The sequence below is a fragment of the Spermophilus citellus genome (assembly GCF_964194105.1).
Source record: "Spermophilus citellus genome assembly, chromosome: 2".
Taxonomy (NCBI): Eukaryota; Metazoa; Chordata; class Mammalia; order Rodentia; family Sciuridae; genus Spermophilus; species Spermophilus citellus.
Window position 1 is genome coordinate 128243939 of NC_138183.1, and position 144179 is coordinate 128388117.

General features: G+C 39.8%; 2 protein-coding genes across 7 annotated transcripts; one reads left to right on the forward strand and one right to left on the reverse strand.

Annotated features, from left to right (window-relative positions):
• Positions 1 to 2780: 2780 nt before the first annotated feature.
• On the forward strand, positions 2781 to 76100 carry ZBTB44 (zinc finger and BTB domain containing 44). 6 transcript variants are annotated; one of them, XM_081282542.1, is made up of 7 exons: positions 2781 to 3335; positions 27333 to 27494; positions 39907 to 40980; positions 62649 to 62733; positions 65376 to 65539; positions 66835 to 67135; positions 69239 to 76100. In XM_081282542.1, the coding sequence occupies exons 3-7, from the start codon at positions 39963 to 39965 to the stop codon at positions 69519 to 69521; spliced, it is 1851 nt and encodes a 616-aa protein (XP_081138668.1). In that variant the 5' UTR covers positions 2781 to 3335; positions 27333 to 27494; positions 39907 to 39962; the 3' UTR covers positions 69522 to 76100. The 6 variants fall into 6 exon arrangements, with proteins under 6 accessions (XP_081138668.1, XP_081138669.1, XP_081138670.1 ...); XM_081282543.1 differs by lacking the exon at positions 27333 to 27494 and adding an exon at positions 38849 to 38921; XM_081282544.1 differs by lacking the exon at positions 27333 to 27494 and having other exon boundaries at positions 65427 to 65539.
• An 18759-nt stretch (positions 76101 to 94859) lies between these two features.
• On the reverse strand, positions 94860 to 139632 carry ST14 (ST14 transmembrane serine protease matriptase). The gene is made up of 19 exons (XM_081281728.1): positions 139296 to 139632; positions 118462 to 118621; positions 118021 to 118148; positions 117719 to 117789; positions 116562 to 116719; positions 116336 to 116371; positions 115810 to 116050; positions 112541 to 112680; positions 112109 to 112206; positions 109650 to 109759; positions 109388 to 109518; positions 107904 to 108008; positions 107379 to 107489; positions 107159 to 107272; positions 106728 to 106850; positions 105727 to 105913; positions 96616 to 96890; positions 95608 to 95744; positions 94860 to 95514 (listed from the first exon to the last, which is right to left on the reverse strand). The coding sequence occupies exons 1-19, from the start codon at positions 139374 to 139376 to the stop codon at positions 95353 to 95355; spliced, it is 2568 nt and encodes an 855-aa protein (XP_081137854.1). The 5' UTR covers positions 139377 to 139632; the 3' UTR covers positions 94860 to 95352.
• Positions 139633 to 144179: the final 4547 nt, after the last annotated feature.

Below are 144179 nucleotides of genomic sequence, written 5' to 3' on the forward strand. Positions count from 1 at the left end.
AGGTGAAATGATTTCTATGCAGTACAACTCTGATTACCATATACATAATGAGGATAAGAGGGAATTTATTTAGGAAACCAGATAAGTGTTATTATAATTCTATATGCACACACTCTTGTCATCTTATTTTAGAATGGTGACAATGAGAATGGGCAAATTCAACAGGATTTGTTTGCTGATGGATTGGAATTGAGATGCAATAGAGTAGTAAAGTAGCAAAGCTGACTTACCTAACTGGGGGGATGGTGAAATGGTAACAAGGAAGAGATGTAAGTAAGGGAAGGAGATTAATTTTTGTACTTGAAAGGATATAATACTGAAGCAAGACTGACTTTTACAATAATGAGTTCTCCTCATTGAAATAATTCAAGGCAGACTAGTGATCTTCCTGTTGAGTAGAAAGCATTCTTGCTCTGAAATGTTTCGGACTATATAACTAATAATAACCATTCAGCAATAATGGTCTTACCAAAAGAAAGTGACATTTGTGCCAAAATCTGGTCCCTAAAACAGCTTGTGGCTGAAATGAAACCCCTGGAATTTGAATTCCTCAGAATCATCCACATCAGATTAATATTTAAAGGTTCCTCATACTATCTAGTTTGTTTCACCTGTGTACAGGCTTCTGATTTCACTAAATCTTCCCAGAGGTGTTATTTAACCTAGTGTCAAAGAAAGGTGTATGTATTCCAGCAACCCAAAGACAAGTCTCTGCTAGCTCAGGAAGAAAAAAAGTGGGAGGTTGCAGAAGCCACAGAAACTGACTCTGCCCAAAGTCAAAATAGAGAAGAGGACTCCTGCAATAGTTAATCTTCTTTGTGTTTTTTCTCGCACCCTCTCCAAGCATCTATCACTTTGCCCTTAAGGACCCAACAACCATTTGTTGGTTTAATAAGAGTCTTCAGACTTGGAGTTGGGTGTAGAATGGGAGAATGATAAAAATTTTATATGTAAAATGATAAATAGTAAAAGCACAAAAAGGATGGATAGAAGAGACAAGAGATTAAGAAAGCAATTTTTGTGTTAATGTTAGTACTGCAGTGAAAGGCAACTGCCACCTCAGTCCCTTGAGACACAATTAGTGAAGACTTGCCTAATGGTCTTTTATTGACTGTCCTATTAAATGCTCTAGGAGAGGCAGACTGGATTTATTTGACTACTTTATTCCCACCAGATTCTTCACCAGTTGTTTACCTGGTATATCCATTTTCACCCACACCCCATCAGGGCCTGGACCTCAGGCACCTTTCTGAACCTTGGTGGGTAAGCATTCTGCCTTCTTTCCCTTCCCCTTCTTCAAATCTCAGCGCAGAACTGAGCCTAATTTACATCTTTCTGATTTTGCCCATCTGTAAAATGGGAATAATAAAAATGATGGTGGGAGTAATACTAAAAACCTCAGTTGGGTTGCAGCAAAAATTAGATAACATAAACTTGAATACTTGTTGGAAACTACAAACTATAAACAGATCTTGGTTTTATTGCATTTATTTCTAAAGCAGATTTCATTGGTTAAAATTAGGATGCTTGGGTGTTTGGCTGCTTGTCTCTCTGGAGAGGATTAATGTGAGATGTTGCCATGTGTTTCAGAAGAAAAATCCACTCATTTCAGCGGACGTCAACCTACCTTACACAAAGTCTTTGGAAATAAGTCTTTCTGCTTAAAAGCTGGAGGTGTGAGAGAACCAAGTATGCAAATGCAGAACAGCGCGTCTCAAGAGCTTGGCTCCAGCCCGCACCCTGGCACCCAGCCTGCTTCCCAGCAAACGCGGCGGGCGCACTGCTACCTGCTGCCCAGGCCCCCCCTAATAGCCGGGTTTGGGTCCACGGCACATACCTGTCAGGCTTAGGGAATCAACACTTAACACGACTGATTTTGCAGGTGACCAAGAACTCTGAACGCCCCCCCCCCCCCCGTACTCGATACCAATCAGTTCGAAGTGACCCACACATTTCCTCCCCAAAAGGCCAGAGAAGTAAGCGAAGCTGTAATAAAATGATAGATTCACGATTGTGGGAGGAATAAGCAATAGGTTGTGGGGTTTTGTTGATTTTCTTTTCCAGCCGCTCTAGGTGTCCCTGGAACAAGGACTTGGTAGACCATTTTCCTAGTCATTTCAAGACTACACTTCCTGCCGGGTCGATCAGGAAATTGCTAGAACACCCTTTGGGCGCTAGGAGGATGCTGAAGGAGCCCAGGCAGTTAGTGAATCGAAGATACCGTAAGGGGGTCGCCGTCCGCCGGGCAAGCGGGCACGGGAGGTTCACGGGTTCTCCGCGCCTCTCCCCTTGGCGCCGGGTTGCTTCTTGGCAGGCCTCAGTTTCCACTTGTGAAAAATGGCCACACTACTAGTTCACCAGTTTTTGGCCTCGCTACAGAAAACCACCAGAGAAAACTGGAGTTTCTTTCGTTCTTAGTTCAAAGATTAACAAAATAAAAAAAGTAATGCTTTTCTCAATGTAAGAGGGGAGCCGGATGAAAGGGCGGCTTTAAGAAAGGACAAACTGGTTGCGATTATGGCGCTTTTTTCATATAATTCTGCACGTTTACATGTAGGCATAAGTGCACAGGCAGTGTCAAGATTAAAGGTGTTTCTGTGTCAGGCTGACTCCACCGAGCGAGAAGAACCAATACCTCACAGTTCAAGTCCAGGGGACCTGGAGGTCCTTTTCTGCGCTTGCGCAATAACCGCGGGTTTCCCCCAACCTCACCGCCCCCCGATCCCGCCCTGAGATCGTGCGGCCCCGCCCACTTCCCCAGCCCGGCCGTTCGCGCAGAGCATTGTGGGACACAAACAAAGTGCCCCCAAACAGGCTGGAGTGAGCCGAGCGGCAACGGCGGCGGCGCCGGCCCGCACGCGCGCGGCGGCGGCTCCCTCCCAACCTCCCCCTCCCCTTCCCTCACTCCCCTTCCCCTTCCCCACCCCGCCCCGCCGGGAAAACGCGAGCCGTCGCCGCGCTCCCCAAACTGCCGCCTGCCCTCGGCCAACCGCCCCAACGGCCGCTCGCGCGCGGCTACCCGCGCCCCCTCGCTCCTCCCCTTAGGCCCCTCCGGGAGCTGGAGGTGCTTTCCTCGTCTCCGCCTCGCGCTCTCCCACCTCGCAGGCACGCCGGTGGGCTCTGCCGCCATGCCCCAGCCACAGGCTGCTCACGGGCCTAGGCGCGGCGGCCCGAGATAGGGTGCCCTGAGCCTCCCGGGGGAGGAGAGGGAGCCAGCCGCGCGCTCCGCCCCCTCCCCCCGGGCTGTCGCCGCCACCGCCGCCGCCACCTCGCCGCCTCAGCCTGGCGGGGAGGAGCAGCAGCAGGCCTCCGGGCCCCGGCACCGCCGCCCGCAGGTAATGGGGAAGGGAAGGCGAACGGGAGGATGTCTAGCCACTGCGCGCCGCTGGTGCACTGGGGTGCTCCCGCCTGGGAAGTGCCACCACGCGTCGCCCACCTGGGCGCAAGAGGGAAAGGAAAACCTGGTCTCTGACCCGCATCCGCGCCGGGAGACACTCCTCAGGGTCCCCCCAGTGACATTTAATCCTTCAGGAAGAAGGCTGGCCTTGAGCCCAGCAGTCCAGGAGCAATTACCCCGATCTTTAAGGGGTACTTATTTGTAAGCTTATCTGCCCAATACCAAACCCAAAGCAGGCGGAGGTGTTAATCCCTCTCACCTCACCTGGTCGACCTGCAAGCCTAAGACCTGTTTGTTGGCTCCTCTCCCCTGCTGCTTTTTCTCTTAATAGTTGAAAGAAAAATATGGCACTTATTTAAAAAAGAAAAAAAAAATGCAGACATCTCTTTTTCTTCCTTACCTGAGGATCACTCTACATCTGATCATTTTACTGCCAGTCTAACCAGAAAAAGGGATTACCTACAAGTGAAATGAGTTCGTTAAAATTGATGAAAAGCAATTTGCATGTTTGTAAATTGTATGAACCTTAACCAGAATTTAGTATAAAAGCCAATGACCGTGTACTTTTTTTGGAACTTATAGAAATGAAGAAAAAACTTATTTTCGATTTCAACATATAAGTAGATTATCCGTTGAGGTTAGGGAAAAAAACTCTCCTTAACTTCCACTTATTTTCTTAGTGTTTTGTTTGAAGATAGGCTAATACTAATACCAAAACCAAACCATACAGTATAATAGATACCAAAGAGTTTGGATTGGTAGGGATTTGACGATTTCCTTTTCCTAGGGTTTCAGTGGAATTATTAAATTTTTTTAAAAAAAATAAGAGTCTTCATTTTTTTCCCATTACTTTGACTTCGAGGGGATATTTAATTTTATCTAATGTAGTTTCCCCTTTTCATGGAATGTGAAAGTAATTAATCTTTTTCAGTAGCCTTACATTTAAGGATGATTACACCCATTAATTATGAAAGTTGGATTTACTTATTTGTGCAACAGGGCTAGGTTTTACTTATGTAATCTTTAATTCTCAGAACGATCCAATGATGCAGATTTGTTACTTGAATTTTACAGATGTAAAAGAAACTTAGTAATGTTAAGTAATTTGCCTTAGGTCACAGGAGTAGTAAGAGCTGAGATTGAAGCCCAGATATAATTCCAGTGTAGGTGTACTTTCCTCTGTACCTCTCAGTAGAGGTATAGTTTCTTTTAACTTTGTCATGAAAATTTTCCGTTTTATAGAAGTTGGGGTGGGGGGATACATGAATACCCCAGAACCTAGATTCAGTGATAAACATTTTTATCATGTTACCCTCTCTTTCTTTCCCTGTTATGTGTTGTGTAACCATTCCAAAGTAAGTTGGACACGTCTCCACCTTTAAATATTTCAGCATTTTCTAAGAATATATTCATCTACTAACCCTGGTCAGTAACAGTACCTATCAAATAGCTTATTCAATTAATGTATTCACATTTCCTCAATTGTTCCAAAGTGTCTTTGAGCTCCCCCAACCCTTCAAGATTTTGTATTTGGTGATTAAGACTAGTCCCTTCTGTAAAAAGTATAATACTTACTCTTTCATTTTCCTGACATCTACCTGACCAAACCAGATGTATAATACACCCACATTCTGGACTGCCCATGTCCCAGTGGTGTTATTTCATTTATTCCTCTTTCCCCTTGAAATTTCTGTTAACTGGAAGTTTGATCTTAAGAAAAGCTTGATTAGCTTAAAGTAAAACTTTCTTTGGCAAGAGTATTTGATAGGTAATGCTGTGTACCTCAGGTTGCATCATATAGGAAATATATAATGTCAGATTGCTACACTGTTAATGATGTTAAATGTGACCAGTTGATTGAAGTGGTGACTACCAAATCTGTTGTAAAGGTGTGTGGTTTGTCATTTTGTGGTTAGTATGTAACTGAAGAGTAATACTTTGACCCCAAGCAAATATCCTATTTCTGACTACATTTTGCTTAATAATATTTAGCATCCATTAATTGCTTTTGCTTAAATCAGTTTATTGGTATTTCTCTGTAGGAAAGATTTACTCCATAAAGTGGGAATAAGCTAAATTTTCTTGTAAAAATGCATATTAAATGCTTGCTTTCATCACTTCAGTATTCAGAGTAAAGAGCTGAGAAAATAGTCGCCCCCATGGTGGCAAATAGATTTTCTTTAGTATTTTTGGAAAAGATACTACTATGGATTTGTGGGGGGGTTATTTTTTTTTTCATTGTTTTAGAACCATTATGATCCTTTCTCTTTTGAGTGACCAAATTGTCCCAAATTTGATAGTAGAAACCCTTTCAAGCTGGCTGCTGGCACAAGATATCACATGCTTCTTTTGTACTTTGTTTGCCCCACATCTGGCAAGGGCTGTTTATTCAAGGTGTCTTGGGTCTTTTTAGTGAGAAATAGCACATAGAAACCAAGATCTGTGTATTTGGCATATAGAGTGCTGCTAAGGTGTCATTTCTTCTAGGCCCTTTGAGAAGAAAGAACTAAGAAATGGTTTTCTGCTTGTTTGTTTAATCAGAATTTCATAATGATATATCCTATTCAAATTTAGCATAGCAGAATTTTTCTTCTTTGATTCTGTTTTTGTCTTTTTGTATTAAAATCTTGCTACCAAATTAAATTAATATGCTTATTTGCTTTCTACTGTATACGTAAAATCATTTTTAAATTACAATACTTGTACTGCTGCTTCTGAGTGAAGTTGGGGATTTTTTTTTGCATTTTTTTTTTTGTCCCTGAAATATATTACACAAAAGATGTGTAATCAGTACTATTTCCAAAGTCACTTAAAATACTTTTCTCTGGTCATACTACCAACTTGATATGATTCATTGGTTTCATATTTTTTGGGGGGGGGTTATTTTTGAATTTGTAAAATATATACACAGCTCAAAAATCAAAATAATGTTTCCAATTATACTTTTTAAAAAATTTACTCAAATTAGGTGAGTTTTTTTCTTCAGATTTTAATACAAAATTTATTTCTTGCATAGTCCATCAGCAAGTTAGATCAAAGAGCTGTCAGATTATTTTTTTAGAGCATTAATTATATATAGTATTTTGATCATTTTGACAATAGTACATGCAAGAAATTTGATTTCAATCCCATTTCTCCCCCCTTTTCCTTTCCCTCCTCCCTCCCTCTCTTCTGCTGACCTTCCTTTCACTCATTTATTTTTGATTGGTATTTTCTGCACACGTGTTCGTGCGTGCGTGCGTGTGTGTGAATACATACAGGTAATTCTTGGTTCATTTATATATGTATGTAACAAGCTATTATTTAATTTGTTCCATAGTTCTACCCCTTTCCCTTCTTTCCTTTCTCCTCCTTGTTCTCCTTCAAATTAGTTTTTTAAGGTAAAATATTCTTTTCTTTTGCCATACTCCTTTTAACATCTACTTGCATATTTTAATTGTAGAAGGATGAGCCATAAACAAGGTATAAAACTTAAAGCCATATAGTAGTGCTTTTAAATTAGATTCTGATTCTTCTGGCAAAGAGAAAGCATAAAGACTAATCTTTAGAAGTTAGAGAAATAGATTTCATGCTTTTGCAGATGTCATGTTTTAAATAAAAATTCCATAAAAGTAGAACTGCAACTTTTACTTTGCAATCAGGTCTTTAAAGAGACATGTTAATTGGTAGAGGTTTTATGAATCCATATACTTTTATGCCACACAACAAAACTGGTACACATATGTTAGCTGCAAAAATAAAGGCATTTAGATGTGTGATCAGTGAAGATAACACATTTTGTTTGGAATGAACCAAATTTGATAGAAATCACAATTATATGGTCTCAGATACTATGTTCAGATGCTTTTAAGAGGGAGCACTGGTTGTCTGAAGCAGGCAGAACACAGTTTATTGACCTCCTGTCAACCACCTGATGAAAAGCCCACAGTGTGAATGTATTCTGTGTTCATCATCACTACTTTCAGTACCAGAATGAGCATCTGTTTCCTTCAGGGAGTAGAATGGGATGATGGAGAATACATGTGCTTTATACCTATTCACCCTCATTCTGTCTTTAATCTCAGTAATATAGACACACCAAGATTGTTGGAATAAATAAGGTGATTTTAAAAATGGTACAAACATTTACAAGGGTGTGTAGCCATGCAGAAGCTAAAAAGCCTGTGTGGTTGACTAAAATATAGTGATGATGATAATTATATTTGTTGTGCCTTTCCTATAAACCAGGTATGCTAAACATGTTATACATTATTTCAGTTAAATCTCGCATTAACCCTTCCATATTGCTACTAGTATCTTATCATGCGAGTAGGGAAAGTGATACTTCGAGTAGATTAAATGACTTGCCCAGGGTATCTCATCTAATAAGTAACCAACTCATGTTTCAAACTCAAGTTAGCACTTGGCTGCTATCTACACCTCACACTAAATGTGACAAGTTGTAAAATTGAATATATTTCAATCACGATGAATAGGAACCACATAACTGATGTTTATTCTGTAGGAAAACTGAGATCAATCGTTTGTCGTGTGTATTACACATATTTATGTTTTCCCTTCTAAGATATATGAGAGTTCCTGGTCCCCTGCTACAAGAACTGCATTTTAGATCACATTTTAATAGATTTTTTAAAGTATCAAAAAATAAAAAGTAAAGTAACAAAAATCAAGATGAATTGATGAAGGGGTAGATGAGTGATAAGACAAGTAGGGTATAATAGAATGTAAATAATAGCATATAGATATGGTTGTTTAGGCATAACAGTATTGACAGCTGTTTAAAACTCAGTAACAGTCAATGTCCTGTATTCTGTCAGCAATTATCCTCTGAAACTCCTAGTAAGTCTTGCTAGCCTTATAAAGAATAAAACAACTTTGTCACTGAAAAGACTGTTGTAAAAGGGGTTCCCTCATTAACTTAGGAGACTCCTGATTAATTAGGCTCCTTCCAACGATAATTTTTTATTACCTCTATAAATATTACATGTATTGAAAATAATTTTCCCTTGTGGTTTCCTGACATTTTGACTGCTGTTAAATAGAGTGTACTCTAAGCTTTACAATGGGATATTTTTGCTTTAAATGCCACTGTATTTACTACAAAGCAGAGTTGTCACATCTAAGAACAGTTGCTTAAAATTTATCTCCTGTTAAGCTGAAAGTCACGTTAGTTTTTCGTTATTCTTCACCCCATTTTAGGACATGAGCAGGAAATCTTGAGATTTCTACTCATATATTCTAAAAGAGCAATTGTATATGTGCTTTTAAAAATACAAAGCAACATTAGAGTTATATTGCACTCTTATTTCATGAAGTATTACATTAATTTCTTCACTAACACTATCATTAGTGCCTAGAATATTCTTGGCTAGCACATTTTTACTTTACTTATTCTGGAGTAAACTACTAACTTGTCGTGGTATCTCATATTGATAACTGTTTTGGGAGAGTAAAAATGGGTAGATAGAAGTTCATTCTTAGTTTCTCATTATTCTTAGAAAGTATCATTTCCCTTTTTTTCCCCCCACATTAAATATTCTTCCATTTTAAATTTTAAACTTCCATTGGCAACTTACAAAAGTTTGATACCCAGCCTTTTTTGCAGTTTCAATATTCTGGTACTTTAAATAAAATTTTTAAAATTCTGTTACTTTACAATATTGCTGTCTTGCTATATGTATTTTGACTATTTTAATAGCCAAAGGATATTGCTATTCTTTTTTTTTAAACAATATCTTGATTTTATTTTTATGTGGTGCTGAGGATCGAACCCACTGCCTTGTCCTTGGTAGGCGAGCACTCTACCTCTGAGCCACAACTTCAGCCCTGCTATTCTTTTACAGACATTAAATTGTATATATTTTTTATGCTGAAGTGATTTGCTGTTGATTAGATAATGATAATTTATGGATGCGTTCATCATCACACATCTTGGGTAACATCTAGAGAAGACTATGCATCTCTGGAATCAACTTTTTATGAAACTACTACCCTCTTATTTCTGAAAATAACTATATAATTTCTTTATTAAATTATTTCATCTTACTTAGATCTTAACCTAAGTATCTTGATCCTCACTTATTCTTGGCAAACAATCATACTTAATACATTTTATAAAATATTTTGTGTTCTTCGATTAATAAAATTGAAATATCCTTTGGCCCAAAGAAAATAAGATCTGAGAGTTTCCAGGAACTTAGACATATTGCAATTGTTTTCTTTTTACTGGTGGTATTTATTGATTTATTGATGTGCATGTAAGCATTCTTCCACTTTTAATTTTTTCTCCTTTTTATATTTCAGCTACTTGGGGTCCCCCCCCCTCTTTGTTTTTCTTCCTTTCTACTTTGGATCCTCCCATTGCTCATTTCCCTTTTGTGACTTTCCATTAATGTATGAAGGCAGTTTCTCTTATCTTTGGTGCCTTTTACATTATGTACAAACCATACTTCCATGAGAATTATTTTTATTTACAGGAACCATTGTCTCTTATCTTTTGCCCCACCTAGTGGTGTTTCTTCCTTAATTCTTTCTACTTTCCTTAATTAGGTTTACTTAGCTTTGTTTTGAGAAGTTATGTAGCATAGTGGTAATACAACAAACAGCAAACCTGGCTTCAATACTGACTTTAAATCTGTTACTTACTAGTTGTCTGACCTCAAGCTCTTCCTTTTTTGGGGGGTAGGGTGGGTACCAGGGATTGAACTCAGAGGCATTTAACCTCTAAGCCACATCCCCAGTCCTTTTTTTCTATTTTATTGAGAGACAAGTTCTCTCTTAGTTGCTTAGGGCCTTGCTAAGTTGCTGAAGCTGGCTTTGAACTTGCAATCCTCCTGTCTCAGCCTCCTGAGCCACTAGAATTACAGGCATGTGCCACCATGCCCAGCTTCAAGCCGTTCCTTCTCTTTTGTGGTTTATTTTTCTTACAGGTAAAATATCTCAAAATGGCATAATATCTCTGAAAGGTTATTGGTGGGGGGGTGCGGGAAGGGCGGCCTGGGGTTGTGGCTCATCTGTAGAGCACTCGCCTAATAAAAGTAAATAAACAAAATAAAGGTATTGTGTCCAACTACAACTAAAAAAAAGTTATGTGAGAGCTAAGGTGGTGGTGAACGCTTGCCTCACACAAGTGAAGCACTGGGTTCTATCAGCACCACATGAAAATAAATAAATAAAATAAAGGTGTTGTGTCCATCTACAACTAAATATATATATATATATATATATATATATATATATATATGTTTTAATTATGTGAAAATTTGTTTAATATGTAAAAAGTCCTTAAAACAATGCCTGACACATTGAGTTCCATGTAAGTATTAGCCAGTAATATTATTATTGCTTTTAATAAAAAATTCAAAGCCATTGATTCTTTTTCAACCATTTATTGAAATACAACTTAAAAGTTATAGATTATTGCCACTAAAAAATTTGGATTTCTAATTTCATTTGGGTCTTTAGTGCCTCCTAGCTATCCTTCGGTTTTTTTTTCCTCCACACATTATTTTTCAGATTTCATTTTCCTCAAAATTTAACTCTATCCTCCCTTCTCAACTATCCACTTCTACCTCTAACTTCAAAGAGAAACAATGCTATCAAATAAGAACTTCTACTACTTCTCACTGTGGGAAGAAGTGTTTCATTGTTGCATTTTCCTTGCTGAAAAATGATACCAATCTCAAAATTTTATGTAAAAATTAAATTATTTAACATGTAAAAAAGTACTTAAAGTAATGCCTGCACACACAACCTTTTTTCTCTCCATCACTAGGTATCCTCTTGTTTTGGGTTAATCATTTCATGTTCTGAATCCCATTTTCTTCTACCTATCCAGGGACCTTTTACCATGTAGTAACACATGTTCCCTGCATCTTTAATTTTTCCCTCTTTTCTGAGTCTATTCTAATAATAATCAAACATATTCTCTGCATATTTACCATAATAATATGTATATATGTATTTTTTATTTGTTTGGGGGAATGAAAGATCATTTCTATTCAAATATCAGTATATTTTAAAATCCTACTAAGCTAAGCTCCCAGTTAACCCCGTTGCTCTGTCTTTAGAACCAGAGTACTTCAGATTGAATTATTCGGGCCCACAGTTTTCACTTCTTCATTTCTGTGTATTCTTTGTCAATTGAAATATTGCTTCTAACTCTACTTCTACTCCCTTGTGTGCTATTATAAGGTCATCAGTGACTCCTTTGTGGCTATATCAAATATCTTTATATGTTGATGGTTTATATCTTTGAACTATCAACATTTGACCCTGTCAATCACCCCTTGAAACATCTTACACCCTTAATTTCTGAAATGTCTTACTATCCTTGTTTATTCTGTATATCTTTTTCACTATTCTGTCCTCCTTTTTTTCCCCCTCCTTTATTTTACCTCTTGATCTGTTTAGCGAAAGGTTTATCAGTTTTGCTTATTTTTTTCAGAGAACCAAGGTTTGGCTTTAATTTTTTTCTATTATTTTAGGTTCATTTTGTTCTTTTATTAACTTCTTAAGATAGAAGTCTGGACCACTGTTACTTTTTTTTTTTTTTAATTGTGATGAAACACACACAAAATTTACCACCATAACAGCTTTTAAGGGTACAGTTCAGTAGCTTTAAGTACATTTATATTTCTGTACAACCATCATTACTACCCATCTCCAGAACTCTTTTCATCTTTCAAAACTATATATAATTCAAGCCTAGTGCAGTGATACGGGCTTGTAATCCCATCTTTGGGACACTGAGGCATGAGGATCCCAAATTCAAGGGCAGCCTGAGCAACTTAGCAAAACCCTGTCTCAGAAGTAAAAAGGGCTCCCAGCAGCCTGGCATGCCAAGGCAGGAGTATCACAAGTTCAAAGCCAGCCTCAGCAATTTAATGAAACCTTATCTCTAAATAAATTATAAAGGAGCTGGGGATATGGCTCAGTAGTTAAGTGCCCCTAGGTTCAATACCTGATACCAAAAAAATAAATAAAAGGGGATAGGGGATGTAGCTCTATAATAGATCACTCCTGGGTTTAATCACTAAGTACCACAGGGGAAGAAGAAAAAACATTATGACCCCATTAAACAATAAGATTCTAGTGTCCTCTCTACATCCCCAAGTATCTACTACTCTCTTTATGAATTTACTTTAGGTGTATTATATAATTGGAATCATGTTAACATTTATCCTTTATAACTGCCTTTTCACTTCGCATGATACCTTCAAGATTTATTCATTTTGTAGCATCAGAATTTTTCCCTTTTTAAGGCTGAGTAATAGTCCATTAGTATGCTCCATGTTTGTTTATCCATTGGATCTGTTCACAGACATTTGAGTTACTTTTGGCTATTGTGAATAATGCTGCCTTTATATAATTGTACAAAGATTTCATATTCCTGCTTTCAGTTCCTTGGAGCATATACTCAAGTGGAGTTGCTAGATCTTATAGTAATTCTATTTTTTTTTTATTTTATTTTTGGTACTGGGGATTGAACCCTGCCTGGGTCACTTAACTATTGAGCTATATCCTGAGCAGTGTGTGTGTGTGTGTGTGTGTGTGTGTGTGTGTGTGTATGTATTTTTTAAGACATGATTTTGCTAAGTCATTAGGACCTCACTAAATTGCTGAGGTTAGTTTTGAACTTGTAATCCTCCTGCCTCAGCCTCCTGAGTTGCTGGGATTACAGGAATGTGCCACTGGACCCAGCTATTTTTTAAGGAATGCAATAAAAGGAAATTCTGTTAGTCTAATGTTGATAATTTAATTTATTAACTCTAGTTAAGTCTTAATCTCTCTCAAAGCTCTGAACTTATTTAATTAGGGAAAAGATTAAAATATTTGATTGAAAACTGGCTAGTTATGGCTGGGAATGTAGCTTAATGTTATAGTGTTTGCTTAGCATGCATGAGATTTGATCTCTAGCACTCAAAACAAGGAGTAAAAGTGGCTAAAGTGATACTTTAAAACTCTGGTAAAGTTTTCCACTTAATTCTCCCTGAAAACTTAAACACTTAAGAAAGACTGTTGGGATGTAAACCATCATCAAATAAAGATTGTATACACTTTTATTTATGTTTAGATAAAGAAAAGGCATGTTCTCAAATATGAGTTCTCATGTGAATCCATTCTGAAAAGTGGTTCTTTCACAGAAAAAGAGCCATTTTTTTGTTTGTTTGTTTGTTTGTTTTTTAACTTAGATTGAGAACAGGGTACATATTAGAACAAAACTTAAAATATAAAGTACAGCTATATTTGTAAAGAATAAAACTTGATTGTAAAGAAAAAAGTAGAAACATCTTATTTTGATTTTCTGGAAAATTAAAGTATGATTGAGTTAACATTTGCTGGTTTCGATGCACTTTCATAACATCTTCCCTGGATTTTAACATGAAGTTTTAACTTCAAGTTATTAATGTGATTAAACACGAAGTAATATGTGTTTATTTTTGGAATATTTATATTCCAATAAATATAAGCTCCATTAAAAAAGTAAGCCCCATAAACCACAAACACTTTTTGAGCATTTTACAAATATCCGCTCTGTTGTAGGAAGTTACAAAATACAGGCAGGACCCAGCCTCTCCCCTCAAGTTGAATGTGGGTTTTGAGGAGAGCAAGATCTGCAAACAAATCATTGATCACCTGTTACACAGAAATATTGTACTGAGGATAGAGTAGTGATTATTTTTAGAATCACTGCACTGTAATAAGTAATGTTATTGGTAAGTATAACACATGTAAATGATGTAGAAACAAATGATTAAGAACCTCTGCTGGTTTGTCTTCACAAGGGCCTATACACAAATGTTCATAGCAGCTTTATTTGCAGTAGCCCAAACTGGAAACAACAGTTTGTCAACAGTTAAATGACAAACAGATTGTGATACATCCATTCAGTGAAACAGTCCTCAGGAGTAGAAAGGAACAAAAAAAATTCTTAAGCCCATGTTGTGGGCAATATGGATGAATCTCATAGTAATATCAAGTGAAAGAAGTATGAGTATTGCATGATTCCTGTATATAAAGTTCTAGACCAATGCAGTACTGTAATTTGCTACTTGGAAGTCTGAGGCAGGAGATTGGCAATTTAGCAAGACCCTGTCTTAAAATTAAGAAAAAAAAAAAAACAGGAATGGCTTGGGATTTTAACTCAGTGGCAGAGTGCCTCCCCAGTACTGCCAAAGAAAGAGATGGAGGAAGGGAATTCCAGCTAATCCAAAATGACAAGCAAATTGATGATTTCTGAGGAGGAGCAAAAAGGAGACATTGCAAAGAAGCACAAAGAAACTTATAGGGATCACAGAAATGTTCCCTATCTTGATTGTGGTGACGATATATATGTCCTGACCTTTTTAAAGAATATATTGCTGGGAACCCAGGTATGGTTGATTTCATAAATATGTTGGAATTATCCTTGGAGAGACAGGGCAAGTACTCCAGTAAACTTAAATTGGTAGTATGTCAAATGATCCTGACAGAACTACTACAGGAATTCCATGGAGGGAAAGGCAATGTGGTATAACAGTAATATTAAGACAGTGTTTAATTATAGAAGTCTGAGTTTGAGTACCTATTAGGCCGCTTCTTTTCTCTGATCTTTAGTTTTTTAAATGTATTTCATAAGACTTTTAAAATCCAAAGAAAATACATTTGAAAATACATTTTAATCTGAAAGGAATATAATAAATGGAAAGCACTGGTGATATCTCATGTTGAAAAATAACAAAATAGAGTAGAATTTAACCTGTTGAGAGTAATAAGGAAAGAATTCCAGAGGTGAGGAAGTGGATAATAGTATATTGAGAGAATGATGAGTCAAAGCCAATTTAAAGCAAAGAGTTTATATTGGAGAATAAGGGAGGGAGGGAAAGCGAGCCTAAAGCATCTAAAAGTGTAATAGAGCAGGGAGAAGATAAAAAGTGAGAAAGCTTAGCCACAGATACATTGTTGTTAGGAGCCTTGTAACCTTTGACAAATCACTTATTCTCTGAGGCTTAATTTCCTCATTAGTATAGTGGGAGATAATAGGCTTTTCTTAAGGATTTTGTATGTTGAAATCAATATTAAATAACAGCATTATGGAATATTATGAAATATATGAAATGTGACATCATGAAAGTGCTGAAATGTAACAAAGTCTGCGTGGTAACCAGGGCATAAACTAATAAAATATCTGGATTGAGATATTGCATTTTAGAGACTATCTAAATAATGTTGGCGGGTTAATTCCCTCTGGTAAAACTAAAGGTAAGCAGACCAATCAGGATGCTGTTTAAGTAGTCTAGCACAGGGGCAGTAGAGAAAGGAAGGGGAGGGTGGATTTGAGATAGGTTTTAGTGATTGGGCCCATATTGAGAACAAAAGAAAAAAGTTGTATTAGTTTCATGATTATCACAAACTGGATGACTTAAAGCAACAAATTTATTTTCTCGGACTTCTGGAAGCCAGAAATTCTAAATCAGTATCTCTGGGTTGAAATCATGATGTTGACAGGTATTCATTTCCTCCAAAGGCTCTAAGGGAGAAACCATTCCTACTTGTTCCAGCTACAGGCATTCATCTTATAACCATATCATTCATCACTCCAGTTTCTGCACACTGCCATAACCCCCTCGACCACTCTTTTATATCATCTTCTCTGTTTCAACTATCCCTCTGCCGCCTCCTCTTAAGGATATTTGTGATTGTACTTTTTTCTTTTTAGAGTTGGTGCTGTCATTGACCAGAGAACTTCAATAAGAAGAGTACATTTGTGAGAAATGATAATGAATTCATTTGGACCTGTTGAAGTACCTATGGGATATCTGAATGAGGAGTGACATTTTATATATCAGAAAACCTTGAGTCAAGTGGCTTAAACATTAAAGACATTTATTATTTCATACACCTAACGAACTGCTAGGGTAGGGCAACTTCAGAGTTAATTTGGCACTTTAATGGCATCATCAAAGTCAATTCTCAACTTTTTCTTTGCCATCCTTAGATTATAGCCTTCCCATGGTTATAAGATGGTCCCCACAATTCTGAATTATAGGCCTTAATTCCAGAGATGAAAACAACACGTAGCTAGCTTGTTTGTGGGCTGTTTTGGAAGGGTGGAGGAGTGGCAAGAAGATCCCTAGCAGGTTATATTTTTCTTGGTCAAAAAAATTTTCTTGATCACTGTCTTTTATCTAAAGCAAATCTTTTATATCGACAATGAAAATCTGTTGAGGTATGTATCTTATCCCATACACAAATCCAACATCTATTTTTTATGACTATCTTAAGTGATAGATGACAGAACAGGCTCTACTGAGTACTTTCACTATCACACTATTTTGTGACCCTAAAGCAGTGGTTATTGTGGTCTGGTAACTCTCTTGGGGATCCCAGAACTTTTCAGAGGTCAAAACAATTTCATAACAGTATTTTAAGATATTTGCTGTTTCTTTCAGATTCTCTGAGATATATATGATGAAGTTTTTCAGAGGCACTTGAAACATGCTATCACAACAGACTGAATGCAAATGCAGATGTGAGAATTTGCTAATTTCCAGTAAACTAGAATTCCAAGAGATTTGCAAATTTTTTTGGTTTTTTAAAAATATTTTTTAGTTGTCAATGGATCTTTTTTTTATTTACTTATTTATTTATACATGGTGCTGAGGATAGAACTTGGGGCCTCGCACATACCAGGCAAGTGCTCTACCAATGAGTCACAACTCCAGCCCATTCTAGTCTTTCTGAGTCTGAAAAAATATAGGTTTTTGAAAACTGTTGTATTAACAGATTTATTATTTTTCAATGAATCAATTTTTTAAATTTCTAATTTTAAACAGTAAATGTATATAGCACACATAAATAAGTTCTTTGGGATTCTTGGTCCATTTTAACAGTGTAAAGGGGTTCTGAGACTAAAAGTGAAATCTGCTGTGCAGGATGGATACCATTCTAACCACATACTCCATAGTTTTTCTATTTCTTCAGTCTTTTTTTCCTTGTCTTTTGCAGATCATCAATTATTGTGTAGGTTTAGAATCTTCATATATTGCAAGATTAGTTGTAGGTACTTTGGTCTTTTATACTGAGTATTTACCCCAATCACAGGGCAGCATGCTTTGTTTTCTCTGTATTAATGTTTGTCTTTGCTAATGTGTTAGTCTTTGCATTTTATTTTCACTATTATCACATATCTCTATTCATTAGAACTTTCAGCATTCTTACTGTTTTTGTACTCATCTAACATGCTGCACTTAATAATATGCACCTCAAAACTTATGCATAGAGAGAACACACCAATCAAGACCAGAAAGCCAAGACTTATGATTATACAAGATTATATTATCTCTGGCTAGTGGGCTTTGAAAGATGACTTTGATTTATCAGTAAACATAATTTGGAGACGATCTATAGTTCTCCTGAATTTTTATGTGAAGGGTACCTTTCAAGGTTTTGATGGAAGATAAAGCTGGTGAATAAAAAAATGAATACTAAACTTTATCATGTGTATGTTACATATAGGAAGAAACATAACATATATAAGGTTCGATATTACGTCTGATTTCAGACAGCCAAAGGTGTCTTGGAGAAGGTATCCTTAGAGAAGAGGGGACTACTCTACTATATGAGATTTTAAGCAATGGGTGACTGAGCGATTGAAGGTATAAATCATTACAAAAATAAGAAATTTTGCAGTGGAATATTAGCTGAAGGAGAAAAAGCAAGTTCAGTTTCAGATGTCAAATTTGCAACATGGCATGCACAGTCAAAGGGAATCTAGCAAGATAGCTAGAAGCCCAGAACTGAAGTTCAGGAAGTTGGAGATTTGAGATTAATTCAGTCACTAATAGCTTTCTGTCCATGATGTTAACTCCTCTGTTTCTTGCTATCATATCTTGTGCATATATACTGTGTGCCAATCAGTGGACACTTTACATACACTTATTTAATTCCTAAAGCAAGCCTCAAAAAGCTCATGGAACTTTTCTAAGGTCATCCAGCTACCTCAGTGACATAGCAGTGATTAAGATTACAAAGATTACAAAGCTATCACTCTTCCTGGTATACACTCTTGTCTTCAGGCAACATTAATACATTGATAATTGAATTAACTGTGAAATGTGACTATACATGAGGTGAAGGAATCTATTGCATTATGGAAAAAAACTAATTCTTCTAGTTAATGCATAATGATTTATCAAGTCTCAGTGTTTTTATTCTTATAGCAATCTTATGTGTTTCAAAGGAACAGAGATACCAGGAATGTCTATGGCAGATCTAGGATTAGAAACCTTAATGGGAATTGAGTAGTAGTTATGATGTAAGGTTTATATGGTTTATTAGGAAGATTTGGGGTAGTAAGTTTCTAAGAAAATTCAAATTAAACTGGGTAAGTAAGTTGGCATACTAGATACTTCAGAGGCTGAGGCAGGAGGATCCCTTGGAGCCCAGGAGACTTCATGGCTAGCCTGGGGAACATAGTAAGACTCCATTTAAAAGAAAAAAGAAAATTCTAATTAATAGATGTTTTCATAGGGCTGTATTTTAGGGTTTTTTTAAGTTTATATTTATAGATGGAAGAGTAACCTTTAAGTATTTTTCTGAGACCATCAGATAATCAATGTGCTAACGTCTGGCATTTTCAGTCACTTATTTCTTTTTAAGTTGTTGGGTAGCAAGTACTACATCTGGTCTAGCCGGGCACAGTGCCACATGCCTGTAACCCTAGCGACTCTGGAAACTCAAGACAAGAGGATGGCAAGTTCAAAGCCAGCCTTAACTTAGCAAGACCCTGTCACAAACAAGGGGATTGGGAATATGGTTTATTGGTTAAGTGCACCTGGGGTAAATTCCTGGTACCAAAAAATAATAAAATTCTGGTCCAGGGCTCAGGATGTAGTTCAGTATTAGAGCACTTGTTCAAAATTCACAAGACCCAGGGTTTCATCTCCAGCACCATAAACACATACCAGTTCTGACCTAATAGTTAATTTCTTTCATTTTTGTAAAACATAATTTTGTTATAGAATTTGCCTTTCTGTCACTTTGATAATTTAGAAAGGTATTTAATAAGTCTAACTTCTCAAAGTAATTTTCTTTAATTGTATGAAAGCAGTTTGTCTCTTATTTAGGATAGTTGATACACAGGTTTGGCCATATTGACTAAGTTCGAGAAGTAATAAGATTTTTATTCTAATAATAACAATTGTTCCCTAGAGGAAACAATTATTTTTACACTATTATCAAGTCAATGGAAAGAGTATTTATAATTTACAAAGACTGGTTTCAAGTCTTGTTTTGTTGTGATTTTTTTTTTTTTTTTTGGTAGAAATCAAGAACAAGTAATCTGAGCTCTGCTAAATTACTGACTTGGTTAACCTTTCTGGGCTTTAGCACAAGTATTTGGCAGTTGATAAATATTTGCTGAACTAAACTTGTTTTCCCAAACTATAAAATAATAGTCTAATTTCTATTTCGACTCTGAAATTCAAATTTCTTCATTCTATTTGAGTGTGCTTTTTTTCACCCATCTGAGTGGGGGAAAATATTGCCTCTTTTCAGTTTCTCTATCTTTTACCTTTTTAGCCTCTAAAATAACATTCAAGCCATGAATTGTAATGTCTGTAGTATGACAAAATAAAAACTATCAGTGTCAGTCATACCCTACAATCTGACATGGTTGGTCAAGAGAAACTTAATATTATTTTGACTATATCAAATCAAAATGTTTTTCCGTAGTTGTCTATAGCAATAAATGCTAATGATTTCCAGAACTATCTAAATTGGATAATATAGAAAAAAACCTAATTCTTCTAATTAATGTATAATGATTTATCAAGTCTCAATGTTTTTGACATTGTTAAAGTCCTATTGATGACAGCTTACAGAGTCCCCAAAGAAGCAGATCTTACAAGAGATTTTGTGATTTATATGTCTTTGTGGTTAATGAGAACTTTAGGAATTTGGTATTCAGTTGCTTAAGTTTCACACCCTGTTTTAAGAACCATTACTAATGTATAATACCATTAATAATTGTGGCAATTATGAATTATTATTATGTTTGTGATTTTTACAATTCAATTTTATTTTGCCCCTGGTTTTTGTTTTTGTTTTTTGCCATGGGCCTTGGGCCTAGGCAAGCAAGCACTCTACCTCTCAGCTACCTTTCCTGCCCTATGCATCAATAAATTTTTAACAAGGATGAATAAGCAAGATATAAAAGCTACATATTCATATTGACTAAGCAAGAATGAAAAAGTTTGCAGTATATCACATACAGTGTGGTACTATAAATTCCTTGAATTTTTGAAAATTTTACCTACATATTTGCTTGCCTTTTTAATAATATCTGCAGAGTAGAGAAGTAGAAAAAAATCGAGTCATTCTCGCTATCAAATCTCAAAATTTTAAAAATGAGATTGAATTATTTTCATTATATTAAAACAAAAAAAATTATATAATTCTAGAACAGCTATGCCAGTGAAATCTGTGATGTTATTTGCTTCCCTGATATTCTTTGGAGTTTTGATAAAGTCTGGCCTTGCTGATGAGAAAGTTTTGGAAATAGGTACTGGTTGCACAACAGTGCAGATGTAGTTATGTCACTTAACTGTACCCTTAGAAATGATTAGAATGACAAGTTTTGTTATATATTTATATTTTATCATAGTATTTTAAAAATCTTTCCTTGCCTGTGGAGGTATATCACATACATGAATATATTGAAATTAATTAAAATACAAATGAGATTGGCAACTTGGAAAAGTTGCCAATGTTTTCTAAGTAAAATACAATGTGAACAGTTAAAAGCAGTGAAGAGGGTTGGGGTTGTGGCTCAGTGGTAGAGTGCTTGCCTAGCATGTGTGAGGCACTGGGTTCAGTTTTCAGCACCACACATAAATAAATGAATAAAATAAAGGTCTATCAACAACTAAAAAAATATTTTAAAAAAACAGTGAAGATACAGTAAAATGCCAAAATTTTATGCAATTCAATTTAAGTATTAGAGAGCTGTGAGACTAGTGGCCTTTGCAAAATTCCTCTACCTAGAGATTCTTTGAATTTGTAAATAAACTTTATTTTTATTAAGTAAGGGATTTGAAAATCTGTGGGAGAAACCCAGGTGTATATCAAGAGATGAGTGGATAAACAAAATGTGATATATACATGCATTGTAATGTTAATTAATTTTTTTCTTAGAATTTTTTTCACAGTACCTTTATTCTATTTATTTATTTGTTTATTTATTTATTTTTGTGCTGAGTATCAGACCCAGGTCCTCACTTGCCTTATGCTAGGCAAGTGCTCTACCACTAAGCTACAGCACCAGCCCATTATTTAATTTTTAGAAAGAAAGGAAATTGACAGACACTACAATATAGAGCAATCTTAAGAACATGATGATAGCTGGGCGTAGTGGCACCTACCTGTAATCCCAGCAGCTGAGGAAGCTTTTGCAGGAGGAAGGAGAGTTCAAAGCCACCCTCAGCAAAAGCAAGGTGCTAAGTAACTCAGTGAACCCTGTCTTTAAATAAAATACAAAAAAGGACTGGGGATGTGGCTCAGTGGTTGAGTCTCTCTGAATTCATTCCCCATCCCCATCCCCCAAATTATGCTAAGTAGAATATGCCAAACAAAAGGATCAATATTGCGGATTCCACTTAGGTAAGGTATCTAGTGTTGTAAAATTTATACAAAGAAGGACCGTAGTTACTAAACACTGGGGAGAGGGAGGAATGTTTCAAGAGTACTGAGTTTAAGTATGGAATGTTGAAAACCTTCTGGAGATAGTGATAATGGTTTCCTAACAGTGTGAATGTACTGAATGTTACTGAAGTGTAGACTTAAAATTTTTATGTGTATTTTGCCACAATAAAAAACCTAAGTAACTGCTGTGTAGGTGATGTCAGCTTTTTGGTTTGTATAGTGTTTTTGAAGAACATTATTTTTAAAATCGTGATAATAAGGGCATATCATCAATACAATAAAAAGCCTTTTCCCCATCTTTGTGAAACTGGGGATCAAACCCAGGGCCTTATGCATGATAGGCAAGAGCTGTACTACTGAGGTATTTCTTTAGCCCTTAAAATTGCATTTTAATATTCCACTGGAAATTTGGCAAAGTACAATTGAAGAACTGAATTTTCAGTTTTATTTTATTTTAACTAACCATGTATGGCTAATAGCAACTACATTAAACAGCACAGTTCTATATTTTCTTCATCCTTTTACTTACTTTTTCTTTAAATTTTTTTTAGTTGTAGTTAGACACAATACTTTCATATTATTTATTTATTTTTATGTGGTGCTGAGTATCAAACCCAGTGCCTCACAGGTGCTAGGTGAGCACTCTACTGCTGAGCGACAACCTCAAACCCCTTTTACTTTCAGTCTACCTCTATCATGTTTAAAGTAAGTTTTTTATGGATAGCATATCATTGATTTATGTTTACAAATAAACATAAAGTAGTTGAAAATGTGGTGAAATGCCAGAATTTTGTTTGGGATAACTTCATTCTAATGATTTAAATGTTAGAAGGCAAAAGGACTATATGACTTTCCCAAAATTTCTCTACCTAGAGATTCTTCAAATTTGCAAATAAACCTTGTTTTCATTAATTAAGTAGGGAATTTAAAATCTGTGAAAGAAACCATAGTGTGCCTCTATAGACCCTTTTGGCCAGTCTGTCTTTTACCTGGACTACTTAGATTTAGTGTCATTGATACGTGAAGATTTTGGTCTGCCATGATCTGTTTGTTCCCTCTGTTCTTTCTCTATTGTTTCTTCCTTTTGTGTTACTTGTACCTTTTTTAGAATTTCGTATTTATCCATAGTGTTTTGAGTGTAAATTTTTGTATAGGTTATTCTGAATTTGCTCTAGGTATTTATTTATTCAGAAGTAACTTGTCACAGTCTAAAACATTTTAAGTTTTTGGAGTAGAAATCTTTCCTCCCTTTCAAATTTCCTTACCACTTCCCTTGTTTATGATTGTCTGAAATATTTCTGTATATACTTTAAGAATTATGTAAAAAATGAGAATTTTTGCTTTAATTATGTCAAAAGTAAGTTAGGAAACTCAAGATGGAAGACTGTCACCTGTGTTTTTTTACTCTTTCCATTGTTTTTCCTTCCATTTCAGTAACTTATTTAACCCTTCTTTTAGGGTAAAGCCAGTTTGCAACAAATTTTCCAGGTTTTTTTGTTTGTTCTTTGTTTGGTACCAGGGATTGAACCCCAGGTGTCCTTAACCACTCCCACATCCCCAGCCCCTTTTTTATATTTTATTTTGAGACAGGGTCTCACTAAATTACCTAGGGCTTTGCTGAGTTGCTGAGGCTAGCTTTGAACCCGTGCAATCCTCCTGTGTCAGCCTCCCAAACCATTGGGATTAAAGGGGTCCACCATCATGCCCAGCAAATTTTCCTGTTTTTTTTTTTTTTTTTTTGTCTGAAGATGTCTTAATATTCTCTTTATTCGTGATGGATATTTTGCTGGATATAGAATTCTGGGTTAACTTGTCTTTTCTTGAAGAACTTAAAAAGACATTATGTCACTTGTTTCTGCCATCTATAGTTATCTTTGAATATGATGTGTTTGGGGATGAATTTTTTATTTTTTATTTTTTAATATTTATTTTTTAGTTACAGATGGACACAATATATTTATTTTATTTTTATGTGGTGCTAAGAATTGAACCCAGTACCTCAGGCACACTAGGTGAGAACTCTATCTCTGAGCCACAACTCCAGCCTGAATTTTTTCTTCTTTAATCCACTTTTGCTTCACTGAGCCATTTGAATCTCAAGGTTTATGTTCTTTGCAAGAAGTCAGAAGTTTTCAGTCATTATATTTTTGGGAGGCTTTTTCTGCCTCACCCTCTCTCTCTCCTTTAGGAAGGATATGGAAGTTAGTTCTCTTTTTTATACTGTGTAACATAGGCCCTCAAGGCTCTTTTCATCTTTTTTCAGTCTGTTTTCTTTATTGTTCAAATTTGATGGTTTCTATTGTGCTATTCTGAAGTTCACTGATTTTTTTCCCGTCTTCTCCATTTGCCTGTTGAATTTATTGAGTTTATTTTCAGTTACATTTTTTTTACTTTAATATAAGTTTACATAAAATTCACCCATTCAAAGTGTGCAATTCAATGACTTTTAATATATTCGTTGGGTTGTACATCCATCACTACAGTCAATTTTAGAACATTTTCATTAGTCCAAAATAATCCGTGGACTCCCCCTTTAGCTATCATATTCTAATACCTCCATCCCTCCAATTCTAGCCAACCACTAATTTACTTTTTACCCTGTGTTTTGTCTCTCTCGTATTCTGGGCATTCATATAAATGGAATTGTACAATATATGTTCCTTGATGACTGTCTTTTTCAGTTATCATAATAATTTTAAGATTCATTCATGTTGTAGCTTATATCAGTACTTCATTTTTATTATTGCCAAATAATACTTCATTGTATGGATAAAGCCACATTTTATTTGTCCATTCTTCAGTGCTGCTGTGAACACTTATGTGCATGTTTCTGTGTGAACACATTTTCACTTATTTTGGACATACATCTAGGAATAGTTGGCTCAGTGGGCCGTGAGGTCACTGTATGTATAACCTCTGAGCAACTTCCAAGACTGTTTTTCCAAATGGCTATACCACTTTACATTCCCATCAGCCTTGTGTGAGCTTCCAGTTTCTCTAGCTTCACCTAACTATCCCAGTGGGTATGAAGTGATAGCTCATTGCAATTACTGTATTTCATTGTTGTTCTTTATTGTTTAATATGTTTTGGTTATGTTAATAATTGCTCCTTAAAGCATTTTTATGATGGCTGCTTTTAAATCTTTGCCAAATAATGGAGGTATCTGTGTCATCTCAGTGTTATCATCTGTACATTGTCTTTTCTTATTCAGGTTCAAATTTTTTTGGTTCTTGTATGAAGAGTGATTTTTAAATTTTTATCCTGGACATTTTGGGGTTTAGGTTATAGGACTATAGATCTTTTAGCAGCATCCTCTGACACCATGCCATTAAGGGAGGCACTGTCTCTTTACTGCCAAGTCAGGGTAAAAGTCCAGGTTCCTTACATGGCATTTGTTGACACTGGCAGCGAGGTGAAGGGGGTGCCTGGTTACTGCTGGGTTGGGTCAGGAGGTTATGTTCCCCAATTGACCTCTGCTGAACCTCCCTGGCCCAAAAGGTAGAAACACCTTGTTTTACCATTTCCCACAAGTCTTCACTCGTCTCGAGGTCCTTCTTATCACTGGGCAGGGATAAAAACAGCTCCCCCAAGGTCTTCTCTAATATACATCAACAGGATAGGTGTACCTCATTAGAGCTAGGCATGAGTACAACTAGTCTCAGCTTTCCCATTTGACCTCTAATTGGGTGAGTTGTTTTTGTACCGGTTCATTTCTAAGAATTCTTTATACCCTGTATTCTTGATACATGTTCTTTGACAGGTGAGTGATTTGCAAATAATTTCTCACAGGTCTTAGCTTGTCTTTGCTCTCTTAATATAATGTTCTTCACACAGCAACTTTGATTTTCACACAGCAGTTTTGATGGAATATAGTTTATCTTTTTGCTTTTGTGCTTTTGGTTTAATGGCTAATAGTTCCAAACCTGTAACCCTAAGACAAAGATTTTCTCCCTTATTGTGTTTTATACTTTAGCTTGTAACTTGGAATAAGGTATGAGATTTCCATCAAGGATTTTGTTTGTTTTGTGGGTTTTTTGTTTGTTTTTTATTTTTGCATATGAATGTCCAGTTGTTACAACAACTATTGAAATAACTGTTTTTCCATTGAATTGCTTACCAAAAATTCCTTTACCAAAAATCAGTCAACCGTATTTGTATGGGTATATTTCTAGACTCTTGTTCATTGATCTCTCTGTACTTTTGCTAGTACCACTGTCTGGATTCCTGTATAGTAATTATAGTAATTCTTTAATGTGATTCCTCTTTCTTCAGAATTGTTTTGTCAATTCCAATGTCTTTGCTTTTCTGTGTAAATTTTAGAATCATCTCATCTATAGCTACAAAAAAAGTCCTGCTGTAATTCTAATTGTAATTATATTAAATCTGTAGATAAATTTGAGCAAATTTGACATCTTTTACTATGTTGAGTTTTCCAATTCATGAATATAATGGTTCCCTTTTAGGTAGGTCTTCCTTAGTTTCTTTTATCCATGTTTTATATTTTAGCATGTAACTTCTATGTGTGTTTTGTTAGATTTATACTTGTTTTTTTCTGGAGCTGTTTTAATCATGATACTAGTTTTTGAGTTTAGGTTACGTTTTGTTAAATGCTACTATATAAAAATACAGTTGAGCCAGGTGCAGTAGTGCACAGTTGTAATACCATGTAATCAGGTGGCTGAAGTAGGAGAATTGTAAATTTGAGGCCACCCTAGAAAACTTAGAGAGCCAATCTAAAAATAAAATTTTAAAAAGGGGAAGGAGGGCTGGAGATGTAGCTCAGTGAGAATGCTTGCAAGGTCCTGAGTTCAATCCCTAGTGCCACCCTGTCCCCCATTCCCAATTATAGTTGACTTTTTTATGTTGACCTTGTATGTGGTAACTTAGTTCTGTTCTTTAAAGATTTTTTGGATGTTACTTACCATGTGTAATGAGTAAAGACCATTTCATTTTTTTTTCTTTTCAAATCTATATATCTTTTATATCTTTTTCTTGCTTTTTTGCCCCAGTGAGGACCAGAATAGGTTGTATTAATTGGTATTATTTCTTCTTTAACTGTTTGGTAAAATTCTCTGTTGGAACCATCTGAGCCTAGAAATTCTTGGTTAGAAGGATTTCATTATGAATCCAATTTCAGTAATAGTTATTGGCCCGTTTTATTCTGGTTGTAGCATCTACATATTCATAATATTGCCTTTTTCCTTTCATAGTAATTTGATTTTTTCTCTCTTTTTTTTTTTTATCTTTCAGTACTGGGGATTGAACCCAGGACCTCACATGGCTATACAGGCCCTCTGAACTACATCCCCAGCCCTGTTTATTTTATTTTGAGATAAAGTCTTGCCAAATTGCCCAGTCTGGCTTCAAACTTGCAATCCTCTACCTTCGCTTCTCTAGTAAGCGGAATAACAGGTATGTGCCACTATGTCTGGCTTTTCTTTGTCATTCTTGCTAGATCTTTTTTCAATATTACTGATATTTTTAAAGAACAAACATTTTGGAGTTTTTTGGTTTTCACTGTTTCTGTCTATTTTGTAAGTCTCTACTCTTTAGTAATTCCTTCCTTATGCTTGCTTTGGTTTTATTTTCTTCTTTCCTGGCTTCTTAAAGCAGAAACTTGAGATTGTTCATTTGAATCACGAGTAGTACTGAGCTTCTACAGTAGAGATCTTATTCAGAGAAAACCTTGCCATTATCTTCCTTCACCTCTAGTTTCTGAATCCTGGATCAGAAATTTTGCCTGTGGGGAGGAAGATAAACCATAAAGCAAATAGCATCTATTGTCTTCCCAAAGCAACTGACTTAATTGGCAACATAATATGTAGAACTTAAAAATGAAGATCCATCTCAAGAACAGTGGTAATTGTGGAAGAGGTTTAATGGATTTAATGAATGTGTAGCCTAGAGTATATGCCAGCTGGTCATTAGGAGAGGCCAGGGAAGAAGTGGCAAGAACCCTGTTGTGTGGCCAGAGCAAATGTCAAACAGACATCAAAAAGTATTCCTTTAAAGGAGCCAGGATGTGATTGGATTAATTTATAAAGTGATTGGATTGATTTGTAAAGCAGATTATGGGGTCTCCCCTCTCCCCCCACAAACACACACATTGTTGAGAAACAGTAGAGCAATTGGTGGAGTTTAATACCTAGATGTGATTAAAAAAATAAGAGAAAAGGCAGTCCTAGATTTATCACTGTAAATCCAGAGTGACTGTGACATACCCAAAGACACACCTCCCTGAGGAGCAACATCAGAAGCTTAGCATTGTGGGTTTTAGGGAAGTGGGAAAAAGGACTTCACTAAAATCATCCAGCTAGTCATTAAAAAAAAAAGAAAGAAAGAAACAAGCAAAGAACAGTAACAAGCACTGGGAAAGAAGAGGAGGGGAAAGGAATAGTAACCAGAATTGACTAAAATATTCAGTTTTAACTAAAATGTTCAGTTTTCAACAAAAAGTTGAGGGTTGTACATAAACAAGAAAGTATAGCCCAAATACTAGGGGAAAGATGCAGGAAACATAAACTGCCTGTGAGATAGAGATCAGATGTCAGATTTAACTGAAAAAAATTTGGAATCATCATTATAAGTATGCTTCATAGAACTACAGAAAAAGCATAATTAAAGAAGGTAAATGATAATTTTCACAAATGGAGAATATCAGTAAGCAAACAAATTATCAAAACAAATAGAAATTCTGGAGTTGAAAAATAATGAATTTCAAATTTACTGGCAGTTCAACACATTTGAACTGGCAGAAGAAAGATTTAATGAGTTTGATTATTGATAAAGATAAAGCAAACCAAAGAACAAAGGTAAATAAACACAGCCTTAGAAAAATGTGGGACACAATCCAGTGCATCACTGCTAGTACCAAAGGGGAGAGAAAAATGAGAAGAGATGGCAATAGAGGGGGGGAAAAACAAACAATGGCAGAAAATTTGCTATATTTCTGGAAAAACTCATTTACATATTCAGGAAGCTCTGTGAACTCCTAAGAAAAACACAAAGAGACAAAGACACATGGTAAAAATGGTGAAGTCAAAGACAAGGAGAAAATCTTGAAAAGTAGCAAGAGACAATAACCCTCAGAATGTTACCCCACAGTAAGATTAATAGTTTCTTACCAGAAATAATGATGTTCAAAAGTTAGTGGGATAAACATTCAAAGTGCTCAAAGACAAAAACTGTCAGTAGGCACTTGTCTAATCCCAGTTCTTCTGGAGACTCAGGCAGGAGAATTAGAAGTTCAAAGCCAGCCTAGGCAACTTAACAAGACCATGTTTCAAAATTTTAAAAAGGCCATGGCTCTACTTCAGTGGTAGAGTCCTGAATTCATCCTCACTACCACCAAAGGGTGGGTGTGGTACTGACAACCAAGAATCCTATATCTTTCATCATTTTTAAATGAAGGCAAAATAAGGACTTTCCCAAATAAACATCCAAAGAATTTGTTGCTAGCAGACCTACCTTGCAGGAAATATTAAAGGGATTTCTTCAGGCTGAAAGCAAATGACCCTCAGTGTTAATTACACCCACACAAAGCATACCAGCAAAGGTAATTATGTAATTATAAACAGCAATTAGTGAATATTTTCCTTCTTGTCATAATTGATTTTAAAATCAGTTATTATATATACATATGTATGTATAGTGTAATGTTGATATATAACACAAACTGCAATAAGTGTGTAATATATTTGCTGATAATAGGACAAAGAAAAAATGATTGGAAATAAAGCTGTATTATTGAGCTAAGGAAATATGACTACAGATGGGAAGTTGTAATTACATCAACGTGTTTGAAATATTAATAGATACAGTAGGGAAGAGAATAAAGCTATATAGGAGTAATGTTTTATCAGATCATTGGAATGAAACTAATATAAATCTGAAGCTGATTCTGACAAATAAAGGTGTATGTGGTAAACCTGAGAACAACCACTAGAAATATAACTCAGAAAAAGTGAAAGAAACCATTAAAATACAGGGTTGGGGAGATGAGTTATAGCTCTGTTTATAGAGCACTTACTGAGCATATGTGAGGCCCTGGGTTTAATCCCCAGCACCAAGGACAGAAAGGAAGAAGAGGAACAAAAAAAGGCATAAGACGGAAGCAAAGTAGAATGGCAAGCATAAATCCATACTAATAATAAAAATGTGAATGGATTAAACAGAAAGTAGTTGTCAAATGTGGTTAATATTATCTAGCTATATGCAGGAGATTCAAAGAAATAAATGGAAAGTAACATGATGAAAATAGATATATCATGTAAATAGAAACAAGAAAACTATTGTAATTATACTAATAGTCAACAAATATGCTTTATAACCAGAGATGTTAGAGACTTTTTATAATGATAAAAGTCATTACATCAGAAAGGTAACCAATTGTAAGCATATATATACACTTTAAAAACAAAATACCAAATAAGCAAAATAATTTTTATTTTGCAAATTTAATAAGCAAAATAATAAAAAATACATGACAGTTCAACATTAATGTTTGAAAACTTCAATATACAACTTCTAGTAATGTATAAAACAATTAGATGATAAGCAAGGAAATATAAACCATCTATATCTAACAGGCATCTATAGAACATCACACAAAAACAGATTATACTTTCCTCTGAAGGAAAGTATATGGACCATTCTTCAGTGTAGACCATATGCTAGGCCATAAAACAAAGTCAATAGATTTTAATAGGTTGAAAGAATGCAGAGTATGTTCTGATATCATTGGAAGAAAATTAGAAATCAATAGCAGGAAAGTTTAAGAAATTCAAAAATATGTGGAAATTGAATAACACATTCCTAAATAATAAACAAAACAAAAAATCAAAATATTCACAGGGAAGTAAAAATGAAGACTCAACATACCAAAACTTGTGGAATGTGGCTATAGTATGCTTACAGAGCAATTTGTAGCTTTTCATGCCTACATTAAGACAGAAAAAAATAATACTAATGAATAACCTCACCTTCTAAAGACATTGGAAAGAGAAAAAACTAAACCTGAAAGAAGGAAATTCTAAAAATAACAAATAAATACAAAGAGCAATTGTATGCCAACAAATTGGGCAACACAGATGAGTAGAGATCCTAGGAAAAAACTCAAGAAGTAAACAATCTGAATAATATGTCAAGTAAAGAGAATGAATCAGTAGTCAAAATGTGTATATATATATATCCACAAATAAAAGCTCCGGCTCAGATGGCTTTACTATGAATTCTACCAAACATTTAAAAAACTAATACCAATTCTCCACAAGCTCTTTTAAAATATAGAAAACACATCTCATTTTATGGGGCTAATATTACTCTGATAAGGTAACTAAAGATATCACAAGAAAACTATAGAACACCGTCATTTATGCTGTTCACTTATAATATGTTGTATCAATACAATATTTTTAATCCATGTGATCATCCTCAATAAATATAGAAAAAGATTTGGCATAATTGAGTACCCTTTCATGACAACACACAGCAAAACAGGAGTAAAAAGAAACTTTCCTCAACCTGAAAATGGGCATCAAAAGCTAATGTCCTAATTAATGGTAAAAGACTGGCTACTCTCCTCCAAAAATCAGAAACAAGATAAGAATGCCCAGTGCAGTCTCACCACTTCTATTTAACACTGCACTGGAAATTCTAGCCAGAGAGATTGGGCAAGATGAAGGAATAAAAGGCACTCAGATTGGGAAGGAATAAATAAAATTATTGGTAGATGACATGATCTTATATATAGGAAATTCTAAGGAATCCATTAGAAACCTGTTAGAACTAATGAGTTCATCAAGGTTGCAGGATACAAAATTAGTTGTCTTCTTTATACATTTGCAATGAGCCATCCAAAATGAAATCAGAAAACAATTTCATTCACAATGGTATCAAAATAATAAAATACTTGGGGGCTGGGGTTGTGGCTCAGAGGTAGAGCGCACACACATAGCATGCATGAGGCACTGGGTTCGATCCTCAGCACCATATAAAGTAAAATAAAGACACTGTGTCCACCTATAACTTAAAAAATATTTTTTAAAAACACTTGAGAACAAATTTCACAAAGTGTGAAACATTCTGAAACTACAAAACATTGCCAAAAGACATTATAGACAATCTAAATAAATGAAAAAACACCGGTTTCTGAAATTCATGTGGAAGTGCAAGGGACTCAGACAATACAGTGCTGAAAAAGGACAATTGTACATCCTGATTTTAAAACTTCACACAATAATAATGAAGGCATTGTGATACTGGCACAAAGTTAGACACATATAGGTCAGTGGAATAGACCTCAGAGTCCAGATATATAAACTCATTCATTTATGCTCAAATGATTTTCAACCAGAACGACAAGTTCTTTCAATTGAGAAAATATAGCGTGCTTCCGGCACAACTGGGTACTTTATGTAAAAGATTGAGGTTGGACACTTAAAACCGTACACAAAAAGTAACTCAAAATGGATTTAAGATCCAAATGTAAGAGCTAAAACCATAAAACTCCTTGGCATTTTAAGTGTAAATCTGCATGGCATTGTGTTTGGCAGCGGATTTATAGATATGACAACAAAAACATGAGCAGCAAAAGAAAAAGATAAACTGGGCTTCATCAGAATTTTTTTTAAAAACTTGGGTTTGGCATGCACAGTGCTCTAGATTCAATCCTCAGCACCACAAAAATAAATAAAAATTTAAAATATTGCGGGGGGAAATTGGTAGACAACCCACAGAATGGGAGAAAATATTTGCAAACCATCTATCTGGTAAGCAAATTTATCCAGAATATATGAATAATTCTTACAGCTCAGTAACAGAAACACAATCCAATCAAATGAGCACAGCATCTCAATGAGCACATGGAACATTGCTCAACCCTATTATCAAGGAAATGCAAATCAAAAACAGAATGAGATACCACTTCCTATGCACCAGAACGGCTAATATGGGGGGAAAACACTCAGAAAATAACATGAGTTGACAAGGATGTGGAGAAATGAGAAACTTTATACACTGTTGGTAGCAATACAAAGGTGTAGTATCTTTGGAAAACATTCTGGCAGTTACCAAACAAGCAGTAAATAACTGAACATTTCTGCTCCTACATGTATACCTAAGAAAAGTGAAAAAATACATTCACACCAAAAAGTGAATGATTGTTTATGGCAACATAATAACCAAAAGTTGGGACAACCTAGTGTCCATCAGCTATATTATTCAGCCATAAAATAAAAAGAAGTACTGATACATAGTACTATGTTACGCTGAGTAAGTAAAGCAAACACAAAAAGTTTGCTTTTTATGTGATTCTGTTCTTAAGTCTGTCTTGAATAGGGAAATTTGGGGGACAAAGTAGGTAAGTAATTGCTTAGAGCTCATAGGAAGCTGGAGGGTAGGTTGAGAATGTGAGAGCTAAAGTATATAGGATTTCTTTTTGAGGCAATAAAATTCTTTTAAAAATGACTGCAGTAATAGTTGCACATATTTGTTTAAGAATCTTGGAATTTTAATAAAGTTATATATTGTCATGTTATTGTAACATTAAAAGTCAATTGTTGATATCAGATAGTTAAAAGCATTTTTAATTACCTCAAGTTTTTGTACATTGATTTTTTTTTATATTTGTTTTTTGTAGTTGTAGTTAGACACAATAATTTTATTTATTTAATTTTATGTGGTGCTAAGGATTGAACCCAGGGCTTTGCACATGGGAGGCAGTGCTCTATACCCAGCCCCTGTACATTGATTTTTTTCAAGATAAAACATATTGTGGTTGGTTTTTAAAACTTTTTTTTTTTTTTTTTTTTTTAACCAGGGGTCAGGGATACTTAACAAGTGAGCCACATCCCTAGCACACCCCTCCTCTTTTTTTTTTTTTTTTTTTTTTTTTTAAGACAGGGTCTCACTAAGTTGCTCAGAGCTTAACAAATTGCTGAGACTAATTTTGAACTTGGGATCCTTCTTCCTCAGTCTCCCAAGCCACTGGGATTACAGACATGTACCATGGCACCTGGCTAAAATCTTTAAGTCTCTTCATCTGTAAATTTCTTTTTTTTTTAATATTTATTTTTTAGTTGTAGTTGGACACAATACCTTTGTTTAATTTATTCATTTTTATGTAGTGCTGAGGATCGAACCCAGGGCCTTGCAAGCTCTAGATGAGTGCTCACTGCTGAGCCACAACCCCAGCCCCTGTAAATTTCTTACTTTGGTTTTCTTTATATCTGTGTTTGTGCTCTCATTTCAGTTTATTAGTTGAAAAATTTGAGTCTTTTGTTTCATAAAGTTTCTCACAGTCTTGATTTTTCGGTTTGCATCCCAGTGTGTCATTCAACATGTTCTTGTTGAATTGGCAGTAGAGGACCAGATTGGATTTTGCCCATTCTTTTTTTTTTTATCATTCATAATTGTTTTTTGCAAAGATACAAATCACTGATGAGCAATGACTCAATGTCTCGTATGGGAGGGAAGAGTTCAGAAAATGGTGTTCTTCTAATATTCTTTCCTTATTAACCAAAGCATTTTTTGTAATGAGAAGCCTCTTTTATATTCTGTTTGCTCATAAATACCATTTGTATTGGAAAGACAGGATAAATGCTTTTTTCTATCCTCCCTTTTAAAATCAATTGTCAAAATAACTCTTTGGTTTAATGGCATCTTATAAAGGAGATAAATTAACTTTGTTTTTTGTGTCATATGCTTATGAGTTTAAACATAGTTTATTGTCCCATTTGTTGACAATGTGATCCTCCTCCAGTTGACTTATAGCAGCATTATTTATAATAATTAGAACGTGGGAACAACCCCATTGTCCATCAGCTGACCAATAGATAATCAAAGTTTGACATATCCATTTATTGTAATACTGTATTATTCAGCCATAAAATAAAATGAAGCACCTTTTAAACTTTAGTAGCTTCGTTGCTATCTGGTTACATGTTCCATGTGGACGTTTATGGTCCCAAATGTGGAATAGCTATTTCTCTAAGGATCCCTGATTCCTTTTAATGGGAAATAGAATTCAGAAGCCAATCTCATGCTAAGGATATTCATTCTTGTAGATTTACTGCTATCAATTCATACTGATACTTTCAATTGATATTCAAAACTATAAATTCAATTTGCCATTTTTCCTTCAACTTTTAACCATTGATAATGAATAAATACAAGTACTTATGTATAGCAAAACCAGTTAAAATTTTCATGACACATATTTATTCATTCACATAGTTCACTGCTGTGTAGGTGTGTGATGTGAGACACTGGACAGGGTCAAAAAATAAATTAAGACACCCTAAAATATTTTCACTGAATCCTTTTGCTCCATCTGCTCCAGACATTTCTCAGTTTACCATTCTATCCCTTTCCCTCATACATTCTTTACATGTCTTCAGCTCTAACAATTGAACAGAATGAAATTAATCAGTGACTCATATAAAAATCCAGTATTTATGTCCTGCTCTAACTTTTTCCCTAAACCAGAATGGACAGCTTCATATATATAAATTTACACATGGATTTTCCTCAGAAGTATTTCAGACTCATTATGTCCAAAACCAAAATATTCTGTTCCCCCATCCTTAACCCCTTGCAAAAATCATCTCTTCCTCTTTTTTTCCATATGATGTTTAATAAAAACACCAAAATCAGAAACCTAGAGTCAGATTCTTCTCTCCTGGTTACTCTGCAACCCCAACCTTAATACAAAATCATGCTCGGGTGATTTTCCTTCAAATGTTTCTCACAGTTGTGGGAAAATATTTCTGAGCTGTGTTTTCTCTGTATTTACTGTCATCAGTTTAATTTGGTTTTAGTTTGTGTACTCGTACTATTACAATTACAATTCTTAAATCTACCCTCTTTATTGCCATCAGGATAATCTATTTAAAATGCATAACTACACTACTGTGGCTGCCCATGCTTATCATATAAGATCCTAGGTCTTTAACACAGTGAAACACTTATGGAAGTGACCTTGAACAAAGTAATGTTCTAAGCCTCAAGTTTCCTCATCTATAAAAGTCATGTCATTATCATCTAACTTCATGTGAGATAGCATATCTTAACAACCAGTACAGATAACTTCATATGTAAATTTCCAAAACCTATTTTATCTCTCTCCTTAACCTTCTTTTGTGTTCTTTCTTTAATCAGAATATAGGGTGCAAATGAAGTGATCTCTGTTCTGTTTTAACATAAGTGAAAACTTCTTAGTATCTTAAAAGTTAGCATCCCAGTTTTGAAGTGTGACTGAATATTTAAACAGGCAAATTCTTATCATTAATATCAGCTTTTCCCATCCTCTCAAATTATTTTCAGTGTTAACTGTCTTTCATTGCATTCTCTTTAGCCATCATCTTATGTACTCACCTCACTTTATATGCTGAGGTACTCCAATTTAATCTCAAATCTTCTGATCATTTTTATTACCTAATTTTTATGAAAAATATACATATTCAAAATATGCCCCATCATATAAGAAATAGAATAGGGCTGGGGATGTGGCTCAAGCGGTAGCGCGCTTGCCTGGCATGCGTGCGGCCCGGGTTCGATCCTCAGCACCACATACAAACAAAGATGTTGTGTCTGCCAAACACTAAAAAAAAAAAAATGAATAAATATTAAAAAAATTCTCTCTCTCTCTCTCTTAAAAAATTATATAAAAAAAGAAATAGAATAGGCATCTGAAATTTGAACTCTGTTTAATTTTGTTTTGTTGTTTTGTTTTGTTTTTGCAGTACTGGGGATGGATCCAGAATTTTGAGCCAGCTATGCAAGTAGTGTACCACTGAGCTATATGCCCAGCCCCTACATTTAATTTTTATTCATGCTTTTTCTATTGTAAATAAACAGCCAATATTTATTGAATGCTTACTTTATGCCAGGAATTATGCTACTTTAACCCTCTTGATTATTTAGGAAGTATAATTTTCATGATTTCTATTTTTCGGATGACAGAACTGAAGCATTAGAGACAAAATAACTTCACTAAGATTTAATGCCTGACTGGTAAATGGAGAAATTAAAATTCAAAACCTAAGATTTGACTAACTTAAAATCACTGTTTTATCAACCAAGCTATATGCTTTCCTTTGCAAAAACTTTACCCAGCTTTGAGACAAAATTAATTTTTCCACCTTAAAGTTTATGTCCTTTAGCAACTACTGCTTTCATAAACATGTATATATAGTATTCCATCAGTTATTTAAAATAAAAGGGTAGGAAGGAAAATATTTCTGAATTACTGAATAGTTCACATTGCAAACTGTTAATACAGACACATTTTTATTACTTGTGAAAGCTACTTAAATTGTATATCAATAATTAATAGTTTGTTCAAGAAGTTTAAATACTTTCCATATTAAATATGTAACTACATACATGCATATTCATCTACACATATGGAATGGAGAGAAATCAGATGTTTTCTTAAACAGAATTATCTAATTCATAGAAGTTTCAGGTATACTTCCTGGCATTTGAATTTTCCATGTTAGGTATGATTCTTTTCAAATACTCTTAATTTCATCTCTTTCCAAGCCTTTGCCTCAGTGTACATCCAAAATGTATTTGTGAATTTTTTTATTACATAGTACATCAGAGTTTCTATAGACACATATTACAAAATGTATGTAATAAATATATAACTTAGAAGGCATTTCCCAGTGTATTATTCATCATCTTCTCATCCCATAACTCCAACTGTATTAGACTTTGTACCACATTTAGACAAGACAGACTTAGCAGAAGTACTCACCCATTTTCATTTTTGTCTTCTGGCCATTTAAATTCATTTTGTAGTGTTCTCTTTCCAACTCCCTGGAGAACAAGTCTTAGTAACTTTTCTAGTCACTTTCAGGAAATAAAGACAATCTTTTCAAGAACTAATAAACTGAATTCAAAGTTAAAAAAATCTACTGTCCTTTCTTACCTCAGGCTTACTGTAGGCCTGCAGTGGAAATGTAGGGTTTGATTTGTTTCCTGTTTCTGTGTTCTCACACTGAGCCCTCTTACACTCCTCTACATTTGCTGACTATGGTTTTGGCCCTCCTGGATTAGGATAGGCTGAGGAAGAAGAAAAGGTCTGTGATGGTAGTAGCAGCAGCAATAACAGTTACTGATATTTTTGTAGCAATGATTATGTTAGTTACTGTTCAAAACACTAAATATGTATTAGGTCATTGATCCTCAGAAGTGTGGCCTGTGTTCTATTTTGCCTGTTTTACTACTTAAGAAATTAGATAGAGAATTTAGTGACTTACTTAATAAATTCACACAGCTGAACCAACTGTGACAGTTGTCACAAATGACAACCCAGCATTGTGGCTCTAGATTCTGTGCACTTAAGACATTCCACTGTATGACTTTATATACTATGAAAAATAGTAAGCAAACTTCATAGTCCTGACCATGTTTAAGTCAGACTCATGCCAATTTAAAGTGTGATACAATTTCCATTCACTTGAGACAAAGGACAGACATGCAGGAGAGTAGCAGGGAGTTTGTAATTCATGGCACACCGATTACTCTCAGCAAAATTCCTCTTCTGATCTTCAACTTTTAGATCACAGAAGATGAAAGAAGCACCATCTTAGAAAAGTTTTCCACCTCTTTGCATATGTGCCCTCACACCTTACTTAAATGTGGTACATTTTGGGGACCTCCAACCAAACCAAGACTGAAGTGGTTTCATTTTAATACCCCACTGTACATTTTCCAAATATTCTGTTTAATTTCTTGACTTTATACCTTTGTTCATGTAGATGGTCCCTGGATTATGACTGTCACTTGTTCTGAAGGCATGTTTTCTCCCTCAACCACATGATCCCAATCAAAGTAAGCAATCTTGATGGCACAGCTTTAAAAGCAGAAGCCAGTTTCCTAGGATATAGCAAATGAATGAAACACTTTCTATATAGCCTTCCCATTTTTTACCTCTTCGTCTTGTTTCTATGAGAGGAAATAGCAAATATATTAAATGATGGTCCGTTTAGACCTGTCTTAGCTACATAATGTCTCATTGTGATTACATGTCTTTAAGAAGAACATGTAAAACAGAGTTTTATTATTGTTTTTATTTTAATAACCTTAATTGGCTTATTTTCCATTCTTAAATCAGGCAACCCTTCAATCCATAAAATAGAGATGAGTGTTCCTGGAGCAGGTTTATATTTGAACTATTTTCAGAATTATGGTCCAAGATGATTATTACAATGGCCTTCTCTATCAATCAAAAGGATTTATGCCTTTTATCCTTTTTATCACATCAAACAGGGAACAATCCCAAATTGATCATTTTGGCTTCTTGTTATTATCTTGGAATCTTTTTTTAATCTTTTCCCCCCTTTATTTTCCTTTCCTCCTCCTTTCTTTTCCCCTATATATTTATCTAAGTAGAATATTCAAAGAAATGATTATGTAGGATGGATTATTTAATGTTTGAACTGGCATTACCTACTGCATGTTTACGTTTAGAAACAGGGATGATACTATACCCATTGACAGAGATCTCTTGATGTTCAATAACTTATCAAATGTGAAATATTTAGAATAGTGTCTGGCATAAAAAGCCAGGCACTATTCTAAATATCAATATTTACAAATATAATTTAAAACTCTGGAGCTTATTTAAACAGTATTTGAAATGCTTCCCTGATTGAAGAGTTTGGAGAATACATTTTAATACATTGTGTACCTGAAGTTTCTCTCTCACTAGCATCTTTTTGTCTTTACTTGGCACAGTGGCCACCTGAAAATGGTATAAATTGCCTATTTTAGCTACTAAACCATCATTTAATATTTTATTTTATGTATTTTTTAGGACATTTGTGATTCATTTGCATCCTTGAAGAGCATCTGTAGAAGAGGAAGGAAAAGATGGGTGTGAAAACATTTACTCATAGCTCCTCTTCCCACAGCCAGGAAATGCTTGGAAAACTAAACATGCTGCGAAATGATGGACATTTTTGTGATATCACTATTCGTGTCCAGGACAAAATCTTCCGGGCACATAAGGTGGTACTAGCAGCTTGCAGTGATTTCTTTCGCACCAAACTTGTAGGCCAAGCAGAGGATGAGAACAAGAATGTATTGGATCTGCATCATGTTACAGTGACTGGCTTTATACCCCTTTTAGAATATGCTTACACAGCTACTCTTTCAATTAACACAGAAAATATTATTGATGTTCTAGCTGCAGCCAGCTATATGCAAATGTTTAGTGTTGCTAGCACCTGCTCAGAGTTCATGAAATCAAGTATTTTATGGAATACACCCAATAGCCAGCCAGAAAAGGGTCTAGATGCTGGACAAGAAAGTAATTCTACCTGCAATTTTACTACTCGAGATGGAAGCATTTCCCCAGTATCTTCAGAATGCAGTGTGGTAGAAAGAACCATTCCTGTCTGCCGAGAGTCCCGGAGAAAACGCAAAAGTTACATTGTTATGTCTCCTGAGAGTCCTGTAAAGTGTAGCACACAAACAAGTTCACCCCAAGTATTAAACTCTTCAGCTTCCTACACAGAAAATAGAAATCAACCAGTTGACTCTTCATTAGCTTTTCCCTGGACTTTTCCTTTTGGAATTGATCGAAGGATTCAACCTGAAAAGGCTAAGCAAGCAGAAAATACCCGGACTTTAGAGTTACCTGGCCCATCTGAGGCAGGTAGAAGAATGGCTGACTATGTGACTTGTGAGAGCACAAAAACTACCCTTCCTCTGGGTACCGAAGAAGATGTCCGGGTCAAAGTAGAAAGGTTAAGTGATGAGGAGGTCCATGAAGAAGTATCTCAGCCTGTCAGTGCATCTCAGAGTTCACTGAGTGATCAGCAGACAGTGCCAGGAAGTGAACAAGTCCAAGAGGACCTTCTGATTAGTCCACAGTCTTCCTCTATAGGTATAATACCTTCTATGTTTTTCATAGTGCTACAGTCAATTAAACATTTTTAAGTTCTTAGTAGATTAAAAATTTTGTGTTCAGTCCTACATGAAATATAAAGAAGAGTAAAACATAACTGGATTTTTAAAGATGTTATTAGCACTACAGTTTCCTTTTTACAAGTTACACATCAGGGAAGGGGGGGAAATGTTGACAGTACATGATGGCACAAAGCCAGAGATACAAGTTGTGAATTACTTTCAGTGTAAAAGAAAACAGCTTTTAAAAATCCAGTTAGTGTTTTATTCTTTATTAAAATATTTATTGAGAACTTATAAACATTGATGGTGCATGAAGACATAGTTCATGCCACAAAGAAATTAATAGTCTAATTGATGAAGCAGTTATATAAATAATTGATTACAATGAACTGTTAAACCTAGAAACTAAAGGTATGAGCAAGTATGGTTGCAACAAGGGAAAGAACAAGTTAACATATATTTAAGCTGGGTCTTAAACAAGTAGGAGGTGGCGCAGGCTAGGGAATGACACTTCAATGAAGATGCATGAAAGCACAAAACCTGTAGGAAAGTATAGAGGCATGGAAGAACATTGCATATTTGGTAAGCAGTGAATTCAGTGCAGAATAAAGTATGGGGAACAAATGGGAAACCAGACACAAAGGAGCAGGTTGTGAAGAACCTTAGCCTTGGATACTTGTTTCAATTAGGATTGCTTTCTACTCCAATACAACAGAATGCCTCTGCAGTTGCTTTAACAACCAGGATTTTTTTTTTTAATCATATAACATGTTCACAAATGGTAAGTCCAAGACTAGTATGATGGACCTAAGCCCCTTGTGTATTTATAATCTAGTATCATTAGTTATCAGTTTCATCTATATGTTTGCTGTTTTTGATTATAAGATGCTCACTTCATCTTTATCTTTGCATTCTAAAATGGGGCATTGTTTTTATCAGGAAAGCACACATATTCCCAGAAATCCCTTAAAAACTAATGCCACAAACTAGTATGTAACTTGGTTGTAGAGCCCTTGCCTAAGGTACACAAGGCCCTGGGTTTAATTCTCAGCATTGAAGGAAAAAAAAGCCAGAACACACAATCTAATGCCATTCTGTGTCGTGATCTTTCCTAGTTGCAAGAGAACCTGGGAAAATAATGATTATTGGTTGGGTATATAATTGCCCGGAACAAAATCAGAGCAGAATAGATATTGTAAGCCAAGTAAGCTTGGATTTTATCCTTGTAGTAGTAGGTAGTATACCTTAAATAGAAAATAAAACACATATACACATATTTTAGGAAAATTAGTATTGTCATATAGGAGTTTGACTATGTGGAGAGAGGCTCAAAAACCAGTTGGTGTGATGAAGAGTAAAACCCTAAAGAAAATGGATATTACTAGACTTTGTAAAGGAAAAAAATCTATGCTACTTGGTTGAATAGATACACTGAAGGAATGGAAAAAGAGTCAAAGTACTTGGGACAAAATAGTAATAACATTTTTTTATAGTCATTGATTCTAAGTCACAATTTTTTTATAACTTACTATGAATCCATATATGTGTTACAGTTGATCATCTTTCACAGTTACTTTTTCCTTTCTTAGTGGTACAAATAATAATGGTAATTATATAGTTATAGCATCTATTAAATGCAATAAATACAATATGAAAATCAATGGAAGTAGGACCTAGTTTTAAGAGTAATCAGCAAAGTTAGTTCTATGTAAATTGTACTTGGATTATGACTAAGCAATATCATGCCAAAAGCAGTTGAAATGGCAGGATTGGTAATATTACCTATTTGGGACTTTTCTCTTTTAAAATTTAGCAATGGCAAATTCAGTCTCAGTAGGAAAATATGTAAGAGCCAAGACCAAAGGACTGATCCTTGAGAAATATCTGTATTCAGGTTTCAAGAGGGATTTAAAAAGTCAAGTGAATAATAAGGATGGTCTTTCCAAAATATGGAAGAACCAGAAAGATCATATTAACTTTGTTAATTTCTTATGTTTTTACCCATTAAATGAGTTTCTTAGGGCTACTATAACAAAGTACCACAAACTGGATGGTTAAACAATAGAAATGCATTTTCTTACAGTTGAGGCCAAAAGTCTAATGGTTTATAGGGGAGAATCCTTCCTGCCTCCTCTGGCTCTGGTAGTTGCCAACATTTCTTATAGCTACATGACTACAATTTCTAACTCCAGTGTGTCTGTGCCTCTACCTTTGTCTCTAAATTTCTCTCCTTTTAAAAGACATCAGTCACTGGATATAGGGCCCACCCTAATTGTATATGAGCTCATCTTAACTTGATTACATCTGCAGAGACACCCATTTACAAATAAGATTTCCTTCATAGGTAAGAGGGGATTAGACCTCAGTGTATCTTTTGTGGGGACAGTTCCACCCACAATACTTAAAAGTTTATATTCCTGATTTGGGACAAGATACTTTTGAAGAATTTTAGTGAACACACATCCAATAAAATATTTAATGGCAGGAGATCATTGCTTGTTAATATGACCGAGTTTTTGCTTAATTACCATAGTCTCTAATCTTGAAAACATGTTTGTACCTTCTGAATTATGAACTGCTTAATGAATAATTACTATTTTAGTCATTAATCTGAGGATTTAGGAACCAAAATATTAATCTAACTTAAATGTCATGCTAATAAATGAAGTAGTCATATTTACCACTCTCATGTATATCTAATACGTTCATATTTTGCCTATATGATTATATATGGAAGTTATGGACATTACTAGTAGAGTAAAACTTGGAGTTACATAAGTAGAATTATTATAATTGTGAATCCTATTATAATTGGAACATAGTAATAATTGCTCTGAATATAATGTAATCAGATCATCTAAATGGGTTTTTTTCCTACCCATAGAAGTGTACTAATGACTCTCAGCAAACCTATCTTAACTGCAAATTTATGCAAAACAAAGCCACACAGGAAAAAAAGTAAATTCCTGGGGTATTGTGGGCAGTCAACAAATTTGGGAGGAAGAAAAGGGAGATGTGCATAGTACTTTATTTTCTATATTTCATAAGAATAGTTCTACAAGTAATTATTTACTAATTCATTTTAAAAAGATATTCAGGAAATGGCTTGCCATTTTGATGTTTAATATGTTCATCCTGAAATTATAAAATAATAATAATTTGATTACCCATGTAAATAATCCAAGTGGAATTTTACCTGTTAAGTTTTCCCTTTTTTCCAGTAGCACACATTGTAAAATCTAACACCTTCAACTTAGGGCAAATAGAAGCAGTAAATACAGCAAATTTAAAGGGGAAAAAAGGGATGTGAGTAGTAAGTGTAGGTGGGGTCTTGTTACTCAGAAAGATAAGGCTATTTTTATACAGTTTAAGAAAAAAAATGTAAGTGAAAGGGCTTCATTTTATGAACGACTTAATGATTTATTTTGAACTATAATTCTAGATAGTCTGCACTTTACTGTGTTAACAAAGGAATTTTATACTCTAAAAATCTCTGCCAGCCAGCTACATTGGCATATGCCTATAATCCTAGTGACTCAGGAGGCTAAGGCAGGAGGATTACAAGTTCCAAGTTAGCCTCAGGAGTTTAATAAGACCCTCAGCAACTTAGTGTGAACCTGTCACAAAGTAAAAAATAAAAAGGACTGGAAATGTAGCTCAGTGGTAGAGGGATTTAATGTAGCTCAGTGGTAAAGGGATTTCATTCCCCAGTACCTAAATAAATAAATGTCTCTGCCATTAACAATAAAGTGGTTGGGACTGGGGGAATATCTCAGTGATAGTGCACTTGTCTGCACTATCTTCATTTTATTTATTTATTTATTTGTTTACGTGGTGCTGAGAATCGAACCCAGTGCCTCACACATTTGAGGCAAGTGCTCAACCACTGAGCTACAACCCCAGCCCTGAGTTTTCTTAATAGCAATAAATGATAAATTTGTTGAGGTGGGAAGCTAGAATAATGGTGGAATTTCAGCATATGGAAAAGCAATATAATATTATGATTAAAAGTTACCAGTTTTTCCCACTTAGTAGATAATGTGACTCTGAGCAAGTCACTTACTTAACACCACCAGTTTCCCTAGCCATAAAGATAGTGATATAATCACTCCTCCTACTTATGGTTTCACTTTCCACATTTTTAGTTACCTTCCATCAAATATAATACAGAAATATTAAGTGGAAAATTCCAGAAATAAATAATTCCTAAGTTTTAAATTTTATGCCCTTCTGAATAGTGTGAGGAAATATTGTACCATCCTTCTCCATCCAGTCTGGATGTGAGTCATCTCATTGTCCAGTGTGTCTAGGCTGTGTAAGTTAGCCCTTTAGTCAACTTAGTTACCATTTTGGTTATTAGAACATTATCCCAGTACTTATGTTTAAGTAACCCTTTTTGAGAGAGAATAAGAGACCACATTTACAACTTTTATTATCACATATTGTTAGAATTGTTCTATTTTATTGCCAATCTCTTACTGTGACTGGTTAAAATTCACCATAGATGTGTATAGGAAAAACAGTACATATATAGGTTTCAGTACTATTCATGGTTTCACGCAGTTCCTTGGAGGGAATGAATGTATCCTTAACTGATAAGGGGAACTACTGTACCTATTTATCATGTCAGTGCCCTCCAGCCAATAACCACCAGGAATGTACCTACAGTTGAACAAGTTGCAGTGGTAGTTTTAACATCTGAAAATCTTTCATCGATAACCCAGGAACATAGAATAAGTTAGTGTTCAGACAAATATAACCAGGTGTCTACATAAGTACATCCTGATGGTAGGAGTGTTTGGATAAGTATCTATTACAACACGAGTGAGCCAGTTTTATGTTCCCTAAGATGGATGGATACCTTGAGTAGAGTTAGTTCTCACAGAGAAAATTGAAGTGTGTCTGAGGAGAACTGTTTCTGGATAGCCCCATTAGGGTCCCTTGGATAATGTGTGCTGATGGGACTATAATGACTTCAGCAGAAGCATTTTGATGATGTGAGATCAAGGTCCAATTTTTACAGGACTGAGGGTTAGGATAATGATATGAAGGAAACTTAAATACCAGAGGGACCTATAAAAGGAAATCTCCTTCTGAGGTGTCTAAGGAAGAGCTATTAAATTTTTGTAAGCCAGATCAGATGAGGGATAATAGAGCCAATGATCTGTTAAAATTCAGAGCAGTAACTGTGATGGGGTAGAGGTGGGGACAACAGTCTTGTTTTTCCTTGGTCACAGAAGGAGATCTTTAGCTGGGCACGGTGGCACATGCCTGTAATCCCAGAGGCTCAGGACGCTGAGGCAGGAAAATCACAGTTCAAAGCCAGCCTCAGCAGGTAGCGAGGCCCTAAGCAATTTAGCAAGATCCTGTCTCAAAAATGAGAAATAAAAAGGGCTAAGGATGTGACTCAGTGGTTAAAGCAATCCTGGGTTTGATCCTGGGTACCAAAAAAACAAAAAAGGAGATCTTAGAAAAAAATGATAGGATAGCCGGGGCCCAGTGGCACACACCTATAATCCCAGCAGCTCAGGAGGCTGAGGCAGGAGGTTCATGAGTTCAAAGCCAGCCTCAGCAACGAAGGCACTAAGAAAAGAATGACACCCAGTCTCTAAATAAAATACAAAATAGGGCTCAGGGTGTGGCTCAGAGGTCAAGTACTCCTGAGTTCAATTCCCGGTACCAAAAAAAAAAATTATATATATATATAAAAGATGGTGCTGAAAGCTTATATTAAACTGTAATAGGCAGGTCTAGTAGTAAAATAAAGAATCAGAAATGCTGAAAAATCAGCAAATAAATTAATCTAGTTTCATTGTCTTGGGTGGAAGCCATCCTTTTTTTAAGATAGTTTCCTCTGGTGAATCCCTCAGAATCCAAACTTACGTCTTCCAGTGGAATGGATAATAGAGGAGTAAGGAAGATCTGATGAATGGCTTTTAGGTTGGGAAATAAGAAACCAGTAACCAACATCTTGAAGTTTCATGGCTGAGTCAATTGTTAACAACTTGGTCAGTTCCTTGCCTTGTCATGATAAGGACAAAAATTTTCCTATCTTTTCCAGAAAATCAGAATTAACAGGAAGATCATATATTAGAAATGTCCCTGATACTTCCTCTTAAAAATTACCATTCTAATGTTTGTATACTGTTAATGCATCTCTAACAAATAATCTTGTTCTTAATCAAAAACTCCCCCAAAGTGGCCCCTTATGATTTCAAATTATCTTTGGTGAAATTGCATCAGTTGAGAGATAAATGTACAAGTTATTGTTACATGAGAAAAAAACATGAAGGGAACAGATATTTGGCCTGGAAAAATGTAGTTTTGGATTGAGATGACCCATAAAAGCTACAACAATTCATTCATAAGAATAATTCTGTGTAACTTTTTCCTTTTTTTTATTGTTGGTTGTTCAAAACATTACATAGTTCTTGACATATCATATCTCACACTTTGATTCGAGTGGGTTATGAACTCCCATTTTTACCCCGTATACAGATTGCAGAATCACATCAGTTACACTTCCATTGATTTACATATTGCCATACTAATGTCTGTTGTATTCTGCTGCCTTTCCTATCCTCTACTCTCCCCCCTCCCCTCCCCTCCCCTCTTTTCTCTCTACCCCCTCTACTGTAATTCATTTCTCCCCCTTGTATTATTTTTCCTTTTCCCCTCACTTCCTCTTGTATGTAATTTTGTATAACCCTTAGGGTCTCCTTCCATTTCCATGCAATTTCCCTTCTCTCTCGCTTTCCCTCCCACCTCTCATCCCTGTTTAATGTTAATCTTCTTCTCATGCTCTTAGTCCCTACTCTGTTCTTAGTTACTCTCCTTATATCAAAGAAGACATTTGGCATTTGTTTTTTAGGGATTGGCTGGCTTCACTTAGCATAATCTGCTCTAATGCCATCCATTTCCCTCCAAATTCTATGATTTTGTCATTTTTTAATGCAGAGTAATACTCCATTGTGTATAAATGCCACATTTTTTTTTATCCATTCATCTATTCAAGGGCATCTAGGTTGGTTCCGCAGTCTTGCTATTGTCAATTGTGCTGCTATGAACATCGATGTAGCAGTGTCCCTGTAGCATACTCTTTTTAGGTCTTTAGGGAATAGACCAAGAAGGGGAATAGCTGGGTCAAATGGTGGTTCCATTCCCAGCTTTCCAAGAAATCTCCATACTGCTTTCCAAATTGGTTGCACCAATTTGCAGTCCCACCAACAATGAACAAGTGTACCCTTTTCCCCACATCCTCGCCAGCACTTGTTGTTGTTTGACTTCATAGTGGCTGCCAATCTTACTGGAGTGAGATGGTATCTTAGGGTGGTTTTGATTTGCATTTCTCTGACTGCTAGCGATGTTGAGCATTTTTTCATGTACTTGTTGATTGATTGTATGTCCTCCTCTGAGAAGTGTCTGTTCAGGTCCTTGGCCCATCTGTGTAACTTTTTCTTTCCAGAGCTTGATTCTTTGTTTCAGAGTTGTCATGGACCAGGAGCCAGACCAAAAACCCTCCTGATTCTGGGCATGTGACACTATTAGTTAAGCATTTGTTAGGAATACAAAGATAAAAATGAAGAATTTCTTAAAAGGTTTTTAATATCTTTGTTGAAGTATAACTAACATGCCATAAAATTTTACCTGTTTAAAGTGCACTATGGTGTTTCATATGTTTAGAGAATTGTATAGCCATCCCACAGTATAAGTTTATAATATTTTGATTACCCTAAAAGGAAACCTTGTACCCATTAAGAATGCCTTCTTATTCCCTCACAGCCCCACTCTCTCATCACTAGGTAGCCATTAATATATTGTAAATAGATTTATCTATTCAATATACTTTATGTAAATGTGATCATGCAGTAGGTAGTCTTTTCCGACTGGCTTCTGTCCTTACCGTGATTTTTTTAGTTCATCCATGTAGTACTGTAGTACTTTTTAAAATTTGGAAATGGTTTTGAGAGTCACAGATCTAATTCAGCCTGCAGGGCTGGTTCTAATCAAGCCCATGTTCATGCTCTCGTTATAGTTTATTCCTCAGCAGATACAGCATAGGAACACTTACACCAAGGGGCAACAAATCTGATTGAATAACCAAAATAATCCCAAAGACCTTATTTCTAGGAGAACCAAATAAATTCAACAGTAAAGGACTTCATTGAAATATTTAGCTGAGTTCAGCTTGAATTTATCCTCTAGCCAAGGGCAGGTTACACTTCAAAAGGTATTTCAGATCTATATTCTGTTATCAATAGTCCTAGTGCAAGGCAGTAGGAATTTAAGCAGAATCTTGATGAGACTTCCATTTCTGTTAGTGCCCTATAGCCAACAGTCACTTATAATTGAGCAAGTTGAGTTTATTGTCATTTGCAAGGGAGATCACACACTATGGGATTTTTAGGGCTTCTCAGTGAGAGGGTATTAGAAAAGATGTAGCAGAGGATTTGAGCTTGTGTTAGGTGATTTTAGGAGGGATTTCAGGAAGTCAGGTTTTCTTAGTACTTCTTATATCAGAAAGTAGGGATTATTCTATGAACAAGGTCCTAATGAATATTACCTAGAAATGCAGACTGAAGTACAACAACATCAATAGTGACTAAGCTGGTAAGGAGGGGATGTTGGTATTTTTGTTATTGCATGGTGATTTTGGTTTTGCCTATGTTTGAACAGTAATGTTGGGGGTTGGGGGGGTTCTTGCTTAATAAGGCTCACAGAGTAACCTAGTCTGATATTGGTGTTCCATGAGACTGTTTATGTCCAACAGGAGAACACCATCGCTTAGTTTTTTGTTTTTTTTTATTGGTTGTTCACAACATTACAAAGCTCTTGACATATCATATTTCATACATTAGATTGAAGTGGGTTATGAACCCCCAATTTTACCCCAAATGCAGATTGCAGAATCACGTCGGTTACACATCCACAATTTTACATAATGCGCTATTAGTAATTGTTCTATTCTGCTACCTTTCCTAACCCCTACTATCCCCCCTCCCCTCCCCTCCCAACTTCTCTCTCTACCCCATCTACTGTAATTCATTTCTCTCTTTGTTTATTTTCCCATTCCCCTCACAGCCTCTTATATGTAATTTTGTTTAGCAATGAGGGTCTCCCTTCATTTCCATGCAATTTCCCTTTTCTCTCCCTTTCCCTCCCATCTCATGTCTCTGTTTAATGTTAATCTTTTCTTCCTACTCTTCCTCCCTGCTCTGTTCATAGTTGCTCTCATTATATCAAAGAAGACATTTGGTATTTGTTTTTTAGGGATTGGCTAGCTTCACTAAGCATAATCTGCTCTAGTGCCATCCATTTCCCTGCAAATTCTATGATTTTGTCATTTTTTATTGCTGCATAGTACTCCATTGTGTATAGATGCCACATTTTTTTTATCCATTCATCTATTGAAGGGCATCTGGGTTGGTTCCACAGTCTAGCTATTGTGAATTGTGCTGCTATGAACATCGATGTGGCAGTATCCCTGTAGCATGCTCTTTTAAGGTCTTCAGGGAATAGTCCGAGAAGGGCAATAGCAGGGTCAAATGGTGGTTCCATTCCCAGCTTTCCCAGGAATCTCCAAACTGCTTTCCAAATTGGCCGCACCAATTTGCAGTCCCACCAGCAATGTACAAGTGTACCCTTTTCTCCACATCCTTGCCAGCACTTGTTGTTGTTTGACTTCATAGTGGCTGCCAATCTTACTGGAGTGAGATGGTATCTTAGGGTGGTTTTGATTTGCATTTCTCTGACTGCTAGAGATGGAGAGCATTTTTTCATGTACTTGTTGATTGATTGTATATCCTCCTCTGAGAAGTGTCTGTTCAGGTCCTTGGCCCATTTGTCGATTGGGTTATTTGTTATCTTATTGTCTAATTTTTTGAGTTCTTTGTATATTCTGGATATTAGGGCTCTATCTGAAGTGTGAGGCGTAAAAATTTGTTCCCAGGATGTAGGCTCCCTATTTACCTCTCTTATTGTTTCCTTTGCTGAGAAAAAACTTTTAAGTTTAATTAAGTCCCATTTGTTGATTCTAGTTGTTAACTCTTGTGCTATGGGTGTCCTATTAAGGAATTTGGAGCCCGACCCCACAATCTGTAGATCAGAGCCAACTTTTTCTTCTATCAGACGCAGAGTTTCTGATTTGATATCAAGCTCCTTGATCCATTTTGAGTTAACTTTTGTGCATGGCGAGAGAAAGGGATTCAGTTTCATTTTGTTGCATATGGATTTCCAGTTTTCCCAACACCATTTGTTGAAGATGCTATCCTTCCTCCATTGCATGCTTTTAGCCCCTTTATCAAATATAAGATAGTTGTAGCTTTGTGGATTAGTCTCTGTGTCCTCTATTCTATACCATTGGTCCACCCGCCTGTTTTGGTACCAGTACCATGCTGTTTTTGTCACTATTGCTCTGTAATATAGTTTGAAACCTGGTATCGCTATACCGCCTGATTCACACTTTCTGCTTAGAATTGCTTTTGCTATTCTGGGTCTTTTATTTTTCCATATGAATTTCATGATTGCTTTATCTATTTCTACAAGAAATGCCGTTGGGATTTTGATTGGCATTGCATTAAATCTATAGAGAACTTTTGGTAATATCGCCATTTTGATGATGTTAGTTCTGCCTATCCAAGAGCAGGGTATATTTTTCCATCTTCTAAGATCTTCTACTTCTCTCTTTAGGGTTCTGTAGTTTTCATTGTATAAATCTTTCACCTCTTTTGTTAGGTTGATTCCCAAGTATTTTATTTTTTTTGAGGATATTGTGAATGGAGTGTTTTTCCTCATTTCCATTTCAGAAGTTTTGTCGCTGATATATAGAAATGCCTTTGATTTATGCGTGTTGATTTTATATCCTGCCACTTTGCTGAATTCATTTATTAGTTCTAGTAGTTTCTTTGTAGACCCTTTTGGGTCTTCTAGGTATAGAATCATGTCATCTGCAAATAGTGATAATTTAAGTTCTTCTTTTCCAATTTTTATGCCTTTAATTTCTTTCGTCTGTCTAATTGCTCTGGCCAGTGTTTCGAGAACTATATTGAATAGAAGTGGAGATAGAGGGCATCCCTGTCTTGTTCCGGATTTTAGAGGGAATGCCTTCAACTTTTGTCCATTCAGAATGATGCTAGCCTGAGGCTTAGCATAGATAGCTTTTACAATGTCAAGGTAAGTTCCTGTTATCCCTAGTTTTTCTAATGTTTTGAACATAAAGGCATGCTGTACTTTGTCAAATGCTTTCTCTGCATCTATCGAGATGATCATATGGTTCTTATCTTTAGTCTATTGATGTGGTGAATAACATTTATTGATTTCCGTATGTTGAACCATCCTTGCATCCCAGGGATGAATCCTACTTGATCATGGTGCACTATTTTTTTGATGTGTTTTTGTATTCGATTCGCCAGAATTTTATTGAGGATTTTTGCATCTAGGTTCATTAGAGATATTGGTCTGTAGTTTTCTTTCTTTGAGGTGTCTTTGTCTGGTTTCGGGATCAGGGTGATGTTGGCCTCATAGAATGAATTTGGAAGGGCTCCCTCTTTTTCTATTTCCTTAAATATCTTGAAAAGTATTGGTATTAATTCTTCTTTAAAGGTTTTGTAAAACTCCGCTGTATACCCATCCGGTCCTGGGCTTTTCTTGGTTGGTAGTCTTTTGATGGCTTCTTCAATTTCATCCATTGATATTGGTCTGTTCAGATTGTGTGTATCCTCCTGACTCAGTCTGGGCAAATCATATGACTTAAGAAATGTATCAATGTCTTCACTATCCTCTATTTTATTGGAATATAGGTTTTCAAAATAATTTCTAATTGTCTTCTGTATTTCTGTAGCATCTGTTGTGATATTGCCTTTTTCATCCCGTATGTTAGTAATTTGAGTTCTCTCTCTTCTTCTCTTCGTTAGCATGGCTAAAGGTCTGTCGATCTTATTTATTTTTTCGAAGAACCAACTTTTAGTTTTGTTAATTTTTTCAATAGTTTCTTTTGTTTCAATTTCATTGATTTCCGCTCTGATTTTAATTATTTCTTGCCTTCTGCTACATTTGCTGTTGTTTTGCTCTTCCTTTTCTAGGGCTTTGAGTTGGAGTGTGAGCTCATTTATTTGTTGGTTTCTTCTTTTTTTGAGGAATGACCACCAGGTGATGAATTTTCCTCTTAAAACTGCTTTCATTGTGTCCCATAGATTCCGATATGTTGTGTCTGTATTTTCGTTTATCTCTATGAATTTTTTGATTTCCTCCTTTATGTCTTCTGTAACGCATTGATCATTCAGTAATATATTGTTCATTTTCCATGTGATGTAGGATTTTTCCTTCCTTCTTTTATCATTGATTTCCAGTTTCATTCCATTATGATCAGATAAAATGCATGGTATTATCTCCACCCCTTTATATTTACTGAGGGTTGCCCTATGGCATAATATATGGTCTATTTTTGAGAAGGATCCATGTGCTGCTGAGAAAAAAGTATATCCATTTGATGATGGTTGATATATTCTATATAAGTCAGTTAAGTCTAGGTTATTGATTGTGGTATTGAGTTCTATAGTTTCTTTATTCAACTTTTGTTTGGAGGATCTATCCAATGGTGAGAGAGGTGTGTTGAAGTCTCCCATAATTATTGTGTTGTGGTCTATTTGATTCTTGAATTTGAGGAGAATTTGTTTTATGAATGTCGCAGCACCATTATTTGGTGCGTAAATATTGATAATTGTTATGTCTTGTTGGTGAATGGTTCCTTTTAACAGTATATAATGACCTTCTTTATCCCTTTTGATTAACTTAGTCTTGAAGTCGATTTTATTCGATATGAGGATGGCCACCCCTGCTTGCTTGCGAGGACCGTGTGCGTGGTATATTTTTTCCCATCCTTTCACCTTCAGCCTGTGTATGTCTTTTCCAATCAGATGTGTCTCCTGGAGGCAGCATATTGTTGGATTTGTTTTTTTAATCCATGATACCAGCCTATGTCGCTTTATTGGAGAGTTTAAGCCATTAACATTCAGAGTTACTATTGATATGTGGTTTGAACTTCCATCCATGTTTGATTGTTTATCCTTTTTTTAAAAAATTTTTTTAGTTTGTTTCTCCATAATTGTCTTTCCCCTCGCCCTCTGTCTTTACTGAGGCACTTCCCACTGATGGTTTTGGTTATTGTTTTTCATTTCTTCTTGTAGTGTTTTCTCAAAATGCTTTGCAATGCTGGTTTTCTGGCTGCAAATTCTTTTAACTTTTGTTTATCATGAAAGATTTTTATTTCGTTGTCATACCTGAAGCTTAATTTTGCTGGATACAGAATTCTTGGTTGGTATCCATTGTCTTTCAGTGTTTGAAATACATTGTTCCATGATCTTCTTGCTTTCAGTGTCTGTGATGAAAAATCCGTTGTTAACCGTATTGGTTTACCCCTAAATGTAATCTGTCTCCTTTCTCTTGTAGCTTTTAATATTTTCTCTTTGTTCTGTATATTGGATATCTTCATAACAATGTGTTTTGGCGTTGGTCTACTGTGATTTTGTGTGCTCGGTGTCCTGTATGCATCTTCAATTTGTATATCTGTTTCCTTTTTTATTTCTGGAAAGTTTTCTGTAATTATTTCATTCAGCAGGTTTCTCATTCCCTTGGTTTGAATCTCTGTACCTTCTTCTATCCCGATGACTCGTAAGTTTGGTTTCTTCATGTTATCCCATAACTCTTGGATGTTTTTCTCGTGATTTTTTACCAGCCTTTCTGAGTTGGCTAGACTCTTTTCAAGATGGTATATTTTGTCTTCATTATCTGACGTTCTGGTTTCTACTTGCTCCACTCTGTTGGTGATACTCTCAATTGAGTTTTTAATTTGGTTTATCGTTTCCTTCATTTCTAGAATTATTGTTTGATTATTTTTTATCATCTCTATCTCCTGATAAAGATGCTTAACTTCTTCTTTTATCTGTTTATGAAATTCATTCTCAATGTGTTCTTTCACTGCTTGGATTTGCTGTCTTGTATCCTCTTTAAGGTTCCATTCCATCTGTCTAAGGTGTTCCTTGAGTTCTTTATATGACCATTTTTCTGATGACTCTAGGTCCTCCTGAGTATTTAGGCTGTCCTGCATTGTTTGTACTCCTTTTCTTCCTTGCTTTTTCAAGCTCCTCATGTTACTTCTTGTTCTGTTTGACTGCTGAGTTACTGTTTACTCCTATAAATTTATTTGATGCTTGGGAGGAAAGGTATTAGAAGGGAAGGGAAGAAATCACTAGAGAGAATGAGAGTAAGCAGGTAGAATTCAAGGAAGGGGGAATAAGAAAATTGAAAAGAAATGAAAAGACAAAAGAAGAAAAAAAATAGGAAATAAAAAAAGAAAAAATTTTTTTAAAAAAATAATAATAAAAAAATTAAAATTAAAATTAGAAGAAAAAAATTTTAAAAAAATTGTAAAAAAATTTAAAAAACAACAAGAACGAAAAATGAAAATGAAAGAAAAAACCCAAATCAAAAAAAAGAGGGAAAAAAAAACTAATAAATGCCTTCTTAGAGTTTGATTAACTTCTCTTCCAGTAGATGGCGCTGTGCCCACCGGGTCAAGTTTCTCCTGTCAATACGCGGGAACCAATCACTGTGCAGCAGCTCCTCCCAGACTGGGCGAGTCTCCAATCCTGAGTGCCTAGGGCCTCCTCTTGTGTCTAGTCATTTCCCACTTTTTCTTTAGCCAGGCACCTCTCACCACAATACTGGCTACACGCCAGGTCTGCTGCTCCCAGGAGCCCTGTTTTCATGAACGACTGGGCACACTCTTCCAGTTTGCCATTCCCTCAGACCTTAAGTTTGTAGAGCTTGGGGCTGAGAATCCTCAGCGGATTTTACTTGCCCTCCAGTATCCACTTCCCGGTAGCTGGTGCAAGAGACCTCAGCAGTCAGCCCTGGTGGGAGCGGTAGGCGGGTCCGCACCACCTCTGATTCCCTCGGGCTGGCTGTAGCACTCACGGGAGAGCTGGGAGGGGCCCTTAAGGTTTTCCTGATGTGTGGAGAGGGAAGGTTATGGGATCACACCATCGCTTAGTTTTGAGTGCCAGGCCAACTCCTGAGTGATTGAGTGGCCAGGTCCTGAATGTGAGAAGCTACTTTCTCTTTTTCAAGTATCAAGTAGGATATTTTTGAAAACATGTAGAACAGTGCCTAGCACATAGTCAGTGCTCTGTAGGAGATAACCAATATAATTATTTCTCATTACCAGAGGGTTTAAACATCTTGAGTACCTACCTAAACAGTGGTAGCAGCAGTGTGTGTTTGATACAACAGAAATTGTCATATCAAGTTGATTGTCATTATAAATCAGCTTTACTGTTTCACAAGGTGAAAGGGTCCGTTCAGAATTCTTAGCCTTCTCACTATCCCTGAAGAAAGGAAACTTTTTCTTTTTGTAGTGCTATGTATTCAATCCAGGGCCCTCATGCATTGTAGGCAAGCATTTTACCACTGAGCTATATCACGTCACCCCCCCCCCACATCTAGAAACTTTATTTTAATAACTTAAGAAGCATCACTATCACCTCAGAAAAGTAATAACATCTGCAGTTAAGTCAGTGTAAGTTAAATTCTAGTTCATGTAATTTACTGTGTTGTCACTGGCATCTCAAGGAAAAGATTTGATAAAATTTATTTTTACTGATAGTTGCATAAGTCATAACACTTTTTTATATTATAACTTTCACAGTATGGGTAGACTCTAAAGCCTGTGTTTTAACTCAGTTTAACTTGGAGTGTCTTCATGTTGTTTTTGTTTTTAGCTTTTGGTAAGGGGAAAGTGTTTTTGTTTTAATTTTTGCATCCCCAGTATCCATTGAATTAGGGATCTAGTAGCCAATGTTTTGATGACATTTTAAGCATGTTGAAATGGATTTTTTGTTGTTGTTTTATATGTATTTTGTACCCCCATTTAGTTCCTTTTTGACCCGCTTTTTAAACAAACCCTTGACAATTCTAGAATCAATCCAAAAACAGAGTGGTCTTTATTTCCCTCTCACCAAGATTTCACTCACTCTTAGAAGTAATATAACCTGCCTGATAGTAAGAAATAAAATGCCAATTAAGAGTCTTCCTGTCCTCCCCTTATCGACCTCCAGGTGGGTTTTGTTTTATTTTGGCATAAACTACAATACCTACAATTTCCTGTAAGCTTCTGTACTGTCTTTACTCTGATTAAGTTCCAGATCTATAAAGTAAGTTTTTGTGTTCGTGGTGACAAAAGTTCAACTATTGGGACTTTTGTAGTTTTTATCCTAAGACAAATTGAAATGTTAGTGTTTAGTTCTCTTTTTTGTTCGTTTGCTTTGTTTTATTTAAGGAAAAAAAGTGAGAATGGAAAGATTGAGAAGTAAGCAGTTCGTTCTTCAACAAAAGACAGCATCTGGTTCTCTACCCATCTGGAATGAAAACAAATCAGAAGGATCAGGGATAAGTTGGATAAGTAGACATAGGGGACAAACATAAATGTTATTTGATAATAAGGGAAAGAGGAAAAGTAAAAGGCATGCACAGAAATGCTAAACACACCAGTAAGGTAGAACGGGATACAGTTCAGAATGAGTGTAGAAGCAAGTAGTCCTGTCTGCTTTCAAAAGCCTCTGAGTATTTCCGTGTATTAGAACATAGTATAATAACTGGTGACCTTGATGGTTTTCCATGAATCATCAAGAACAAAAACTAAATTATATTTCGTATTATGTAAAAAGGCAAGGTAAATTGTAGCCCTGTAACAAATTTTCCAGCACAAATGATCGAGTAATTTTGGATGCCTTAAGAGGGATTAGGTTAGTTTTTTTAAAAAATCTTACTTAAATGGAAAATGTACTTGTTTCCAAATAATGCCAGCTAATTCAAGTGTTCCAAAAGGAAAAACTGAAGTATTGGATTGTAAATTTTCATCAGGAGTAAATTTTATCCTATGTATGCTAACAGATGATATTAATTAAATGTTCACATGTATATAGTATTATACAAACTGTTACAATTAGTACATTTTAACTTTCATTAAAATATTGTAACCAAAATTTGTTTACAATTAAGAAAGTAGACCTTTTCGGAAGCTCAGATTTGTCCATTTGATGAACAAATCAGACAGTAAAGAAATTGATTGCAGATAGTAAAGAAAAAACTAAGTTTTTTACCTGATGAGGGTAGGTCGTTTGGATCCACTGTCCCTAGTACAAACAACAGATTGTTGATATATATATAATTTTTTTTAAAACAGACCACCCTAAAAGTATTTGAAAACCTGAAAGATGGTCAAGAAGATGCCAGGTTAAATTAGAGGGGGAGGGGACCTTGAGCCAAACAGATCACATTATCAGCATTAAAACAAGTTTAATACTTTGCCAAACATTTGCCAAGCAAATGCCAGGTCCAAATTCATCAGAGAATAAGGGGAATGAAAGCCAAAGTCCAGAGAGCATGTGAAGATTGAAAGTTGCTACCACACATTAAGAAGGGACCTCAAAGGTACTAACTAACTAAAACTAGACCTGCTCCCCATCCTTCAGTCTCTGGTGCACTATAGGAAGACTGCCTTGCCAGTGGCAGACATGTCTGAGAAATTATGGTCACTACTAGCCCACTTGCACATTTACATCCTGGTTATACCTAGTGTGACTAGGCCAAGGAGTCTCAAAGAGTGACTTGTTTTAAGTCAAGCTCCCCAGGAGCTTAGCAGAAGCAGGCATAAATCTTCTCTGGAAGAAGCATATTTATCCCAACCTCAGCAAATCAATCCCCTACAAATTATTATAAAGGGTAGAAACCACTGTCAAAAATAACCAGGGCACATAAGAAACAAGGCAAATAGAGAACCACTAACAGGGAAATTTTAAAACAGCAAAAATAAATTGGCATTGTCAATTAGCATGGTTTTCAGACATATAAAACAAATATACTTATTCAGTTTAACAAAATTAATAATCTTAATAATTGCAGAAAACAGTAAACTAAAAAGTTAACATAGCAAATTTGAGTGGGGGTGAAAAGGAAAAAAATAACCAAAATAAAAATCTCAGTGAACATTTTGGCAATAGATGGGATTTAGCAAAAGAGAATTCAGAACCAGAGGATAAATTAGAAGAAATTATTTGAATGCTGCAAGGAGAGACATGGTAGAAGAGATTACAGTGGAGAAGAGAAGAAGTGTGAAGGATGCAAATGTAGATTTGATAAAAGTCCTGAAAGGAAAAGAGAGTGGCTGAGGATTTTCAAGAATTAATGAAAGATATCAGTTGGTCAGATGCCAGCAAATCACAAATCAGGAATAATAAAAAGAAAACACAAACTAGAGACATCATAGAGAAAATTCTTCAGAAAAAAATTTTTAATGACAAATTACCTTGAAAAGAAGAATATCTGACTTTTCAATATCAAAAAACAGTGCAATGATATTCAAGTGTTCCGAAAGAAAATAACTGCTGATGTAGATTTCTACACACTGTGAAATCTTTCAAGAATGAAAGTGAAAGACATTTTTAAAGAAACACAATTATCAGCTAATCACTAAAGAAGCTTCTTAAAGATGGACAACAGACAGAAGTAAAAGTAAACACAGAATTTCTCATAAATAAGAAATGAAGAGCAAAAGGAAGAGGTAAATATGTGAATAAATGTAAGTAAACATTGCTCATATAAGAGAGCAGTAATGCCTTGTGGGGCCCTAATCAGAACAAACACCTAAAATATCAGACAATAATTATTAAATTGCAGAATGGGAACAGGTAGAAAATAGTTAAAACCACCAAGATCCTTGTATTATCAGGAAGAAGTAAAGGTTTTGATTAACTTTAGACTTAAATAAGTACATACCTAATTTTTTTTTTTCTTGCACTATGGTTACAACTTAGGAAACCAGGGCCTGACCCAGAATGTGTATAATTTCTATGGTAATAGTAAAAAAAAAAAAAAAAAAAAGGAAAATATTATATAATTTCCAAACTAATAGAAGAGAGAAATGGAATGACCATTAACATTTGTATTCAACAAACTGATTCTAAAATGTATATTAAAATGAAAGGTCCAGAAACAAAATGTTCAGGAAGCAAATGAACTCAGAGGACTCGCTGTACTTGAGATCAAGATTTATTATGAAGCTCTGATAACTGAAGATGGGCTTTAATGCAAGGACAGATCAGCAGATGGAACTAAAGAGAACCTGAAAACAGACAGATGTACTTATGTATGGTTGATATACTACAGAGATGACACTGCAAAGAAGAGAAAGAGACTTTTCAATAAATGCACTTGGTTACAAAATCAACTCCAGATGGATTTTTTTAAAAGGCCTAAATATCAAAGGCAACACATAAATCTTCTGTGATAATTTGAGATAGGAAAAGATTTTTTAATAAGACCAAAAACCATAGCCATAAAGGAAAAGATTAATAAATTTAATTAAAATTTAAAATCTTTGGCCATCAGAAGACCCATAAAAAGATAAGCCATTGATGGAGAAATATATTTGTAGCATCTGTTACTGACAAAAGGTCTTGTATCCAAAATATGAAAAAAAAAAAAAAGTGATGAAAAGCAAGACATCTCAGTAGCAAGACTGGCATTTCACAAAGGTAGAGTTTCAATAAATACATGAAATGTTTCTCAACTTCACTTGTAAGAAAGAAAATGAAAAACAATGAAATATGTGGTAAGTATTCACAAAATTTGCAAAATTTTTCAAATCCAACAGTACTGAGTGTTGGTGTGAATGTGGAGCAATACAACTGTCATTAAATGCTGGTAGTTTAAAGCATTGAAAAAGAGTTGAGCATTTTCTAATAAAGGTAACCTAGCAATCCCATTCCTAAGTATATACCCTAGAGAAAAAGCATGGACTTAAGTTAAATGTATTAATAGTGCAAGAATAGTCACAGCAACATTGTTCATAATAGCTTGAAACTTCATCAAAAGTAAAATAGAGACTGGGGTTGTGGCTTAGTGGCAGAGCGTTTGTCTAGCATTTGTGAGGTACTTGTTCAATTCTCAGCACCGCATATATAAATAAAGGTCTATTGACTATATGTATACACACACACACAAACATATATATACACACATGCATATACTTTTTTTTTTTAAGGCAAAATGGATGAGTCAAGCCTGGTAGTGGCTTGAGAGACTGAGGCAGGAGGATCACAAGTTCAGAACCAGCCTCAACAACTTAGTGAAGTCCTAAGCAACTTAGTGTGAAACCCTATCTTTAAAAAGAGGGGGGTTGTAGATATAGTTCAGTGATAAAGCACCTCTGGGTTCAATCCCCAGTGCCTCCCACAATAAAAAAGTAAAATGGAGAAATTCTTAATATTCTGCAATGATGAAAATAAACTTCAATTGTCAACATGAATGAGGCCACAGTGTTGAAGGAAACAAGCCATAAGAATACATACAGTGTGATTCATTTTATAATTATATCAAGTTTTATAACCAGGCAACCCTGAAATATATTGTTCATGGCAAGAGTTGGCAAACCTCTTTGAAGGCCAGCTAGTAGATAGTTGAGATTTAACTGCTATGGGGTCTTTTTTGCAACCACAGCTACCCTATACATAATGTGAGAGTAGCCCTAGACTGCCCATTGCTGTGTTCCAGCAAGAACTAATCCCTAACTTAAGGGTGCATGTATTTGAGATAAAAGTACTTTTTAAAGGAGGGAGTGGGGGAGGAAATGATAACCATATAAGACAAGCTTGTGAAGGAGGGTTTGTTGTTAGGGAAGAATAAATGGGAACTTCTAGAATGCCAGCAGTATTATCTTGTGACTTGTGTGGAGTTTCTTAGGTGTTTGCTTTGTATTTGAAATTTTTTAATATATATAGTTGTAAATGAACTTTTATTTTACTTATATGTGGTACTGAGACTTAAACCCAGGGCTTCACAGATGCTAGGCAAGTGCTCTACCACTGAGCTATAACCCCAGCCCCTGTATTTTAAATTTGTAGATACGAGTGAATGATTTGATTTGATGTTTTAAAAATAAAAATTGCACATGTACAACCAGAGAAAATGAAAAATTGTGCTCCATTTGTGTACTGTGAGTCAAAATGCATCTGCTGTCATGTATAACTAATTAGAACAAATAAATTTTTTTAAAGGTTAAAAAATTAAAATAAACAAAAATTGCAGCCAGGCCGGAGGATTGAAAGTTCAAAGCCTGCCTCAGCAACAATAAGGTGCTAAGCAACTCAGTGAGATCCTGTCTCAAAAAAAAAATACAAAAATAGGGTTGGGGATGTGTGGCTCAGTGTTCAAGTGTCCCTGAGTTCAATGCTTGGTACCAAAAACAATAAAATAAAAATTGCCAGTGCTTCCTTAAATAATAGTTAAATATCATTTAGTTTTATGTGAATTCTATTTTGCATTTAAATTACTCTGCTTGTTTTCTGAAAATTTTCTAAAGAATTTAAATAGTAATCTAAAGTTTGTCTTACATATTTCTTTTAAAATCATGTAAACATTTAATTAAAGTAAAAATATAATATAGAACACTACTGCTTTTGGTTAATCACTCAACATATTAATACTAGAAAATACATGTTAGAGGCATGGATAAGTGGTTTGCAAGTACTTTATTGGCTTATTTGCACCAAAGTATTGACAACTGTCCTCTTTTCATTCTTTTATTCACAGGCTCAGTAGATGAAGGCGTTACTGAGGGGTTGCCTACACTTCAAAGCACTTCTAGCACTAATGCTCATGCGGATGATGATGATCGGTTAGTTCTAATGTAATATGTGGTTTTCTTGTAAGGGTTGTGCTTACAACTCTAAATGTTTTATCTCAAAAGAGTATAAGAAATTTATCAGGACCTCGGGTATACTTTTCAGAGTAATGAGGTAGCATCATCACATTAGACTGCCTATAAAAGTTATAGATTTTTATTTTTGTCTTTCTGGCATTTCCAAAATTATCTAGTCCATTGCTTTAAATAGTATCTATATCAGAGGTTAGCAAACTATGTACCACAGGACAGTTCTAGCCTGCCATCTTTATTCTATAAATTAAGTATTAGAGGAATATAACCACATTATTTCTTATATATCATTGGTGGGTGGCAGAGTTAAGTGATTGGAACAGAGATCATATGGTATGCAAAGCCAAAATATTTACTATCTGGCCTGCTACAAAAACTGTACCAGTCCTGATCTGTATACCCTGGTTCCCAAGTCACTGTCTTCACTTGACCCTTCCTACTTATACATAGACATATAAGGGGGATTTCATACATAACACCAAGACAGAACTATTGATTTCTACTTCCTAAGTCCTCTTTCTTCTTTCTTTCACTTTTATCCCCCATTTTTTTTAAACACAATCTCAAAATTACTCATGATTTTTGCTTCCCTCTCCACTTTCTCTCTTATACTTAATCCTTAAGTTCTGTCAACTGTACCTCCAAAATATATCCCCAAGCCCCAGTCTATTTTTCCTCTCTATGCCATAACCACCCTAGTTTAAGTCATCACCATCTTCTGCCTCATCTGCTACAGTAACTTTCAAACTTGCCCCTGATTTCATTATTCCACAACTTTATTTGGAATAATGTGGTAGCCAAAATCATCTTTTTTTTAAAATCAGATTAGGTTGTGTTGCAAGCTGTGGATACTTGCTATTCTTCATTCATATTTAAAACCTAAAATTGCTTGCTCATTTTTGAATTTTGTTGTTTTGTGGTACTAGAAGGGAACCTGGGGCCTTGAACTTGCTGAGCAAGCTTTCCGTAACTGAGCTGTACTCTATAGCCCACTATGTCTTTTAAAACAACTGTGTGATACAACTTTTGCCTGCTCCAATGAAATCATTCTCCCTCTTGTATACTACATTCTAACCACATTGCCCTTTCAGTTCTTGAAATACCTCATATTTGTTCCTTCCTGCCTCTGGGCATTTTTGCCTCTCTATGTCCTTTACCTGAAATGCTTTCTTTTCTATTTACATTCATGTTGTTGGCTCCTTCTGGGCCTTCAGATCACTGTCTCAGTGTTGGTTATCAAGGAGGACTTTCCTGATAAACAGTCTAAACCAGCACCCCATCACTATTAGATCTTCATACTTTTATTCTCTGCTTTGATCATTTTCTTGATTATTGTTTGCCTCTCACCACGGAATATATATACCCCACTGAATAATTAAATTCCTCCTCATAGAGATTTCAGGACAATCTTAAAAATTATATTTGATGAAAAATTCAAAGGATTCAAAGAACCCAGTAAGGATTATTGTTCTTGGATAGCTAAATCCGGCTGAGATTATCAACCAGAATCATTTGCATGAAGTAATAAAAAGATAAATAAGCAGAAGTATGCCCAGATTCTGTAATTTCAAATATTACTCAGTTCTTCTGTTGTTTATTAAATATGGTACTGAATGATAGGCATATGGAGTTGAAATGCATAGCCTTTTCCCTCAAGGAGCTCCATCCATTTTCAGAGAAAAAGAGAGGTTGAAGATAGACAAGTAAACAAGTCATCATTAAATCATCTGCAGAGAGTTGGGTTGCTTTGCCTAGGATGATATCCAGCTAAGCTACTGATAAAGAAAGCTTCAAGGAAGAGGATGTGACAGCTCAGCAACATTTTTTTTATTTATTTATTTTTACTTTTACAGTTGTAGATGGATAGCATTTTTTATTTTATTTGTTTTTATGTGGTGCTGAGGGTTGAACACAGTGCCTCACACGTGCTAAGCAATCACTCTGCCATTGAGCTATAGCCCCAGCCCCCTCAGCTACATTTTATAAAATGATTAGGCAGTATCTAGACAAATAAGGTTAGAGAAGGGATTAAATGTCTAAAAGCACAGAATTGGCAGAGATTTGGAACAGTGGAGGGATCATTTGGTATAGGATATATTTAGGGAGTATGACAAGAAATGAGGCTGAAAAGGTAGATAGAAATCAGATATAAGGAGTATTGTATGCTTTTTAAAGGGGTTGAGACTGTATTGTGAAGATAAGTTTTTGCAGGCGTTTAAAGGAAGACTGACTTAATCAGAGTTCTGTGATTCCATGAGAAGGGAGTGTGGTGCTAAACAAAGTTATTAATTCAAGTTTGTATGGAAGAAGCCTAAATTAAAGTAGTACCAAAAGGGGACTAGAGAGATTAATGATATCTAAGATAAAATAGTCTATGATAGGTTTTGTAGTTACATGTTCATGCTTAATTTAAGATGCTACATATTCTGGTTAGTAACATTGTTTTTCATATTGTTCTAGGTGAAACTCCTAAACAGTCAAACTGTTTTCTAAGAAGTCTTTAAGTGTTTCTTGTTTTGTTCTTTTATTAAAGTTGACCTGCAGAAATGTTTTTTCAACTTAAAAATCAGAGCCTGGTTGCCTTTTTCGGTTTATTTTTTTAGATTGGAAAGTGTTCAGTATCCCTACCAACTCTACATTGCTCCTTCCACCAGCAGTACAGAACGACCAAGTCCAAATGGTCCAGACAGACCTTTTCAATGTCCAACCTGTGGGGTGCGATTCACCCGTATTCAGAACCTAAAACAGCACATGCTCATCCACTCAGGTAATGCCATTTTCCCTGTTGGTTCATGAATGAGTGTTCTAAAACATTTTATTTTTGAATCCTAATTAAAATAGAAAACAGGTGCTTTTGAGTAAAGAAAAAAGGGGAAAACTCTGGAAGTCAAATGAGAACAGATTAGCTTAGATTCATTGCTGAAATGGTGCATTGTCAAGAAACTATTTGTCTAATGCATTTCTGATGGGTATTACATATTCTGATTCAATATTCAATGTGTAATATGTATATTAAAAGATACTGGGGAAAATAATAAATATTGGGTCTATTTGGTATGTTTACATATGTAAGAGAATTGCACAGATGGCAAAGGAAATGGGTTTATAAGAGTATATATGTATTTTTTTATCATTCTTATGTTAACTACTGTAAATTTGAAAATACAAAAAATGCTTCAAAAGATTTAATATTTAATTATTAATATAATATTGTTATGTAATCCTAATCTCTCTGCTCTGATTAGTATAGCTATATTTTTATAGTATAAGATTTTAGGTAAATGGTAGATTAGATTTTGATGAAGTTTTGTGACCACATAAATTTACCACGATTCTTATGGGTAAAACACTGCCTTCTGATGGACAAGAGATTTTTGCTGCTGTTTTCAGCTATGTTAGTACCTCACTTCTCATTCTGTAGATAGATCTTAAAAGTTCCTATCCTAATGCCAGTTCTCTGAGACATTGTTAAATCCATGATTGTGTTTTATAAGATGTTTTAGTTTGTTTTTCTTTTTCCGTAAAACTGTGATAATGAATTTAAGGAAACAATGTTTTATAATTCAACAATTTTTATCAATAGCATAATAAATACTCAAAAAGCCATTTCATCAAATGATGGTTCTGTTGTGATCATGACATACAGTAATGTTAGAATTTTCCTTTTTTCTTCTCGTTTCTGTCTGAGATGGGGGGGACATTTTCAGTTTAAGTCTCTTTAGTGAAATGAATATGTTCTTTGGTGGAGATTTTGGTTCTATCTAAATTCTAAGTAGTTAAAATGTGTTTTGAAGTCTGTAAATGAGATGATTTAGAAGATTATTCAGAGATCAATTTCGGTATACATTACCTAATTTGCCCTCTTCCATTCTTTTTTTTAAGCACTAATGACTTCAAATACTCTGCACCTTTTCTGCATAACTGAATTAGAATGTTTTTTTCTAATAACGTTTGTCTTTTTAAATTATATCTACAAAATTATAGTTCAGAAATTTGTGAGGTATTTGACCTTTTCAGTTCATTTTGTTCTCAGATGTTATTTTGATATGCTTTATTTTCTAGGAATTAAACCATTTCAGTGTGACCGCTGTGGGAAAAAGTTCACCAGGGCTTACTCGCTAAAGATGCATCGCCTAAAGCATGAAGGTAAACGCTGTTTCCGGTGCCAGATATGTAGTGCTACTTTCACTTCCTTCGGGGAATATAAACACCATATGAGGGTTTCCCGGCACATTATCCGCAAGCCTCGGATTTACGAGTGCAAAACATGTGGCGCCATGTTCACCAACTCTGGAAATTTAATCGTGCACCTGAGGAGTCTGAACCATGAAGCATCAGAGCTAGCAAACTACTTCCAGAGCAGGTGAGGTGCACAACGAAAATCCAACCAGGAAAACTGCTTTCTAAACTCTCTTCCTGCTTTTAGGGCAGCCTGTTGTGTTATTTTAAATCAGGTTGCCAGCTAATCAGTCACATTCATTTTAAATTCCCAGGATCCATACTTTGATCTCCTGATCTGATAAAATTTTTTGCTGGATCTCCTAAATATATAAAATTATTAATATTTTATAGTTGGTATTATAAGTTTATTCCTAAACAATAAAAGTTATATTTTTTAATATATATATACACACATATACACAAACACACACACACTTATATATTCCTACAGATGTAGACTACTTATCCTCTTGATTTTTTTTTTAAAAAAGTATGAAATTAAAGTAATTTTGTAGTGGATCTGGAATAGATCTTAGAAAATATACCATGTCAGGTGATACTTAGTAATATTACATTACTTCAGACTCTGGATAGTAGTAAAATTCTTACCCACTTCCCTTTTTTTTAATCCTATGTAAAGGAATGTTCGTTTACCAATAAGAAGGAAACTTTGATGGCAATTATAATGGATATGATTGTTTAGATCCAATGAAGTCTCTCTTATTTTCTTTCAGTTTAGAGCTCCATCTTTTAATAATAATAATTTATAATAGAGTGACCTTTTTGATTTATAGGGTATCCAAGGAAATCAGGTTCTAGTCCAAGCTCTGCCACTAATTGTGTTGATTAAGCATGTCACTTTACAGATGAAGAACTTGAAACTTAGCAAAAGATAAAATGTAAGCTCTAAACAGAATGGTTTCTAAAGCCTCCTCTAGAAATAAAATTCTATTTGTGTTTTTTTTAATACTTTATAAGAATTGTACCTCTGTAGGAATCCTTAGTTTCTCATATAAATCTATTTAAAATTACTTCTGTTTTTAAAACCTTATTTTTCAATAGATTCCAAACTATTTCTGCATAGATTTTGTTTTTCCCCTTCAAACTAGATACTGATTTTGTTTAACCATTTCTAATTCTAAATGTGATTGTCATATCACAACCTATATTACACATACCATATTAAACAGTCATTCTGAAATAAAATAGTGTTGGAGCTAACCACTCCTCTCTTTGTATCTCCCCTATGTCCTCCACTCATCTTGTCTAATCCTGAAGATATTTTAGAAACTAGAACACAGAACATTTGAAATTGCTTTGAAATGACCAAATTTTTATTTTGCTACTAATATTGAACAATGAGATTATACAATGGCCATTTCAAAAGTATTACTTATTGACAGTCCTGGTATATTGAACTTTTTTAGTTTCAATAATGAAGATTTACATATAGCATCTAAGATAATACTTATTTCACAGTGTTTATTCTTTAACTACCAAAAAGTGAGTGTAATAGAAAATACAGAAAAGTATAAAGAAATTTTAAAATCTTTTATCTCTTCTGGGGAAATTTATACTTTTGATTAAATTTCATTATACTTTACTGTCTATATTTCCTGTGGAAATTAATAATTAAATAACTTTTGGGAACTGACCTGTAACCAATCATGAGTATTTATTTCCAAATTCTGATTCCACAGTAATTTGTTACCATTTTCAAATCTAATAGCAAGATAAATTGTTTCTCTATATAGTAGATTATGTGTAAGGTCACTTATGCATAAGAACTTAGTTTATTAACTAACTTGTATCCAGTTAGCAATACAAGGATGGTTTTATATACTTCTCAGTGTAATCCAAGAAAAGTTAAGCATTTAAGTTACTCAAATAATCTTTGCTTAAGCTAAGGTCTTCTCTGGAAGGAGCTACTTATATTTGTTGGTATACAGACACTCCTCTACATAGAACAAGAAAGGCTGTTTTAGGTGTCTAAAGGGTCAGTGAAGTGATCATTAATCTTATATATTGTTGGTAGGGAGAGTTGATGCACTTTGGTTCTACTGATGACCTTGGTTCATATTCAGGAAAATTTATAAGTTGAGAGTTCCTGAGATTTAACCTTCATTGAAGAATTAGTGAAATGAAAAGTCCCTATCTTGTTTTACATATTACATCCTTTAATTGTAGCTTATCTATTACTGGTTTGAAAATTAACTCTGTATTTCATCCTTTGCCTCTTATCTAGTGATTTCCTAGTACCGGACTACTTAAACCAGGAGCAAGAAGAGACCCTTGTTCAGTATGATCTTGGAGAACACGGTTTTGAAAGCAACTCCTCTGTTCAAATGCCTGTAATTTCACAGGTCTCCTCGACCCAGAATTGTGAAAGCACTTTTCCCTTGGGGTCTCTTGGTGGGCTGGCAGAAAAAGAGGAAGAAGTGCCAGAGCAGCCAAAGACCAGTGCTTGTACTGAGGCTACCAGAGATGACCCCCCAAAATCAGAGCTATCTTCTATAACTATTGAGTAATTTTGTGATTTGGCTTCATTTTTGGTTTTTGGAAAGTGCCTGTGCTTGGTCTTGTACATTTAAAGTTAATTTAATTTTTTAAACAAGAAAGGGTTTGGGAAAGAACTTCCCTTTTCACTTTGTAAGCCCTTTGACTAATGTTTTATTTTTCATAACTGAGAGAAAGATTGCTTCTGTAAGTACACAGCAACATGATGTGGAAACATAATAGGAACTATGATACTTAAGGAAAACCAGTTGACTTAAACTATATACCAGTTTTTCCTTCCATTGTTAAAAGTAGGCTGACAGCGGATCATTAGGTAAAGAAGAAATCAGATGACTGTTGATCGATCCTTCTGAGATGAAAGGGTACTTGAGTAATTATTAAACAGAAATTGACAAATGGCTCAAGTAGATGTTTGCTCCTATACACAGGAAGTTGTAAAGCCTATTGTTTTGGAAATATTTATGGTAAGCCTTCTTAAAAATTATTAAGGTAAATACTTTTGAAATCCAGCATACTTTTTTTTTTTAAGCTTTGTCATTTCTATTATGATTCTTCATGGTGAAAATTTGGTATTAGGTAGGCATTCTCTGTACCTTTATAGTACCACTCCAAAGGTAAAGAACCATGATTAAGAAAAGTCAGGCTATCAGGAATGTAGAATGAAGCATGTGAATCCCTGCTTCATAGAAACTATTTTAATACTGCTTTTCTAACTAAAATTGATGTTTACCTGGTTTTTGAATGTTAATGCCTGGCTAACTAGGTCATTGCCCCAATCAATTTTCCCTTTGCCCCATCATCAATACTTTCTCTTGCATATACTGGTATGCTACCATATAAAGGAAAAATATTGAAGATATTCTATGTTTTATATATAGGTTTATGTATTGGTGGGGATGTTTTTACTGTGCTGTTTTGGACAAAATAAAGAATTCTGTGTTGAGGCTACGTTCTTAACCCAACTAAGAGTGTTTACAAAGCCCTAAATGAAAGTGATATATGCTACTTGTTCCAATATTTTTAGACATTGCCAAGTTTATTAAGAGCAATTATTATAGTTTTTACACAATGTAAGCAATAATGTAAAAGATGAGAAGAGGCTATAAAATAATGACGTATGACTCATAAATCGGGGAGAGGGGGATTAAATCTTAACAAAAAACTAAAAACCCTAAATAATGAATATCATCTTTTTTGCTGCTAAAAAGTGAAATTTATATGATGCTCTAGGCTGAGGTATACTTTTCATCTGGTGCCATTAAAGTATCTCTGACTGATCTGAAATGGGTCCATGCCTAATGAACTTTTGTGTAACTTTTTTTCTATATGTAAAATGTCCAAAGTTTAATATGAAAGCACCTGGTTGGATTAGAAAAAAGAAACAAATTACAGTCAGGACTTTGGGGGGTTTGGGAGTTTTTTTGGAGGATGCAGAGTACTGGTGATTAAATGCTAAGTACATGCTCTACCACTGAGCTGCACCTTCTAGCCCTCATTTCTAGTTTTCTACCTTACTTATGAACCTGGCTTTTACCCATTTGCACACAAACACAGGTGTATCACTTTCATGAAATCAGCATATATAGGTTATAATGGGCTTCCACCATTTATGTTTCTACTCTGATAGATCTGAATTACTTTCCACAAAAAGACTGATACTTATATGATAGTGCTGTGTCTCAACTAGAAAGGTCAACAGCTTTTAATGTCATTGAAAACTGCCTACCAATAAATAATCTTAAAATTAATCTCAGAATCCTACATAAGGAAAATTATGACCAGGAATCATAATAAAAAGAAAAGGAGGGAAGTAAGAATTAAGAAATTTGTCGATTTATTGATTGAAAATATTGTAGCACATCCCCTATCCTGAAAATCCTACATAAAAGAGCCCTGCGCCAAACTGGGAGCTCCAAGGTATTCTTTTTGGGTTTGTTTGTGTTTTGTTGTTGTTGTTGATAGACCTTTATTTGTTTATATGAAGTGCTGAGACTCAAATCCAGCACCTCACACATGCCAGGCAAATGCACTACCACTGAGCTAGAGCCCCAGCCCTCCAAGGTATTCTTAACTGTGCTCACAGTAAAGAATTATCATTACTAAGGATTCTTTCCCAGATGGAAATTTTAAATTTTCATTGTCTCATTACAAATAGTATATATTTCAAAGTTTTATTGAAATTTGAATATACTGTGTGAAAACATCTGGTTAATTATCTATTGCCCAAATCTTACCAATACAGGTAACTGCTTATTATTTAACAAAGTGATAACAAAGGTCTTTTTCTACTTCAGTAAGGCTCTACTTTTTTCTTGATACATGATTTAAGAATGTTTCATTTATGAATCTGTTTTAGAAAACAGAGCTGCAAAGGATGATTATATATGTAGTAGTATTTAGATTTATTTAAAATTTATTTTAAGAGAGGAATGTCTGAATATACAGTTTTTATGAGAACTTATGGAAACTATTGCAAAGAGATGAAAGCCAGTTATATTGTCTCATCCATAGAAATTACCAGCATAACAAAACATAAAATATTACAGTTTAGAATAGCTAAGCATAGATGTCTTTCTCAAGGCTAAAGAGGGTAACTTTGTGATATTTAAGGGCTTAAATTTTAGAGTGCAAGATAATTTGCATTTTTAAAACCAAGCATTTTATACAAGATAAGCTTTTATTTTCAATTTTTTAACTACCAAATAGATGTGATACACTTAGAAGTAAAGAAAGATATTCATGATAAAGGATATAGTAGCCCCTACATTCATTCTTCTCATTTCTGAAGGTATATTCTAACAGTCAACATCTAGCATGTCAGAAATTCTAATTCAGAAACAACTTATACTGATTTGGGGGTTTGTTTTGTTTTTGTTTTTATTTTTGCATTTTTAAATTTTCTACAAATGGGTGCAGATGGAGATTAACATCCACAATTTTTAACATGGATTTTTCTTAAAGTTTGCAATTTCACTGAAAAAAAAAAAAAACATATACTAAAATGTTTAACCTCATTCATTCTTTTTTTTTTTTTTCATTCAACAACCATTCTGGTTTACAGTAATTAGGTTTCATGTTATAGCACATGCCCTTTGGTTTTAAAAACAAACCAAAAAAAAAAAAAAAGCCTTTCATTTTGTTAAAATATTTTACCAAATGGAATGAGCTAGTCCACATATCTGTTGTATTTAAATCAGTGATAACACAGTTACCCTTTTACTACTGAGCCAGACTCTCCCAGTCTATACATGGTTCCCTGAGAACCTTTAGAATCTATATTAAATATTTCAGTCTTTTCTCTCTCCTTATTTTATTCTCTTATCTTAGTCTAAATAGAGGCCAGTTATCTAATTTAGTGACTTTTACTTAGAAGGTTCTCAATTGTGTTTTAGACTATTTTTTAGTTTTATAGTCCCTGAAAAAATACATTACGATATGATGTAATGGCAATTCTATACTAGTATACCACAGAGAGAAAATTACTATCACCTATTGAATGAACAGTCCTAAAAATTTTTATATTTTAACTGAAAGGAGTTTGAAATAAAGTTCACATTTGGAAGAAACAAACCCCAACTTGCTAAAAGGAAATAAATGTGGTTTTCGCTGTAAATTATTGACATAAGATGCCTTATTTATAATATATTTACATTTTAAAAGTTATTGGGAAGAGACTATGTAGAAACCATATTTTCTTTTCTGAAGCAGTACCAAACAGTGAAGCTGTTATGAACATGTCTGAGGAATATTTATAGATAAGCATATTCTTAGGCTTAAGATTGTCAAATTTAAGTTGTATTTTGTTTATACCCATTTTTATCTTTGTGTCATTTTTTTCTTGATAGAATGTGATGATATAGGGTGTTTTTATTTGAAAAGTCCTCAGCAAGACAAATTAGCCAAAAATGATAAAACAATGAATTGAAATTGAACCAGTCCTCAGCTTTGGCTAAGGAATGCTTTATTGACCTTAGATTACAGATATGTTGAGATTCTTATTATTGTATTTATGGGGAATTAAACCCTACGTCAGGTAGGGAATGAAGACAATACCAATTACATCAAGAATGATGGTCTTATTTTTATCATAGAAAATTAGTTCTGTGTTTTTAAAAATAGTCTCTGCAATGATTTCAGACAATGTTATTGGAATCTGTGTTTGGCAGTATCTGAAAAAATGAGACTGCTTTAAAGTGTTTGTTCTACTTTGCGCTCCCTCTCTACAGGACCCAGACCAGTTCCAACTAATACCAAGGTTCCTGTGTACATAGTAGTTTACAAAGAACTTAAAGAGTTCAAACCATGAATTGAAAACAAAAACTTTTTTAAAAATATAAAAACTTTAAATTTTTTTATTTTAGTTTAAAAGTGCCTGGTTTATAAAATCAAATTCTTTATTTCCTTTCTCTTTTAGATGGACTAAGTTTGTTGATCAGGCTGAAAGCCATGGGCTCAGCTGTGATGATTTGATACAGTTGCTGCTTAATTATTTGAGGAGCTAGTGTCATGACTTTTATTAAACTGTTCTTGTTTTTCAAATACTAGCCTAATCATACCCAGATTTTATTCAGTAAAACATGTTAAAAATCATCTTATAAATGAAAGCTTAGGTTATGAAAGTCCATCACCTGCAAAAGGACAAATCTTTCCTACTCCAAGAGAAGCCTGTCATCTCCAGATACATGTCGAGTCCTTGATATTATTGAAGACTTTTGTGCAGATCTTAGAAATACCTGCTTTCCAGAGGGAACCTTTCCTATGATTATGTTATGAGTGTGTTCTCTAGATTTCTTTTTGTTTGAAGTATCAATTTAATTTTCAAGTTGACGGATGCTATGTAAAGTCTCTCATACTGAGAGTAGTCCACTAAATTTTTGAAAGTTGCACTACTTTTCATCTTTCAGGTACCTGAAATGAATGACATCAGGTATTTGGAAGGAGTAAGATCATTAACCTATTAATTATCTTCCTTGTACAAAGTGATGGCTTCTAATTCTTCTATTTCAAGATATATTTTAGGAAAACAACCACCCCTGGTAGAGTAAAATTTGATTTTGATTCAAGTTCCCAATAATATATAATTTTTCTGTTGTTACTGGTGCCTCGTGTGGCATCAGATAGAGATTGCCTGCCTCTTTGTAGGGCACCCTTGTGGCACCTTATGTCTGACTTGGAGGATAGTATATGGCTTCTTTGTGCCACTACTGTCTTTTCAAAAGCCATTTTATAAAAATCCTAGGTAGCCTATTTTAATATTTAAATATATATATTTGTGAAAGATACTTTTAGAACAGACTTTTTTTTTTTTACTTTAAAATTCTAGTATTCCCCTTTTTAAGAGTAAATTTAAGCTTTTCCAGAATTAGGAAGTGTCTTTTTTCAGAGCAGCATAAGAGAAAGTTTGCGGTAACAGGCCAGGAGTCAGTGATAAAAGAAATTCATAAGGGGGACAGATTTAAAGGGGGGAAATTGCTTTGCTGTTACAGAAATGGATTTTTAAATAAAATTGTGTTTTTGTTTGTGTGATTTCATATTTGCTGCTATAGTAGCTCAATATATTACAGGGCTAACAAATAAACCTGGCTTCATTTAAAAACTGGAGTCCTTTCTAATGCAAGCAGCCTAGGAAGAGACTGTGTCACAGTCTTCCAGAGGGTGACTGATTGCTCTGTGTAACTGATGCATGCTTTAATATTTGTCTATAACTCAGCAGCAAGGAAGTCTTGGGGAAACTTTTTACCCTGCTGTCTATAACATGATTCTTTTGGGAGCACTGGCATCTTGTGAAACCCTCAAGGAAGGGTAATGCTGGGGAGAAAATGTGAATTAATTACATAGATGGTGTCTTTATGTCCTCCACTCCTCTCCTAGGACCAGTACAACTCTTCAACTGTGCCAGTCCCTGATTCACCAGCTTGTATCCAGTTGTCATCTCATTCAAGTATGGCTTTACTTGGTGACAGTGGCCATAGCTAAGTTACTTGGCATGTTTGACTTTTGACAATAACAAAAATGGTTTTGGATTTTATTTCATTTCCTAAAAATGTATACAATGTCAGAGCTTCACATTTTATATACTAGTATCCGGCTATTAGTATTTTACAGGAACCATAGTTCTTGGTGACTACATATATATATATATATATATATTTTTTTGTGACTTTTGTAAACTAAGTGCCGTTTAAACGTTACAATCATTTTTAGAGTTATTGTAATCAATGTGAATATCATGGTTTTTCAAATCTGTTCTGAGCCTATAGTGTTTGCTTTGTGAACATATGTGTATTGTATATATCCTGTATAGTTATATTGTACTGAAATATTAGCTTGTTTGATATAAGGAAAGTATGTATTGAGTACCTTTTTGCTAGCCTGATTGTTTAATCTTTTTTTAAAAAGGTTTAAACTTAAAAAAAAAAAATCTTCAAGCTGGCCTTTATTACATGGTCACAAACAAAGTTGCAGTTAGAAAGGATGGACAGGGAAAAAAAGAGTTTTGAGTGTCTTTGCATAGAAATATGAGAGTAAGATTTGTTTTTGTTTTTGTTTTTTTTCTCATTAAAATATCTTATTAATGCTTTATGGAATAAGACTTCCTGCTGTTGTTATTTATTATTGGCTGGAAGGAAGAATTGGCAGTTTTGTTTAAGGTCAAGTGGATGAGGGAAATCAACAATATTCACTGCCTAATATCCAGTGTGTGTGTGTGTGTGTGTGTGTGTAGACTATAGAGAATATTGGACAGCATGCATCAGTTTCCTGGTCAAGTAAGAAAAGAGCTGTAAGTGCAGATTTTTCACAACACCAAACCCAAGATTGGGAGGGGCTATCAAGGACACTGGTTAGAGGAAGTCATCAGGTCCTGGAGCTTTGAACCGGCTTTCTGTGAAAAGCTATTTAATGAATGATGGATTGCCTCTTATAGACATTGCTCTGAGTTTTTCTGAAATATTTCATACTTAATAATGACTAGAGACCTATTGTTGTCATTTCAGTAATAAGTTAAACAGGGATGTATAGGTACATAGCAAGGAAAGCAGTCCCATAACTTAGGTAAGTAGCCTATGAGAGCCAAAAGGAAGGGCTTTCTTTTTAACTTTTTTAGTTATAGATGGACACAATACCTTTATTTTTTATTTTATGAAGTGCTGAGGATCGAGTCCAGTGCCTCACACATGTTAGCCTCTACCACTGAGCTACACCCTCAGCCCAGGAAGGGCTTTCTAACTAGATTTATGGAGTTTTTTACAATACTGACAGTAACAGGCAAATAATTTTTTGTTCATTTTTTAGGTGTCTCGGATGGAACCTAGGTCCTCACACGTGCTTAACAGATGTTCTACTACTGAGCCACATCCCCAATTCTTTTATTGACTTCAAACAACCAGGAGCATTTTAGTTAAAGTTCAGAGAAGAGGGTAAATTTTAAGGAATGCTCTCTATCATTCAGTGAGTGTATTGAGTGTTTTTAACAAGTTTATCAGACCATTCAAGGTCAGCAAACTACTAGTTCTTCAGTAGCTTGAGCCACAGAGGATAGTGTAGAATGTAGAATTTAAAATAATTTTATTCTTGTGGTGTGCATGTTCCTTTCTGTGAATAATAATAAAAGTAATAATCGAAGATGTGTATCTCAGTTGGTAGACTAGAAATTAATAATTGGAGTTTTTCTCTTTTGAACAGAAAAGTTTATTCTAAGTACTAAACTGACAAAGATAGGGATATTATAACTGTAAACACACCAAGAGTTTAAAGGAAGGGTAACTTGCACCAAATCCCAAACTATAATTTTTTTAAACATAAGTAAACTTTTATACAAGTGGGAAAGGTAAGGGCGTAGTCAATCTAGTAAGAAATTTAAGCAAACGGTTGATTAAACACCCTTGTAGACAAAGATAAACTTGTTTTGTTGATGCTGCTGCCCTTCCCTTACATTCCAATTGGTTTACTTGAACTTTCCTACCAAAAATATTGGAATGTTTATATCTACCCATTTTCTGGGTAGGAGAACAAGTCACGGCAGAGGTTGTGAAAACAGCATTAGAATCATTTTTCAGACCATCGTGCATAAATCCCCCACTTTTTTATCCATGCCTAGTTTTTCCCACAATTAACATTTTTCGATGCTTTTAACTGGAAGTCATTTAGTGAGTCCTATTTATCAGAGAATCTGAGAAATTTTAGGCTTAGTACCTAACACACACACACACCCCCCTTAGGATAAGGCTGCCTCAATTTTGAATTGCCTCTGGTGGGTTTTGCCATCTAACGACCCTCTGTTGGGAAAACTGCTTTAGAACATAACAAGAGGGCTAGGGATGTGGCTCAAGCGGTAGCACGCTCGCCTGGCATGCATGCGGCCCGGGTTCAATCCTCAGCACCACATACAAGATGTTGTGCCCGCCGAGAACTAAAAAATAAATAAAGATTAAAAAATTCTCTCTCTCTCTCTCTCTCACGCTCTCTTTAAAAAAAAAAAAAAAAAAAAAAAAAAAAGAACATAACAAGAAAAGGTCACAACCAAATAAAATCCCCAGAATTCATTTTAAATTAGGGGCTGAGGCAGAAAATGTTCTGTTTAGCAATCCAAACAGCAGTACACATAGTAAGACCTGTGTCTACCGGAGCAGAGCTCTTTGTTAAATCTACTTCCCAGTTAGTGGAAAAGCCTTGTTAGGTTTTACAGTTTATAAAGCAATTTGGTCTTCAGAAACCCAATGAAATAAGCTGAAAAAGTAATAAATTTAGTATGATCCATGAAGAGAGTCAGTGCCCTTTCTGTCCATTTTGAGAGATTATAGGCAGGGCTGGCATCTCAGAAGTGTTGAGCAGAATCTGCATCTGGGTGGACTTCACTCCCTCCCAAACACAGGGATTTGGAAAAGAAGCCAGGAACATTTTTGCCCTGCCAGTTCTAACATTATAGTTCTTTTGGAGCACTGGCATTTTGTGAAACAAGGCCTTGAGGGAGGGAAATGTGAATTAAATTATGCAGGTGGGTGTTTTTATATCTTTTATGCCAGGATCCAGTGCTCTAAAAGGAATTTTGTAACTTTTTCTTACAGTGTGAAAACAATTGCTCATAACTCTTTGATGGTACTGGGGATTGAACCCAAGGGTGCTCAACAGCTAACTATATCTCCAGTCCTTTTTATTTTTTATTTTGAGAAGGTCTCACTAAATTGCTGAAGCTGGCCTTGAATTTGTGACCCACTTGCCTGGGATTACAGTCATGTGCCACCATACTTGGCTGCTCATGACCTTTTTCTGAAGATGTGGATTGGTTGTTTTTCTTTTGTTGTTTGTTTGTTCCATGTATTCTTGCCTAGTTGGTATCTTTGCTGGGTTATCTTCCCCATCCCCATTCATAACATTTTCCATCATTTTTTTTTCAACCTTATTGCTACAAACTTAATTCTAGCTCTTGCTTCTGGCCTAATAACCACAGCCTCCCAATTGCTAGTCCTTCTCCTAAGTTGGGTCCTCTTCCAGTTCATTTTTCACATTACTATTAAAATAATTCTAATCAGGCCATCCCCCTGCTTTGAATCTCCCACCTCCCTTACCCTCAGAATCCCTTCCAAGTTTGTTTCCCCTGAACTTTCAAAAGAGCTGAGGCCTCACACCTCTGAAAGCCCATCCCTTAGTCCTCATTTCCCACTCCCTCCTTCCATCAGTCTGGGACTGGGGGTCCTTCCTTTCCATTCCCATGACAAATTATATTTAACTCTGCCAGACCACTTCTCTGTCACACTGTCTTACAAATCTCCCTCATGGGTAGTTGTGAGAATTAATTATATATACAATGCTTACAACAGAACCTGATACATAGTAACTACTTTGTAAGTCTTGTCTGTTATTACAAGAGGCTGGTATTACCGGCGAGGGTGGCGCACACCTAATAATTCCAACAGCCCCCAGAGGCTGAGGCAGAAGGATTGAGAGTTCAAAGCCAGCCTCAGCAAAAGTGTCTCTAAATAAAATACAAAATAAGGCTGGGGGTGTGGCTCAGTGGTTGAGTGCTCCCTAGTTCTGGTGCAAAAAAAAAAAAAAAAAAAAGACACTGGTATTGTGCACACTGGTGTGTCTTCCTCACCTGACTCAGTCCTCACAGTCAGGGGTTATGCCTTGTATTTGTAGCATATTTTGCAGAAGCTGGCAGATTAGAACTCACCGCAATGCTTAGAGGTACTTGTCAGGGAACTTTGGGACAGAATACCAAGAATTATTTTCATCCCATTGCCTCAACTCTCTTGTTAGTAAATGCATCAGAACCTTGCTCATTTTTAAATGAGTGTCTGAAATATAAGGCTATGGCAATTATGAATGGATATTGACTTTAATCCTTAGAACAGCTGCTATCAGCCAGCCAGAGTTGTCCCAAAGTGTTTTCCTTCCAAGTCTGCCGGTCCCCCAACTACCCACCACTTTCTCCTGGTTTCCTCATCCATCAAGTCATACTTCAGTCACTTTTCCATGACACCCTCCTCCAAGAGCCACCTCTGTTCAATTGGGACACATTTTTACATTCACTTAACACCCTGCACTTTTGTTACCTGACAATTGACCATAACTGTCTTTTGTCCCAAAGGGTCCCCAGACCTAGGGATGATTGAATGAGTGGAGTCTCTGGCCTTTATGAAGCTTATGGTTTCTGAAGAAGAATTAGAGAAATAAAATAACAACAAATGAGATGCCATGAGAGAAACACCAAAAGGCATATTTTGGGGATTTGGAGGAGCGAGCTGGCTCGAAGGTAAGGGAAGGCACCATGGAGCAGCTGACACTTGAGCTGTATCTTTCTCAAGAAAAGACAAGGATTTGGGGCTGGGGATGTGGCTCAAGCGGTAGCGCGCTCGCCTGGCATGCGTGTGGCCCGGGTTCGATCCTCAGCACCACATACAAACAAAGATGTTGTGTCCGCCGAGAACTAAAAAATAAATATTAAAATTCTCTCTCTCTTAAAAAAAAAAAAAAAAGAGATGGATCTGGGCAGAATTTTCTGGGATCCCCAATAAAACTGGCATGCAGAAGAGGCACACTGTCCCTCTCCTCTTTAAAAAAAAAAAAAAAGAAAAGAAAAGACAAGGATTTGTACTAACAGAAATGAGGAAGGACACAGCCCCAGGAAACAGCACTAAGCCTAAGAGGAATAGTGGTGGGGAACGAAAATAGTTTAATTTGCCAAATATTAACACATCCCTGAAGGGGAAGAATGGGACCAGATCATAGAAGCTCTGAAGACTTAGAACTGTGTTTATTAGGAAATCACAAATTCCCAGGCAAAGGAACAACGTGATCAGAGCTCTCTCTAGAAAGATTAAGAACAAGTACAAAGTAGATTAAAGGGAATACATACAGAGTTAACTGAGTTCACAAATTAACATCAGAATGTCAGGTAAGAGTCCAAAAGAAGACATACGCATGAAGCTGGACAGGGGGGATGTGTGTTGGTGACATCAGGGCTGAAATAAGCAGCTGGCTGTGGGAAGGTTTTGGTGTGCCTGGGAGCCCAAGTCTGTGACTCATCTGGGAACAGTGAACCTGCTAAGACCAGTATTCTCATAACAGAGAATGCCTGCTGTGTTCTAAATTCTATCCATGCTACACATGTGATCTCTTCAGGCAACCTGCCTTTGTTTTTGAAGGGGAATTCTAAGAATAAATGAATCAGACAAAGTTCTGAGCCAGTTCTAGAGCTGAATACCAGAGCTGTGGTGTAGCTCAGTGGTAGATGCATGCTTAGCATGCACGAGGCCCTGGGTTCCATCACCACTACCACAAAAACAAAAAAAAGTTGAACTTCAGACTTGAATGAACAGGGAATTTTCCCCCAGCAATAGTCATGCAAAGTAAGTTATTTAGCTGGTTACTTAGTTTTTACTTTTCCAGCACAATTCAGCTTCTACCAACCAGGTCAATGGGATTGAAAGTTCCAAAGATTTGTGTCCTAATTCTGTGCTGCTTGCAATTCCTCTTTCTTTCCTTCAATAAACACAGAGTGACTGCTGCACCAGGCCCTGTGACTAGAACAACAGATTTGACCTTGTGGACTTGTCGGTGGGGGGAGACTGCAATAAACAAGACAACAGTGTGTTAGACGATAGTGAGTGCCAAGGGGAAAGGCTGTGTTAATGGGCAGGTGAGCAGTTTTAGGATGGCCAAGAGTGGAAATGACAAGTAAAGGTCCAAAAGAGGAGAGGGCAATAGTGCTGCAGGCAGAGGGACACAAGTGCTACCCCTGCAGGGGGAAGGGAGACAAGATTCTCATCCAGGTCTGAAGAAGCCAAAATGGAGCCAGAAGGAAGGGGTTGTTTCCAGACACACGAGGTGTCATTTCCTGGACACAAGGAGGTCTCTTTCCCCAACACAGGCCAAGGAACAGGTTGCTCTAAGTTAGAATCCAGGTGCTAATGACAGTTTTAGGGTTTTTGTTGTTCTTAAGATCCAAGCTCATTCTTCATATTTAGATTTTTGGCTTCTGAGAATTGCAATACTATTTAAAAGATCTGTGCATGTCAAATACTCAAACAAATCCCTTCCCTTTCTACAGGGGGCTGGCTGAACACACATCTGAGTTTGCTAGCCCCAGAGTGCATGCACATGCAGCTGTATTGACAAGCATATAATCTGCTTCCATCCAATAAGAGTGAAGTGGTTTCATAAGGCCCTTTCTCTTCCCCAAGAACTTCCTGACAGGGGCTGGGGATGTGGCTCAAGCGGTAGCGCGCTCGCCTGGCATGCGTGCGGCCCGGGTTCGATCCTCAGCACCACATACCAACAAAGATGTTGTGTCCGCCGAGAACTAAAAAATAAATATTAAAAATTCTCTCTCTCTCACTCTCTCTCCTCTCTCACTCTCTCACTTAAAAAAAAAAAAAAAAGAACTTCCTGACAGGTAAGGAAATGTTCATAACTGCCCAGAAGAAAGCTTATGAAGGGGATGAGATCTAAGCAGGAAGCAGTGTGCCTTCCAATGGAAAAAGTAGGCACTGATTGTATCTACCAGTACCCAAGAGGTGCTGGCACACTTGTGCATAATTTCTCTCCAAAGCTTGGGGTCCACAGCATCCCACAAACATGGGACACCTATGAGAATTTTAACCCACTACATACAGACTGTATCCCTCTCAGATATGGCAGCGATTTCCCTATGGTCTCAAGAGAAAGAGACTGGCACAAATTCACTTCAGAGTTGTTTTTTTTAACTTTGCCCATTATAAGGCAAATATATATATGTGTGTGTGTGTGTGTGTGTGTGTGTGTGTGTGTGTGTGCATAGATAGATAGATATGACACTTCTCTCCATGGAGACAGTTTGGGGCAGGGGGCTCCATAGTTGGAGAGCCCCAGTCCTCTTCATAACCTTGGAGTGCTACTGTTGCCATTAGTTATGCCCACCCAAGTACCCACTCCCAAGACTCCCACCAGACCCTGGTAGGACCATATGACCCTGAGCCTGTACTCTTGAAGCCCATGGGACCTAAAAGCTTTTCAAGTCCAAGTAAAAACAGTGTGCTCCCAGTGAGCCTGCCATTCTCCCCTCACATTCCTCTCCTTGCTATCTCCAGCAACCCCCATTCCAGAGCCAAACATTCCAGCCTCTTGTCTCTTTATAGGCATCAAGTTTGGAAGGGTTTTCCTCAATTTGCTGAGTCTCTCTCCATTGGATCCATTCACATAACTGTTGATTTATCCCAGCTCTTATATGTGTCAGTGAGTTTTTCAGTTCCTCTCCTGCAGGCAAGCGTTGGTTAGAGGGGGGTGAACAGGGCCAAGGACATAGGAAACACCGGCAGCTTAGCTTTGCTGACAACCCCCAGTGCCCAGTGGGTAGCAGCTGCCAATTGCATCACTCAGCACCTGAGTTCCTGAACCGGTGGAGCATGGTCCTTTTCTCTCTGTGAGGCCACCTCTAAGCATGTTAAAATTATCCAACCTGTGTTCAGTGTGAACACCAAGATTTGGCCCTCCCTTCCCTGAAGTTATCTGCAGTGCAGTCCCATGAATAACTACAAAACAGAAGAGGTTCACTAATCCACAAGGAGAACGGAAAGTATCTGGGAAGGTCAAGGAGTGATAGAATTCAGACTCCATCTAAGGTCATGTGAATCTAGGATGACAGAAACACGTGGTACCAAACATGCTTACCCTTCCAAAACCAAAACCACATCTGAGTGTGGGCGTTGCTGGTGTTTATGAAGTGCTCAGCCGAGCTCCGTGCCTCTTTGTGGCTCTCTTCCTCTGCTGGGGCAGGTGGCATGGGGCAGGAAAGTGCTTGCTGTCTTTGCAGTCAGGAGATAGGGGTCCAGCAAGAAAGACCTCCATCTATCTCACTGTAGTCCTAGAGTTATTTTGAAGATCACAGCGGTACTCCTGTGCCTGGAACAAAGCCTGACACCTAGTAAAATATCAATGCGTATTCTTTAGATGAACAAATGAAGAGATGGAATGTAAAGCTACTGGAAATGGGCCCACAGTCACAGAAATCTGGCAGTTAGGTTACAGTTCTTTTTGTTTTAAATCAATCCAAGTATAGTTGGACATGGTGGTGCACCCCCTTAAATCCTGCTGAAGCAGGAGAACACCTTGAGCCCAGGAGTTCATGGCCAGCCTGGGCAACATAGGAGACCCTATATCAAGAACAAAAACAAAATACTTAAGTCAGTACACTTTCTACCTCCCTCTGTCATTTCCATCCTCATAATGAAGTACCCCATTACAATCCGTTTACAGAGCAGTCAAGCTGATAATAGCTCTTGGGTATTCTTTGAGGCTTTAATACCAGAAGTGGTGCCAAGTGGTACTGGGCATGACTTTAGCAACCCCCAGGCCCAAATCTTCATCAGCTTCCCTAGTATCTGATTTGAGTGAACATAATTTAAAAGTTTAAAAAGAGGGCTGGGGTTGTAGCTCAGTGGTAGAGCACTTGCCTTGCATGCACAAGGCCCTGGGTTTGATCCTCAGCACCACATAAAAATAAATAAAAATAGGGGCTGGGGATGTGGCTCAAGTGGTAGCACGCTCGCCTGGCATGCGTGCGGCCCGGGTTCGATCCTCAGCACCACATACCAACAAAGATGTTGTGTCCGCCAAGAACTAAAAAAATAAATAAAATAAATATTAAAAATAAATAAATAAAAATAAAGTTTAAAAAGAGGCTGGGGGAGTAGCTCAGGAGCAAAATATTTGCTTACCCATGTTCAATGTCCTGGGTTCCATCTCCAGAATTATTAAAAAAAAAAAGACTAGAAAAGAAAGACTGAAGGGCTTATGTTATTTAACCAATAGAAGAAAACGTTTAGAGATGTGAAGGTTTCAGATAGATTAAATGGGATAAAATTCAAGCGTGGTCAAAGGTGCCCCAAGGAGCCTCTTGGGGTCCTTTGTAGCCATAAGAGGAGAGAAAATAGAATAAGCAGAATTCTTCATTCCCCATGGCAGTGACCATGATCCTGACTTCTCTATCCTTCCATAAGCCTATTCCAGCCTAGGAATCTGCCAAGAAAGCCAGTGTGTTCCAACCTTTACTCTTCAGGGTCCCATCAGGGAGGCTAACTCCACATGGCAGGGTTGGCCATCCAGTTCATGAGCTCAGGAAACACTAGTGGGAGCGTGCCCACTGTGTGCACAAACAACAGGCCATTTGTGCCATTGGCTATGTAGGGTTCACACCTTGGGGTGAAGGGTTTAGGGCAGAGGAAAATCTGGAGAGCCAGCCACAGGAAAGCACCTTCACAATGGCGTGAAAACCTGGTGTCTCCAGTCATGGGAGCACAAGTGCCTGACATCTATGCTTTGCGGAGATGCAAACTGAGTGGGCATGGGCTCTGGGGAAAGAGGGGCTGCCCAAAGTTCTGTGTTTAGACCTTACCTCTATTCCACTACACTGCTCTAGCCACTGACAGCATGAAATTTAGTGTTTGAGCGCCCCCTACTGCTCTCACCTGGAAGAACTGAAGAGCTGGAACTAAAATAAGCCTAAATGATCTTTATTTACCCTTAACACAACTTATAAAATATTTAGAATCAGAAGGCTTTTGTTTAACATAAGTACCAATTAAACCATTCAAAATGTTAACCAATTTGTCTTTCAAAAGCCCTTCAACTAGAACATCTTTTTAGTTTTGGTTCTTGCTCCATTCTTTGGATCCATGAAAATCCTTGTCTCTTGTGATCCAGAACCCTACCCAGGTTCAATATGGGTCTTCATTGGGAAGGGGAAATCTGAGCAAAGAGGGTTGCCCTGGGCTCAACGGGACCCACCGTATCCCAACCCCAGCAGAATTTCTATTGATCCTCCTTCCCTCCCACCTCCACCCCAAAAGCCCCCACCCCCGACCCCCCACCCACCCCCTCTTGGTTCCAGGCCAAAACTTTTGGCCTCTGCTCCCTGTTTATTCTTCCCCCAAAGCCAAACAACATTCAGCAGAAATAAAGGGCTCAGGGGAGGAAGATAGGGGCAGAGGCTGGTTGTTCTGAATCAGAGCACAGAACACGGTGTTCTGCTGCCCACGGCCAAGACCTCAAGGAAACGTTTCTCCCTCCAGTCCACACTGCCCCAGGCGGAGGAGTAAAAGAAAGCAGATGGTTTGGCCCCTAAGAAAGGGAAATGCCCAGGGGCTGCTGGGGGTAGCCAAGGAAATGGGAATGGGAAAGATTTAGAAATGCTGAAGGAGCCATTTCAGAGCCCAGCTGGTGATAGTTCCTTTGGCCTTTCCCATGTGTGTTTCAACCAGTGGATTTATTACCTGGCAAGAGAGTGCTGGGTCCAGCATCTCTTGAGCTCCAGGTGGAGAGGGCCTGGGCTCCTCTGGGAGTGCAAACTTCATCCCAGGAGCAACCAGCAGAGGTGCCTCCTTTCTCTTCCCCTCCTGCTGAACCTTGAGGAAGGTACTTGTCGGATGCTAGGGCCTGTTTCCTCTGCTGTCAATGTGAACAATCCTCTACTTTAGGACCCATCCACTTCACCACTGTGGTGAGGATGAAGCGGTACGTTGGATACCACCGCTTGGCACACGCTACTGGTTGTTTTGACCACTTATCAGATCTATAAACAATCTCCAAATGCTATCCAGTTCTAACACTCAGCGAGGAAAAGACACACAGTTTCTAATCCCATTGGCAAAGGCAAGGTACAAAGATGGGGTAGAGACACATTAAGTTCCTTTTCACCATGTTAAAGAAGGGATGCAAAGTCCTTGCTGGAGGCTGGCCTGGGTGACCTTGAATTTGAGGCTCTTTCCCACTAAGATGTTGGATGGTGATATTTTTCCAGTTCTAAAAGGATGACCCTGGAAGGGCAGCTGCTCTCCCAGGAGAAGTGGGAGACACATTAATTACTGAGCAGTGAAAGCCTCAGGGAAAAATTCTTGCATACACCAGAAAGAGCCCCAGGCTGGGGCACCTTTCCCTGAGACTCAGCCCCAGTTGGTCAGCAGAGCCATTGACCTCCCACACCTTCTCTCCCCTGGCTCTGACTAAGCTCTAGACCCTGACTCTGACTGACTACCCACCCAGGGTTCTGCTTCACATTCCTTCATCAAGAATCCATAGTCTTGGACAAGCATGGTGGTGCAAACCTGTAATACCAGTGGCTCGGGAGACTGAGGCAGAAGGATTGCAAGTTCAAAGCCAGCCTCAGTAATTTAACAAGGCCCTAAGCAATTTAGGAAGAGCCCGTCTCAACACAAAATTTTTTTAAAGGGCTGGCGCCATGGCTCAGAGATTAACCTCTGGGTTCAATTCCTGGTACAAGGGGAAAAAGAATACATAGTCCCAATCATACATAGCACCAAGTTGTTAATGAATAGTTCTTCCCTCCCTAATTTATATAAATACTTATTAGCCACTTTTTACAATAGATTTGCTCATTTCAAACATAGATTTCCCTTTTTTCCTAGCCATTTCCATACAATTGTGCCTTAGCTATTTGGACAGCACCTAGACTATGAACTTCAAAGGTCAGACAGCCCGTGTATTTTGGGAACTGACCTCTGAACGCACTTCTATGTGGAGAGAGATCTCCACCCTCCCCTAGCAAGCCTGCTCCCTCTCCTCCCATCACCCTGCACACCATGTTTTTGCAGCTCTATGGAAAAAGAATTTCTCCGAGGATGGAAGAATTTCCCTACTGAGTATTAAATAAGACCATATGAAGTTCCAGAGAGGTCTGGCAAAGGGACTGAGCTATTCTTGATCACAGGGGTGTGGGCAGGGGAAATAGTGATAACCTCCAAGGTGAAGGCAGTGGGTAGGGAGGGAAAGTACTGTGCGCCAAGGGGAAAGGAAAGTTGAGTTCACATCCCAGGAAAATACACACATCCCTCCTGCTGGAAGATGCTGAGACAATGGAACAAACAGACAATGGGATTGATTCCACCTACGCCTGGAAACTGGCTTTTTAGGAAATGATGGGAGGTGAGTGGAAAGGATAGAATGAACATATGGCTTCCAAGCTGCAGGAGAGGGATGATGGAACTCAGGAACAGAGAAGAAGGGCGGGGGACCAGGAAGGGATAGTCAGGCTCATTGAAATTTTTTTTTTAAATACCTTGGTTTTATTTTTATGTGGTGCTGAGGATCGAACCCAGGGCTGCACACATGCGAGGCGAGTACTCTACCACTGAGCCACAACCCTAGCCCCGTCATTGAATCTTAAATTAGCATTATCACCAAAATATAGGATCCTCACTGTAGGCAGATTAGACCACAAAAGTGATTAGTGTGCATGACAGTGTCCCAGAAGCACGTCACCTTGTCTGCAGCTGGGTCCTGGGCCCACTCACTGCAGCTGTCCCTGACATCCCTCTCTCCATCTCCACTATAAGCTTAGAGGGCTCAGATCAAAGTAGAGCCAGGACAGTCCCCCACTACTGGCACCTGCTGGTTATGTGCTTGTCATCATGTGGAAGAGCAGTTTGGAGCATCTTCTAGACAATCCCACGTTCCAAAATCTAGTGAGAAACACTCCTGTTTTGGGGTTTGGTCTCATTATTCCAGTGTTATTTCGGTGTTATTTAGTGTTATGTTTCCTTCCTCATGGTCACCCTGAGGAACCTCAGACCCGGGGCCTGACCTGAGATAACCCTTCTTCCCACCTCCTTCCCACCACAGCTCTTCTCCCATCTCTCGCATTTCTGGACAAATAGAGATGGTATCACGGCTGATGAGAACCACTCTCATTCCCACTAGGTGGATCCCAGGGGAAGCAGTGACACTCTATTCTACCCAGACTGGCATGTACAGGACCAGCCTAGAACAACACCCATCCTAGAAATTGGGATCTTGACAGGAAGGTCTCAGAGAGGTAGAAGGTCTTTGGGAGATTTGTGAGCATTCTCAAAAGAAAGGGGAATTTGTGCTTAGAGAAATTGTTACCAAATGATGGTCCAAACATATCTTCTGCCCTGAGACTGGAAATCTATGTTACATAGAAAAAACAAAGAAAATAAAGAGTGTGCCCACATTCAAGCATTTAAAAGACTGTTTTTATACTAAGAGGATGACCTACTTTTAGCCCTCATGTTAAAATTTCCTTTCTTTGTGAAATGGTGAAAGCTTGTGAATAATATCTAATATGAGGTGGAGTGGATAAATATCCATACAGACAGCATAACCATATTTCACTGCATAATTGTCACACCCTGTTTTTTTCAGTCCAAAAATTACTTTATAACCTTTAATCAGGTAATCATTGCATGGTAATCATTATGCCACTTAAAAGGTAGACAGCAGCTAGTTACAGTGGTGCACACCTATAATCCTAGCAGCTCAGGAGGCTGAGGCAGGAGGCTCACAAGTTAAAGGCCAGCTTCACCAATTTAGCAAGGCCCTAATCAACTTAGTGAGACCCTGTCTCAAAATTAAGAAGTAAAAATTCTGCAAATGTGGCTTAGTAGTTAAGTGCTCCTGGGTTCAATCCCTGGTACAAAAAATAAAAGAGCAGCAGTGTATATCACCAGTGCCATGTGGATGCACATTTGTCTTCTCACACATTGTAAGCCATAAGCCTAGAATTCTCAGAGCACTGCCTATGATCAGTAATTTCCTGAAAGCCAACTTGTGTGGTTTGTTCAGAGCACTATAGTACTAAAGGTAAACACATCATATATGAGTGGTGCTGAGGAGAGCGTGTCAGGTAACTAAACCAATGATGATGATGCAGAATCTTAGGACATGTTACATTTTATAACTTCATACTTAGCAACACTAATAAATTTTCTCAAGTGTAAATATTTTGACTATGATGTGCAAATCAGTAACAATGTGTTAACTTTTCTCAGATCAGAAAAATGTTTATTAAACTGTATAAAGAAATGATTATGTCACTTTGGACTATTCAATTTTAACGCATATTCACAAATATTCCATGTATATTAATCATGCATCAAAGAGAGTTTAGTAACAAATGATTTTTAAGTAATACCAGCGTAATTCCTTTTAAAAATCTTCACATAGTTCTGGGGTTGTGACTCAGTGGTAGAGCGCTTGTCTAGCACGAGGGAGGCCCTGGGTTTGATCCTCAGCGCCACATAAAAATAAATAATAAAGGTATTGTGTCCAACTACAACTAAAAAATAAATATTTAAAAAAAATCTTCACATAGTAGTCACACTCCAGTTTTAAAAAAAAATTGGCATAATGCCTGCAATGATTATTTGGAAAATCCATATTGCCTAAGACTCTGGGGCCTCGATTACTATCAGGTCCTAAATCCAATATTCCCTTAAATATAGTACATTGGGCAGGTCATTCAAGGCTTAGTTCCTTGGTTTTCTATCTATAAAATGGGAATGATCATAGGGCTATTTTGCAGCTTAAATTAAATAAATAAATATAATGGAGCACTTAGAACATTTAGGGAACTAAGCATGGTGGCCCACACTTGTAATCCCAGCTGTGGAAATTTTAGGCAGGAGGATCACCAGTTCAAGGCCAACATGGGAAACTTAGAAAGATCATGACTAAGGAAAATACACACACACACACACACACACACACACACACACACACACTGACTCCAAACCTGGAAAAAGGAAAAACAACTTTTCTTTTTCTTTTTTCTTTTTCTTTTTTTTTTTTTTTGTACTGGGGATTGAACTCAGGGGCACTCAGTCACTGAGCCACATCTTCAGCCCTATTTTGTATTTTATTTAGAGACAGGTCTCACGGAGTTGGTTAGTCCCTCACCTTTGCTGAGGCTGGCTTTGAACTCAAGTTCCTCCTGCCTCGGCCTCCCAAGCCACTGGGATTACAGGTGTGCACCACCATGTCTAGTGAAAAACAACTTTTCATCACATGCAACTGACAGAATCTATAAGCATCTCAGATGCCCCTGAGTGCAGGAGGTGTCCTGGTGCCATAGCCACATGAAGTCCTTTGTACATTTAATCAGTGCACTTCTAGGACTAGGAGTTTGATCCCAACACACACACACACACACACCATTACACCCCCACAGCCTGTGAATAGATGCTACTGTAGTAGATACCCTGGAGCAGCTGTCTCAAGTGCCTATTGTGTCTCATGGGATCCTGTTTCACCCTTGCTTACCACCTACACAGGTAACACCTGCCTCGCCACAAGTCACCTCTCTGTTCTCAACTCCCAAAACATCTTTTGAGCCTGCCTGGTAATGTGTCATCTTCCATGTCCCAATGCTGAGGTGCCGTGGGGTCCTGACTGCAGACTGAAGTGGGAGTGGCACTATCGGGGTTGGAGGACTGACCAGAAAGGCGTCCTGCTGAGGGACGCTCAGCCTGAGACAGGCCCCACTTGCACTGCACTGAAGGGAAAGTGGAAAGCAGAAGGCAGCCTTGCAGGAACTGGCACCCATGCCGGACCAGAGAACAGCCCTCTCCCCTGTATCAGTGCAACACTGCCATCATGTGGCCTGTAGCCTGAACAACAGCCTCCTTGTCTCTGGAGCCCTTCAACATAGACAGGATTTGAAACCTTCCCTCTTACATCAGTTCCACCCGTACTGATGCAAATTTCACTGTGATTTCTACAGAATCTAGGTCTGAGTAGGATTCACTATAGATGCAACATGCAGAGCCCTGAGTTCAACTTCATTAAATTTTAAATAGTTTTGATTAATGGCTAAAACAATTGAGACGAGGCAGTTTAAGAGGAGATCCCAAAAAGGCAACAACAACAGAAAAAGCCAGTCAATCAGGGACTCCACAGAGTGCACTGAGCTGATGGGGACCAGTTACAGCACTGTGTTCTCCCAGTGAAGCTTGGGCTGCTGTGCATGGTTACACAGGGAGGCCCTTGACCTCACACTACTACTCCCTGCTCCTCACTTAGACCCAGCTACACCTGCAGACTCCATGTCTCACCTCACACTCACCATCTCTTACAGCCTTCTGATTCCCTGTCCCAGTTCACATTCTGTAACTTCACCTTAGTGTAAGGATTCTGGCTGTAGAAATGTACAAGGCAGTGTTCCTCTGGTGAGCAAACTCCCGGAGAAGAACAGGAGCCCTGTTTTCCACACTTGGAATATTCTACAGTTTCTCCATGAAACTAGTAAGATAACTAATACATGCTCAATGCCTAGCTGCTATGGTAAAGTCCTACGTGAGGAGGCTCTTGACCTAATCTCAGATACCCAGATTCTAAGAATAAAGGAACTCTCTTAGACAACACCAATGTGTCACTGGGCCTAAACCTGCCCACTTAACAGTAACTTTATACAATGAGCAATATGTACTAATAATGTCAATGACCTACTGTAAACTTTGGATATAAATAAAGCTGGCAGCTCAAATGAGCAGTCCCCTTTACTTTGCCTCTGCACCTTGCTTGCTTTTCTGTGTCTGTTTTCTTTACACCTTAGGCTGCTTAGAGAATGGCCAGGTACATAAGGCTTCAGGGCCAACTACACAATTCATGGGACCCAGCGCAAAACAAAAAAGCAGGGCCCCTTGTTCAATAATTGTGACAACTTCAAAAGCAACAAAGGAGCACTAAGCCAAGCACAGGGCACCTCCAGGCAGTGCACTGCTTGGCAGGCAGCCCTCACTGAGTGCTCGGGATGGGGAGAGGGGCTGTCTCTTGCTCTCAACACTTTTACTCCAGGCTACAATTGCAGTGAGTGGGTCTAAGAATGCATCATTCATTTCATTCCCTGCACGGTGAACTTGGCTGCAATCACATCAGCCTGCACTAATTAAATTGAATTTTGTGTCATATGCTTTGAGCTAAGAGTTCTTGAATAAAAAATGCAAACATGTGCAAAACAGTGTTGGCCAAAGTCCCTCCCCCCAGCCTTCTCCTGTGAAAGATAGGCCCATACGGCTGCAGGGCTGTGCAGCCACATTTCCAGCAATCTGGTGGCACTCATCTTGCTGACTCTGGCTCTTTGTTGGTACCAGTGATTTCTATCTTCATTATATGTGTTACCAATGAACAAGGAGTGATGCATTTGAACTCCCACTAGATGCCTAGCTTATTCTACTGCTCTCTAGACAGAAGTAACCCAAGATTTGGCTCCATAATCATTTTGAAAGCATTGATACTCCATTGGTTTCCCAGGGATCAAATGTGTGTATAAATCCAGGCAGGTTTCTAGGATCCTGTCAGGACTGTAGGTTCAAGGGCATCCCTGTAAACTTCAGCCTGGGTGCCTAGTGAAGCACTTGGTGATGCTGTTAGTCCATGGTCACACTCGAGTTTGGCAAGACCCACTGCTAAAACAGTGCTTCTTAAACTTCAGCATGCATTAGAACCCCAGTGAGCATCTTACACCAGATTGCTCTCCTACCACCCCCAGAATTCCTGACTCAGGAGGTATTAGGTGAAGTGTGGGAAGGTCCACTAGTGAGATCCCCGGGGATTCTGACACTCCAGGACCACGTGGTAAGAGCCATGATCACATGACAGACTCCACCCCAGACCTCTTGCTGAAGGTCTTAGATAGGGAGGGGATGACCATGAAGGACAACAGTCTGTTTTTAACCCTTTCCCAGGAAACACTGAGTATGCAAACCACATTAACCTGGAACAAAACACATTAACCTGTCAAGTCTTCTGATGATGACACTGCCGGTGTATCTGGCAGGTAATTGTCAAGATGGATGGAAGGCCAGGGCAGACAGTGAGGTACATGTGGCGTGTGGGAGGCACAGGCTGGGCCAGCCTCCCAGAACCCCACTGTGTGAGCAACCATGTTCACAAAGCAACTGAGCCCTATATGCCAAGGCCCAGGCACTCTTGGGAATCAGCCAACACAATGCACCACATGAATCCTCTTCATCTAGCGTAGTCTCTGGTTCAGAGATGCATCTGTCTCATACCATCAGGATAAGCAACCAGGTTAGGAAAGAAAAGTAACATGTATTATGTGGCCCAATCTACACAGGAGTCATCCAGCATCATTTTCATTCCACATACAACTTCTTCCTACTCTAGATGGTATAACACTCAGGCTAAAATGAAAAGGGCGCAAGCACCACCTCCCCTGAGAAGTCTTACCAAATTCTCCAACCAGATTTAACTTTCACTCCTTTTTTTTCCACACTGGGATCAAAAACCATTCATTCAACAATACGTATCAGCATCATCTAGGAGGTAGGCCTGACTGGAAGGTGGGATGAGCAAAGTCTTCTGCATGTCTGACGCTGGCCCTGGAAGTCAGCCCAGGGCCAGTCCTCTTCCCCAACCCCAGCACATAGGAACCTCAGCACACAGAAGGCCATCAAATGTCCCTGGCAAAGCTCCCTAGATTCTCCCCAAATCCTTGACACCATCTCTTTAGGTCACCCCAAGCAAGGAGAGAATATTTTAAATTAATAAGCAAAAAGGGGGGGTGGCACAAGAGGAGTGGACACCCTGCATCAAGGCAGTGTCATTTCAACAAGGCTTAGTGAACTATCCATTCAGCCCATGACAAACAGCCAGGAATTCATGCACACCCTCGTGTCTGTGAGCACAGAGCTTAGGTGTGCTGGCACACATAGCTCAAATGACCACCTCCTCACTGAGTGCAAAGACACCTCTTCCAACTTTCTCCAGCAAAGCTCCTCCCCTCTCAAGTTAGACCAGGGCCTGGGCAATCACACCAGCTCCCTACAACTGCTTCTCCCCAGATTCCTTGGCTGACCCACTGCCCCTGCTCAGGCCCCAGTACAGAAACACAGCACCCTGCTGGCCTGAAGAAAACAGCAGGGTAGTGTGGCCTCCAGGCAGTCTGACACCAGGATCTGTGCTGAGGGGAATTTAGGACCAGTTTCTTGCAAATGGAGCTAAGAGGAAGGACAGACAGCCAGTCAATTCCAGAAAGGAAAATTTTTATCTAAAAAGAAAATGTTTTATCATACACACAAACACACACACTGAAGGCCACATTGGGAGAGGGTAAAACAATTCCAGTCAGATTCGTCTGTTTTCTAGGGTCCTTTGGACTTGGGTTTCTGGAGGAGTGTCACCCAGGACCCCACAGTCCTGCGACTGCAGTTGCCACCTCCTCCACTGATGAGATCCCAGAAGCTCCTCCTTAGAGACACCTGAAGCAGGTCTGCAGGAAAAAGCCTCAGGCCCAGCCTGGGGCTGGAGCGGGAGTCTGTGTCCTCAAGCCTTTGTGCTTGGCTGGGCCACGGGCACTGCCCATTGTTCCCCCTTCTCACCTTTCCGACCCCACTGTGGAGACTGAGGGAGGCAACAGGCTCTCCAGGGGGATTCAGAGTCCTGAGGATGCAGTTCACAGTCTGGGTTTGCGGAGAAGAGAGGAACGAAGCAGGAATACAGCCAGTGGTCTTGTCCTCAGCCTGCAGGTGTGCGTTGGGGTGGCCCCACAGGCGTTCATGTTGGGTTCACTGGCAGGCTTCCCTGCCTCTACACCCCAGTCTGCTCTTTGATCCAGTCCCGAAATACAGGTAGCCTCGTATACACGCCTGGCTTGTTCCTCTGGGCACAGCCTTCACCCCAGCTCACCACACCTGCCTGGAAGATTCGTCCATCCTCCTCCACGCTGGACAAGGGGCCCCCGGAATCACCCTGAGTAGAGAAAGCCCTGTGCTTGAGGGCCTTGCCCCATCTCTCCCCAGGACTGGCCTCTCCCCAGGACCCGCCCACCGGCAGCCCACACACCTGGCAGGCATCCACGCCCCCGGAGAGGAAGCCCACACACATCATCCGCGGGGTGATCTGCTGCGGCATCAGGCCCTCACAGGTCGTCTGGTTGATGATGCGGATCTCACCCTTCTGCAGGATCAGCGCCCCGGAGCCTGTAGAGCGGGTAGGACAGGGCTGACTCAATCAGGGAGCTCTCCTACGAGCTGCATGGGGAAAAGGTCACTGGAGAGGCTCCCCACCAGAGGCAGTTGACCAGCAAAGCTCTGTAAACAGCCCAGGTGTGGACAACTAACAAATGCCTAAGTAATTGATGGCACTTCTCAATGGAATACTACTCAATCAGAAATAGGCAATATGCTGGAAATCTGTCACATGATATGAAGTCAAATGTGCACCGAGGTAAGGGGTGTGAAGAAAGCAGCAGACAGAAAGTGCCACCAGGTGCCACAGTGGTTTTGCCAAGGCAGGGGAGCTACAAGTCAGGTTTTTACTCTTTACCTCTCTATATGCTACAAATTTTCAGCAACATGCTATATAAATATTACAGTGGATTTAAAAAAAATTTTAAATTTGCCAAAAGACTGCCTCCTACAAGTAGGTGCAGAAGGAACAGGCCACTCATTTTCATGACAGGTAATATCACAGCACAGTTAATGGCCTTTCCAAGTGACAAAGTGCATCCACACCCACATTCTCATATACATTAAGTACCATTTCTTTTTGCCAATGAAGAACCAAGGTCAGAGTTTAAGAAACTCACCCAAGTCACTCAGATAGTTAAGCGGCAAAGCCAGGCCTTCAATCCAGAGCCCAACCTGCAAATCCCATGCCCCTTTTACATTCTACCTTATACAGCCTCATCCTGCCAGGCAAAAATAAATTACAGAAATCCATCAGCTCAGAAGCCAGGCAGACAGGTTAGACACCAAAAAGGATACAAATACAGAAGCAGGATAGCTGATAGCCGCCTCTGAGGAAGGCCTCAGGCTCTCTGCAGGTCCCTGGGCCCAGCCTGAAGCTTACCTCCCTCCTGGGTGTGCCCCCAGCCTGTGACCCAGATGGCCTTGCCAACAGGGAAGACATGAGAAGTGTCAGGCAGGCATATCGGCCGCACCACAGAACTGTACTCAGCAGGCTTCTTCAGCTCCAATAGTGCAATGTCATAGTCGAAGGTGAAGTCATTGAAGGAGGGGTGGGTGATGATACGCTTGAGCTGGTGCTCCTGCACCCCAGAGTCGCTGCGCTTGCTCTGATCATGAAGGCCCAGGAAGGCAGTCCACAAAGTGGGGTCTGAATACCTGGGAGGGGTCAGAGGAGGAGAAGTGGCCATGAGACTGCAGTTGCAAGGCTGCACCAAGACACATGTGAGTGCGTGTGCACACCAGTACCACACCAAGTTCCTGCTCACCATACATAAAGCCACCAGGAGCTGCTGAGAAGCAGGTGACAGAGGAAAGTGGCCCTTACTTGGACTGGATCCTAAACTGAAAACGCTATTAAGCACTCTAACACAGCACTGAACCTCTCTGGACCTCTTTATTCCCTCTTTTAATACACTTTTAATCTGATTATCAAGAAATACGTATCTTAGCTGAGTGCACTTGTAATCCCAGAAACTGACGCAAGAGGATGGCAAGTCTGGGGCCAGCCCTATTTCAAAATAAAATTTAAAATGCTGGGGATGTAGCTCAGTGTAGAACACTTGCCTAGCATGGTCGAGATTCTGGGTTCAATCTCTAGTAATGCAAAAAAAAAAAAAAAGTATCTTTTAATCTGACCTTTCACAGGAGGAATAACTCAAAAATCATCCAATTTTTAAACACAGTGGTATATATTCTGAGACCAAAGCGAATTGAAAAAAATATATTGAGTTTTAATGTGAGGTTAGTTAGCGATTGAACAAGTTAGCGATTCTGAAACCATATCATGTACTCTGGAGGACAAGAGCAAAGAAGCGAGGACACAGATGTGGCTGAGAGCCAACTTCCAGTGTGGGGAAAAAAGAGATTTACAAAAATGAAAAGTCTCACTAAAAAAACTTCATGATTTAAAAAATTTAGCCTCAAAGTAATGCCATTCCCAGGGGTACCCGAGACTTAGATTCTGTTTCTCCATTAAAAGGAACCAGGGCTCTTTGGAGAAGTGGCAATTTCAGATGTGGGGCAAAAAAAAGTTATAGGCTGAGGTACTAAAGAAGTGTCCTAGCAGCTGCGCTTAAGTCAGAAATGGTTCCCCAAAACACAGGTACACATGCAAAGAGCAAAATAAAGTAAATGGGGTCAAGTGCAACAATTAGTGAACATAGAGAGGGTCCGAGGTGCTCACTGCTCTAGTCCTTTTTTCCTTCCTTCCTTTCACTACTATACTTGCATTTTGTAGGACTGAACATTTTCCAAAATAAAAAATTGAAAAAAAGTAGATCTTTAAAATAGAAAAATCTAAATTGCAGAGACAAGCATAAAAACCTACTTGATTTTCTCTAATCTCTCAGGAAAGTCAAGAGGTAGCTGAGCTGTGCAGCCATGGCACCCTTCCTCACCCCTGCCCTGAGCTGAGCCTCCTCCCTGCTGAAGCCCTGCTGTTCCACAGGTCCCCTGACTCCCCTTGCATTGGTCACCTCCTTGTCATTTGGGCTGCCACACAGCCCGCTCACCAGAACCTCACACCCTGACTGAAGCACTACCCTTCAAACTGGGCTCTGTCTCTACTCTCTAAAAAAAGAACTTCCTAAAAACTGCTCTTGTGAGATCCTTTTCATTTTGTTAAACAACGTAAAGTGATTTCCAAGACGAATCAGGTCAGGCCTCAACTTCCCACCACCACTCACTGGCCTTTCCCTTTCTTCTTTTTTCTTTTTCTTTTTTGGTATGGGGGATTGAACCCAGGGATACTCTATTACTGAGCTACATCCCCAGCCATTTTAATTTTTATTTTGAGACAGGGTCTTGCTGAGTTGTTTGGGCTGGCCTTGAACTTGTGATCCTCCTGACTCAGCTTCCCAAGTAGCTGGGATTAGAGGTGTGCACTGCTGTGCCCAGCTAGTCTTCCCTTCTCTAATGTTTCTTCCCATTCATCCTTCATCCTGGCGATACAGGCATCCATCCATTTATTCATTCATTCATTCAGTAACTATTGGGCACCCATGATGTTCAAGGAATTACACTAAACTCAGTCCCCAAGTTCACAGAGAGAGACATAAAAATCATCGATCACAGCCCAACATGAAAAATGTCCCACAGAGGAAGGGGTAGAAAGCTCTGGAAGAGTACAGGTTGGGTAGCAGTGAGAGGAAGGAAATAAATCAAGTCCTGAAGTCAAAAAAAGGATTGGATCAAAGTCTGCAGGTGGGGCAGAAAGCAGCATATTTAAAAAAAAAAGGGGGCGTTTTTAGGAAGCAAAACTTGAATAATGTAAAGGTATAAGACCAGAGGTGAGACTGGGGCTGGTCGGATTGGCAGAGGACAGATGACATGGCTGTCATTGGAAGGGGGTCATTGGAAAGGGGTTTCTACTTTATCCTGCAAGCCAAGGCAAGCATTTAAGCAAGAGGTTAATGCAATAAGATTTTGGAAAGACTGTGCTGGCAATGTATTGTGCACACCAGAGTGCTGGGAGGGAGCAAGGAGGTCTGTAGTCTAGGGCAAGCCAAAGGATGCTTCAGGAATGCTCTGTGGGCAAAGTCTCAGAAGTAGAAAGGATGAGATAGGATGGAGGAGAGGGATAGTCAGCCTAGTCCCTTCCACCTCCATTCTGTGTTATCCCAGCACAGAAAGGCCCTTGTCAGGCTCCTTGCCTCACCTCCTCTCCCCCAAACTGGGCCCTATGCACCCAACAACCCCAAACCCTCTTTCAAGAAACCCTCTCTATGTTATACAAAATTACATATAAGAGGAAGTGAGGGGAAAGGGAAAAAAAAAACAAGGGAGAGAAATGAATTACAGTATATGGGGGTAGAGAGAGTAGATGGGAGGGGGGAGGGGGGATAGTAGAGGATAGGAACGGCAGCAGAATACAACAGACACTAGTATAGCAATATGTAAACACGTGGATGTGTAACCGATGTGATTCTGCAATCTGTATACGGGGTAAAAATGAGAGTTCATAACCCACTTGAATCAAATGTATGAAATGTGATATGTCAAGAGCTTTGTAATGTTTTGAACAACTAATAATAAAAATTTAAAAAAAAGAAACCCTCTCTATTAGTCCTGCACAGTGGTCTTTTTCCTGCAGCCAACATTATTCACCCAGAAAAGCATTCAATTTCATCAGCAAGTTAAGTGCTATAGATTAGATTTAGAGTGTCGCCTTAAAGGTCCTTATGCTAAAGACTTGGTCCCCTGGTGGTACTATTGGGAGGTGGTAGAACCTTTTAGAGGTGGGGCCTACTGGGAGGTCTTTAGGTCATTGGGGCATGCTCTTGAAGGGGAGATTATGAGACCCCAGTCCCTTCCTCTTCTTCTCTTTTGCTTCCCAGCCACAAGGTGAACAATTTTTGGTACTGGGGATTGAACCCAGGGGTGCTTAATCACTGAATCACATCCCCAGCCCTTTCTATTTTAATTTGTAACAGGGTCTTGCTAAGTTTCTGAGACTGGCTTCAAACTTGTGATGCTCCTGCCTCAGCCTCCTGAGTGTCTGGGATTGCCAGGCAGACACCACCATGCCCAGCAGGGAGAACAGTTTTGCTCTGTCCCTTGATCTCTGCCATTGCCATTCAACCAGAGGCTTTTAAAAGCAATGGGTCCACCTACTCAGAGATTGGAACCTCTAAAACTGTGAGCAAAAAAAAAAAAAAGTGACCCTTTTCTAAGCTGATTGTTTCAGGTATTTATTTGTCAGCATGATGGAAAGCCAACTGACAGACTGCCAGTGTTTGAGGTCTGCATACCTACCAGGAACAGAGAGACCAGGAGGGCAGATGCAGTCATTGAAACTTCCCATAGTAATCACTAAGACAGCATTTACAAGAACCAAGCACCCTTCTCCAGGCTGACCAAACAGCCCTGCAATTGTAAGAGAAGGACTTGAGTAAAGAATCTTTTGCTTAAGACACACATTAATAAGTGTGGGCCACCATTTAAATGTAGGCAGCTTATGTACTTCATGGCATTAAAACACCTTTCAGGACAGGTGCAGTGGTGCATGTCTGTAATCCCAGTAGCTGGGGAGGCTGACCTACAAATTCAAAGCCAGCCTCAGTAACTTAGCAAGGCACTAAACAACTCAGTGAGACCCTGTCTCTACATAAAATACAAAATGGGGCTGGGGGGGCTGGGAATGTGGCTCAGGCGGTAGCGCGCTCGTCTGGCATGCGTGCGGCCCGGGTTCGATCCTCAGCACCACATACCAACAAAGATGTTGTGTCCGCCAAGAACTAAAAAATAAATATTAAAAATTCTCTCTCTCTCTCTCTCTCTCTCTCTCTCTCTCTCCCTCTCTCTCTCTCTCTCTCCTCTCTCACTCTCTCTTAAAAAAAAAAATGGGGCTGGGGATGTGGCTCAGTGGTTGAGTGCTCCTGAGTTCAATCCCTGGTACCAAAAAGAAAAAAAAAAAAAAAAAAAACCTCTCCACAGTGCCTTAGGAGCACTAGATGACTCAGAAATGCATGCAGAGTAACTCGACCCCAGGTCCCCGCACACTTCACACGTCTGCCTCTGTGCACAATACTCCCTTTGTCTGGAAGGTCTGCACCACCTGGTCCTGCTGACAAAAACCCTCACATTCCAGCACTTGGTATAGACACCCCTGCTCAATCGTCACCCTTCCCATCGCCTGGGGTCCTGGGGTAGCCTGCACACAGTTCCAGCACAGCACTTACCACCTGTGTGCATGTGTGCATGAAGGTGTGAGCAACTGTAGTGTGTTATCCCTGACCTAGCAAGACTGTGAAGTACAGAAACTAAGACTCGTTTCCCATATACTATTAACAACAGTGGCTGTTATAAAAGGCACCATGAATTAGCAGAAATAAGACAGATATTCAACAGAAGATGAGGAAAAAGAAATAAAAAATGAAATTTTGAAGCAAAGAAGAGAAAGCAGTAAACACAGGCCCACTGCATGCGCGCGCGCGCGCACACACACACACACACACACACACACACACACACACACACCTATCTCCTAGCTGGGCCCCCTGAAGGACCTAGAAAGAGTGACTCTGCAATAACAATGAGCACCCAGATCTTGATTTCTAATACCATCCCCTGATGAAGTGCTCCTTGCAGAAGTGACTGGTTCTAAGGCTGGGGCAGAGAAGGTGTCAGATGAGTCTAGTGTTGCTAGAAAGCAAGAGAGTGACTCCGAAACACTGAAAGAATGGAACAAGTCAAAGGCACACAGAAGCGGCCCTCAAGGAGTTCCCAACCAGCAATTCTGGAACAATCTGAGCAACAAAGTAAGTATCACGTTATTGGGTTACAACCCCCAAATACAAAATAGATACACGAGTCAACATGAATGCAAATAAATGAAAAAGGACAAACTTCCTTACAGTGCACCTATACTAGAATGGAAAATAACATTTGTTCTTTTTTTGCTTTCACTCTCATTTGTTGAGTATTTTTTATTTGCCAGGTAAACTATGCTGAATGTTTAATACTTTTCCTCATTTAATCTGTATACTAACTTTTACAAGTAGGTATTCTTCTGTCTGTTTCACCTATGAGGAAATTGTGTTTCTGAGAATTTGAGTCACATGTGAGACAACTCATTAGTAATTAGGGAAGTCAAAGTTTAAATTCAATCTTAGCTCCACAGCCAGCACTCTTAACCAGTATTTCTTTTAAGTCAGCTAACCAATAAATAACTCAATATATTAGCACAAAAGGGATTTGAATGTATTTCAAATTAATCATGTTTAATTAAAGAGATCATGATAAGTGAATACAACATTCATCTTAACCGGAGCCAGGACAAGGGAATGTATTCTTCCCTGAGTGACCAGTTCTGTCTTCTTCCTCTCTTATACCAGTATCCAAGTCACTTGAGAGAAATAGAAACCTATCATACAGTCTGGGACATTTATATCCCATTTCTTCAAATGGAGGACTTACATTTCTATCGTTTCATTTAAAGTCATCCAAGACTGCTTTATGAACTGTTCCTTGGAAACATTGTGTCACTTGCTTAATTTCTGCACAGTGAGTTCTATTCTTCTGGCACACAATTCCACTGCTGCCTCTTGTACACTCTTCAGACATGTATCCAAAGATAGGAAAGACAGCAGTGGAATGAAAAAGCCCTATTTTCAATAAACTTATTGTGTTTGGATATACCAGTCATCCGGAGTGTTATTTGCAGCAATAGCCATTTCTAGCTCTTTTCCAGGGGGACTACAAAAAAGATGAAGCTGTCAACTTACAGATATAAATCTATCAAGTAAATCCAGAGTCTGCTGTGCATGTAGGCAAATAATTTTTGAGACCTCAATCTACTGGACTTCTCAAAATTCTCATCACTCCTTTTTATTAGACAACAAAAGCAAGTATGGTCTTCACCTACTCTATACAAAACATGCTTTGATGCTACAGCTAATGTGACAGTTTTTGTCAGAGAGTAAGATAGAGTCACTTTGTGTACATCCAGATATGAAAAATTGTGTTCTATATGTGTAATATGAATTGTAATGCATTCTGTATTCATAATAACAAAATTTAAAAAAAAAGAAAAATTCTAAATAGACTCACATCCAAAGATCAGAGAAAATAATGATGTGATAGTGGAGAAAGCTAGCAAGCACTACCTTAACCAAAGGATAATGAGCAACATCACTAGAGGCAGGTCATGCTCACACATGTGCCGCCCCCCCCCCTGTGTGTGTGTGTGTGTGTGTGTGTGTGTGTGTCTCCCTCTCCCCCCCCCCCACTCCTTCCTGATAGCCAGGAGCTGAGTAGCCTTCCTCTGCCACGCCCTTCAGCCATGAAATTTTTGCCTTGGAGCCAGTCAACCATGGACTGAATCCTCTGAGTTGTTGAGCCAAAATAAATCTTTCTTTTTCTAAGTTGTTCTTGTTGAGTATTTTAGTCACGGTGACAAAAAGCTGACTACCACATGTCATTTATCTGCTGAAATGATGTGACATTCTTTCCCAATGTTCCTAACTCCAGTCCGGTCATGAGAAAAACATCAGACTAACTCACAGGAGGACATTTCACACAGCACATGGCCTCAGCACTGGCAAGGACAGGACTGAGACACTCCCGTCCCGCTCCTGAGCAGAAAGGACATTAGCATGAAACTTGGTTAGTGAAATCTGGAGTTTAATTACTTGGAATGGACCAATGTTAGTTTCTGAATATAAACACACATGCTAACGTGGAGGGGCCCTGGGTAAAGGGTACATGAGAAATCCATAACACTTTTACAATTTGAAATAAAAAGTTTATTTTTAAAAATTCTTAAATAAGTTATTAAAACCCCACAAAGAAAAATAATCCTTCCTGCCCAGGGTGGAGCTCAGTATGACAAAAACAAGAAAGAAGAACTGGCTCAAGCTGGATGGGCCTGGATGAGGCTGGATGGCGACAATCTAGAGAGGCCCAGGGGTAAATGAGCCAGCAGCCCCCCCTCCTCACTCCAGCCATTTGCTGCCTCCATCACCCACACCACACACACCTGTGCCTTTGGCTGCCTTCCTGCTGTGGGCCCCATCTTTCCTCTCAGGTCAAGGCAGCCTGGGTTGCCTGTCCCGGAGCTGCCTACTGCAGAAGAGCATGCAGTTGGCAGCAAGGTACAATCCCCTAGAAGGCCCACAGAGCAAGCTATCCCCTTAGACTCCTTCCTGTGGCCAATGGCCAGACAACCTGCACAGGCCAGGAGCAAGACCCCAACAACCCCAGCCCCACACCTAGTCAACTCCTGCAAATTCTCTGGCCTCCTAGACTCTGGTGCCTGCCCACCTAGCCTTGGGACACGAATGTGGCTCTTCTTCCAGGCCTTGAAAAACCAGCCTCTACCTCAGAGCAAAGCCTGTCCAAGGAAGGGACATCACCTTTGTCCTTGGAAAGACCCACAGAGCACTCCTAGGCACATTCCCACCCTGCTGAGTTGTTTATCTACAAATAACAGGAGAGATCTGCTGCGCCAGGTGTCCCTGACTCAGTCAGGCTGGGTGGGGACCCATAGCAACCCCCTAGCAGCCACCAATCAGCATGAGACAGGGAAATACCTGGGATGCCAGATGACCCTCCCAGAAGTTTATGGTGGTTGATAACGTGTTGGGAAACCATGTAATTTAGCACTACTCCCCTCATGGCTTAAACCAATCAGTTCAAATGAATCCCCCTCTTATAGTAACCAATCACCCCTACCCAACTTGTTCCTGCCAGTGAATGTGCTAATCATGTTTTAGAGTTGTTATTTGATTTTCCCGCGGTGTGTGATGATTTGCTAAGAGATGCTATGATGTATGTGGGGGTCCCTGCCTTCTCCAAAGAATGTATAAAACTGCTGCAAACCCTGGGCTCAGGGCCTCTCAGCATCACCAGTTGCTGTGTGTGTGCACAGAGGACGGAGCTAGCTCGCAATAAACACCTCTTTGCTGCTTACATCGATCTTGGGTCTCTGGTGGTCTTTTGGGGGTCCCCAATTTGAGCATAACAGCCTGCACCTACTATGTGACAGGCAGCACTGTGTACCAAGGACAATATAATATTTAATTCTCACAACTCTAAGAATGAGAACTAACAGCATCATATCATCCCCAGGCCTAAGAAGTTTGAATGACTTGCCTAAGGTCACTTGCAAACCAGAGCAGGATTGAAAAATCAAGACTCATCTTTAACTAATTCCAGGGAACCATACAGTACAGACATTAACCAAAAAGGCTTTGGAATCAACACACTTGAGCTCAAGTTTGGTTTTGCCACATAGCTGTGCAACCTTGAGCCAATGCCCTTACCTTTCTGAGTCTGTTTCTATAAAGTAGAGATATAAACAGATCGGCCCCACTAGGGGTGGCACAGAAGTATTTGACTGAGAGAGTACCTAATAAAAGTGAGTTTTTATTAGCACTGTTAATAAGCTCTGTCACTAGATAACTGCCACCTCTCCACCACCCTATCCTAGTGACAGCCCACCCTGGCATGACTCATAGGCACAGGGGACCTCACCACCCACCCAGAGACCTACCTGAAATCTCTGTCATCCATAAAACAGTGGGCTGCAGAGACCAGCCAGTTCGGAGAGATGAGCGAAGCCCCACACACGTGGCCTTGGCCCTGACTGTGGAGGCTCACCTGCCAGGGCCACTCACCCTGGTCTGCATTTGTGCCCCCAACGACCCGAGCCTGTTTGCTGAATGACCGCAGCCCACAGTCTGGAAAGAGAACAGAGAACCAACCACAAGGGAGCAGCCAGACTCCCCACTCCCAGGGCAATCACCTCTGGCTCTGGCCTGCACAGCAGTGCTGGAGCACAGGTGGCATGAGGGACTCTCTAGAGCCACCAGGGGACCACTTCCCATCTGGAGAGCTGGCCTGAGGAATGCCTGCTCCACTAGCTAAGGAAGCTGACCTCAGCACTCTGAGCTTCAGGCACCCTCTGTCGTCCACCTTCCCCTTCCTCTCACCCCCATGCTCCCAGCTCCTCTGTCCTGCACAAATGCACTAAAGGGTCTTGAGACACCTGCTGGTTTGCTTAGACTCAATTTGGGTGTCATTTGCCTAAATATGCCTGTTGACTGCCGAGAGGGAAGAGCCAAGGCCTGACAGGAAGGCACAGAACTATAACTCTGCCCAAACTGAACCCCTGTTTCAGCAACACACAGGGGGTGCAAGTTAACACATGGGCCAGTGGGGGAAACCCTGTCTGGTACTCAGAGGAGCTAAGGACTCCTCTCCAAGCCACTCACCAGAGGCTCCATCTACAGAGCAGGCACCAGCCCAGCACCTCTGCCAGCACCCCAGCTGTGCCACAGAGGCACCAATGTGCTGCCTGCCTGGGCCTTTCTCCAGAACCAGAGCTAGGCTATGGTACAGCATCTTTGCTCCAGTCAAATGCACCAGCTTTCCGGGCACAGACCTAGGTGAGCAAGGTGCTGGCAGGATTTCCCCCTCTGGGTGCACCCTTTTATGGGTGGGTGCCTTACACAGTGAACAGCCTGCCTAACCAGACACAGAAGCTCTGCTTACCACAGTCCTTTTCATCGGAGCCATCACTACAGTCCTTCTTTCCGTCACACTCAGGGCTGCCCTTGCTCAGGCAGAGCCCATTGTGGCAGCGATAGGTGTGTTTGGTGCAAGTGACAACGCTCGCTGTTCAGGGAGGACACAGATGGGAATCAGCTCCTCTGCAGCCCATAACTATAAGCCAGAGTCAGTGCCAGAAGCCCTCAGAGGCATCTCATGATCCACCTACCCTCCACCCCTCCCCCAGGCTGGCCCCAACCATCACACCCACATTCTCTACCTTCTAAAAGATTCTCCCCCAACTGATGCTTTCTTATCACACTTAACAGGTTTGTCTACTAATCTCTGGGCACGCTGCACAGGAGTGTGCTCCTAGTGCAGATACATGGGAAAAAATGTCCGCAACCCTGTAGGAAGGCAGAGCCAGGTCTCACCACTGTCGCATGAGATCTCGTCAGATCCATCCCCACAGTTGTCCTTCCCGTTGCACCGCTGGCTCTGTGGGAGGCACTTCCCGTTGGCACACCGGAAGGTCCCAGCGGAACAACCTGGGGAAGAACAACTCCTTAACGAAGGCCTGACATGCCCTGTCTGCCCAGGCCAAGCGGGCAGCTGCAGGGAAGCCCAGATGGCCACCTGCCCCAGGACACTCACTGCACCCCTGTTCATCGCTGTTGTCCCCGCAGTCATTCACGCTGTCGCAGACCCAGAACAAGGGCTTGCAGAAGTTGTTCTTGCAGGTAAATTGGTGGGTGGCATTGCATGCTGGAGTGAGGCAAGAGGCAGAAGTCAGCCGCAAGGTTCGGTTGTGATCCTGGTCTTCTGGGTGGCAGCCTCATCACTCACGACTTCCCAGGGGAAGCCTGGACAATCAGAGCCGCCGGGGGACCACTTCCCATCTGGAGCGCTGGCCTGGGGCATGCCTGCTCCACCAGCTAAGGAGCTGACCTCAGCACTTTCAAAACACTCCATGGCCTGCTTCACCAGCAGCCAGGAGTTGCAGACAGCAGGGGGAGGGAAAGGGGCCAGATGTCTCTGCACCCAGAGGGAAGGAGGGCAGCAGAACATAAGTACAAATTCCCACCACCTCGGGCCTTCTTGCCACAAGGGGCAGCCAGCAGGAGCCATGGGGCACAGTGAGGGCAGGAGGGGACATTCCAGTTTCCCAGCGTGACTCACCACAGTGTAACTCGTCGCTGTAGTCGGTGCAGTCAGCCCAGCCATCGCAGCGCAGGTTCCTCTGAATGCACCTCCCAGTTTTGCACGTGAACATCCCAGGGCAAGCTGTAGGGAACAAAGCAGGTCTGAGGTCTGTGGTCCCAACCTCCCTCCCTCAACGCCAACCTCACAGCCACATGGAAGACCCAGCCTGCAAACAGGGAAGTCAGGCAGGCACTGAGGGTCACCCAGGCCCACCAAACTATGGCGAGGGGGCTCCTACAGCAGCAGCTGGTGCAGGGCAGGGCTGGCCAAGCTCCTCCTGACCACCAGTGACGAACACCAGCAGCTCCAGGCAAAGTGGAAGGAGGGGGCTGCATTAGCAGTGCTGCTGTACCCTCATGCCTCTGAGCACCAGGCTCCCGCCTGCGACAGGGGCAGCGGAGGCTCAGTACATGGATGATGTGCATGTCCTCGCCCAAGGGTTAACGACATCACCTATTTCCTTCATGCTAGGGAACTGTTCATATTTTACTGTCTCTGAAACTGGGAGGTGTCTGACAATTGGGATCATCAAGCAGAGGACAAAGATGTGAGGAGACTGTTGTCACTGCCCCTGCACACATACGCTTTGGTCACAAGCATGTCTTTGGATCAAAGGTACTTGCTCATCTAATTACACTTTTGGTAAGTCATGCAGTTGAATTTTAACTTAAACGTGGGTTCCTTAGCAGAGCAAAGATGTCTTCTGAAAGGTTATTCTATGATGCAGTGTTGAAATTTAAAACTACAGATCCAAAATCCAAAACTCAAAATGCTCCAAAATTCCAAATTTTTGAGCTCCAACCTAATGACACACCTGAACTTGTGTGACAGATTATAGTCAAAAAACAGGTGTACCAAATACACTATGTGTACAAGGTATATGTAAAATATAAATGAACTTAGTCTAAGCACTAAATTCACATACTCCCCAAAATATCTCATTGCACATATGCAAATATTCCAAAGTCCAAAATCTGAAATCGAAAACACTCTAGTCCCAAGCATTGGAGACTCAATCTGTATTGTGTGCATCAACCAATTGCTATTCACACAGCTAAGGGTTATTTTCTAATGTGCTTCAAAAATTTGATATTTATCCTAAAAGTGCTCAACAGCCATAAAGACAAGCATAGATAATAAAAGTCACAGTGATGTTGAACCAAAGGGACAGATAGCCCCAGGAAGACAAGAGAGGAGAGTCCTCAGGCTCCAGATACATCGTGCTGGGATGCAACCCTGAAGGGCATGGTGTGAACCTACATTTGCTGTCAGTCTTTTATAATAACTGCATCTGAAATAAAATTCTTTCCTCAAAAAGCTACTAGAGTGATATGCATCTTACATTTCCAATTATCTTTGAATCAGGAAAAGCACAATGCTGATAATATATAGAACAAACAGTGCATCCTGTGTGAATCCCTCTAACCAACCAGGCCCCTGCTGCAGTAGAATTTACTCACGGTCACTGGAGTCATAGGAGAGGTATTCAGCTAGGAACCCCGTGTCAGTGTAGGACTGATCCGAGTGGAAGCGAACTGTGATTTTGTTGCTATTGCTGCTAACGACAAACTGGGACCTCTCTCCACAGTACCTAGAGGAGAGGCGTGAGTGTGAGGGAGAGACACCTCAGCATGGAACCAGGACACTGGGCATGCACAGGACCCCTGCCCCCTCCCCACCTCCAGTGCCAAGGCCTGGCGGTCCCAATCCCCAGGAGCTCACTTCTCCCCATTGATCTCCACGTAGTCCTTGGGGCAAGTGCCCAGCGGCAAGTTGGGTTCCACCAGGTAGAAGATTTTGAAGCGCACCTTTACATTCTTATTTTTGGGTACCTGGAGAGAGAATGCTTTGGACTCTGAGTTCTTTTCCTCTTCCCTGAACCCCAGGATGTCACATGGCGGGTGGGCAGGTGGGCATGGAACAGCATGAAGCAGGGACACACTACAGTAGTTCCCTTATCTACAGGGGACAAGTCCCAAGACTTCAGTGGATGCCTGACAACCAGGATAGTACCTATATATACGATGGTTTTTCCAATACATACCTATTAGAGGTGCTTCTCTCTCTCTCTCTTTTTCCCCCCAATTTTTAGAGTTTTTTTAAAGCAGATACACAAAAATACTAAAATTGTACACATTAATGGGGAAAACCATATAATGTTTGATGTATGTATACACTAATATTTCAATCAGATTAAACATATGTATCTCTTTGAACACTGATTATTTCTTTATGGTGAAAACTTTCAAAATTCTTTCTTCCCCGGGCATGGTGGTACACACCTGTAATCCTAGCAGCTTGGGAGGCTGAGGCGGAAGGATCACGAGTTCAAAGCCAACCTCAGCAACAGTGAGGTGCTTAGAAACTCAGTGAGACCCTGTCTCTAAATAAAATACAAATAGCACTGGGAATGTAGCTCAGTGACCAAGTGCCTCTGAGTTCAATCCCTGGTACAAAAAAAAAAAAAATCCTTCCTTCTAGCTTTTTTGAAATGTACAGTATGTTATTCTGTAGTCACCATACTGTGCAACAGTATACCAGAGTTGCTTGCTCCTGTCTTTCCCTATTCCTCCCTCCCACCGCTCATCCCAGTCTTTGGTAACAACTATTCTATTCTCAACTTCTATGAAATTCAGTGACTGAACCCAGGGCATTTAATCACTGAGCTACATTCCCAGCTCTTTTTTTATTTTGAGACAGGGTCTTCCTAAGTTGCTTAAGCCTTCACTAAATTGTTAAGGCTGGCCTCAAACATGCAATCCTCCTGCCTCAGCCTCCCAAGTTACTGTGATTGCAGGAGTACACCACCAAACTCAGTTGAGATCAACTGTTTTAAAACCCCAAGTGAGTGAGCTCATGTGGTGCTTGTCTCTCTGTGCCTGACTTATTTCATTTAACATAATGGTCTCCAGTTGCATCTATGTTGCCAAGAAGATTTCATTCTTTTTTATGGCTGACTAGTATTTCATTGTATATATGTACCCGAATATTTTTTTGTTTGCGTATTTGTTTGTTTTTTGGTACTAGGGACTGAACCCAGCACTTTACCACTCTGCCACATACCCAGTGCTTTTTATTTTTTATTTTGAGACAGGATCTCACTAAGTTGCTTAGGGCCTTGCTAAATTGCTGAGGCTGGCCTTAAGTCTTAATATTCCTGCCTCAGCCTCCTGATGATTACTAGGATTACAGGCATGCCCAACCATGCCCAGCTGAGGTTTAATTTATAAATCAAACACAGTAAGAGATTAATAACAGTAACTAATAAAATAGAAAAATTACAATATAAATTCTTTTTCCTTCTTAATTTCACAGATAGAAGATTTTATTTTACTCAGTGTCCTCAGTGTACAATTTTATTTTTCTTATTAAATTAAAAACATTCACATTTTCACCTAAAGGAAGCACTTTAGGGTTTCTCTTTGGCAAATAAGAATTGCTTTCATCACTGTTCTTATACTTTGGGGCCATTATTAAGTAAAATGAAGGTCCTTGAAGATAAGAGCTACCACAGCAGTCAATCTGAAAACCAAGAAGGCAACTAAGTACCTAATGCCCAGGTAACGTACATGCTGAATAAAGGAACGATTCCTATCCCAGGAGGATGATTCAGGTCAGAATGAGATTTGATCATGCTAATCAGACCAACATGCAATTCCAACCTTATGAATTATTTATTTCTGGAATTTTATAATTAACATTTTCAGACTGTTGTAACTGAGACCTCTGAAAGCAAAACCACAAAGAAGAGGAGGACACCATATTCTATTACTAAAGAAGGCTTTTCTATTACTAAAGAAGGTTTTTGGAGAAGGAAAAGGGATGGATGATGATGATCAGGATGATACAGTGAGTGTTATCAACGGGCAAAATGCTCTTATCTCACTACCACTTGATAAGGACTTTCTCTGTGTTTCATGCAGATTTCCAGAGACCATCCTGACAGCACCTCTAAGGCACAGAACTTCGACCCCCTTTCTTCCTAGAAGCAGGCCTAGCATGGGGGAGGAGCTGGGACCTGAGACAGCTTGATACAGCAGAGGAAGATCCCACCTAACCCATGAGTATGTGAACTCTTCTGTTGCTGAAGGTGCTCATCTTCTCTCTTCTCCTCTCACCATTTACACCCTGGGGCATCCCCCTCCCCCCCTCCGACCTTCTCTTTCACATACAGCACCTACCTCAATGTTCCATGTGCAGTCTATGTTGGGTGGGTAGTGGCCAGGGTAGTAAGGGCTGCTAAATGTCCCCTGGGATTCACGTAAGGAGCCTCCACAGCCTGAAGAGAAAAGCATGAGGGTGGAGGGCCAGCGCCACCAGCTAGGCAAGTAGAGAGACTGTGCCCCAAGGGCAGCACCTGAGGCCCTCAGCTGCCTGGGCACCTGGTTGCTTTCCAGCGAGGTGCTCACAGGTTGACTGTTTTAAAAATAGCTCCTGACCCAGGTGGTCAGCAAAGTGTCCTTTTGGCTCAAGCTCCAAACCTCTTTGGCTGATGGGGCCCAGTTTACTAGCCACAAGGTTGAGCCTATGGCCTCCTGGGCTCAGGTCACCCCTAAGGCCGGCCCCTTCCTCTGCACCTGTGAGCATTTTCTGCCCTCCCCTGCCTTCCTTACTGCTCTTCTTCGGCAGCTGGAAGAAGGTGGCCTCAAAGCCAGGATGCCGCCGTTCAGTGCTGGTTATCAGCGTGACAAGCAAGACGTTCTGGGAGGAGAGGAAGGTCAGGTTGTACGAGGGAGGGTAGGTGCCACACAGCCTGTGGGGGCAGAGGGACGGGAAGTGAGGAGAGAATTCAGGCTTGTCACACACCCAGCTCAGTTCCACAGAGAGGGGAGTCAAGGACCCCTTTCCTAATTCTGGACAGGTGCACAAAAGGCCAAGGGTGGGGTCCAAAAGACCCTCAATAAAGTCCCTCCCCAAACAGTCAGACAATCCTCACACAAAGAACAATCAACGCTGCGAGGACTTAGGGATAAGACTGCTCATCTTTATTTAAAATAGTAAAACCCGAGAAACATGAAATGCCTGACAGAGGATTCATTAAGTAAATCGTGTTAACTTATAACATCAGTAGTCAAAACAACTAATACTGATTAAGAACACGCCAGGCATAGTTCTCAGTGCTGTCATTGTTGATTTTACGGTGCTGGGGTTCAAACCCAGGGCCTCACACATGCTGAGCAAATATTCTGCCACTGGCCCCCAATCCCAGCCCCTTAGTGCTTTTATAACTACTAACTCACAAATCTAAGCAATACTATTACCCCCATGTCACAGGTAATAGAAAGCACAGACAGGCTCAGTAACTTACCCAAGATCCCACAGTCAATAAATGACAGGCTCAGTAGTAAAGCCCTTGCCTAGCATCCACAAAGCCCTGGGTTCCATACCCGGTACCACAAAATAATAAATAAATAAATAAATAAATAAATAAGCAGCAGGGCTGGAATTCAAACTCAAGGCATTCAGAGCCCACAGTGCCAATGACCATGTCATCCTGCCTCTAATACAACCATTAAAAATGACTTAGGGCTGGGCATGGTGGTGCGCACCTGTAATCCCAGCAACTCAGGAGGCTGAGGCAGGAGGAACACAAGTTCAAGGCCAACCTTGGCAATTTAGTGAGATCCTAAGCAACACAGTGAAACCTTGTCTAAAAATAAAATATTAAAAAGGGCTGGGGATGTAGCTCAGTGGTAAAGCACTCCTGATACCAAGAAAAATAAATAAATAAAAAAGATAAGATAAATGACCAGGTCAGATTGATTTGGAAAGAACAGGTAACAAAACCAAATGTATACTATTGCATTATTGTACACCATAATCCTATTTCTTTTATTCTTTTTTTTTTTTTTTCAGTACTAGAGATTGAACCCAGAGGTGCTCTGCCACTGAGCTACATCCCAACCTTTTATTATTTTGAGAAAGGGTCTGACATGTTGCTGAGTCTGACCTGGAACTTGTGGTCCTCTTGCCTCCGTTTCTTAAGTAGCTGGGATTACAGGGTTGCACCACAATGGCCAGAAATGTAATCCTATTTCTAAAGACTCATACACATATGTACATAGCCAAACAGTCTGGGAAAATATACATCAAAAACTCAACAATGGGTGGACACAGTGGTAAACATCTGTAATTGTAGTGGCTCAGGAGGCTGAGGCAGAAGGATCCCCAATTCAAAGCCAACCTCGCAAACTCAGCAAGGCTCTAAGCAACTCAGTGAGACCCTGTCTTTAAATAAAATACAAACAAGGGCTGGAGATGTGGCTTATAGTTAAGTGCCCCTGAGTTCAATCTCCAGTACAAACACACGCACACACACATACACACACAAAACTTAACAATGGCTACTCTTAGGCAGTAAGGTAATAGGTGACTTTCACCCTCCTTGATTGTTGATTTCTACTTTTACTCTCTTGAGGTTGTGTATTTCTTTGTCGTAAATTAGTAAATTACAGAGGTAGGAAAAGATGTGTAGAAATCCTGACTGCTGAGCTGTGGCAAAAAATGGTTCTATCTTGGTTTTGGCCTGAATTTTAACCCATCATTAATCAAGAAACACCTGCCCATTTCCAGAGATCAATGTCAGGTGAACCTGACCACCTTCACCCAGGTATGAGAAGTGGGCTCTATCCTGACATGGAGCCAGCCAGGGCAAGCACCTTGGTTCTTCCCTCAGCAGGTATATTGATCATGCCCTTTTATTATCTGTAATTCTTTTTTCCCCCCAATAATGGGAATTAAACCCAGAGGTGCTCAACCACTGAACTACATCCTCCATCCCTTTTCATTTTTGAGATAGGGTCTTGCTAAGTTGCGTAGGTCAGCCACAAACTTGAGACCCTGCTGCCTGTGGGATTACAGGCCTGTGGCACTGCACCTGGCTATTTTCTATAATTCTGATGCTCTGACATCAGGGGTTTCACTAACCCTGGAAAGATTACCTTCCAAGAGCTGCCAATCTTAGAAATGGTAAAGAACTTGCTGGCTAGGGCACTTTTCCTATGCAGACCCCACACACTATCAAACTCCCACATCGTACTCAGGAGGCAGAGAAAGTAAAGAGGAACTGTGGGCGACAGCCTTTACTGAGGGTTTACATGGGAAAGGAAGAGTGCAGGGCAAACACGTTTAGGATTGGCTAGTTTCAATCATTACAGTAAGTTCTGCAGCATAGGACTGTCCCTTGATGTCTGGTACCTGGCCCTGGGATGACTAAGCCAAGGGTAGTTTGGAAGTCTCAAAGTTGGGCGCTAGGCCAAGTACCAGACAGCAAGGGACAGTCCTATGCTCCAGAGCCTGCTATAATGATTGAAACCAGCCAGTCCTAAGCCTGTTCACCCTGTACTCATCCTTTCCTGTGTAAACCATGATAAAGGCTCTCACCCACAGTTCATCTTCTCTCCCTCTGCTTCCTGGACAACCCTGGGGCTCCACTGTATGGCCCTGCATGCTGGCCATGACATACAGCAGCACCCCCTGTTGGGAACTATAATGAACTGTCCGCAATGGCGGTAGACTCTTCATCTGTGGGTTTTACTAATTAATATTATTAATTTATTAATTAATAATAAGAACTACATTTTCCCAAGGCAGGATTCACCTTCCTTTTGGCAGTTATAGGAAGCACATCCTGCTGATGCTGGATTCAACATCCAGGGGCCAGAGAGCCTTCCTCAATCTTACCTAAGCTAAGGAATCACCTGAGACCCCCCTGGAGCCTGTGCTGAGAAGTACCCCACAACTATCCTCTGTTTCCTGCAAGTTTGGCCTGTAGCCAAAAGTCATAAACTAAATCCCAACGCCTCACTACAGTTGGTTCAGTGGCTGACCCCTGCAGCTGCCAGGCTCCTGTGGCCCCACCCCAGTTCCCTAGGACACTCACCGCACTACAGCATGGGGCTCCACAGGGCTCAGGGTATCATACACCATGACCAGGTCACTACCCTGCACGTCACAGGGTGCAACATCAAAGCTGTGGAAGGTGAGGCTCAGGACTGAGTCGGCATCCCCCCGCAGGGCCCACTGGCAGCGGGCACGGGCCGGGTAGGGGCTGTTGGGGAATCCAGGTGTGGTGAAACGCGTCAGCTCCTTGCCACGGGCATGCAGGGCAAAACTGCATTTGTCTGCAGTAGATAAGGAGGGCATGGGGTGGGGCCAGGGCTGCCCCTGGGGAGACCAACCCAGAGACCCAGCAGGGGTGTACCCCAGGCCTAGCCTCCCCACTCTGAGACTTCCAAGGCTGCCCTGGGCCTGGAGAGAGAAGGAAGGGGGCTTCTCAGAGGGGACTGGAAGAAGAGGAGGGATGTGCTGGCCATTGGCAATGACTTTTAGGGACCCCCTTAGCTCAAAGGACACCTAGCCATATCCCTCCTTCTCTCAGCTTTAGGGGTGAGAAGCATGATACTCACTGTCCCGGGGCCTCTGTATTGTTCTGGGGTCAGAGGCTAAAGAACAAGAAGGAGAATATTTACTCATAGCATCTATTTCCTTATTCCTGCTTCCTTATTATCATAAGGGAGGTGCCCAGCAAGAGTCCTCTTCAGTGCAATGGGCCCCGGGCACATGGGTCCCCCCAACTCCAATCCTCTGCAGGCTGGCCTTCATGTGCCCACTCCCCGCCTACCCCAGACTCACGGAAGGCCACCACCGAAGTCAACACAAAGGATTGTAGTGCCCGAGATCTGGGTGGTAAGGAGATCACTTGCTCCTGGGCCATGACACGCTCCGTCTCCTCCTCCAGGTGCTGCGGGATGCTGAACTCTGACCAGTAGTAGGCGATGACACTGCCTTCACTAGGGAGACAAGGTCAAGCCTGAGACAAGGACTGAGACAAGGCCAGAGGCAGGTTCTGAAGACCCACAATCTCCCAGAACACAGGGACCTCAGTGCATACAGAGGCCCTATCATCCCAACTTTCTGTAGTGTCCACCGCTGCCTTCTTGTCCTCCTCTCAAAACAAGACATATTCTGTGGTAAGCTCAAGTTTAGAAGGGAAGGGAAAAAAATTCTAGATTGGAGTTTGGCCACTAACTTGGGCACACAAAATCACCTTTCAGTTCTGGGAAAGGAGATAAGACTGCCACTTGCCACCCAGCTGTCCTGAGGTTTCAACTGAACACACAAAACAAAAAGTACTTTGGGTGCTGAGCACAGTGGCACACACCTATAGTCTCAGCTACTTGGGAAGCTGAGGCAGGAGGATCACTTGAGCAGGAGTTCAAGGTCAGCCTGGGCAATGCAGCAACACTCCATCTCCAAAAAAAAAAAAAAAAAAAAATGCTGTGGATGCAGCTCACTGGTAGAGCACCTGCTTAGCCTACATAAGGCACATGGTTCAATCCCCAGCACTGCAAAAAAAAACAAAAAAAAAAACAACAAAAAAAAAAAAAACCAAACCACTCTGGGAATAAAATCTACTTTTAAAAAGATATATTTGTATGGAAGCCTTCTCAGGCACTCAACTTCCGCAAAGCCAAGTTTAAAAAAATACTCACTGCCCTTCCTGATGGTAGCTCACTTGGCTGGCCCTAGGCAAAGCAATCCACAGGCATTTGTGCACTTCCTCCTACCAACACTGCTGTGGCCACCACTGCCTTGGAGACAGGAGAATCAAGTGTGCTGATCACTTGCACAAAGGGTAGAACAAGGAGTCGCCTTGGCCCTACAAGCCAAGGCTTTCAGCTTCATCATACCCTAGGGTCCCAGGCATTTTGCCCCACATAGAATATCACACTGATCCCACTCCCAGACAGACCAGGGCCACCCCACTCAAACCATCCCCCAGCACCCACCTGAAGGCAGTCACAACAGACTTCTTATGGTAGGGACCCAGGATAGGGACTTCACTGTATAACAGCTTCAGCTGAGGGTGGGGAGCGGACAACACTCACAATAGGCCCAAGAACAGTAATAATCCCTTCCCCAAGCCCAGGCCGCTCCCTCCCCTCCTGGGACCTGAGCTCCCCTCCACATTGCCCCCCAGCCCAGTGACCTTGGAGCAAAGATGAGAGTGTCCTTTCTACTTGGGGGGGGGGGGTTAGGGACACCAGGACAGACAGCCGTTGGAGGGACCCTGCCCAGGGACTGGACTCACCGCTTCCTTCACCTTGCTGGCCAAGCTCTTAAACTCAGTGGAGTTGGAGTTCTCATAAGCATCCACAAAGTTTTCATTTGTGATCCTCAGGTAGCCATTGAAGACCTTCTGGATCCGAGCATTCCGGTCTGTGCCAGGCCAGGAGGGTGGTCATGGGCAGTAGTGCACCTCCACCTGTCCCCTCACACCTACAGCTACCCTTAGCTCCTGGGGGAGCGAGTGTGGGGAGGGGCCGGCTCTGACCAGCAACTCATCCCTCCCTATCATGGCTCAAAAGAGCCTAGGGAGATGGCACCTGAGAGCACTGCCTCCAATCCCTCTACGCTTCCCCCATTCTCTTCCTCCCGTCCACCTCTGGTGGCCCCTGGCTCGGTGCACTGCGGGAAGAGGGAGAGCCACCCCATACCACCCTCCCCCATAGCCAACCCCAGCTGTACTTACACTGGAAGTGCCACACCAGTGAGCCAACCACGAGGGAGAGCAAGAGGAAGCCGATCAACAAGGCCACCAGCACCACCCAGCGCCTAGGTCCCCGCTTCTCCACCTTCTTGGCGTTGTTCACCGGCAAAAACTCCACACCTTCCTCGAAGCCCTTCATGTTCTGAACAGAAAGATGCACTGGGACTCAGAAACTCTCAGCCTAAGAGCCTCCCAGCCATGCTGGGGAAGAACATTGACATTTTGTGAGGTCTGCCTTGGAGAAAAAGTCAGGGCTGGGCTGAACATAAGGACCATCCATGAACATAAAGACCACTCGGCCAAGACTGCCTGCTGCAAGATGTGAACCTACTGGAGGAAAGTGAGGGAAGCCCTCCCATCCACACAACCCAGGCATGAATCACTTAAAATTAAATTGAAATTAAGGGCTAGCTAAACTCAGTCACCGAGGGTCTCAATTTCCACGAATCATCTTTGATTCAGGTAGATGTAAGCTCAAAGCCATGACTGGCACTGTGGAATCTCTGGGATGACCTGTAAGGCCAGCCCTCACCTGCTCCAATGCCACCCTATTTAGATTCAGTCCCCATGGTCACCAGAGCCAGGAGCCTGTGGGTGGCATAGAAACTCCACGCCCTTGCCCAGCAGCCTTGCCCCTGCTGATGTTTAACCAGCCAAAAGGGAAAGGGCACTAAGCCTGGGCAGCTCTGCAGTGCTACAGTGAAAAAGACCACATGCTTTTAACCCAGGACCCAAGTGGATATGGAAAGCCAGCCCCCTCCTGGATTCCACACCCTTTTGTAAAAGCAAACAAGCAAAATTTCTGACAAACAGATGGCAGCTTCTCTGGGTTCCTCCCTGCCAGGAGGCAGGGACATGAATATGGAGAGGAGCAGGAGGGGTGTCCCAGGGGCCCCTGGCAGATGAGCAAGATTTCTCCCCAGAGCATATACTGGTGCTTCATCCTGCAGAGAGGCCTGCTTTTTCAGTGTGGTGCTTTAAGTTCAACTACTTCATACCCCCTCCAAAGGGGCTTATGATCACAACAGCCCCACTCCAAATTCCACAAAGTGACGCCATCACTTTCAACAGTTTTCTGATGCTACATTATATGCTTAACCTGATATTTCTTGATTTGTCGCCGCTTCATATCATCGATTAATGCACCACTATAAAAGATTCTCCCCACTCCTGCCACCTTGGAATATTTATATGTCTAATTTTAGCTTCCTAATTGCTTATGCTAATGACTCTACCTAATACCACACACAGAAGCACGCCCCAGAGATAGACACTTAAAACACATTCAAGCTGATTGTTCTCATATTATAAAGCATATACTAATACCACTGTCTTAATTCATCTGCTTAAAATATCATGAACTGATTTCCTATTTTGATAATGTGGATTTTAATATCCTTCCTTCTCTTTCTCTCCCCCATTCTCCCAAAAGTTCTGGGATCAAAGTTTCTAAAAAATTATATCCATTTGTGTTTTTATTACTTTTGTTGTTAAGCTGTGAAAATATTGTTCGCTATTAAGCTTTCTTTCTTGTATAATTTGTTTTTCTTGCTCAAATTTTCATTTACTTTTTTTAACATATACCCAACTCTCTATGTATAATCTCTAAGGTCTCTGTAATAGTCTCCATCCCCAACATATAAAGTCTGTCACATAACTTGTCATTTCATTTCCTTCCTGAGAGCCTTCCTCCTGGAGCCTTCTGTCCTTTCTCAAGGCGATTATGTAGATCTTCCTTCACCATCATCCTTGGGGACTTCCTTCTTCTCTGTCTTCAATTGAAGCCCCTATTTCCTAAAATTCCATATCCTAATGTCTAGGGGTTTGTTGCATTTTCATAAAAATACATACATTAGTACATTCCTGAGGAAATTTGGACACTTTCATGTTTCTGAAATGGTGGATGCCTGTAATCCCAGCAGCTAGAGAGATCGAAGCAGAAGGATTGTAAATTCAAAATCAGCCTCAGTAACTTAGTGAGGCCCAAAGCAACTCAGTCAGATCTTGTCTCTAAATAAAAATATTTTTTAAAAGGGCTGGGGATGTGGCTCAGTGATTAAGCACCCCTGGGGATGTGGCTCAGTGATTAAGCACCCCTGAGGATGTGGCTCAGTGATTAAGCACCCCTGAATTCAATTCCTGGTACCAAAAAAAAAAAAAGAATCTTAGCTGTATATCCACATTTGTTGAGAGTTCACTTAGGGGACTGGGGTTGTAGCTCAGTAGTAGAGCACTTGACTAGCATGTGTGAAGCCCTGGGTTTGATCCCCAGCACCACATAAAATAAATAAACAAAATAAAGCATTGTGTCCATCTACAACTAAACAATATTTTTTTTAATTTTTCACTTAGAATTTTGAAAGCTCCATTGTCTGCTTCTAATTTTGCTTTTGAGAACTATCAGAATATTATAAATCCATCATCTCATGTTTAATAACTTTATTGTCTTTCCCTTAAAGCCTCCAGGATATACATTTCATTATGCTAAATTCTCCACATATCCTTTCAATTTGGAATTTTCTCTGATCTACCTTTCTTCAATCATTATTATTATTATTATTATTATTATTTAGTTGTAGATGGACACAATACCTTCATTTTGCTTATTTATTTTTATGTGGTGCTGACAATTGAACCCAGTGCTTCACATGTGTGAGGCAAGCACTCTACCGTGGAGCCACAACCCCAGCCCCTAATTTTTATTATATTGATCCTCTACTTTATCCTTTCTCATTTTTTTTCGGGGGAGAGGGGGTATTGGGGATTGAACTCAGGGGCACTGAACCACATCCCCAGCCCTATTTTGTATTTTATTTAGAGACAGGGCATCTTATTATCTCTAACCTTACTATTAAGGTTTTTCGAGTTTGCTGTCAAAATTTTAATAAACACAAGTTTTCTTGTTCTCTGAAATTTTCCTCTTTGATGGCATCTTGTACCTTTCATGTTGAAGGCTTTCCACAAATGCCTGAGGGTCCTTGCTTGTTCATTCATATTCAGGAATGAGGCCGTAAAGGCTGTTTGGAAGCTCAGCCAGATTACTTTACTGGGCATAACCAATGATTAGTCTGTGTGGATCTTTCCAAGGGACAGTTTAATTGCTCCAGAGAATTACAATTTTCTAATCTCCCGACTGGAGTGATTTAAACCTGACAACTAGCATACAGGAATAGATAGGAGAAAAAAAACTCATTCCCCTTTCCTCATTTAGCTTTCCTCTAATCTGGTATCCTCAAGTCGAGATATTTGATTCCATTTCTCCAGATCCTTTCCCTCTATTACAGGGATCTGGAGGGGTAGCTGTCTTTTTGCTTGGGCAGAGGTGGGGATTTGGGGATTTCTAACAATGATTTCCTTGTCTCACTCATATCTTCTATAATACCTGAGCCCAATGGCCAGGATGTGGTGCAGTGGTAGAATACTTGCAGTAGAATACTTGCCCCTCAAGTTCAATCCTTAGCACTACAAAAATAAATAACACCTGAGCCCAATTCCTGGCAGAAAGAGGACAATTACCAAAAAAATACCTAAGGGGTATTTCTATAATCTGAAGAGATGCATAAATCTTCAGGTTCAAAGGGCTCAATGAATGGTAAAAAAAGATAAATGCAAAAACATAAATGACTAAATATGTCATGATGAAATTTCAGAACAACAAAGATAAAGATACTGGGGCAGGCAGGGGGGTGGCTGGGGTTGTGGCTCAGCGGCAGAGCACTTGCCTAGCACACCTGAGGCCCTGGGTTTGATCCTCAGCACCACATAAAAATAAACAAAATAAAGGTATTGTGTACAACTACAACTAAAAAATACGTGTGTGTGTGTGTGTGTGTGTGTGTGTGTGTGTGTATAAAGAGTGGATACTCTACACATCTGTTCTTTTTTTTTTTCTCTCTCTCTCCCATATTTTATATCTCCTCATCATTTGGCTCTTTTCGGGGAATGCTTTTAAACTTGCTCCTGCAAATCTTTTATTTTTAATTTTTAAAATAGCTTCACTGGGGCTGGGGATGTGGCTCAAGGGGTAGCGCGCTCGCCTGGCATGCGTGCGGCCCGGGTTCGATCCTCAGCACCACATACAAACGAAGATGTTGTGTCCGCCGAAAACTAAAGAATAAATGTTTTAAAAATTTTTAAAAATAAATAAATAAAATGGCTTCACTGTACATACACAAAGTATACAGTTTGGGGCAAATATATCTATTTTCCCACAAAACCATCAACACAATCAAAATAATCAATATAACCATCTCCTTCCAAAGCTTCCTGTAGTTCCTTCCTGATTCCCTTTCCTGCCCCAAGCAACCAATAATCCAATTCCTGTCACTAATGATTAATTTGCTTTTTCCATGACTTTGTGTAAGTGGAATAATGTAGTAGGCACTCTTTTCTGTCTGGCTTTTTTTTACTCAGCACAATTATTTTGAGATTCCTGCATGCATTAATACTACGTTCCTTTTTACTCTTGAAGCACTATCCTATGCATGGATCCCTGTTATGGACATTTGGACTGTCTCCAGTTTGGAGCTACTACAAATACAGCCACTCTAAACACTCCTGTATGAGCTTTGTATTCGAAAATGCTCTTATTTCTCTTGGGTAATTACCTAGCAGTGGACTAGCAAGTTTGTATGATAGGTATATGTTTAACTTTTTAAAGAACCACCAAACTGTTTTACAAAGTGATTGTAGGCTTTTACATGGTCATCAGCAGTGTGTGAAAATTCTCATTGTTCCACGTCCCATCTAGTGCTCAGTATGGTCGTCTTTTTAATTTTAGCCATTCTACTAGACATACAGCAGTGCCCTGTGGTTTTCAGTGTTTTTTCTCTAATGACTCGAGATAGTGATCATCTTCTCATGTGCTCAGTTGTCCTCAGTTTTTCATCTTTGCTGAAGTGTTTTTCAAATCTTTTGCCGATATTTTCATTGGCTTGCTTGTTTTTCCATTAATGAGTTTGGAGAGGTCTTTACAGGCATTCTGAATACAAGTTGTTTATATATTTTGCAAAGATCTTCTCCTAGTCTGTGACTTGTGTTTTCATTCTCTTAATAACTCTTTTGAAGAGTAGAAGGCATTTTTATTTTGATGAAGTGCAATTTGTCACATTTTTTCTTTTAAGATTTGTAGTTTAGGTGCTGTATCTAAGAAATCTTTGCCTATGCTGCAGACTTTCTCCTGTATTTTCTTCTAGCAATTTTATAGTTTTAGGTTTTACATTCAAGCTGATATTTTTTTTTTTAAGATCATCTTTGGACTTTGCCTTAGCCTTCCTTTCTCTCTCAGGCTATAGTTTTCTTTAAATGTTGGATGGCCCTCAGTTCTACTCCTACTTAAGAATGATAAAAGAAAGGCTTCAGCTGGACTCTGAACAGATGGTTTGTGTGTGTGTGTGTGTGTGTGTGTAAGAAATATAACAAGCCAGGCACTATGGCATGCACCTGTTATGCCGGCTACTTGGGAGGGAGACTAAGGTGGGAGGATCATTTGAGTCCAGGAATTTAAGACTAATCTGGGCAACATAGTGAGACCCCACCTCAAAAACAAACAACAAAAAAGAAAGATAAGAAAATAGCAAATTGTTATGTTTAGATGTATTTTCAATTTACAAAGTAATTTTCCAACTATTTCCTTTCCTGACCCTCACTTTAATCCTGCCAGTCATTCAAAACTGGCAGTATTGGTCTCAACTATAAGTATGTATGTCTAAAGCATACATGCACATATAAGAATATATATCAAAATGTCAACTAGTTAGATCAGATGCCAGATAATTTTCTATGAGCTCATATTTATTTTCCTCGTTTTATTTATCAGGCATATGAAGCCCAATTAAAAAAAAAAAAACAAAAAAAACTTGAGGGCTGGGTATATGGCTCAGTTGGTAGAGTGCTTACCTAAGCATGTACACTAAGTCCCTGGGTTCAATTCCCAGCACCACCAAAAAAAAAAAAAAAAAAAAAAAAAAAACCTTGATTTATACATATATATATAGTTTTCAATGAATCTTTTGTTTTATTTATTTATACGTGGTGTTGGTGCTGATGGTCGAACCCAGGGCCTCACACATGCCAGGCAAGTACTCTACCACTGAGCCACAACTCCAGCCCTTGAAGATTATTTTACCAGGAATTAATACCTTTTTTGTGCTCTTCTAGGTACTCAATCATGAAATACATAGGAAGAAAAAAAAAAAAAAAAAGACTAGCACTATCACTTTCTGACTTACAGGAAAGGCAGGGAGAAATGACGCTTCTGCAAACTCACAGAACACTCAGTGGCAGATCCAGAATCTGATCCTGGTTTTCTGCCTCCCTGGGTGGTCAACCTCCAGAAGCAAGTATGAATTCTGAGGCTCTACTCAGCCCAGAAACAACTGTTTAATCAGTAACTAGCCTGCCTCCTTTTATAGTCCTAACTCTCAACTCCATTTTCAGGAGTAATAACTATGTCATCTTGCATAATCCCTTGGTGGTTTTTATTTTTTTTGATAAGGAAACTGAGGTGGAGCAAGAGGGAGTGACCTCCAAGGTCACAAAGATAGTAATCAGTATACTGTGTGTGTGTGTGTGTGTGTGTGTGTGTGTGTGTGTGTGTGGTACTGGGGATTGAACCCAGGGACTTGTGCATGTGAGGCAGGCATTCTACCAACTGAGCTATATCCCCAGCCCCAAGATAGTAATCAGTAAAGCAGCAAAGCTGGAACAGGAGCCAAGGTCTTCAATTCTTAGGCAGGGCTTCAAACACAGGCCCCTAAGCCAGTGCTGGGCAGATGTGGAGGGAGGAGGAAGAGGTCTCAGGGAGCTCCCATCCACCCTGACTTAATTGCACACACAATCCATGTGGCCATAGATCAAAGGAAGAGAAAGTGCACCTGTATCTGCTTTGCCTCTGTTTTTTTTTTCTTAAAAGTAAACATCCACAGGTGCACATGCACGACGTAATGCTATGAAGCCAGGTGCTGGCTTACCACAGACATAGATAGGGCCACATAACCACGGGGGCCTCTTCCTACCACCAACTCTAGTTGGCCCCCGGCCAGGGTCCCCAGAAACACAAGCTAGTTCTAGGCCACTGTGACAAAAGAACAAGGAATGACTTCCAGGAAGATGGGTGGGAATAAAGTGTTTGGAGTGTTTGTTGAGTAAAGGACTTGGAACAGATGAAGGAGAATCAAGGCAGCAGGTAGGAGGATGTGATTCAGTTAGTGCCATTACCAACCAACTTCCTGGACAGGCCCAGAAACCCAGGAAGGGATATCACAACAACCCTGTAGATTTTGGCACAGTAGTGCAAGTGGTATGTTTCTCAAGGTCAATGCCTGTCAAAAAATAATAACACAATTGCTTTATAGAAGACCCCCCAAAAAGTATATTTTATTTACTAATATATAGGAAAAAGGCTTGTGGTCACCCTACTCCCATGAAATAAGAAACTAACCTGGGCTGAAAGCCAAAAGCAGAACAAACAAAACTCTGTTCAAATCAACAACAGGATCCGCCCACTGAGAGAAACCCTCTCCCAGTTCCTAGCACTCACTACTACACCCATCACTGGGACACAAACTCACTATGGCCCTGACCCCCTCCCTCCAGCTCTGGGACAAGCAAATCCAAAGCAAGAATTTGCCAATGATAGCTCATAATGTGGTGCTCATTAGAGAAAAGCAACTGGTGATTATAAACAGCAAAAATACTACTAACAATCCAAAATTCACATGAAATACCAACCAAAACAAGTGAGAGACAAAATAAATCTTCATGCCAGACTTTGTGTTTTTTTTTAAAGATTGTTCCTCATTTAACTAAGGTGGGTGTGATCTGCTGGGAAGGCAGCGGAAGATCCTGGAAACCTGAGAGGTTACTTAGACTTCAGGGAGGGACCATTAAGGGCAATCACAAGACAAATGGTAGCCTGCTTCTGCTGCTGGAGATCAAGGTCAAGGGGCAGATGTGATTTCACTGTCTGGGGACACAGGTGGCTCAGACCTGAGATCAGGACAAGGGTGGATAGATTCATGTGCCACTGCCAACTGTCCCTGATGTGTGGCAGACACTCTTCACTTGCATGTTCAGTGACTCAGTGCATCCACCTAACCAGATGGGGCACATCTCAATCCCATGACATCATCACCACCATTGGGGGCAGTCAAGTCCCTGTGATCATTCAAGCAAGAAAGGACAGTGGGGACTGAGCACCAGGAATGTTTCTCCAGGTTGAGAAGTATTCTGCAACACGTCAAAGATGTTCCCCCTGCTCAATGGAAAGACCAAGCCAGCATGACTCTTGTGGCCATCTCTAAATGCCCACTGAATGGCTAGTGGCCATCTCAGATGACTGCACAAGGAATGATCTCCAAATTTGAACTGTTATATTTGTCATCTGGACAATGCCAGGCCCAGACGTGGGCAGCACTGAGAGAGATACCAGAGGTAATGTCAGAGAAAGGCCTCTTCATTCAGTTGCTAATGGTGGCCCTACCTCGTTTTATTATATCTCATTTTACTGCGCTTCACGGATATTGTGACACTTCCAAATTGAAGGTGTGGCAACTCTGCATACAACAAGTCTATGAGTAACATTTTTTCAACAGTTCAATGATTGTTATCATTTTTTAACAATAAGGTTTTTTTTTCAATATTTTTTAGATGTTGATGGACCTTTATTTATTTATATGCAGTGCTGAGAATCAAACCCAGTACTTCACACATGCTAGGCAAGCGCTCTACCATTGAGCTACAACCCCAGCCCCACAAAAAAGGTGTTTTTAATTAAGTATAAAAACTGTGTTCTTAAACAGAATGCTACTGCACACTCAGTAGACTAAGTATAGGATAAACATAACTTTTATATGTACTAGGAAACCCAAATATTTCATGTGAATTTCTATGAGGATATTCTGAAATTGAACCCACAACACCCTAGAGGCACACCTGTATTAAAAGGGTGGTCTCAGCTAAGAGAGGCCCTGCATAGATGGGGTCTCTCCAGTTAAACCAGCAGCCTCAGGTGGACTTGAGCAGCTGTGTCCAGGGAGCAGCCAGTCACCTGCAAGCTTCTAAGGGCAGGGACTATACCCACTCTACCACCATCAAAATCTAGTGCCCAGTACAACGTCTAATCCAGAGAGCCCAGGGATGACTGAAGGACAAATGAGAAGGGAACAAAAAGAAGACCCACATTGAAATACTCCCACCTATTCACTTACCTCGGATAAATGATCTCTCAAGAAGACAGATTCTCAAGAAGCCCACAGAGGCTACAGTTCTCTGTGCTCACACCACCCAGCATTCCCCAGACTTGTCCAGTTGTGAAAAATTACACTAGCTGGGTGCAGTGGTACACACCTATAATCCCAGCAACTGGGAGGCTGAGGCAGGAGGATTACAAGTTTAAGGACAGGCTCGGCAACTTAGTGAGACCCTGCCTCAAAATAAAAAATAAAAAGGGCTAGGGATATAATTCAATGGCAGAGCACCCCTGGATTAAATCCCCAGTATCACAAAAAAAAAAATGAATGAATAAATAAATAAATAAACTAAAACAAACAAAGGGCTTGCTTGGCATCTAGATTCCCAAACTCCTCTTCCTGGAGATGTTGATATTTTGGTCAGGGGCAGGGCCTGGGATCTGATAATTTTAACAAGTGCACCAGATCATTCTTAGGAACCTGAGAGTTTGAGAAATTCCACCTACCGTTTCCAGCTTGCAGGAGGCTGCCTGCCTGGCTCACCCAATTCCCATCACCAGTGAGAGGAGGCTTCCAGATTCATCAGTCAGGCTGGTCTATTTTAAGCAACCACCTAAGGTGCAAGGTACCTGCTGTGTGGGGTTGGGTTTTACTTCCTTGCCCTGGGGATCCTCCCACTATAGGTTATAGCATCATCCCAAAAGTCCCTTGGGCTGTCACCAATTTCCACAGACACATACTCCCAGTCCCAGCTTCCAGGAGAACACTGAGCTCTCCAAACATTTTTGCCATTTTGCCACTGAGCCCTCTCATCCTTGCCCTCTGACCATCACTTTCCTCAGCTGCCCAACCAGACCGAGAGCAACTGAGAAACAAATGGGAGCATGAGGCTCCCAGGGAGGATCCAGAATTTGCTATACATGTATAAGTCTAACCCATCAGGGGAACAGAAAACTGATCCCCTGGCCAGCTGGTAGCTCTGACTTAAGGAAATAAACCAAGTTTCCACACCTAGCCAGATCATGAAGGAAAGTCCCCCAGGGACCTGGCTTTGTCTACTGAGGACACTCTGCCAACACAGAAACACTGTGGTTCTCTGCCAGGGAGCAGCTAGATCCTGCAGGTTTCATACCTCCCAGAACTGCCAGGGCCCTCCCTGCCAGTACACCTTCCAGATGGGAGCCACACACCCCTGCAACAAGGCCCGGACAGAGACTCATTTTGGGGAGAGTAGGATGGGTGTGACCTAGATAAGGGGTCAGAGCTGAGATCCCTGAGCCACTGGGGCAAATACTTCTCATGGCGCCTGTTTCCCCCTTAAAAGTGGGTTAATGACTCCTTATGCCCCTCCAAGTAAACCAGCTGTAGAATATAATTAAGCTAATTTCTGCTAATGACAGGGGCCTAACCTATACCTCCCTTTGATTTTTATTTCTCCACCCACCACCCATCCACCTGCCCAAGGCCATGCAGTCCCACTTCTCCCTCAGGTCTGGTGGGAACAGCTGGAGTACAAACACTGAAACAAAACAAAAACTTTTACAGCATAAGTTTACGGTGTGTGGGCCGATTTAAAGACCTGGCAGATCTTCCTGAAGCCGAGGCATGGGGATGGGGGGTTGTGTCAAGGTCTGCCCAACCAGCCAGCCTGACCCGAGCCAGGAGAGCCTCCTCTCTTGCCCCCTTCCCCTCCATCCCTTCCACCCCCAGTCTTGCCCAGAGTTAGCACTTGACTGTTTTGCAGTGCTGGGGATGGAGCCCAGGGCATGTAAATCTATTGACTGATGACTGGTTGGTAGATTGATGGAAGGACTTCTCCCACCATGTTTAGATCTAGGTAGCCTCCCAGGGCAGGCTGGAATTTTCCTGGAGGTTCCAGGCACCAGGACAGTTTCCAAGCCTGTGTCCCAAAGTACTCTCCTTATCCTGGAAAAAAGTAGAATGTTCTATCCCCACTGAGGAGCTCTGCTGACAGCCCCCCCCCCCAAGGGCTCTCTGGTGTCAGAAGCGGCTGGGCCACCATTCCACTCTGGATTCTGCCTGCTCTCTTCCTCTCCTGTCCCTGCCTCCGCAATACACACATATACACACCACCACCACCACCAGGACACATCCTCTTTTGGAAATTCCAACCAAAGAATTCTATCTCAGGCTCTCAGAAGAGCCTATACCAAGTTCGCACAAGTCTCCTTATTTGCAGAAGCCCTTCCCAGCCCAGCCACCTTCCTCCTGCACAGCTTCAGCCAGACACCAGATCCTCTGAACACTAAACAAGAGGAGTGAGGGTGTGGCCAGTAGCATGTTACTTCCTTTCTTTTCACTGAACCCACAGTCTGATTCCATGGCTCAGTGCATTCTTTACTGTTGAAACTTTTATCAAGATAATCGTAGATTCCCTTGAAGTTGTAAGAAATAATACAAGAGCTCCTCTGTACATTCTACCCAGTTTTCCCCAATGGTAACACCTCATAAAACTATATGATCATACCACAACATTGATATAACCTGGGATGATATTCAGACAGTTTGTCTTACATTTGCACTTATGTGTGTAGTGAGTTACACAGAATTTAACCACTTGTACAAGCTCCTTTGGCCACTATCACAGTCAAGCTTGTGAGCAGGTCCAGCACCAGGTTCCCCCTGTTGCCTTTTGTAACTATTTTCACCTCCCTCCCATCTCCCATCCCCCTCAGACCCCCAAACCACTAATCCATCCTCTCACTCATTTAAAAAATTTCACATAAATAAATCAGCATATAGGATTTAAGGACTATTGCCTTTTTTCACTGTAAAAAGTTCCCTGGTAACTCACTTAAGCTATGACATCTATCAGTAGATTAGACAATGTTCTTTTTCATGGTTGAGGAGTATTCTGTGACGTGCAGGTACCCAATTTGTTTCTGCTTTGGGAGACCCAGGGATCTGCAGGTTAGTGGAAAAGTCCTAATCTACGTGTAGCCTCTGAGAATTGACTGGATTCTGAAATACCTATGGCTCCCAGTCCCCTAACTGAGCTATATAAGATGTTGGAGTGAAATGATGGAATAGGCAAATAAGAAAACCCCTGACCCCAGGAGAGAACAGGGGAGACCCTTGGGTCCATTATTGCAAAGCAGAATTTCTGGTGGTAAAATTTCTGGAAGTAAAAAGAAAGAAGCAAGGCGAAAACTTCAAGGCTCTTGGAACCCAATGCTTAGAGCAGGACAGATTTTAGAGAGCAGCTCACTTCTCATCTTCCTGGGGCCATCCTTCATAAGGGAAATAGTAGTTTCACTGAGCATCAATATTAGCAAGTTCTGCTTCCCCAGAGTGTGGCATGGCAATGACCGCGGCACTAGTCAGCATTGCAACAGAACCAGTCTAATTTCTCCATCTCAGGGCAGCAGCAGAAATACTCCACATTAGTGCTAAAGCTCTCTCTCGATCTGGTTAACCATGATCAGTTCCTCTGATTGTGTATACAAAATGTTTTCTAAACTTTTGGCTATCTGGTTTAACCTCACTGTTAGTCATATTTCCAAGAACACAACTACCTTAGTCCCTGGAATTCAACAGCATAACTCCACGAAGTCTGACCCACATGACTTCCAAAGTAGCTGTTCATCAGTAACCCACCTCATCCAGACAAGTGGCACGTGCAGCAATAAAATGAAAATAAGAACAAATGATATATCCACTTGATAAAAGCTTATTCAGCAATCAAAGATGATTTTCTTTTTTCTTTCTTTCTTTTTTTTTTTTAGCTGTAGTTATGTGGTGCTGAGGATCAAACCCAGGGCCCCATACTTGCTAGGCAAGCATGCTACCGCTGAGCCACAACCCCAGCCCTCAAAGATGGTTTTCAAAGAGTAGGTAGTTAACATGAAATGACTAAGATAGACTGAAAAAAATCCAAAAAGTCAAAAAGTACAGTTGTCCATCATATCCACCGGAAGACTATTTCCAGGACCCCATAAGATGCCAAAATCTACAGATGCTCAAGTCCCTTATATAAAATGATATAGTACTACATATAACCTACACACATTCTCCCTTATACTATAAATCATCTCAGAATACTAATAATGTAAATACTATGTAAATAGTTGGTATACTGTATTGCTCAGGAAATAAATACAGGGAAAAAAAATCTGTATGTGTTCAATATAAACACATCTCTTTTCCAAACATTTCCAATAGGTGGTTGGTTGAATTCATAAATGCAGTATGCAGATATTGAGCGCTAACTTTATATGGCTACTTCCCACCATTCAGTTTATGGGGTATCTCTTCTTAGATGAGGAAGGGGAAGAGAAAGACTTGTGTCTTTGCTCAATAATCCCAGCATGGATTAAGATATACTTTTTTAATATTTATGTTTTAGTTGTAGATGGACACAATACCTCTATTTTGTTTATTTATTTTTATGTGATGCTGAGGATCAAACCCAGGACCCTGCATGTGTGGCAAGCACTCTTCCACTGAGCCACAACCCCAGCCCAGATTAAGATATTTAATATATGATTGATGAATCAATTAGTCAGAATCATGTCTTACCTACAGAATGGTATTATACTATGATTTCATTTGGAAAAGAATATGTGTATGTATATATATATTAACATCTTCATTGACATTCGTATAGGCATAGAAGACTTGTGGGAAAGTATCAGTGAAACTATTTGCATGAGTCAGCTTTCTGTTACTGTAACACAATACTTAAGATAATCAACTTATAAAAAGGAAAAGTTTATTTTGGCTCACAGTTTTGTAGGCTGCAGTGCATGACCAATCAGCATGCTTGCTTTGGGCCTGTGTTGGCACATCATGATGGATATGAGTGACAGAGCAAAGCCATTCACCTCATGGTGGGGACATGAAAAAGCAAGAAAGACTGGGGTCCCAAAATCCCCTTTAAGGGCATGTCCCCAGTGACTCAAAAACCTCCCACTAGGCTGTACCTCTTTAAGTTTCCACCATCTCCAATGGGCCTTTGGGACACTTAAGATCCAAACTACAGCTCTGTTTACAGGGATTAAAATCTAGAAAGTATTCGGAAGAATTTTGCTTTCTAAATATACAGTTCTACATTGTTTGATTTAAAAAAAAAAATCTTAATTTTTCTAATGAAAAATAAACAAACATTTTTTAGGAAACAGGCATAGGCAACAGAAAACTGTCACAATGCCTATGCATGGGCACTGTCCTCCATTTCTAAAATTCTTACTACTTGCCTTCATTGGCCAGATATTCTTTGACTATATATGTGTGTATTCAATAAATTATAGTATATTAGCCTTTTAATAATATTACAGGTATGACCAAATAAAACTGTAGGGGAAAAAAACTTAGTTTAGATTTTGGGCAGCCACATTACAAGCGTGGCCTTTCCTATGATTATTGTCAACTCTAAATTCTGGATCTCATATGGTGGAGTCAACCATTTCCTCAAGGGTGACCACAGGAGGGAGGTGTTTCTGTTCCTGGCACTGAAGGTGGTGTGGTATGTGCAGCTCTTACTCCTAAGCCAGAAGGACATGTTCTGCTCGTGGCAGCCTCTCATTCCGACTGTCCAGCTCTTTTCTGACTCATAATTAAATCATCCAGGTATCGACCTTTCCCTCCCAGCTGGGTGTCATCCATAACAGCTAATAGGCAAGAGCCCCAAGACCTCATCTGAGTTGTCACTAAAAAGGAAATGGCCCAGAACCCAGGTGGGAGACCACACCCAGAGGGACCTTCTTAAATGCAACTGCACGATCAGACATAATACTACCAGATCTCAGGATTCCCCAGTCCTCCAGCATGTCTAATAGACAGAAGACTGACAGGCCATCCCCAGAACACAGAGGGTATGTGCACAACTACAACACACTAGACAAAGCACACACACCTATGTAGAACAAGGAACAAGAGATGGGAACCTGACGACATGTTGGCTTGGGTAGGTGAATTATTTTTTCAGTTTAAATTTTTAATGATATTTAATCATGTGCGTGATAGACAAAGCTACGTGTTATTTAAAGCATTGTTGGAATCATACCTCCAGCTTAGTGAGCTCCTGGTCTACCGGCTAAGTAACCTCATCAAAAGGGAAATCAGACAAGTTTGAAGTGAGAAAATTTGGTGCACTTGTGTTGGCGCCTGGTGATCACTACTTCTTTTTTTATGTGCTCACAACTCGCTAATGATGTGTTCTGGGGTTTTGCTAGGGATGTGCGTCAATCACCAACATCTTTGGGATACAATTTTATGATAGCATTTGTGGTTAAGATCATAGGCTTTGAAGTCGCACAGATCAGGTTTAAATTCTTGCTCTAACTCTTACTGTCTTTGGGACACTTACACAAGCCCTTTGATTCTCAGTATTCTCATCTGTGAACTAGGCATTTTCCTTCTTATAGCTGCTACAAGGAGCAAGTGAGAACTGAAGTGCACATATTTAGTGAAGGGTAGAAATGACTGTCATATTTTTCTTCACCTTCTTCCCACCACCATCATCATTACCACCAACAGCATCTCAGAATTATCCATGTGGGCCAAAAGAGATGAAGGATCCAAGCTTTACAACAGTTAGTCAACTATCATAAGGATTCTGGGGGAAACCCAACACAGCACTAAGCCCAGACAAAATGGGCAAATACGGAAAGAATGAGCACCCAAGACAGAATTTTTAGTTGGGCCCTGCTTCTAGAAAAGTTCTTAATATAAAAAAAGCTTGCAATAAAGAATTACTATCCACAGACTCTAAGCCAATAGCAAACACTCTTTTCACCACTGCCAACTAGTGTGGAAACTCTCTTGAAAAGCCAAGAAGTTTTTATTCTCATTTCCACACTATCAAACAGCTTTCATAACTTAGCCCCAGGCATCTCAGAAGCATCCCCAAAAAAGAAATCTAGTTTCTTAACCATATCAAATGAACTCTTATCCTTAGTAATCCATCCCTTCTTGTGCCTATTGGGCTGACAGACATGTTTTGTATGTTAAAGTCCAAGTACAATAGAGCAGAGGCAGACAAGCTGGGTCCCAACCTAGACCCCACTTCTGTTTTGCTCTGTGACCTTGTGCAAGTTAATTAGACTCCATTTTCCTCACCTGCAAAAAGATGATAATAATAATAATAATAGCAGTCAACATGCCATATCCCCTGGTACTCATGAGAGCATTCAACCAATTGAGAACCAAAAATATTTTTTAAATTGCATCAGAACTGAATAGGTGCAGATTTTTCTTATCATTACTCCCTAAACAATATAATGCAACAACTATTTACATTGCATCAGGGATTATAAGTGACCTAAAGATGATTTAAAGCATACTGGAGGATGTGCACAGAATTTTTGCACATAGAATCATGTGTGATTAACATTTCAGTCAACAACAGACCACAGATTCAACTGTATACGCCATATAGCCTAGGTATGTGGTAGGTTACACTATGGGGGTTTGTGTATGAACACTCTATGGTGTTTGCACACATCAATCACCTACCCACAAAGTTCTCAGAATATATTCCTCATAAGCAATGCATGACTGTCTATGTTACATTATCTAATGGCACCTCAGATTTTGGTGTCCACCAGGGATTCTGGCACCAATCCCCCTCAGATAGTGAGAGACAAAAGTACTACTTCTAAGGGGCATAGCTAACACATCCATGCTCATAAATGCTAGTGTCATTACAAGTACTCCAGATGCTCCAGTAGCCGTGTGCACAGTATCAGGAAAAATATCTCATCTTTGGAACGTAGGATACCCGGGATGGTGTCACTTTCTCCCTCCCCTTCTAAGAACAGACTTCCTGTCTTAGGAGAGAACCACGCCAACAGAGAGAAGCCAGGGGAACTCCAGGACCACAGCATTCTGAGGGACAGAGGCCATTGGCCACAGAGGCTGGGGGTGAGGGAGCCTCAGCTGGTTCTCCTTCTACAGCCTGTGATGACAAGACACCCAAGCCGCTGCTTTGGCTCTGAGCAGAACCACCATTTGATGAGGTCCACTGGTAGCAAACAACTTGGGTATCTTACCCAAAGAAGCTTGCTATCAAACTAGGATGGTCTCTTATGCTTCAGTTTTCCAGACTCTTAAATGAGGACTATGAATTTCCAGATATTCCCAGGACCATGGTGGAGGGAAGCACTCTGGAAAGGACAGGTTTCCCCTCCAAGGCTAGGATCTATGAATCCCTCCCTCCAAGCACTTCCAGATTCCCTCTGCTCACTGCCTCCACTACAGTTCCCCTCACTCTCCACCCCACCCCAGCCTCAGCAACTTGGCAAGGCCCTCAGCAACTTAGCAAGACCCTGTCTCAAATTTTTTAAAAATAAAATTTAAAAAGGCTGGGGATGTGGGTCAGTGGTTAAGCATCCCTGGGTTCAAACACCAGTATCAAAAAAAAAAAAAAAAAAAAACCCTCTGGGATTCTCAGCCTCCTGACTTGCATCCCACTATTACATCAACTTCCTATTCATCCCACAGCTTTCCAACTCCAAAACTCAAACTATATGATTTGAATACTGTGCAAAAACTTACACACGACTTTCATGTAAAGTATCCCTTTGAATACTTGCAACCTGCACATATGCATCATTCCATTTTATAGACACAAGAAACTGACACTTAGAGAAATTAAGTAACATTTCTGAAATCATATGGCTAGGCAGGGCCCCGGCTCCATGTAGCACTCTACTTCCACCAGATCACAAACACTTCCAGCTTGGGTTACACAGATGCTCTCTTGATGCTCCTAAGGGCTTGTCCAGAATCTAGTACTCATGACACTGAATATAACTCCATTATCCCATACCACACAAGGGGGCCCTGAAGGCAGGCACTGCGTGACTGGCAGGGACTGTGTCACTTCTATTTCCCAGTGCATGCTCAGATAGTGGGTACTTACCTAATAAATAAGTGTCTCTTATGTCAATGAAAGACTTAATGAATGGGTGAATGTTTGAGCAATTGATAAACAGATGAGCCTAAAAAGCCAGGGCTGTACAGATTATCCCCCCACCCCAAGCACCTGATTTTGACCTCACAGAATCCGATTCCCCAAAGCCAGTCTCCCATATGGCTAGGGAACACTGAATCTTGCTTATGAAAATTAAGACCTGATTGTATATGAATATGTCAAAACAGCTTCATAGTCACCACCAAATATTCAACAGGGACCTAGCAACTCAGTGAGGCAGGCTTCTCAGTTCTCCTTAATATTGCCTTAACAACTGGCACCTGCACACCTGCTCCCACACAGGCAGGGCTCACACAATCCCCAGACACAGTACAGGCAACAGGGCCTTAGAGCCACAGAGAATATTACAGTGCTGCACAGCAGGGCCACTTCCCACTTGATTGGAGCAGCGGGGGTGGGGCAAGGGACTTAGGTCATCAGCCTTAGGAAGAAGGCAGCCAGATCCAACTATACTACCAACCAGGATCCAGAAATGGAAGTAGCTCAGGAATGTGAAACCCAAAAGCAACAGTGCTCCTGGGACCCAGCATGACCTGATGACACAAAGAACAAACCCAGGGGAGAGCAGCCCCACTTCCTGGTCAGATAATGTGCCAAGGAAGACCCCAGCCACAAACAATTCCAGGTGATCCCAGGGAGTGAGATTTCGGGTGAGGCTTGGGGTGGGAAGAATATATGAAAACTTTCAGAAGAAATGAAAACAAGCTTTGGCTACTTCCTTCCAGAAACACTGCCCCCATCTAACCTTCTGCACATGTTTCTTAGCATTGCTCCCCCAGGCTATAAGTTCCTTACAGGAACAACCACACAGTAATGGTCTTTGAGAGCCAGCCCCTCAGCAGTACTTGGCCTAGAACTACATACAGAGTGGGTTCAGTGGAGCTCTGCAAAAGGAAGACAAAGAGTGAGTCACAGGAAGGAAAAAGCAGAATCAAAAGTGGAAGGAGCAACCCAATGGCATGGAGAATGGATAAGCCTCACAGGAGAAAATGAGCAGGAACCAAAGGAAAAGAAAATGAGGTGACCAGACAAGTCCAGCAACCCAGGGAAGATTGGGAAGTTAGACCCAGTCTGGTCCCTATCAGGGGAAGATGCTGTGCCCTCCAGGAAATGGCCCAGGGAGTAAGCTGGACTCAGACTCCAGGAAGATCTACTTTCCCAGTGTCAGCAGGAAAGTCCCAGAAAGGGAAGACAGAAAGGGTAAACATGGAAGGAGGGGAGAAAAACAGCCCTGAAATAATAAACACCAAATAGCAGGCTCTCTGCTGAGGCAGGAGTCTAGAGCCTCAAGTAGGTAATTATTAAGGATTCACAAACACCCCAATTACAGAAAGGAAGAGAAGGCAGGAACAGGTCAATCTGCTCCACAGCACAGCAGAGGCACAACCAGAAGCTCCAGTCTTTGGGGGCGAAAAGTGGAGAGAACAACATTGCCCAGCCTCAGTTGGTATGTGTGGTGGGAGCACCCACAACAGCCCAGGAATCTTGTGTTATGCAAGCTCCCTAAGTCAGGATGTTGCTTGAAGAAAAGGAATCAATTTGAGATGGCTCCAAAATCTGGCCTCAGTGGTAGGGTGCTCGCCTGGCACGCCTGAGGCACTGGGTTCGATCCTCAGCAACACATAAAAATTTTTAAAAAGGCATTGTGTCCACCTACAACTGAAAAAAAAAATACATATTAAAAAAAAAAATCTGGCCTGACATGGAAGCCAGGAACAATGGGGCTGAGGATAAAGGAATAAATCTCCCTCACCAAACAAACCTACCTCTCAGTACCCATTCAGTGCCTTCCAAGAAGTGTGAGGTCCTCCTGGGGTCCTCTCTTCGGAGAGGGAGTTCTGGCTGCTAGTCCTGCCTGGGCACTGCCACCTAGGTGTGTCCTTCAATAAAGTGACTAACACCCCCTTCACGGACTCTGTACATTAAATGCAATGTTTTTGAGATCTTTCAAAAGATCTCGCTTCTGTTCTTCCAGTCAAAGAAAAGCTTCCTGATTCAGTATCTTCCAAAAGACTCAAGCACGCTCTCCCACATCCCTACCCAGTCACCTTCCCAAAGGGCTCCATTCCTTTTTGGAGAAGCCCAGGCAAAACTAACACTGGAGACCCGCGCTCCACCTTCTATACCACGGAAAGCTCTAGGTCTCCTAATTACTCTCAGCAAAGGTCCCAAAGTGCTTTTGATCAAGGGAGAAAAAAAAAAATCATGCAAAGGCCAAGGATAGTCAAGTCTCCAAGCCCCACGAAACCTCCTTTCCTTCGCCCAAATCATCTTACTCCCTGCGTCCGCGCCCTGGCTCCCCACAGATGTATATTAATAATCCAAAGGTAATGGAGGGACCGATCCGGAGCTCCTCTTTTCAAGTCAGGGAAAGGACCGAGAGGGAAGACGGAGGGGGTGATTCAGTGCCTCCAGGCCCCTGGGGCTTCCCACCTCCACGGTGGCCAGCGCACCGCAGCTCTGGTACCAAAGGTCCGGCCAGCCCCGCCCGGCCGCCGGCGGACAGGTACCCGCCGAACAGGAAATTCCACCTGTGCGCCCAGCGACCGGGCCACCAACGGGCAATGGAGTGGAGCTTGGCCGAGACTAAGCGCCGTGCGCAGGACACTGGGGCTCGTGGGGCCGAATCCTCAGCGCCCAGCCCACCCAGGACCCCGGTCCTCGCCCACCTCCTGCCGCGAGTTGTACTTGAATCCCAGGCCGAAGTCCTTTGGATCCCCTCCGGCCTTGTGGGTTCGATCGCTCTTCATGGTCTCGGTGGTGGGTCTTGGGTCTCAGAGACGTGATCCCTGCAGGCAGCCGACTCCCATGGCCCGCGGGCCGCGGGGGAAGACGGGGAGCTCAGGGCGCAGGGAGGGCCGAGTTCCGGGGCAGGCCCAGCGCGCCCGGCCGGCGGCGGCGGCTCTCACTCTCGCTCTCGCTCTCATTCTTCCTGGCCCGCGCAGGTAGTTTCAGGGTGTGGCTTTCAGGGTCTGTCCCGCCCCGCCAGCCCGCGCACCTATCCCCTGCCCGCCGCCGCGTCTTCGGGCTCCGCCTCTGGTCACGCCTTCCAAGGAAAGCTCCTCCCCTCGTGTAAAGGCAGAGAGAAGTTAAGGGTTAACCGGCCTCCAATTAAGGGAGAGGGGATGTCCAGACTAGATCAGAGATCTGTAAGGACCTAACAACAACCAAGTGCACTTTCTATGGAACGGAGAGCTTCTTTAGCTAGGTTTTTTGTTTGTTTGTTTGTTTGTTTGATTGGTTGGTTGGTTGGTTGGTTGGTTTTGGTTTTGGTTTGGTTTGGGTTTTTTTCCTCTTTATTTTCTTTTTATGTAATTATTTAATTTTTTTTTTATTTTTGGTACTGGGCGCTCTAGCACTGTGCTACATCCCCAGCACTTTTTAATTTTTTTATTTTGAGGCACAGTCTTACTAAGTTGCTGAGACTGACCTCCAAGTTGTGATCCTCCTGCCTCTGCCTTCCAAGTGGCTGGAATTACAAGTGTGCACCACTGTGCTGGGTGCACACCATCTGGCTCTTTGATGCCAACCATTGTTTCACCACTGCCGTCATGCGACTTCAGTCTCCGTGGGATCTTTCACCTTAGTTCCTGTGACCTGCCAGCCATTAATTCAGAAAGCTGTCAAGGGCAATGAGGGATGGAGAAAAGAGGAACAGACACACACAGAGAGAGGAAAAGTTAGGGCCCAGTGGTTCTTCATCCCCTGATGAGGATGAAAGACCCAAGCTAGCTCGGCAGGTTTATTATATAGATTTTAAAATCAAAAGGATTTTTTGTGAGAAACTTTCTTCAAAGCATGCAGGATGGAGGTCGAATCCTGGGCAGCCCAATTATAATCATCAACTTGTGCTCATAATTATTTACCCCTGGCAGCTGGTGTCTGAACTCAGGGTCAAGAAATGATAGTCTTGTGGACTACACAGAACCTCCTTTGAACAGGGCGTCACCACAGCAACCTGGCAGTCTCAACTCCTGCCTTTGCACAAGGAGTTTCCAGCGCAGGTGCACTCCTGTCGCCAGACAGAGAATGTGATTCAAACCACCAATCCCGACACTTAGTCACCTTACTACAACACGGTGTCTCAGTTATGTCTTCAAAACCAAAAATCATAGCCACTGTGTGACCCAGCCTCCCTCCCATGCCACTAACTTTCTTCTTCCTGGTGGTCAGTAGCAACCTCTTTTTTGAGGTTGGGAGGCACTTGCCGGGGTCTGTGCCCATCTCCTTCTGTACATGTTATCCATTTTCTGCATTGGATTCGGACTAATCCCTTCTTCAAATGTTTGCCTTTCCTGGATTCTTGTCTTACCTTTTAGCCCCTAGATGTCAGGGTTTCCAAAATTCTCTCTTCAGCCTCCTCCTTTTTTTTTCTCTCTCTCTTTGGCAATTCATCTAATCTCCTGGCTTCAGAGAGGGAAACCTGCCTTCCTAGAAGAGACATCACCAAGGAGTTGTCACTTTGCCTTAGCAATCACCAGGGAATTTCTCCACCAGTGTTCTACATGAGTAATAGAGTTGACCACTGTTACACAATTAATCAATATTATTGAGCACATACACTGTCCTAGGTACTGAACAACAAGAGTGAACAAAATAAAGTCCCCTGCTTTGAAATCAACAAGCCCAAAATGGACTTCGCCAAATTGCCCATCTTCCACTGTTTTCTCTAATACAATCATTCTTTCTAGGCTCAAAACTCAAAAATTATCTTTGACTCTCCACTTACCTTACATCTCATATCCAGTTAGTTCTAAATCTGGCCAAGGCTTTCTTTAATATGTATGTATACATAGACCTTCTTTTGTCTCCATTTGACGAATCTATTCAAGCCCTCACCACTCTTTGCCTGGTTTCCTGTAAGAGGCAAAGGGATTTTTCTGCCTCCAGTGTGCCACCATGGGATCTCCCCTACACAAAGCAGTCAGGCTAACTTTCTAAAACCACAGCTTCTTTAAAACCTGGTGTGTCTTTTGGACCAAAGCCAATCTCCTAGCCTAGCTTCCATGCTCTGATCCATCCTCCTTTGCAACCATGCCTGCCAGCATTGCTATCTGGACCTATTACAGTTTGAATACGAGACATCCCCAAACACCTCCTGTATTAATTCAGGAATATTTGGAGGCAAATTGATTAGATTATGGGAGTTGTAACCTAATCAGTCCATCCTAGTTTGAATGGACTGACTGGGTGGTAACGGTAGACAGGTGGGGTGTGGTTGGAGGAGGTGGCCACTGGCAGGGGGATGCCCCGGAGATGTTCACTGTCCCTGTATCTCCTTCCACTTCCTCTATCTGCCTTCTGACAGCCATGAATGGAGCAGCACTCTTCCACCATGCCCTCCCACCATGATGTTCTGCCTCACCTTGGACCCAGAGCAATGAATTCAGCTGAATATGGAACCATAAGCCAAAACAAAGTCCCCCTCATCTAAGTTGTCCTTGTCTAGTATTTTGGTCATGGTGAAGGAAAGCTCACTACACAGGACCATTTCTTTTCAGCCACATTTTCTGACCTTTTCACCTTTCCCAAATCTTCTCATCCAGTAGAAAGCCCCTCTTTACTCCTCTATATCTTGAGTCCAAAGTCACCAATGGGAGTTACTAGCACTGTTCATTAAGTGTTTTTACCCCTCTGCCGTCTGAGCAGAGGCCAGAGCTATACTCCCTCCCTTTTGATGGTAAGTTTGGCCATATGGGTAGCTGTAGCCAAAAAAAAAAAAAAAAAAAGTGAATTAAAAGAGACAGTACCCATCACTTTCACATAGGAACACAGGAGGCAGTACGCAGCCCCTATGCTCTTTTCTGAGACAAAATCTCTGTCATCACCTTAAGGCAATGATAAATGTTTAAGAAGGTAGATACGTTTAACGTGATTTAAGCATTACACAATGTATACATGTATCAGTTGGGGGCTGGGGTTGTGGCTCAGTGGTAGAGCACTTGCATGGTATGTGCAAGGCACTGGGTTTGATTCTTAGCACCATAAATAAATAAATAAAAATAAAGGTTCATCCACAACTAAAAAAATTAATTAAAAAAACACCATGTGGTTCCCCGTAAATATGTATAATCTTTATGTTTTATGTATTTTAAAAATAAATTTTGAAGTAATTTAAATGAAATATAATTTTAAAATAAAATTACATTTAAAAAACAATACAACCTTTATCAGTCTGTGATCCCAAGTTGTCACAAATAACAGAGATCCTGCCAGGTATACTGGTTATGTGGCATGAGTGATAATGGCTTTGGGACATTAAACCCTGGGAGTTGATGGTTGTTTGTTATAGCTACAAACATAGCCTATCCTGAGTGATTTACAAACCTCCACCAAGAGATTTCTTTCTTCCTTCTAAACCAGGACTAGGTGTGTTTGTACCTCTATTATGGCATTATCACCTCTTCATTACATTTCTGTTTCTTATTGACCTTTGAGTCCTCAGAGTCTAGCACAATAAATTGTGTCCATTAAATAAATAGGAAAATATATCTGTAAACTTCCATCATATAAAGCTCTCCAAAGTCAAATAGAAGATATCAAAAAATAGTTTCCTACTTTGGATTACCAAAGGTACAACACTGACAATTAGAGCATGACTGGAAGTAAGCCATAGATGGGATGGCGCTCATGGCTCTCAGACCTGCTATTCTGCTTTGAAAAGAGTGATTCATATTGTATCCCAGGGTTTCTGGAGCTTCATGTTTATCTAGAGCTTAACAAATGTCTGGCCCGTAGAAGGCATTCGTGCATTCATTTGAAAGCAATGCACCTGTGATGTGTTTGCTGCAAATGTAGATGAAGAGAGAGGAGCCCAGAAGACCCTTCCCTAGAATCATTATGTCATGGCAACTTACTGAGTTCACACTATGTTCACTCCCATGGCAGAGAAAAAAGTGTAAATATATGTTATTACATTAAACCCACTTTTAAAAATTCTCATTAAGTTATCTTATCTCAGTGCTTTTGTTTCCAAATTTTCCATGAAGGAGCCCAAGAACAGAAAGCCCAAACAATGTGGCCAAGGGGCCTTGGGTTTAATCCCCAGCATTGCCACCAAAAAAAAAAAAAAGTTCTCACACTCACAGGAATAAATCCAACTCAAACCCAGATTCCTGTCATTCTTCTGCTATACAAAGGTGACTCATGACCAAATTAACCAATCTTTGCCACCATGCCTTCTTCACCTATACCACCACCATGCTCCCTCCCAAATTGCCATCTCTCCTCCCTGAATTTCCCAGAGTTCTTTGTCTGCTAGGAAAGCCACATCTGTGTCCAGAGGATCCCAGGAGTCTTTCCAACCAGCCCCCATGTCCTTGGAGCCAGAATCATTTAAAGGGTGGGTGTACAGGTGTGGACCTGCCTGTAGGCTGAAGAACCAGGTTTGTGCTGGTGGTAAGGGAAAGGGTGAGGAGGCACCATGTAGACCTAGCCTAAGTTTAAAATCACCAGGGATGTTCCCTCCAACACAGTGAGACCGGTGGGCCAACACAGCCAGAGAAAATTGTGCCAGGCCAGCAGGCAACTCACATTACTTCTAGAAGGAGGAA

What these genes read in the sequence shown, in the direction of transcription:
- ZBTB44 (XM_081282542.1), top strand. Translation starts at nt 39,963, where the DNA reads ATGGGTGTGAAAACATTTACTCATAGCTCCTCTTCCCACAGCCAGGAA. An exon ending in GCACATGCTCATCCACTCAG is followed by an intron (nt 65,540 to 66,834) that starts GTAATGCCATTT and finishes TTTATTTTCTAG; the next exon opens with GAATTAAACCATTTCAGTGT. An exon ending in GCAAACTACTTCCAGAGCAG is followed by an intron (nt 67,136 to 69,238) that starts GTGAGGTGCACA and finishes CCTCTTATCTAG; the next exon opens with TGATTTCCTAGTACCGGACT.
- ST14 (XM_081281728.1), bottom strand. Translation starts at nt 139,376, where the DNA reads ATGAAGAGCGATCGAACCCACAAGGCCGGAGGGGATCCAAAGGACTTC. An exon ending in CCAGCAAGGTGAAGGAAGCG is followed by an intron (nt 117,790 to 118,020) that starts GTGAGTCCAGTC and finishes CCCCACCCTCAG; the next exon opens with CTGAAGCTGTTATACAGTGA. An exon ending in CTCCGATGAAAAGGACTGTG is followed by an intron (nt 105,914 to 106,727) that starts GTAAGCAGAGCT and finishes TTCTCTTTCCAG; the next exon opens with ACTGTGGGCTGCGGTCATTC.